This window comes from Bufo gargarizans, chromosome 4, assembly GCF_014858855.1.
Source record: "Bufo gargarizans isolate SCDJY-AF-19 chromosome 4, ASM1485885v1, whole genome shotgun sequence".
Lineage (NCBI taxonomy): Eukaryota > Metazoa > Chordata > Amphibia > Anura > Bufonidae > Bufo > Bufo gargarizans.
This window is the reverse complement of record NC_058083.1, coordinates 439413389-439557567: the sequence shown is the minus strand read 5'-3', so window position 1 is coordinate 439557567 and position 144179 is coordinate 439413389. Positions and strand designations below refer to the sequence as shown.

General features: G+C 42.1%; 1 protein-coding gene and 1 long non-coding RNA gene across 4 annotated transcripts; both read left to right on the top strand.

Annotated features, from left to right (window-relative positions):
- Positions 1–55127: 55127 nt before the first annotated feature.
- FOXA2 (forkhead box A2) lies at positions 55128–57607 on the top strand. Of its 2 annotated transcripts, none has more exons than XM_044291420.1 (2): positions 55128–55230; positions 55955–57607. In XM_044291420.1, exons 1-2 carry the CDS (start codon positions 55162–55164, stop codon positions 57188–57190), a joined length of 1305 nt encoding a protein of 434 aa, XP_044147355.1. In that variant the 5' UTR covers positions 55128–55161; the 3' UTR covers positions 57191–57607. The 2 variants fall into 2 exon arrangements, with proteins under 2 accessions (XP_044147355.1, XP_044147356.1); XM_044291421.1 differs by lacking the exon at positions 55128–55230 and adding an exon at positions 55433–55514.
- A 2451-nt stretch (positions 57608–60058) lies between these two features.
- Positions 60059–116381, top strand: LOC122935894. Of its 2 annotated transcripts, none has more exons than XR_006388847.1 (3): positions 60059–60283; positions 112686–112799; positions 115539–116381. It is a non-coding gene; the product is annotated as an uncharacterized LOC122935894 (long non-coding RNA). The 2 variants fall into 2 exon arrangements; XR_006388848.1 differs by lacking the exon at positions 60059–60283 and adding an exon at positions 71150–71543.
- Positions 116382–144179: the final 27798 nt, after the last annotated feature.

The window sequence follows — 144179 nt, the reverse complement described above, 5'->3', positions numbered from 1 at the left end:
TATCTTGAGGATGGGTCATCATTATCATTTCCTGGATAACTTGTTTAAAGATGCTAACATTTATTTATTTTTTTGTTCATCCTGTTTCCCTAAAAATTTAATAAAAAATGACTTTAACAGTTGTATGGAACTTGACAAGGTACAAATAGAAACTACAGCTCACCCCACAAAAAACAATCCCCTACACAGAAAAATTTAAAAGTTATGGCAACAAATATTTTTTTTTAAATGTATTTACTGTGTGAAAGGGGTAAAACAGAAAACTGTATAACTTTGATATTGCAGCAATCATAGCAACTCACAGAATAAAGTTAACATGTCATTTCTACCTCCATGAAATCAAACTAGCTGCGTCCTCTGTGGGTTAGGCCCTTATGCACACGAACGTATATTCTTTCTGTGTTTTTTTTGCGGACCGTATACGGAACCATTCATTTCAATGGGCTTGCAAAAAAATAAGGAAGTTACTCCGTGAGCATTCTGTTTGCGTATGGCCGTATTTCCGTTTCGCAAAAAAATAGAACATGTCCTATTATTGTCTGCATTTCGGACAAGGATAGGACTGTTCTATCAGGGACCAGCTGCTCCGTTCCACAAAATACGGAATGCACACGGACGTCATCCGTATTTTTTGCGGATCCGTTTTTTGCAGACAGCAAAATACATACGGTCGTGGGCATGAGGCTTTAAATGCATATTCCCCTCAAAAACATTTGTGTCATGTCCACAAGATATACTATAAATAGCCATATCCAGGAAAACCTCTTTAATGATAGTAAACCATGCCTGCCATTAACCATAATAATATCTAACAGGCTACGGTAAAATGTCCTCATATAATATACTTTTCTGTTGTATTTATTACGATGTGTCTATGTTATTTACTCTATGGTGTAAAAGTCTATGGGTAATCCTTAGTTACATTTGTCTGGATCCTGGTGTTTATTCTGTACTTGTGTTACATTCTGCAAAAGCGCAAGTCAAGCTAAGTATTAAGCTAATATAATGTGCTATTTGGAGACAACAGCCCTACTCACCATGTGAAAACATCCCCTAATAACTGAATAAGTTACTATTTTCCCTTCTTAGGTACTTCGATTTTTGCAGATAATGTCACATGTGACATGGAAGCTGTATTGCCAGTTAGCTTTGGTCTATTAAGGCTACTTTCACACTAGTGTTTCTATTTTCCGGTATTGAGTTCCGTCATAGGGTCTCAATACCAGAAAAAAATGCTTCCGTTTTGTCCCCATTTATTGTCAATAGGGACAAAATGTAACTGTACAGAATGGAATGCTCCAAAAAGCATTGTGTTCTCATACCGGAGAGCAAACCGCAGCATGCTGCGTTTTTCTTTCAGTCATAGGATGCGGAGCAAGACATATCCGTCATGACCCACAATGCAAGTCAATGGGGACGGATTTGTTTAACTCTGACACAATAGAAAACGGATCCGTCCCCCATTGTCTTTCAGTGGAGTTCATGATGGATCCGTCTTTGCTATGTTACAGATAATACAACCGGATCCATTCATAACGGATGCAGACGGTTGTATTATCAGTAACGGAAGCGTTTTTGCTGAGCCCTGCCGGATCCAGCAAAAATGATGGTGTGAAGGTAGCCTTAGTCAGTCCTTTATTCAATACTGAAATTCTCTCTGGTTACAATATTGGCTGGCAATATACCCCACTGCAAATCACGTGGGTTTGGAAATCTGAGATATGAAGAGCTGGTGGCGTCTTCACAATAGAGTGCTTTTGTAACGGTCCCTCTGCTTACCTGTGGGTGAATGGTTGTGGGTCACCAGTGGTTTTCCGTCCCTCTCTAACAAAATAGTGGCTGTATCCACCCACAGCACCTGTATGAAGAGGAGCACTGAGTTACAGAGGCAGAGCACTTTAACCACTTTCCTACCACTGCTTGACTATATTTATCATGGCGGTAGGATGTTAATGGTAACATTAGTGCTGGCGCTGCAGTTTGCTGTGACCGCACTGTTACTAGACAGCTGCTGTCACAGTGAAGACACCGGAGACCAATCATAGTGGTCTCCATGCATGTGATCATTGTGACTGTACAACATCAGTTCTAGCAGCATGGTGCCATAGAATGAAAAAATAGAAAACTAGGCCTCCAAGATGTGCTCCAGTCCTCTGAAGTCTTGCAGTGAGCCAAATCAAGATGTAAAATGCACATATCAGGTATCATTCCAAATGGCAGGAGTATATCAATGCAATGTGTGTTTTTTCAAGGCCACATGAAAAATAAGCCACTGAAAATTGCGGAAAAAGGCAATTTTTATTTTTATCCACATAATTTAATTCGGTTTTCCTACCCAAAAAAAGTGAAAAGCCCAAATGTCCATATTTCCCTAAGGTAAATACCTTAGGGCTGTGATGGCTAACCTCCGTCGTTCCAGCTGTGGTAAAACTAAGACTCCCAAGATGTACACTTGCTTGGCTGTTCTCAGAACTCTATAGAAATGAATGGAGCATGCTGGGCGTCGTAGTTTCATCACAGCTGGACTGCCAGAGGTTAGCCATCAATTCCTTAGCCATCAATTACTGGCACCTCTGTTCTGGTAGTATGGTTCGATATAACCAGCAATAGAAAAATTGACCCTAAAAATCTGTAATGCACTCATTTCAAGTCTTGCACTGAGCCCAGCTAGTAGGTAAATTGCACAAAAAGCATTGAGTTTCAAAGAACAGACATACGGTAAGGATTTTAGAATTGTTTTGTCTTTAAATATTTTGTAACAGTTAGAAAAAAAATTTATAAGAAAGAAAATATATATTTTTTCATAATTCTTAGTTTTTCCTTTATATATATATATATATATATATATATATACAAAAAGGAACGTGATGGTGGCACTGGACAATAAGAGCAAGTGGGTGCTAAGTCCAGGGATATAGCTGCTTACCCCGTGAAGATAGTGAAGAAAATCGGACAGCACTCCAAGTAAAAAGCAAAATGGTGTTTATTCACCCATGTGGAAGGCAACGTTTCAGCTCATACAAAGAGCTTGAGAAAGGCTCTTTGTATGAGCTGAAACGTTGCCTTCCACATGGGTGAATAAATACCATTTTGCTTTTTACTTGGAGTGCTGTCCGATTTTCTTCACTATATATATATATATATACAGTACAGACCAAAAGTTTGGACACACCTTCTCATTCAAAGAGTTTTCTTTATTTTCATGACTATGAAAATTGTAGATTCACGCTGAAGGCATCAAAACTATGAATTAACACATGTGGAATTATATACATAACAGAAAAGTGTGAAACAACTGAAAATATGTCATATTCTAGGTTCTTCAAAGTAGCCACCTTTTGCTTTGATTACTGCTTTGCACACTCTTAGCATTCTCTTGATGAGCTTCAAGAGGTAGTCACCTGAAATGGTTTTCACTTCACAGGTGTGCCCTGTCAGGTTTAATAAGTGGGATTTCTTGCCTTATAAATGGGGTTGGGACCATCAGTTGCGTTGTAGAGAAGTCAGGTGGATACACAGCTGATAGTCCTACTGAATAGACTGTTAGAATTTGTATTATGGCAAGAAAAAAGCAGCTAAGTAAAGAAAAACGAGTGGCCATCATTACTTTAAGAAATTAAGGTCAGTCAGTCCGAAAAATTGGGAATACTTTGAAAGTGTCCCCAAGTGCAGTCACAAAAACCATCAAACGCTACAAAGAAACTGGCTCACATGCGGACCGCCCCAGGAAAGGAAGACCAAGAGTCACCTCTGCTGCGGAGGATAAGTTCATCCGAGTCACCAGCCTCAGAAATCGCAGGTTAACAGCAGCTCAGATTAGAGACCAGGTCAATGCCACACAGAGTTCTAGCAGCAGACACATCTCTAGAACAACTGTTAAGAGGAGACTGTGTGAATCAGGCCTTCATGGTAGAATATCTGCTAGGAAACCACTGCTAAGAACAGGCAACAAGCAGAAGAGACTTGTTTGGGCTAAAGAACACAAGGAATGGACATTAGACCAGTGGAAATCTGTGCTTTGGTCTGATGAGTCCAAATTTGAGATCTTTGGTTCCAACCACCGTGTCTATGTGCGACGCAGAAAAGGTGAACTAATGGATTCTACATGCCTGGTTCCCACCTTGAAGCATGGAGGAGGAGGTGTGATGGTGTGGGGGTGCTTTGCTGGTGACACTGTTGGGGATTTATTCAAAATTGAAGGCATACTGAACCAGCATGGCTACCACAGCATCTTGCAGCGGCATGCTATTCCATCCGGTTTGCATTTAGTTGGACCATCATTTATTTTTCAACAGGACAATGACCCCAAACACACCTCCAGGCTGTGTAATGGCTATTTGACCATGAAGGAGAGTGATGGGGTGCTGCGCCAGATGACCTGGCCTCCACAGTCACCGGACCTGAACCCAATCGAGATGGTTTGGGGTGAGCTGGACCGCAGTGTGAAGGCAAAATGGCCAACAAGTGCTAAGCATCTCTGGGAACTCCTTCAAGACTGTTGGAAGACCATTTCAGGTGACTACCTCTTGAAGCTCATCAAGAGAATGCCAAGAGTGTGCAAAGCAGTAATCAAAGCAAAAGGTGGCTACTTTGAAGAACCTAGAATATGACATATTTTCAGTTGTTTACACTTTTTTCACTTTTTTATGTATATAATTCCACATGTGTTAATTCATAGTTTTGATGCCTTCAGTGTGAATCTACAATTTTCATAGTTATGAAAATAAAGAAAACTCTTTGAATGAGAAGGTGTGTCCAAACTTTTGGTCTGTACCGTATATATATATATATATATATATACTGTATATATATATACTGTATATATATTAAAGGGGTTTTCAAACCAGCTCCTGGATCTGAATACTTTTGTATTTGCATGTAATAAAAAATTTAGCATAGCCACTGAGCTATTTAATAAAATGCATCTGTATAGCGCCACCTGCTGTTTGTTCTTTTTTTTATTTCTTTGTCTGGCTCACTGAGAAGGCCGCACATGCTCAGTTTCTCCAACTGCCTCCTGAACTGTGATAGGGAGAACATGGACACGCCCCCTGAACTGCAGCAGAAAAGACACTCCCTTTGAGCTGACAGCCTGATAAAAATCGAGCAGAGCGATAAATGGGGAGATTTCTGGATCCATGTGAGGTACAGGACTGGTTCTAGCTTTGTTAGAAAGTGATTGTCATGTACTATATGTTGTCTGATTTTCATTTTTTTTTATTTTTATTTTTTATATATTTTATCCATCATCTAATGACACAAATAAAAGTCTAAAGAGGTTCTCCGGAAATTAAGAAAATAATATTACTGAAAATACTATTATTGTATTATAAATATATTACCAAATACCTTTCATTAGTTATAATGGCTTGTTTTGTCTAGGGAGCAATCATTCGGGGAAATAAAATGGCTGCTGTCCTATCAATACACACAAAACCTGTCCTAATCACACAGCAGGACAAGTTACTTCAGGACACTGAAATAAAGAGCTGCCTCATCCTCCTCTCTGCTCTGCTCATCAGGGATTATTATCCTGAACACAGCTGATATGATCTTCAGCTAAATCTCTGTGGGAATGGAGTTCATGTAAAGACATGAAGTACAGAGCAGAGGGTGGGGGTAATGAGCAGCAGGACTTGTATGCAGTCTCCATTACCACAGCCCCACATTACCATAGTCTGTCCTGTTCATCTTCTCTGTACTTCATGTCTTCTCATGAACTTCATTCCTACAGAGATTCAGCTGAAGATCTTATCAGCTGTATTAAGGATCATAATCCCTGATAAGTGGAGCAGAGATGAGGATAAAGCAGCTCTTTAGCTCAGTGTTCTGCACTAACTTGTCCTCCTGTGTGATTAGGACAGGTTTTGTGTGTACTTATAGGACGGCGGCCATTTTATTACCCCTGATGATTGCTCCCCAGACAAAAACAGCCATTATAACTATTGAAAAGTATTGGGGACTATATTTAGAATTTAGAATTTAAATAAAAGATATAGAAGAGGGGCACACCTACATAAAAAAACACTTATGGAGAAAAGTGTATGGCTATGTACTGGTACTCCAGTACTGGTAAATGCTCAATCTCTGTTCCAACTTCTGTGAATGTCTTCCAGTAAGCGAGCCAACATTTTACAGACTATATTGCATATTTCACAAGATTCACTGAAACAAAAAAAAATTTCACAACTGTTGACCCAGACATTTAGATTTCACAAGCTCAGTGATATACCCTGTGAGGGCTTGTCCCGAACACTGTGGATATATATCTGTTAGCTATAGCCTGTGGTGACAGCAAACATTCCTGAACTGGGCAGGAGGGTAAATGGCTTATTATGCTGCACAGCTGTGACAACTCTTGTTGGGTTGAGGTCTGTGCCCTGTCATTGTATGTTTACCTGCAAATGAATCTGAAAAGACCCAGGACAGACACTGTGTACATGACCACTGAATAAATTATCTAAAGGATCTATATTTGAGGCCCTATATGCTATTCTCATGGGAAAACTGCCCATATACTTGTTCAGTAGCAATCACCATGGTCAAAAATGTCTGCAGCTTAATGGGTTCCATCAATAGTACCGGTGACATGAACCTTCATTACACATAGCAAACAGTTCAGGATGGCTTCTCCATGCATTTGCATTATGTTGTTTGCGTGTCTGCAGTGTCTAATGCTTTGTTTTTCCCATGCAAACTATTTGTCCTGAGTGACTATGTATTATAATGTATATGTAAGTAGACATGCCTGAAGTTATGGGGCGATTAGCCAAGTACTGTGTAGAGATGAAAATAATGTGACTCTTCATCTCCATAAGGCTGATTATCTATCTATCTATCTATCTATCTATCTATCTATCTATCTATCACTATCTAACTATCTATCTATCTATCTATCTATCACTATCTATCTTTCTAAAAATAAAAAAAACTCTGCGGCACTTCCGTGAATGTGCATTTATACACCCGGTATCATGCAATGTTTTAGTCCTCTCATTGGGACAATTCTCAAGCAATGCTTGAGAATAGTCCCCCTGAGAGGACTGAAACATCGCATGATATCGGGTGAATAAAAGCACATTCACAGAAGTGCTGCAGAGTTTCTTTATTTTTTGTATTTTTGGGCTTCAGGGATCGCCCTTCAGCTGCTGGCACTCCAGCATTTGCTTGATTTGCAGCGGTGCTCCCTGATTTATTTATTCTTGTATCTATCTGTAACGCTCCAGAGTGGCATTACCACTCCTATGCCCTGATTTTATCTGTGTATGCTAATATCATGTCATCTTGTGTATTTATTTCAGGTCCACTACGCTGTTCATTCCTAGTAATGTTTGCAACTGTTATGTTCAAATGTAATATGCCTGGTTCACCAGCAGGTGGCAGCAAATATGGCAGAGCTATCCTAGAGAGAATGGAATCTTCCATTCCATTCTAACCCCCCTCTGTGGAGAGGTGGGCTAGTCCCACTTCCTGCAGGAAGGGTGGGGACCAGTTTCTAGTTAGTCTAGCTTACCCCCTGCTAGGGGAGAGTTCCAGCTTACCCCCTGACAAGTAAGGGTGTGCTGGGCATGTCTCTGCTGGAAGCCAAGCTAGCCAGAGCACCCTCAGCCCTTATGGACATGGAGGCCAAAGCTTGAAGCCTCAGGAGCCAGGAGGAAATTTCCCTGGCATAACCTACAGTCAGACTACAGAGTGTAGTACAGCATAAAGAAGAAGCAAAGTTATATAGCCAGCCTGTCAGTACAGCAGAGCCAGAGAGCAATAGATGTACCAGAGACGAGTTTGCCTGCCAGTTTTAATGCTAAAGCCTGCTGGGACCAAGATAAAGTTGGAAGATTGTTTCTGATTAAAGTTTTCCAAAGAAAAGCTGCTTTTCAGCTGCATCTTAAAGTCTGGACTCAAGTTATTCTTGTATCCCTCAATTATTCACCCCTATTTCTCTGCTTCGGAGCCAAGCTGGGGTCCAGCTCTATCTAGGTAGGAGCACAGTGACACCTACACCTCATATAAAGGGACATTTAGGCCACCCTATACCACTCAGCCATTCCTACACCTGGGTACTCCCCCAAACTCTAATAGGGCCCCAGGGGGGCGGCCCGCTGCCGCTGGCATGACTAACAGGATTTATTTGTGTGTCTTTATACTACAAGGCCTACAGAATTGTCCCCAAAAACTTTAAAAATTACTTTATTACATTTGCTACGAAGCGACAGGCGCAGGAAAGTGCGCGTTGGCATCCTAGGGGTTAATCAGCCTTATTTGCCTGTGATGGCATATCCTCTTCTTGCACCTCAAGAGCGAGAAATTAAAGAAACACCCAGCTCAAGCACGGGAAAATACAGCCCTGCCCACAGGGAAGAGCCCCATACAGACAAAAGAAGGGAGGATTCCTCCCCTAAAGCCCCTCCTTCGTCACCAGTTTGCGTTAGCAAGAGAAGAAGCAAGAAGGCGGTGCCTAAACCAAACTGGAGTGACTTGCCCGAACTGCGGGATGCTATGCATGCCATATGGGTGTCACAAATAGTGCGGAGACCAGAGAAAGGGTCTCAGGCATTCCCCGTACCGGCTGGTGCGGTGGAGGCGGCCGGAGTACCCACTCCACTGCCCAAGAAGAGCGGGACCTTTGAAGGCCTCAACCCGAAAGAGGTGACAGCCCATGCCGCCACAATGTGGGAGTACAAGCGGGCCATCGAAGAGTGGGCCATCCGCGTCATGGATAGACCACAGGTGAGAGACCCGATATTAGAACGGAGGAGAGGAACCATTGTTTGGTTTTCGGTCGAGAGGGGAAGTGGCTTCCTTCAGGATGACGAGACAGGTCAGGAGCTATTTGTGGGACGTCGCTCTGTCAAGCGCCCCTATCTGCCCCAGGCCCGACACAGCCTGTAAAAAGGAGACTAAGTAGAATATACCCCTATGCAGGCCCTCAAGGGACCCTTCGCCATAGCAGTGACCCTACTAGAGAAGCCCCTAGTCCCAGCGTCAGCACCGGAGTGCTGGCAGGAAGACCCAGCAGCTGCGGGTCATATCTGATGCCTGCAAGAAACCGCAGGGGAGTACTCCGCTTTGGTGAGAAGCCACAGCCAAAGCTGGAGCTCTTTATTCCAGGTCTGCCCCCGCCACCAACATGCCAACTTGAATGTGGGGCTACTGTCATGTTTACATTCAGTCCGACGGTAGTAAACTATCAACTACCTTGGTGAGAGCTGCCTGCGAGTCACCGCCATAAGATTGTCTACCAGCTCCTTTGCAGCCGGAGGTTCTGAATCCCTTTCCCATGGCAGAAGGTTCCGGACCCATGAAGCAAAAAGTTACAGCAGTGATGACAAGTGTTACAACCAGGTCACTTCCAAGATCTGCTAGCAAGAGTCGCCAAGCCACCACTGTTGCTGCTCGTCTAGCCTTCAAGAGGCAGGAGAGACCCCTGATGTCCTTCAGCAGCACCAGTGAGGAGGATCTAGGGTACCTCCTCTAAGGAGCTACTCTGCTTCAGTCACCATCAGGACCTAAAGAATTTTGAACTAAAGGGAGACACTTTGTGAACTGGACTTGACGAGTGAGGACCTGTTGGCTATGTTTTATTTGTTTTGTTGCCCCTGTTTTGTCCTCACCCATATAGCCATGTTTGTAAGGACTCTCCCCAGCTACTGAAAATGCTTCCAGGTTGCGCACGTCTGCGACAAAATTCCTTCCCCCCCCCCCTTCTCAGGTTGAGTGGGAGACCCATTTGCTTAAAAGGGTTCTCATTAACCACTACAGGACCGCCGCATGCAGGATTGCGTCTTTGCGGTGGCCCTGTTATTCCTCCTGGACGCGCCGGGGCATCTTCTCGGCAGACGTGAGATTTCCTATGAACGCGCGCACACAGGCGCATGCGTTCACAGAAAATTCAGGTAAACTAGCTGATCTACAGCCTGCCAACGGCAATCGTTCGCTGGCAGGCTGTAGATGCGATTTTTTTAACCCCTAAAAGGTATATTAGACGCTGTTTTGATAACAGCGTCTAATATACCTGCTACCTGGTCCTCTGGTGGTCCCTTTTGCTTGGATCGACCACCAGAGGACACAGGCAGCTCGGTAAAGTAGCACCAAACACCACTACACTACACCCCCCCTGTCAATTATTAACCCCTTATTAACCCCCGGATCACCCCATATAGACTCCCTGATCACCCCCCTGTCATTGATCACCCCCCTGTCATTGATTACCCCCCTGGAAGGCTCCATTCAGATGTCCGTATGTGTTTTGCGGATCCGCAGTGTCCGTGTTTTGCGGATCCGCAGTGTCCGTGTTTTTCAGATCCACGGATCCGCGTATCCGCAAAACACATACGGATGTCTGAATGGAGCCTTACAGGGGGGTGATCAATGACAGGGGGGTGATCACCCCATATAGACTCCCTGATCACCCCCCTGTCATTGATCACCCCCCTGTAAGACTCCATTCAGACGTCCGTATGTGTTTTGCAGATCCCATCCATGGATCCGCGGATCCTTAAAACACATACGGACGTCTGAATGGAGCCTTACAGGGAGGTGATCACCCCTATAGACTCCCCGATCACCCCCCTGTCATTGATCACCCCCCTATAAGGCTCCATTCAGAGGTCCGTATGTGTTTTGCGGATCCACGGATCCATGGAATCGGATCAGCAAAACACATACGGACGTCTGAATGGAGCCTTACAGGGGGGTGATCACCCTATATAGACTGCCTGATCACCCCCCTGTCATTGATAACCCCCCTGTAAGGCTCCATTCAGAGGTCCGTATGTGTTTTGCGGATCTACAGATCCATGGATCGGATCCGCAAAACACATACGGACGTCTGAATGGAGCCTTACAGGGGGTGATCAATGACAGGGGGGTGATCAGGGAGTCTATATGGGGTGATCACCCCCGTGTCATTGATCACCCCCCTGTAAGGCTCCATTCAGACGTCCGTATGTGTTTTGCGGATACGCGGATCCGTGGATCCGCAAAACACGGACACCGCGGATCCGCAAAACACATACGAACATCTAACTTGTGCCAAAAAAATAATAATTCTAGGAACTCGCCATGCCCCTCACGGAATACCTTGGGGTGTCTTCTTTCCAAAATGGGGTCTCTTGTGGGGTATTTATACTGCCCTGGCATTTTAGGGGCCCTAAGGCGTGGGAAGTAGTTTGAAATCTAAATGTGTTAAAAATGCCCTGTGAAATCCTAAAGGTGCTCTTTAGAATTTGAGCCCCTTTGCCCACCTAGGCTGCAAAAAAGTGTCACACTTGTGGTATCGCCGTACTCAGGAGAAGTAGGGCTATGTGTTTTGGGGTGTCTTTTTACATATAACCATGCTGGGTGAGATATAAATGACAACTTTGTATAAAAAAATGGGAAAAGTTGACTTTTAGAGAGATATTTCTCTCACCCAGCATAGGTATATGTAAAAAGACACCCCAAAACACATTGCCCAACTTCTCCTGAGTACGGCGATACCACATGTGTGACACTTTTTTGCAGCCTAGGTGGGCAAAGGGGCCCAAATTCTAAAGAGCACCTTTAGGATTTCACAGGACATTTTTTACACATTTGAATTTAAAACTACTTCTCACGCATTAGGGCCCCTAAAATGCCAGGGCAGTATAACTACCCCACAAGTGACCCCATTTTGGAAAGAAGACACCCCAAGGTATTTCGTGATGGGCATAGTGAGTTCATGGAAGTTTTCATTTTTTTTCACAAGTTAGTGGAATATGAGACTTTGTAAGAAAATAAATAAATAAAAAATCATCATTTTCCACTAACTTGTGACAAAAAATAAAAAGTTCTATGAACTCACTATGCCCATCAGTGAATACCTTAGGGTGTCTACTTTCCGAAATAATTTTTTTTTTTATCAGACACGTAGAACAATAAATTTTGAGAAAAATGTATATAGAAATGTAGTTTTTTTTAAACATTTTACAACTGAAAGTGAAAAATGTCATTTTTTTGCAAACATTTCGGTAGATTTCGATTAATAACAAAAAAAGGAAAAATGTCAGCAGCAATGAAATACCACCAAATGAAAGCTCTATTAGTGAGAAGAAAAGGAGGTAAAATGCATTTGGGTGGTAAGTTGTATGACCGAGCAATAAACGGTGAAAGTAGTGTAGTGCAGAATTGTAAAAAGTGGTCTGGTCATTAAGGGGGTTTAAGCTAGGGGAGCTGAGGTGGTTAACTTTGCAGCTATTCATTACTACCCCATGTGGATTACAAATGACATTGTGCCTTATGTGGATTACAAATAATGACATTACTATTTCCTGTGGATTACAAAGGACTTTTGCATTAAAGGTTCCAGTTTGGTGCATTACATCTGCCAGCACTAAAAGAAAAGGACTCGAATGTGATTTTATTGCACTGTTTAATTGCTTTATGTATTTGCACTATTTCTGTACTAACCTTTTCAAGTATTCAGCAATTTTTAAAGTATTGTGCCCATTGTGTGTATTCCTTTACAGGTACTGCAATGTGATTGTATGCACTTTAATTTGATCTTTGCACTTAATCTTGTTAGCCAAATAGTTAGCACCTTACTCTAGCTCATATAGACTGCCTAGGAAGTCAGGGTTCGTCACAAGCAGATCTAACACCGTCATGGGTAGACCCGCTGCTACAGCAATGTGTGTTTGGAGGGAATAACCCTCATTGGAGATGTAGAAGAGAACCGGCTCCTCCTCCTAGTCTGTTTATGTCCTAAGGTCTTGTGCACTGCATTAACTAACAGTGCAACATCAACAGGGACCTAACATTAAGGGCTCATTCACTCTACTGTATGTTTTTGTCCGCATCCATTCCACAGTTTTGTGGACCCATTTCATTTCATTGAGGCTGCAAAAGATGTGGACAGCATTTTCCGTGGCCCTGCAAAAAATATAAAAAATAGAACATGCCCTATTCTGGCCTGTATTTGCAGACATAAATAGGCATTTCTATAATGAAGGAGGATGTTCCATTGCACAAAATACACATGGCCGGTGGGCGTGTTTTGCGGATCTGCAATTTGTGGTCCGCAAAAATGGATAAGGTCCGCCATGCATGTTTGGCGGAAGTCTAGTTTTAAAAAATGTTACCAGCTCATGAGCACAGCTGGTTCCATAGCCTCCAAGTGTCTACTATTTTACACCTTGGACTAATGCCTCAGATTGGTGATAACGCCAATTGCAGACATTTAACCCCTCGAATGCTGTAGTCAGTTGTGACCATGGCATCTGAGGTAGCTTTTCCCAGGAGCTTTGTGCTCCCTAGGCCTGAAAGTCTCCACTGTGCGGCGATCAGGAGATCAATTGGTTATATGAAAAAGCTCTGGTTTCTCTAAAGAAACCAAGGCTTTTACAGCTGCATTTTCAATCGAGCCCCGCAGGTGGCAGGGCTCCATTAGAACATAGCGAATCTGCAATGCAGATTGCTTGTTGTAACCACCTAGGGCGACTTTAAAAAAATAAAATAAAATAAAAACATTTTTAATAAAAATCACCTCCCTTTCCCCATAAATAATTTTAAAAAAATCTGTAAAAAAATAAACATTATAGGCATCGCTGCATCCCAAAATGCCCCAAAATGATTAAAATATAAATGTACTTATCCCTTATGATGAACACTGTAACCGAAAGAAAATGGCAGATTAGCCATTTTTTCATTACTTCACCTCCCAAAAAATGTAATAAAAACTGATCAAAAAGTCATACAAACTCCAAAATTATATTAATAAATTAACCCACAAAATTGAGTCTCCACTCAGTGCCATAGACATAACTATAAAAAAGTTATGGGGATCAGAATATGACTAACAGTGGGTGTGGACCCACTTTGCCAACTAACCAGTTTAACTTTGGGCTAAACCTAAGGGCATTGTCTTGGCAGTTCCCTGGTATTCACCCTTTAACCCATGTACAGTGATGTGGACTGCACTGCAGGGACCAACCAGGCCACTACCTCCTGGAGTAGTCCTGGTGTAGCTGGGTCAGGGCAAACAGCAAGGAGCCTAATCGGTAGTCAGACAAGGTACGAGTTCACACCTTCACTGGTTATTAGACACTAGAGAACCTCAAAGCTCAGGTAAGAAGTTAGAACCACAGCCCAACTAAATAGGAAGGCTGATCAGCTCCTTAGTCAAGATTTGGGCAGCGTGCAAAAGGGAAGGATTAACTCTAGAGGTGCCAAAAGAAAGTTCACTGAGCACTTGTCCCAATACACCCAGGGTGAGTGGAGTGACGACTACTCTTGCCTTGGGAAAGCATGACATTGGCGGACACACCCTATTTAGAATTTTTTTCACTTTCCCACTACATCGTATGCAATATAAAATTCTGCCATTAAAAAGTACAACTTTCAAGTAAAAATCAAAAAACGCAAAATCGCAGGGTGCTAAAGGCGTTACTGTCAAGGCAGCATTAGTAATGTCAAAAGGGACAGCAACAATTATGGCTATGGATAAACGGATGGTAGCTGGTGGTTACAATGTTTAATAACAAACCCAACTGTAGGATTGTTTTTAAATTAAATAACGGTCCAAAAATGTTCCCTTTTTGGTGGCAGATGGTTTCTTCTGACCTGTAAAATGGAGGCCACCCTTTTGAGCGATTCATCCAAAACGAATCACAAAAGTTTCATAATGATTTTGATTCATTTATAGTTGAGTGGCTCATCTCTAGAAATAACTCATAAAAATCATCATCCAAATAATCATGATATTTTCAACAAGCAGATGTAGTAGTATTATTGTATTCCTCCAGACACAGCGCATACTCCGTACCTGGAAGTACACTTACTTTTCCCTGTGTAGTCAAGTGTTCTTTTATTACTTATTAGCGTATGTTGTTTTAGCTTTTATGTTGTGACCTGAATGCTTTAGTTAAAAACACATCAGTTTACCTCAGATATTTGAATGGATTTGCATTATGGTTTTATGGGTAACCACGATACTTGACAGCTGTCCAGGGATGATAAAAGTAATGTCAGATTTCATATCCAGACAGTCAGAAACCAACCCATGCATGAGTAATGCTGACACAACTGAATTGTTATAAATTACTCATTTTGTCTTTGAATTTATATAAAAATAAATATGTACTTACTGTATTGTTATTATGATCTGGAGAAGTACTAGAATGTATTGCGCCTACAACAGGGAGCCAGAGGATGGATTGTGATAGATAGACAAGCTGAGGCTATGGAGGTATCAAAGGGGCTCTAGCCTTACTATACCTCAATGTAACAAGCTACTACAGTGTAAAAGATTGAATTTTTTTATTTTTTACTGTGCTATTATATATACAATCTGTTCTAATAATATTGTGTGTGACGCAAATATAGTAAAAAAGCCAGCCTCTCTGTTATAGTGTTGAGCGCGAATATTCGAATCGCAAATTTTAATCGCGAATATTGCCACTTGGCTGTGTCACTGAACAGATTTGGCTTTGGGCTACATATAAGGGTAGGTTCACATCACCATTTAGTTTTCCGTTCTTCTGATCCGTGAGAAAAACAGGAAAAAAGAGACCCAAATCCTTTATATATATTTCTATCTGAGATCCGTTATTTTTAAACGGGGAAAAAGTCCTTTGTGGCGGACTTTTTCTTCCCAAAAAAATAACAGATCTCAGACAGAAATGGCTAAAACAGATGAAAAATTAAGCACAATGGATGCTCAAGATAACGGTTCTGTCTTCATATATGTTCACACAATGTGCAGTTTGACATTCAGTATAAACCATTCCTGTCTTCCAAATAAGAGGACTGTTTTCTGTAGTCTAACTTGTTTATTGGTCAACAGGATTGTGAATTGGTAAAACTACAAGAATACAAATGGCTTGTGTAAGTAAAACATATAGAATAGCATGTACAGTAATACATTGACAGAGAAAGCAGATGTCCAAAATGGCTGCCTATACATAGAACTGCATGTCTAGCTAACAGAAATAACTCCCTGAGTGACACTTATACCTAGCTAAACAGCTCTGTGAACATAATGTCACTGAAACAAGGTAGATCTCACTCACCAGATATACTTGCACAAAGATGGTGGCGTTTAAGGCTACTTTCACACTAGCGTTCGATCGGATCCGTTCTGAACGGATCCGATCATAATAATGCAGACGGAGGCTCCGTTCAGTACGGATCCGTCTGCATTATTTTAGCATATAACAGCCTAAGTGTGAAAATAGCCTCGTACGGATCCGTCCAGACTTACAATGTAAAGTCAATGGGGGACGGATCCGCCTGAAGATTGAGCCATATTGTGGCATCTTCAAACGGATCCGTCCCCATTGACTTACATTGTAAGTCTGGACGGATCCGCACGGCCAGGCGGACACCCGAACGCTGCAAGCAGCGTTCAGCTGTCCGCCTGTCCGTGCGGAGGCGAGCGGAGCGGAGGCTGAACGCCGCCAGACTGATGCAGTCTGAGCGGATCCGCTCCATTCAGACTGCATCAGGGCTGGACGGCTGCGTTCGGGTCCGCTCGTGAGCCCCTTCAAACGGAACTCACGAGCGGACCGACGAACGCTAGTGTGAAAGTAGCCTTAGAAGGAGAACTGCATGGAACAGCTCTGCTGATGTCCTGTAGTCTGTATTTAGACTGAAGACTGGGCTTCTCCTTTCCAGAATGCCTTGCACTACCCACAATGCCTAGTTCAGTGATGGCTAACCTTGGCATTCCAGCTGTGGTGAAACTACGACTCCCAGCATGCTCCATTTATTTCTATAGAGTTCTGAGAGCAGCCAAGCAAGCGGGGCATCTTGGAAATTGTAGTTTTACCACAGCTGGAGTGCCAAGGTTAGCCATTACTGGCCTAGTGCCTCCCACAAGCAATAATCTTTATTAACAAGAAAACAAGGTGCAATACATTTTTACCACCACTAGATGGTGCTGTTACCTAACTAATAACTACAGGAATACAGAAATTGCAGCACAATGAATTAGAAAGGAAATAGACGTGAACTGAAATTAATCTCTCTCTGCTGGAGGCAGAACAATAAAGGAGCCTTTAAAAAAAAAAAATCTGTTCTTATGACAAATCGGAAGAACTGAAAACTAAACGATGATGTAAACCTTGCCTAAGGGTGTTATCTAAGTGGCCCCTGATCTTCACCCTTTGTCTCTGTTCAATGACTACTGACCCACGGGGGTCAACAGACACCTGTGCAAGGCACCAAGGGATCAGGCAAAACCGTAGTCTGTGGATGAGCTGAGATCAGGGCAGGCAGAGTGTGTTCAAGTTAATAATCAGACCAAATTTTGGGGTATGCAGCACAGGATCAGTACAAGAGTAAAAAATAAATTTAGTCAGACAGCAGCAGGTCAAATACGGTAGTCAGGCAGGGAATGGTACATGGGCAGAAAGCCATAAGAATGGCACACATTTGCAGTGACATAGCACAGCCATACAATTATTACTCAGACAGCCTCTCACAGGTGATAGTGCCTTAAATACTCAGGGAGGCTAGCTATAGGCTGAAAAGATCAGGGTGCGAACGCTGGAACTGGAGAGAATGAGTGCCTTATGTGCAGACTAAGTTACATGGAGGCCCACATAAAAGTAGCCCACCTCCAGCGATAGTATGACAAGATGAATGAGCAAGTGGATTGTGTTTTTAAATTAGCCACAAGTCACAAAAGATGCCAAAAGTGGTCCCCGTTCACATCTATGCATCTTTGGGCACGTCGGATAATGTTGGCTGTTTCTGCTTGGAGCACTTCAGCAGTGATGCTGCAGAAGAAAAAATGTCCTGCTTTTTCCAACCAGATAGGGCAACATGCCGCACCTCACAGAACTCACTTGCACAGGTTCACGGTGGAGTTATGGCCACCAGGTTCCCCAGACTTGTCCACATGTTTATTTTTTTCTCTGTTGGAAATTTTAAACAGAAAGTCTCCGCTAACAAACCCCTTCATAACCTCATCACTGTTGAAGAGCTGCAAGCAGCATCAGTCTACATAATCCAACGTGCCCAAAGATGTATAGATGTGAGCGGAGACCACTTTCAGCATCATCGCGCATAACGAACAGACAGACAGAAACTCACTACATATATATATATATACAGTATATAACAGATGTATATATATATAAATATATATATATATATATATATTTACAGTCCTGATCAAAAGTTTAAGACCACTTGAAAAATTGCAAAAAATCATATTTAGCATGGCTGGATCTTAACAGGATTCCAAGTAGAGCTTCAACATGCAACAAGAAGAAATGGGAGTGAGACAAAACATTTTTTGAGCATTCAGTTTAATGAAAACAACGAATAAACTGAAACAGGCTGTTTTTCAGCTGATCAAAAGTTTAGGACCACACCTCCAAAAAAAACTAAAATCCCCCAAAGGTTCTCAATTGGATTTAGATCAGGGAAACACGCAGGATGGGTCAAAAGAGTGATGCTATTGTCCTGAAAGAAGTCCCTTGTCCTGCGGGCATTGTGTATTGTAGCGTTGTCTTGTTGAAAAACCCAGTCGTTACCACACAGACGAGGGCCCTCAGTCATGAGAAATGCTCTCTGCAACATCTGGACATAGCCAGCGGCCGCTTGATGCCCCTGCACTTCCTAAAGCTCCATTGTCCCACTGAAGGAAAAAGCACCCCAGACCATTATGGCGCCCCCTCCACTGTGGCGCGTAGAAAACATCTCAGGTGGGATCTGCTTGTCATGCCAGTAACGTTGGAAACCATCAGGACCATCAAGGTTTAATTTTTTCTCATCAGAGAATAAAACTTTCTTCCACCTTTGAATGTCACATGTTTGGTGCTCTCTTGTAAAGTCCAAACAAGCAGTTCTGTGGCGTTCAAGGAGATGAGGTCTGAAGATGTTTTTTGTTTTTGAAGGACTTCAGTCTCAGATGCCGTCTAATGGTTATGGGGCTGCAGTCAGCACCAGTAAGGGCCTTAATTTTGGTTGAGGATCGTCCAGTGTCTTGACGGACAGCCAATTGGATCCTCCGGCTCATGGCTGATGACTTTTTTTGGGTCTTCCACTTGACCTTTTTGTTCTATAACCCTCAGGATCATTTAAGAAATTCCAAATGTCTTTGTCATGGTCTTACCTTCTTGCTGTTCTCCTTCGTTTGACATGTGCTGGCGGCCATCTTGGTTTCTGGGTTTCTTGTAGCCTCCCACCCTGCGGCTTCTCCTTCCCACTGGGAGGAGCTGGATGCATAGCTCATATATATAGGAGGTCTGTGGCTTTAGTTCCTTGCTTGGTCCTCCTGTGTTCACATGCTTCTAAGACTGCTGCTGCTTCTGGTTCCTGATCCTGGCCTCGTCTGACTACCCCGCTGGTTCCTGATCCTGGCTTCGTCTGACTACCCTGCTGGTTCCTGATCCAGGCTTCGTCTGACTACCCCTCTGGTTCCTGACCTCTGGCTACGCAAGACCCTGCTTCGGTTTAGCCATCCGTTTGGACTTTTGCTTACAGCTTGATTTTCAATAAAGCCTTCTTATTTCCACTTATCTCTTGTTGTACGTCTGGTTCATGGTTCCATGACATTAGGACCAAGCCATGAATTCTGACGGTACAGGGCCATCCTCGCTACCTACGCTGGTTGCCAGACTTGATCAGCAGGATCACCTGTTGGGTCGGTTCGCTGTGGCGTTGCAAACCCTGCTTGAACGCACGGCTCATTTCGCTTCCGTTGCCGATTGGTCGGTTGTCGCTCCTGGGCCCGCTCCTACTGCCGCTCCGGTTGTTGCGCCAGAGTCTACCCTGTCACCTGTTGCTGCGCCTGCGGTGTCTCGGGGTATGACCGGTTCTGCCCCCCTTCCACAGCGCTTTGGGGGAGAGCCAACTCAGTGCCGAGGTTTCCTTAACCAGGTGGGCATTTATTTCGAGTTGCTGCCACATGCCTTTCCTACTGAGAGATCAAAGGTGGGCTTCTTGATCTCGCTGCTCTCGGACAAGGCCTTGGCCTGGGCCAGCCCTTTATGGGAGAACAACAATCCGGTGGTTGCCGAGTTTTCCGGTTTTGTTGCTTCTCTTCGGAAGGTATTCGATGTGCCGGCTCGTGCTGCCTCTGCTGCGAAACTCCTTATGTCCATCAGACAGGGTTCACGATCCGTAGCTGAATACGCCATTGAGTTTCGTACCCTGGCAGCAGAGGTGGGCTGGAATAATGAGGCTCTGGTCGCTGCTTTCTCTCATGGTCTCTCGGATGCCTTGAAGGATGAGGTTGCAGCTAAGGACCTACCAGTGGAGCTCGAGTCTCTTATTTCTTTCCTGATTTTGATTGACACCAGACTCAGGGAGAGACCTTCCTTTAAGGAGAGCCTGCGGAGGTCTTCTAACAGATTGGCGCCTACGTTTGCTGTCCCACCCGTGCCTCCCTCTCCTCCCACGCCTCCTGGGGATGACTTGTCTGGGGGTGAACCCATGCAGCTGGGGTTTGCTCGCCTGTCCGAGGGGGAGAGGGTACTCCAGAGACGCGAGGGTCGATGCATGTACTGTGGTCTCGGTGGGCATTTTCGGTTGGCATGTCCGAACCGTCCGGGAAACGCTCGCACCTGAGATCCTGTCGGGGGCAGATCTTGGGTGGAGTCTCCTCGTCCCCGGTTTCCCGTGTTGACAAACCACTGATCACTGTTGTCCTCTCCTGGGTCGGGGGCTCGGTGACGACCCAGGCGTTGGTGGACTCTGGTGCTGGTGGTTTGTTCATTGATAGTGTGTTCGCTGCCGCCAATTCCATTCCTCTGCAGCCTCGAGGTTCCCCACTGGCTCTTGAGGCGATAGACGGCAGACCCCTTCTGCCGCCACACGTGACTCATGAGACCCTTCCAGTGGGGATAGCCATTGGTGCTGTTCACAGAGAGTCGGTCTGTCTCCAGGTTATTTCGTCTCCACACTACTCGGTGGTCTTGGGGTACCCCTGGCTCCAGAAGCATAATCCGACTTTCGATTGGAGATCGGCCGAGATCCTCTCGTGGTCACCGCAGTGTGGGGCTAGTTGCATCCATGGGCCTGTCAAGTTGCTGTGTACTTCCTCGGACTCTCTGTTGCCTCCTGAATACGAAGAGTACCGGGATGTATTCGATAAGGTGCGCGCGGTTGCCCTACCTCCGCACCGCCCATACGATTGTGCCATAGAGTTACTATCTGGTGCCGTTCCTCCTCGTGGCAAAGTCTATCCACTGTCGGTAGCGGAGAATGAGGCCATGGAGGAGTACGTGAGGGAGGCGCTTTCACGCGGACACATTCGCAAATCCTCGTCCCCGGCAGGGGCTGGTGAGGGCGGTGAGTTGAGGCCTTGCATCGATTACAGGGGTCTCAATCGCATCACGATCAAGAACGCTTACCCGATACCCTTGATTTCCGAGCTGTTCGATCGCCTCAAAGGGGCCACGGTCTTTACCAAACTCGACCTGAGGGCGGCATATAACCTGGTAAGGATCAAGGCGGGCGATGAGTGGAAGACCGCGTTTAACACCAGGACCGGTCATTATGAATCCTTGGTTATGCCCTTTGGGTTGTGCAATGCGCCCGCAGTCTTCCAGGAATTCATCAACGATGTTTTCCGTGACCTGTTGCAGCAGTGTGTGGTGGTCTATTTGGATGACATCTTGGTATATTCTGAATCCATGGAGCCCCACATTATGGATGTCAGACGAGTGTTGCAACGGTTACGAGAGAACAGGCTGTTCGGTAAGCTTGAGAAATGCGAATTTCACCGATCCCAGGTAACCTTCTTAGGTTACATCATTTCCGCTGAGGGGTTCTCCATGGATCCTGAGAAGGTTTCGGCTGTCTTACAGTGGCCCCAGCCCAGTGGTCTCCGTGCCCTGCAGCGCTTTTTGGGCTTCGCCAATTATTATCGGAAGTTCATCAGGGACTTTTCTATGCTAGCCAAGCCTCTCACGGATCTGACCAGGAAGGGCAGTAATTTCCAGGTCTGGCCGCTCGAGGCCATCCGAGCTTTTGAGGCTCTAAAGTCCGCCTTTGTGTCGGCTCCGATTCTGTCCCATCCCAACCCTGGGTTGCCCTTTGTCCTCGAGGTGGACGCGTCTGAGACGGGAGTAGGCGCCCTTCTGTCTCAGCATAGAACACCAGAGGGTCCTCTGCTTCCTTGTGGGTTTTACTCCCGGAAACTGTCTTCCGCGGAGTGCAACTATCAGATTGGTGACAGGGAGTTATTGGCCATCGTGCAGGCCCTTAAAGAATGGAGGCACTTGCTCGAGGGTTCGGTGGTTCCGGTTCTCATCCTGACGGACCACAAGAATCTGACCTACCTTTCTGAGGCCAAGAGATTGACACCACGTCAGGCCAGATGGGCTCTGTTCTTGTCACGTTTTAATTACGTGGTCTCCTACCTACCCGGTTCCAAGAACATCAGAGCGGATGCCTTATCACGGCAGTACTCCGAGCTGTCCAGGGAGGAGTCGATTCCGACTTCGGTCATACCTCCGAATCAGATCCTGGCCGCCATTCGCACCAGTCTGACCTCTCCCCTGGGTGAGCAGATTTTGGCGGCTCAATCTGGTGCTCCCTCTGGGAGACCCAACGGCAGATGTTTTGTGCCTGAGGAGTTGCGCACTCGGTTGTTGCGAACCTACCATAACTCCAAGGCCGCGGGGCATCCTGGAAAGAATCAGCTGTCCTGGGCTGTTTCACGTCTGTTCTGGTGGCCTTCTCTACGTTCCGACATCGCCGCATATGTAGCGGCATGCTCCGTTTGTGCCCAGAGTAAGTCCCCTCGGCACCTTCCGTTGGGCCTTTTGCAACCCATAGCCACCGGGGAGCGCCCATGGTCACACCTGGGGATGGATTTCATTGTGGACCTCCCTGCATCCCGAGGCCATACGGTCATTCTCATGATTGTGGATCGGTTTTCCAAAATGTGCCACTGTGTTCCTCTCAAGAAGTTACCCTCTGCACAAGAGTTGGCCATGATTTTCGCCAGGGAGGTCTTCCGGTTGCACAGTTTGCCCAAGGAGATTGTGTCGGATCGGGGGAGTCAGTTTGTGTCCAGGTTCTGGCGCGCCTTTTGCTCCCAGTTGGGGATTCATCTCTCTTTCTCCTCGGCCTACCACCCTCAGTCCAATGGGGCCGCAGAACGATCCAATCAGGCCTTGGAGCAATTCCTTCGTTGCTATGTCTCCGATCACCAAGACAATTGGGTTGACCTCCTGCCTTGGGCTGAGTTTGCCAGGAACACGGCGGGGAACTCTTCCTCTGGGACGTCTCCCTTCATGGCCAATTATGGGTTCCAACCTGCCGTGTTACCGGAGGTATTCTCTCCCCAGGATATTCCGGCTGTGGAGGATCACCTTTCCGTCCTACGTGCTTCTTGGGTACAGATCCAGAGGTCCCTTGAGGTCTCTGCGCAGCGCCAGAGACTCCAGGCTGATCGCAGACGAGCGCCCGCTCCTTCCTACCAGGTCGGAGACCGTGTATGGTTGTCCACCCGCAACCTCAACCTTCGAGTGCCCACTCCCAAGCTGGCGCCTAGCTTTGTTGGTCACTTCCGAGTGCTTTGCAGGGTAAACCCGGTAGCCTATGCCCTTGCGCTTCCTCCTGGCATGCGGATCTCCAACGTGTTTCATGTCTCCCTGTTGAAGCCATTGGTGTGTAATCGTTTCACTTCCTCGGTTCCTCGGCCCCGTCCGGTCCAAGTGGGCAATCGTGAGGAATATAAGGTGAGCAATATCCTGGACTCACGCCTGGTCCGCGGTCGGTTGCAGTTTTTGGTCCATTGGCGTGGTTATGGTCCAGAGGAGCGTTCCTGGGTTCCCTCCGCAGATGTCCATGCTCCTGCTTTGCTCCGAGCCTTCCACGCACGCTTCCCTCAGAAACCGTTCCTTACTCCGCGGAGGAGGGGCCCTTGAGGGGGAGGTACAATCATGGTCTTACCTTGTTGCAGTTCTCCTTCGTTTGACATGTGCTGGCGGCCATCTTGGTTTCTGGGTTTCTTGTAGCCTCCCACCCTGCGGCTTCTCCTTCCCACTGGGAGGAGCTGGATGCATAGCTCATATATATAGGAGGTCTGTGGCTTCAGTTCCTTGCTTGGTCCTCCTGTGTTCACATGCTTCTAAGACTGCTGCTGCTTCTGGTTCCTGATCCTGGCCTCGTCTGACTACCCCGCTGGTTCCTGATCCTGGCTTCGTCTGACTACCCTGCTGGTTCCTGATCCAGGATTCGTCTGACTACCCCTCTGGTTCCTGACCTCTGGCTACGCAAGACCCTGCTTCGGTTTAGCCATCCGTTTGGACTTTTGCTTACAGCTTGATTTTCAATAAAGCCTTCTTATTTCCACTTATCTCTTGTTGTACGTCTGGTTCATGGTTCCATGACAGTCTTACTGCGTCCCACCTTAGCAGCGATGGCGTGCTGTGAGAGACCCTGCTTATGCAGTTCAACAACCCGACCACGTTCAAAAAGGGAGAGTTTTTTTGCCTTTGCCATCACAACGTGTGACTACCTGACAGAAAATGACAATGAATCCACATCTTTGCACAGATTTGGCCTTTTAAAGGCATGTGGTCCTAAATTTTTGATCAGCTGAAAAACAGCCTGTTTCAGTTTATTTGTTGTTTTCATTAAATTGAATGCTTAAAAAATGTTTTGTCTCACTCTCATTTCTTCTTGTTGCATGTTGAAGCTCTACTTGGAACCTTGCTAAGATCCAGCCATGCTAAATATGATTTTCTTTGCCATTTTTCAAGTGGTCTTTTGATCAGGACTGTATATATATATATATACAGTGGAGGAAATAATTATTTGACCCCTCACTGATTTTGTAAGTTTGTCCAATGACAAAGAAATGAAAAGTCTCAGAACAGTATCATTTCAATGGTAGGTTTATTGTAACAGTGGCAGATAGCACATCAAAAGGAAAATCGAAAAAATAACTTTAAATAAAAGATAGCAACTGATTTGCATTTCATTGAGTGAAATAAGTATTTGAACCCCTACCAACCATTAAGAGTTCTGGCTCCCACAGAGTGGTTAGACACTTCTACTCAATTAGTCACCCTCATTAAGGACACCTGTCTTAACTAGTCACCTGTATAAAAGACACCTGTCCACAGAATCAATCAATCAAGCAGACTCCAAACTCTCCAACATGGGAAAGACCAAAGAGCTGTCCAAGGATGTCAGAGACAAAATTGTAGACCTGCACAAGGCTGGAATGGGCTACAAAACCATTAGCAAGAAGCTGGGAGAGAAGGTGACAACTGTTGGTGCGATTGTTCGAAAATGGAAGGAGCACAAAATGACCATCAATTGACCTCGCTCTGGGGCTCCACGCAAGATCTCACCTCGGGGGGTGTCAATGGTTCTGAGAAAGGTGAAAAAGCATCCTAGAACTACACGGGAGGAGTTAGTTAATGACCTCAAATTAGCAGGGACCACAGTCACCAAGAAAACCATTGGAAACACATTACACCGCAATGGATTAAAATCCTGCAGGCCTCGCAAGGTCCCCCTGCTCAGGAAGGCACATGTGCAGACCCGTCTGAAGTTTGCCAATGAACACCTGAATGATTCAGAGAGTGACTGGGAGAAGGTGCTGTGGTCTGATGAGACCAAAATAGAGCTCTTTGGCATTAACTCAACTCGCTGTGTTTGGAGGAAGAAAAATGCTGCCTATGACCCCCAAAACACCGTCCCCACCGTCAAGCATGGGGGTGGAAACATTTTGCTTTGGGGGTGTTTTTCTGCTAAGGGCACAGGACAACTTATTCGCATAAACGGGAAAATGGACGGAGCCATGTATCGTGAAATCCTGAGCGACAACCTCCTTCCCTCTGCCAGGAAACTGAAAATGGGTCGTGGATGGGTGTTCCAGCACGACAATGACCCAAAACATACAGCAAAGGCAACAAAGGAGTGGCTCAAGAAGAAGCACATTAAGGTCATGGAGTGGCCTAGTCAGTCTCCGGACCTTAATCCAATCGAAAACCTATGGAGGGAGCTCAAGCTCAGAGTTGCACAGAGACAGCCTCGAAACCTTAGGGATTTAGAGATGATCTGCAAAGAGGAGTGGACCAACATTCCTCCTAAAATGTGCGCAAACTTGGTCATCAATTACAAGAAACGTTTGACCTCTGTGCTTGCAAACAAGGGTTTTTCCACCAAGTATTAAGTCTTTTTTTGTTAGAGGGTTCAAATACTTATTTCACTCAATGAAATGCAAATCAGTTGCTATCTTTTATTTAAAGTTATTTTTTCGATTTTCCTTTTGATGTGCTATCTGCCACTGTTACAATAAACCTACCATTGAAATGATACTGTTCTGAGACTTTTCATTTCTTTGTCATTGGACAAACTTACAAAATCAGTGAGGGGTCAAATAATTATTTCCTCCACTGTATATATATATATATATATATATATATACATATATATATATATATATATATATATATATATATATATACAGTACATACCAAAAGTTTGGATTCACACTGAAGGCATAAAAACTATGTATATATTTATGGAATTATATACATAACAAAAAAGTGTGAAACAACTGAAAATATGTAATATTCTAGGTTCTTCAAAGTAGCCACCTTTTGCTTTGATTACTACTTTGCACACTCTTGGCATTCTCTTGATGAGCTTCAAGAGGTAGTCATCTGAAATGGTCTTCCAACAGTCTTGAAGGAGTTCCCAGAGATGCTTAGCACTTGTTGGCCCTTTTCCCTTCACTCTGCGGTCCAGCTCACCCCAAACCATCTCGATTGGGTTCAGGTCCGGTGACTGTGGAGGCCAGGTCATCTGGCGCAGCACCCCATCACTCTCCTTCATGGTCAAATAGCCCTTACACAGCGTGGAGGTGTGTTTAGGGTCATTGTCCTGTTGAAAAATAAATTATGTTCCAACTAAACGCAAACCGGATGGAATAGCATTCTGCTGCAAGATGCTGTGGTAGCCATGCTGGTTCAGTATGCCTTAAATTTTGAATAAATCCCCAACAGTGTCACCAGCAAAGCACCCCCACACCATCACACCTCCTCCTCCATGCTTCACGGTGGGAACCAGGCATGTAGAGTCCATCTGTTCATCTTTTCTGCGTCGCACAAAGACACGTTGGTTGGAACCAAAGATCTCAAATTTGGACTTATCAGACCTAAGCACAGATTTCCACTGGTCTAATGTCCATTCCTTGTGTTCTTTAGCCCAAACAAGTCTCTTCTGCTTGTTGCCTGTCCTTAGCAGTGGTTTCCTAGCAGATAGTCTACCATGAAGACCTGATTCACACAGTCTCCTCTTAACAGTTGTTCTAGAGATGTGTCTGCTGCTAGAACTCTGTGTGGCATTGACCTGGTCTCTACTCTGAGCTGCTGTTAACCTGCGATTTCTGAGGATGGTGACTCGGATGAACTTATCCTCCTCCGCAGAGGTGACTCTTGGTCTTCCTTTCCTGGGGCGGTCCGCATGTGAGCCAGTTTCTTTGTAGCGCTTGATGGTTTTTGTGACTGCACTTGGGGACACTTTCAAAGTTTTCCCAATTTTTCGGACTGACTGACCTTCATTTCTTAAAGTAATGATGGCCACTCGTTTTTCTTTACTTAGCTGCTTTTTTCTTGCCATAATACAAATTCTAACAGTCTATTCAGTAGGAATATCAGCTGTGTATCCACCTGACTTCTCTACAACGCAACTGATGGCCCCAACCCCATTTATAAGGCAAGAAATCCCACTTATTAAACCTGACAGGGCACACCTGTGAAGTGAAAACCATTTCAGGTGACTACCTCTTGAAGCTCATCAAGAGAATGCCAAGAGTGTGCACAACAGTAATCAAAGCAAAAGGTGGCTACTTCGAAGAACCTAGAATATGACATAATTTCAGTTGTTTCACACATTTTTGTTATGTATATAATTCCACATGTGTTAATTCATAGTTTTGATGCCTTCAGTGTGAATCTACAATCTTCATAGTCATGAAAATAAAGAAAACTCTTTTAGGTGTGTCCAAACTTTTGGTCTGTACTGTATATATATATATATATATATATATATATATATAATTCAGGAAATAGAGCAGCACTCTCTCAAGACAGCAATCCGGGTGCCAGAGTTCGACCCTTGATTCTGGGTACACAGATATGAATTAAAATCCACGGCACTCCTCTGTAAATGGTGAAGAAAATGTGTCTTTATTCACACATGTCAAAGCAGTGACGTTTCGGTCTTATACTGTATATATAAAAATGAGTTTATGTCTGGACGTCTGTCTTTCTGGACGTCTGTCTGTTCTTTATGCGTGACCAAACGAGGCATCCGGGAAGGTTTTAGACCGGGTCTCAGCTCTGTAGGAGGTACCGTTCCTGAGATATTCCCCAAAAATGACCTGCATTAGCCAATACAAGCCTGCAAGTCTTTCTCTTCAAATCCCAACTGCCATACACACAGTCACATGTCCCTTATAAACCAATAGAAGCTCGCAGGCTCTTAGTCTACACATACACACAGTTTTACTCCAGGTTTCCATAACAACCCAGCCATTTTTCTTCATTGCTGTAGGTCAGCTTTAGGCTAGGGCTACAGGACAACATGTGTCACGTGACAATTTTTATAATGATAGTCTATGGTGTTGCACTGCGACATGTGAAATGCTGTGACTGCTACACAGCTCAGCAGACAGTATCACACAATAGACTTACATACACAGCAGACAGTATCTTACATGATAGGATTAGATACACAGCTCAGCAGACAGTATCACACAGGATAGGATTAGATACACAGCTCAGCAGACAATATCACACAGGATAGGATTAGATACACAGCTCAGCAGACAGTGTCACACAGGATAGGATTAGATACACAGCTCAGCAGACAATATCACACAGGATAGGATTAGATACACAGCTCAGCAGACAGTATCACACAGGATAGGATTAGATACACAGCTCAACAGACAGTGTCACACAGGATAGGATTAGATACACAGCTCAGCAGACAGTATCACACAGGATAGGATTAGATACACAGTTCAGCAGACAGTGTCACACAGGATAGGATTAGATACACAGCTCAGCAGACAGTATCACACAGGATAGGATTAGACACATAGCTCAGCAGACAATATCACACAGGATAGGATTAAATACACAGCTCAGCAGACAGTATCACACAGGATAGGATTAGATACACAGCTCAGCAGACAATATCACACAGGATAGGATTAGATACACAGCTCAGCAGACAGTATCACACAGGATAGGATTAGATACACAGCTCAGCAGACAGTATCACACATTACATACTTAAATACACAGCTCAGCAGACAGTATCACACAGGATAGGATTAGATACACAGCTCAGCAGACAGTATCACACAGGATAGGATTAGATACACAGCTCAGCAGACGGTATCACACCTTACATACTTAGATACACAGCTCAGCAGACAGTATCACACAGAATAGGATTAGATACACAACTCAGCAGACAGTATCACACATGTCACAGTGCGACACCATAGCACATTATTACAAAAATTGTTGAGACAAAATGTGTGACACATGTCATCGTGTAGCCCTAGCATTAAAGGGGCAGGGCACTGTGGAGGTCACTGTTAAAGGGATGGGCGCTGTGGAAGTCACTGTTAAAGAGGTGTTCACTGTGGATGTTACTGTTAAGGGGGCAGACCGCTGTGGATGTCACTGTTAAGGGGGCAGGGGCCGCTATTAAAGAGGCAATGGCTGTAGAGGTCAATGTTAAGGCAGCAGGGTACTGCGAGGTCACTGTTAAGTGGGCAGGCCCCTGAGAAGGTCACTGTCAAGGGAGTGAGGTGCTGTGAAACTCACTGTTAAATGGGCGGGCTGCTGTGAAGGTCAAAGTTAAGGGGATGGGCTGCTGTGGAGGTCCCATTTTAAAGTGGCGGGGCACTATGGGGGGGTCAGTGGTAAAGCGTGGGGGACTGCTGTGGCAATAAGTTGCACGACATATAGGGCACAACTACATTGCCTCATGTGTCGCGCAACATTTTTATATCACTGTGGATGTTACTGTTAAGGGGGCAGGCCGCTGTGGAGGTCACTGTTAAAGGGACGGACACTGTGGAGGTCCCTCTTAAGGGGGCAGGGGCCACTATTATAGGGGCAACTGCTGTGGAGGTCAGCAGGGTACTGTGAGGTCACTGTTAAGGGAGTGGGGTACTGTTGAGGTCGCTGTTAAAGAGACGTATGCTGTGGAGGTCTCTGTTAAGGGGGCAGGAAACAGTGGAGGTCACAGATAAGGGGACAGTCCCCTATGGAGGTCAGTTTTAAGGGGCGGGGTGCTGTAGAGGTCACTGTTAAGGGGACGGGTTCTTGAGTAGGTCACTGTCAAGGGAGTGGGGTGCTGTGAAACTCACTGTTAAAGTGTCAGGCTGCTTTGAAGGTCAAAGTTAAGAGGATGGGCTGCTGTGGAGGTTCCATTTTAAGGTGGCAGGGAACTGTGGGGGGTCAGTGTTAAGGGGTGGGGGACTGTGGAGTTCACTGTTAAGGGGGTGGGGTGCTGTAGAGGTCACTGTTATGGGGGATACTGTTTAAATTAAATAGATGAAATATACCCGTGCGAAGCCTTTTGCTAGTCTCTTATCTATTATATACTGTATATAAAAAAGAGTTTCTGTCTGTCTGTCTGTTCTTTATACGCGACCAAACGACTGGACCGATCTTCACCAAATATGGCACACAGGTACATCAGGTGTCTGGGAAAGTTTTAGACCAGGTCTCAGCTCTCTAGGACGTACAGTTCCTGAGATATTCCCAAAAAATTACCCAGATTAGCCAATACAAGCCTGCAAGTCTTTCTCTTCAAATCCCAACTGCCATAAACACAGTTTTACTTCAGGTTTCCATAATAACCAAGCCATTTTTCTTTACTGCTTAACGGGGCTTAACGGGGCGGGCACTGTGGAGGTCACTGTTTTTAAAGGGGCGGGCACAGTGAAGGTCACTGTTATTAAATAGGCGGGCACTGTGGAGGTCACTGTTATTAAAGGGGCGGGTGCTATGAAGGTCCCTGTTAAAGGGGCGGGCACTGTGAAAGTCACTGTTAAAGGGGCGGTCACTGTGAAAGTCACTGTTAAAGGGGTGGTCACTGTTAAAATGGCAGTCACTGTGAAAGTCACTGTTAAAGGGGCGGTCACTGTTAAAATGGTGGTCACTGTGAAAGTCACTGTTAAAGGGTCAGTCACTGTGAAGGTCACTGTTCAAGAGGAAGTCACTGTGAAAGTCACTGTTAAAGGTGCGGTCACTGTAAAAGTCACTGTTAAAGGGGCGGTCACTGTGAAGGTCACTGTTAAAGGGGCGATCACTGTGAAAGTCACTTTAAGAGGGACGGGCATTGTGGAGGTCCCTGTTAAAGGGGAGGGTGCTGTGGAAGTCATTGTTAAAGGGGCGGGCAATGTGAAGGTCACTGTTAAAGGAACAGCCACTATGAAGGTTACTGTTAAAGGGGTGGTTAATGCTAAAGGGGTGGTCACTGTTAAAGGGGCAGACACTATGGAGGTCACTGTTAAAGGGGCAGGCACTATGAAGGTCATTGTTAAAGGGGTGGGCACTGTGGAGGTCAATGTTAAAGGGGCGGCCACTGTGAAGGTCAATTTTAAAGGGGCCGGTACTGTAAAGGTGTCACCGCCAGTTCTGTGAGAAGATCTGGCAGACGTTCTTCTCTACCTCTTGTATGATGTTCTTTGTTTTGGTTTCACTTTCTCATCTCCTTTCCTTCTGCCAGGTGTCACTTATTTCGACTAATCGTCTTCCTTTATAATCCCTCCCATACTGCCTCACTTTGCGGTTTATGCTACTTCCTGGATGAGGTGTTCACTGCTGGAGGCTGCTTCTGCTGTTTGTTCAGATAAGTCTTTTACTTTATTGTGTTTCCTTGCTGGCTTGATTCTAGGTGACCCTGACTCTGTCCGTATGAAGTGCAGGGAGCCGGTGGTCGTGTCCCCTCACTATTATAGGGTTTTCAGGTGTCACACAGGATTAGATACACGGGCATGCAATCGTCTACCATACAGACCCTTGCATGTGCATAGCAGTCAGGGAGAGCTCTTAGGGTTTTATAGGGCTCACCTTTAAGCTCCTTAGTTTGGGATCAAGCCAGTCGCTTGTTTATTTATATGTTCCAGCTATCTGCTAACGTCATCCGTGACAAGAGGTCACTGTTATGGGGGAAACTGTCGATATCTTTTTACGACACACGGAAACATAAAATTAAATAGATGACATATACCGGTTCGTAGTGGGGTCCTTCTGCTAGTATATATATATAAAAAGGAGTTTCTGTCTGGACATCTGTCTGTCTGGACGTTCTTTATGTGCGAACGATCTTCACCAAATTTGGCACACAGGTACTTCAGGTGTCCGGCACATTGCCGGCACTTAATAGAAAATGCCTATTCTTGTCCGCAATTGCGGACAAGAATAGGACATGTTCTATTTTTTTTCGGGAACAGAATTGTGGACCCACGTGCGGATCCGCAATTCCAGATCCGGCCAGCACATCAATACTAGAAATGAATGGATCCGCAATTCCGTTCCGCAAAATACGGAACAAAATTGCGGACGTGTGAATGGACCCTTACCCAGTGTTTTACCATTTAGTATGTACAGGTGACATGCATTATTCCTCCCCATGAGTATAACCTTACATTTGTCAGTATTAAACCCCATCTGCCACTTCTATACCCAAGCCTCCAATCTATCCAGATCCCTCTGTAGCAGTATACTGTCCTCTTCCGTCTCAATTACTTTACACAGTTTAGTGTCATCTGCAAAAATGTATATTTTACTGTGTAAGCCTTCTCCAAGATCATTAATAAATATATTTAAGATAATAGGGCCCAATACTGACCCCTGAGGTATCCCACTAGTGACAGTGACCCAATCTGAGGGTATACCATTAATAACCACCCTCTGTTTTCTATTACTGAGCCAGTTACCTACCCACATACAGACATTTTCTCCCAGTCCAAGCACTCTCAATTTATATACTAACCTTTTATGTGGTATAGTGTGAAATGCTTTGGAAAAGTCCAGATATACGACATCCATTGATTCACCGCTGTATACAACTTACCCCCTCATAGAAACTGATTAAATTAGTTTTACATGACTGATCCCTCACAAAGCCATGTCGTTATTTGCTTATTTTCATTGAGGTACTCCAAGATAGCATCTCTTAAAAAACCTTCAAACAGTTTTTCCACAACAGATGTTAAACTTACCGGCCTATAGTTTCCGGGCTCTGTTTTTGGACCCTTTTTGAATATTGGCACTACATTTGCTATGCGCCAATCCTGTGGAACACTCCCTGTCAGTATAGAGTTCTTTAATATCAGCAATAAGGGTCTGGCTATGACATTACTTAATTCTCTTAGGATACGGGGGTGTATGCCATCTGGTCCTGGTGATTTGTCTACAGTTTATTTTCTTCAGTGAGTACAGTGGAGAAAAAAATATTTAATAGCTTTGCTTTCTCCTCATCGCTCTCTGCAAAGTCCCCCTCATTACTCTGTAAATGTCCGACACCTTCAGATTTATACTTTTTACCATTTATGTAATTGAATAACATTTTAGGGCTAGTATTACTCTCTTTGGCAATTAATCTCTTGATCTCTAGTTTTGCTGCTTTTATTTGTTTTTTACATATTCAATTTTTTTCTGTGATTTAAATGCTTTCTTTTTGTCATTTATTACTTTCTTTACAGTTCTATTTATCCACATTGTTTTTTTCTTGTTCCTTAACTTTCTATTCCCATAAGGTATGTACCTCTCACAATTAGATTTTGTGGCTGTATTTTTATTTTTTAAAACTTTGTCCCAGTTAGTTAGGCCTATGGTCTCTCTTAGTTGGTTATATAGGTTTAATGTTTTAGTTCAGGGGTTACTAGATGAAGACTGAGGATGAACAGACAGTTTGATTTTGTCATAAAATTGAAGGGGTATAGAATCAAAATATCCTACACTTACACACTGTAAAAAAAAACCATTTAATATTTAAATTTTTTCAAAATTATTTTATTTTTGTCATATGAAATGTACATATAATTCCAGCTTGTAATATAATTGCTGTAGGTGCATGATTAGAATGTATGAATGGGATTGTTCTTAATTTCACTCCTTTATGATTGACCTACAGAACTAATAGGCAAAAGAAAGGGAATCTGCATGCCTGATCCATGTAATGAGTTTTTACAGATCCTTCTATTACAGGAGCTGTGTAGGTCATAAAAGGTCAATCTTAGTAGAATGCTAATGCCTGCAGCACGCACTAAAACATGACTGGTGAATGCCTTTACGTAAGAAAATAAATAAATCAGATCTAGAAATTGGAGGGCAATTCTACATATGTAGGTACCTGCATATATGATGAAGTCCCATGTAACCTTAATTAGGATCTCCATAATTTAAGTCTATTTCTGAGAATAAACTATGCTTCCCGTATTGAAAATTCAATTACGTAGACAGATGTGTATGTTATTATACACATGAACCTAAGAAAGGAGGTTTACGTAACATTATGAAGAGTGTTACACAACTTTTAGAACCACTTGTATTCCCAATGTGGGGTCCCTCAGGTTTGGTGCCTAATAACCTTTTTGGCATTGTCCATTAACATTCTGCATGGAAACATTTGAAACTACATTTATCTATATGTCTATATATGTGAACCATTTTAATGGGAGTCTTGGAATGGGTGCAGCTATACTGTATCACATCGGATTGCTGGATTCCTTCCATAAGTCTGCAAAAATCATGGAAAAAAGATTAAAAACAAAGATAAAAACATCCTGCACGATATGGTAAATAAATATGCAGATGTGCATGGCTACATTTGCATCTGTGCCCGCCTACCGGCGCCAAGGTGGTCTGAGTCAAGCAGGTCCTACTCTAAACCTACCTATGCTGTTGGGCAACTATATTCTAGCCCCAACCAGCACTCCCGAATACTAGCGCCCAATCTTTCACAAGCACCAGCCTTGTGGGATTCACTAGATTGGAAAATGCAACCTACATTCTTCTCTAAAATCACCTCCTGTTAGCTCCTTTAATTGCAAACCTAAGTTTCTCCCCAAGTCTGATTTACAAAAACTGGTGCACTACAATGGTAAATGCAGTTGACAATATATGGCCAAACCCTGACACTGATATTAAAATTAGACTTTCGCCAATATATTCTTATATCAAGAACATACTGGAGCCCGCGCTCCCCGTCAAGGTATTTCAAAGTGGACCTAATGCTAACCTACCTGTGCCGTATGGGCAATTACAGCGGCCATATGGGCTATTACAGGGTCATAAGGTCCGACAAACAGCAAGCAACTCCCAGTTACCTCGAGAGTGAAATCACACATACAATGGGAGAAGGGAGGAGGCTTTGAGTCCCACCTACTACTGACTCATGTGGCGCAGGCCGCACAGGTGCTCCTGAATGTTACCCATAGTTTAAAATCAAGGCACATTCAAACCTGGAGTTGCCACACCTACAGGCGTGCATGTACAAACAGAATAACAGAATTAAGTGGTCATAAAAGGCAGAAAATGCTCAAAACCCCATATGCTGTTGCGAATTTTTAACATGGGGAGCAAATCCTGCACATGTCTACAACCTGGTGAGATAATGAGTTCCATGGGTTTTTTCCATGGACTTTTATACACGTTGAGTGTTGAGCGAGTCCTCGCGGCCATTTTGATTTAAAATACCATGCGGGATGATGCATGATGTCACCATGCTGGCACGCAGGCGCCCACATCATCTTGGTAGTCAGCATCTTTACCTCATCTGTTATTGTTTTTCGTCCCCTGATTAACCATGACCATCTGCAATGGGGAAACGCATCGGGACCTATTCTAACAAGTGCTTTTTAGGGCTTTTCAGGGCATTTTTCAGGGTTTAGCTACCGATAAGTGGGGTCGCCCCTTTCGGGGCGGGTGCTCCGCTTTTAGGCAGGGATAGCCAAAAGGGACACCCAGGGACAGTTCATCTCCTGACAACATTATCTGTGGTGACCAACCCTGGTGGGCGTATATCCTAAACTACAAGAACCATGAGTAAATTCACCACACAGCCCACACTGTTTTCATGTGGTATTGTCCATGTATAATTGCCCAGGATATACCCAAGTATCTGTTTCAGTATATTTAGCTACACTCTTTTTTTGTGGGCACATCTATCATCTTTATGTATATTATTTATATGGGGGTTATATATTTTTTCTGATTATTAGTTTTATAATGTACTATTAAATGTTACGTTTTAGAGTTTTTTTTCTAAGTAAGCTAATAGATTTCTTTGGAGTTTAATTTTGATAACCTATACTTAAGGCTGTGTTACACAGCCCGATGTGGCAGATGATTGTCGGGAGGGAAGCATTGTTTCCCGGCAATCAAAGCGTTCCCTCCCGGCAATCGCCAGCTCGCTAGTGGAGATGACTGCTGCTATTACATGCAGTGATCTTCTCTGCACCATGGGGAGGAACGATCGTTATGCCATCGCTTGTCCCCATGCTGTATAGTGGTTTGCCAGCGACAGATCGTAATTAAACACCACGATCTGCCGCCCGCAAACGATATTTTGTCAACATGTCAAAAGATTTGGATTGCACGATGATTGAGCGTTTGCTTATTCATTGGACAATCGGCGGTAGTATTTCACTGCCAGATAATGCGAACACTGGTTAGCGATTATCAGCCGAATTTTCGGACCATGTAATACAGGCTTTAGGATAGGTCATCAATATCAGATCAGAGAGAATGCCAGGAGTCATACCCCTGACAATCTGATATTTATAACCTATTCTAAGGATAGGTTGTCAATATTAAAAAGGACCTGCCTTTTCTCCTGATATATCTTGTTTTAAGTAAATACTTGTATTTTAAATGAAAGAACCATTCTGTGACATCTTTTTCGAGAATGCTGCATTGTAGCATTCCTCTGTTATTCCTCCTAGAGGTTTATGAATAAATTGACAGCTGGATGTTACCAGTTGGTGGTGTCCATACACTCCGTCCAATCACTGCTGGTATGGTTACACAATGTAATGACATGTCTCTTTGGCAAGTTGCTCTCAGTTATCGGTACCAAAACTAGTTCTAGTACCAAAACTTCTATCAGCTTGTCTGAAGTGAACCCACAGTATGAAATGGACTACTACCAAACCCCTTTCATGATCATTTCGCGATATTTAAACTTGTATCAGTCCTAATAAGGTTGTGAATGGCTGGAACTCTTTGGGAACCTTGATACTTTGGGTTCCTAATGCCATTCATGTAATCTTTGGCGTTAACAGGCATGACCTTTTAAAGGTCTCTTGATAAATTACCTTCTTAAATATTTGTTACGAAGCTTAAATATTTCGGGATGTCTTTGTGTGCGAGCCTGTGTGTCGGACTGGATAGCTATTCCTCTTCTCCTAATGTCTGAATCAACATTTGCTTTCTCGAAGGCATTATTAGGAAGACGCCTTGTCATAGAAACCTTGCTTGCCATAGTAGCATGTCCTCTTAGACAAGCCTGCTGTGGAATGCCTACAGTCTCTTCAGCATGTGAGTGAGTCTAGTCCAGTACTCAAGTCATTCAATGTGGAGGCCTGGCAGTATGTTCTAGCAGCATGTTGCTCAGTTGTGTCAACGTTAAGAGTCCAACCTGTGTTTACATAGCCTTGGATCGCCCACAGTAATTTTCTACTAAGATCGTTGAGTATTTTACAGCCAAGGAATAATGGAACTGACAGTCTTCACATTCCCAACTCATCAGCTCCCTAGGGTAAAAGACAAACACAGCTTTCCACCTGTAGGAAATAATGTTCTCCTTGTCATGCAAATCTATCCTGGGGAGCAGAAGACACTTCCTGGACTATTCCAAATCCAGCTGCAATTTCTTCCTCTGTTCTCAAGGATGTAGTGGTGGTTGTGTGCTTCAGGTGTACAAACAGTGGCAGTCAGAGAAGGCGAAGAGTGTAAAGTCCTGGGTGACAGCTTTCAAACTTGTGTATTTCAGAGAGTCTTCAGGAAGTGTCTGAGGTTTATGCTGATTTTCCAGAATCACAGCAAAACCAGCTGCAGGGCCCAGGAATTTTAAAGTAGTTGAGCTGCAAAGAGAATTCTTCACTAGAGATACAGTAGATACATGAACCAGAAAGGCATAAAGTGATATAGTTACCTATGTTCTTGACTGATGCAAGAATAGTCCTTCTGGTCCATAAAGGGGTTATCCAACGTCTAAAACATGCCCCCAATTCCTGGGCCCCTCATATAAGACTATACTTACTACACTCCCCGGCACCCGTGTAGCTTCTAAACCCCGCACGGCCGCTGCTGTATCTCCCCGTCACATGGATTAAAACATCCAATAGCAGGCCGCGATGGGGACGAGCCTCCCTAGCATCGCAGGTCTGAATCGTCTTTTTCTGTGGGCAGGCAATGGGCTCTTGCTTAAAAATCTGCGTTACTGCAAAGCCCCTTTAAGACTTCCTGTCTGTTGAGAGCAGCCACATGGGCCATAGACACAATGGACAGGAGCAGACCCCACTGAATTCTATGGGAGAACTTTCTAGCCATGCTCTGTGACCTGTGCAAAGGGCAGAAGGGGGCTGATAAGATGTGATATCAAATTAACAAATGGTAGCTGGCACACTTACATATGGAGTACGTATTTAATGTCTAAAAACAAGGAATAATTGCACTAATGAATAAATAAAGTGCAGGAAAATAGCAGCATATATAGGTGACAAAAATGTCCTGTGAATAAATAATGGGGTACAGGAGCAGGAATGAATGTCAGCAGCAAATACACATCAAGGTGTCTCTATAGCAGCAACAAAGTCAGTAGATGTTCCGGTTTCAAAAAAGATACATGGAGCTCTAGTTCAAATCAATGTCCTGGAACAGTTGGAACAGTACAAAGTTGATGACAAAATAGCAAAAATATATCCAAGTTCAGGGCAATTGGTTGAACTATGATTGGAATGATAATACCTAATAGAACGGCTACCAGTATCAGCGCTTGAAAGATATAGAGTAAATTCGCCAAGTGGTTAATGAAGGACCTGCAAACGGGGGTAAATAGGTTTCAAGCCGGTGTACCTCAGCGCGGCGTCCCACACGTTCTTCTGTATCTAGCTGACGCTTACCTCTCCAGAAGTTTTCTATCCCCTCCACAGTCCCGTAGGTCCCGCTCGTTGTTTGTATCTGTGTACGGGCTTTTCGGCGTTTCACGTGGGGTGGGGTAGCGCTCATAGATTCTGTTTGATGGAGCGCACTTCAGCGTAGTCCTGACGTCAGCAATGGCCTCACTGGGATTCCCTCTCACACGTGATCAAGATGACATCAACCAAAGTGCGGTGCGCTGAATTAAATGGAGTGTGATATCACCTTTTCTGAATGGTAGATCCTGTGTTATCTATGCGGAGGTGTTACTTATCATTGTTATTCTGCCTGTGGTAATAATGATAATGGCAACTGAAAAGTTTCCTGTACAGAACAGGAAATCATGACCTATAATTGGGTTTAGTGACCAGTGTGAGAATTGCAGGATTATGTATGTTTTTTATATATATATATATATATATATATATATATATATATATATATATATACAGTGTATATAGTGGCAAAGAAAATTTAAAACAACCTCACCAAAAATTCTTAAAAAATAAGGTTAACTTAAAAACATGATTTAAACAATAGGTCATTGTTTTATGTCACATTCCTTTTTTATTGACATTTCAGATTCAGATTCTGTTAAATGGAAGATATAATAATCAAGTAAAAAAAGTGTGGGGTTCTGTCACACCTAAAGGGGTTGTCTGTCTCATCACAGGCAACCATTTTTAGACTGAAGCTTATGCAGTTCTCGCTCCTGGCACCCCTGGAAAACGAATGATTTGCTAAAAGAAGCCACAGTGAACCAGACAAATGTAGTATAACAAGGTGGTCAATAGATAAATGGGGATCCATGTGCAAGTCCTCCAGAGTGGGAACCTCTGTGGTGCATATAGAGGGGTCCAGAGTGGGGTCATTGTATGACGTGCATATACCATAATAGTGCAGACTCATAGGAGGTGTCTCATTTTTATGTCACTTTTATCTTTTGACTCATCAATGAAACCTTCACCTAGTTCTAGAATGACCAGACCCAGGCTACTTCGGCTTTAGCTTCATGATTTCTGCCTCTCTTTAAAGGGAGTCTGTCAGCACATTTACCCCTTTTCAACAGTTCCCATAGGGCTGTAGCCGCAACACAGATGATTAAAACGGTACCTTTATATGCTTTTGTGAACTTGTAAAACTGCCAAAAATGAACTTTGATGCATATGTAAATGAGGGCTCGCAAGTGCCCAGGGCGGCGTCCACCGTGTTGGTGCCCAGGCAGCTCTGCCTCTTCGGCTCTTATCCCCGCCCAGCCTGTTCCTCTGTCCGCCCATCTGTTTTCTCTCCCCCTCAGCGAGATCCCGCGCCCGCGTGATGACTTCCTTGGCCAGGGCATGCGCACTATGATGCCCATTGCTGGCACGGCATCGCAGAAGCTTATGCGCATGCCCTGACCAAGGAAGTCAGCGCGTAGGCGCAGGATCTCGCTGAGAGGGAGAGAGAACAGATGGGCGGACAGAGGAAGAGGCTGGGCGGGGATAAGAGCCGAAGAGGCAGAGCTGCCTGGGCACCAACACGGTGGACGCCGCCCTGGGCACTTGCGAGCCCTCATTTACATATGCATCAAAGTTCATTTTTGGCAGTTTTACAAGTTCACAAAAGCATATAAAGGTACCGTTTTAATCATCTGTGTTGCGGCTACAGCGCTATGGGAACTGTTGAAAAGGGGTAAATGTGCTGACAGACTCCCTTTAAGTGAAAATGTAAATGGTATATTGCTTTTTTGCTCTGTATATATGTGTCTGAGTTATATCAGGTTTTGGACCATGTAAATTTTTACCAAACCCTTCCTGACCCCCTCCCTTGGCTGCGGTGACACATACCTGATTCCTGCTTTATATTATCTTTCATTAATAACAACTTATTCAAAAGCTTCATAAGATAATCTATTGGTAGCTTCTCATCCAACCACCCATTTAAAGGGGTTTTGTGACATTTTTATACTGATGACCTACCCAAGAGCCCAGCCGATCAGCTTTTTAGGGAGACCACGGTGATCCAGTGAGCGCCTCTGTCTCCTCACAGCTTACCAAGCTCAGCGTCATATATTGTATAGCGTCTGTGCTTGGTATTGTAGCTCAGCCCCATTCTCTTAAATGGGACAGAGCCACGTTTAGGTCAGGTGACCAATGAACGTGATGTCAATGGCCTCCTAGGGAAGTGATGGTGAACCTTTTACAGATCGAGTGCCCAAACTGTAAACCAAAACCCACATATTTATTGCAAAGTGCCAACATGGCAATTTAACCTGAACACTACAATCCAATATAGTATATCTTTCATGTACTTTATCATTTAGTTATAATTGTCAGCCTACATTAAATGTGCCCTGGCAGGAAAAGTCTAAGGCATATTGGTACACCATAGACTTTTTCCAGGGTGTGGGTGCCCACGGAGAGGGCGCTAAGTGCCACCTCTGGCACCCGTGCCATAGGGTCACCACCACTGGCCTAGGGTAAGCTTTAAGAAGGCCGCAGCGCTCATAGCTCAAACAGCTGATCGGACCCCCACCCTACAAAGGATAGGTAATCACTTCAGTAAACAAAAAGTAGAAAAATCCCTTTAACAAGGCTTTCTTTGCTGTTCACAATATCATATACCGGTATGTGTCTTTAGGTATATTGGTTTCATAATGGTGAAAAACATAGAATAGCAGATCTCTTTCATATTCCTTTCCAGTTTTTTCTTGTATTTTTCTTTGTGTCCTCCCAATAACTTTTCTCTATCTATCTATCTATCTATCTATCTATCTATCTATCTATCTATCAAATCAAATAAGCTTTATTTCCAGGACTAATCGCATTTTAGCATTGCCAAAGCAAGTGGGAAATAATTGGGTAGGGTTGGGGGGTGGGGACACATCCAGGGTGGGGATAAAGGAGTCCATGGTATATATCAGGCTTCTCTCAGTCTATCGCAAGCAGTAATATATTGTGCTGCTGTGGCCTCTGTGTTCTCCTCTTCCCCCAGCAGTATGGGGAGTCTCTCTTCCTCCCCCATGGAGGTGAAGTATTGGCAGAGATCAGACAGTCTCCTGAAGTGAGTCTCCCTCACTGCTGAGTATTTGGGGCACCGCAGCAGAAAATGAGCCTCATCCTCCACGGCCTCCTGGTTGCACTGCTGGCACAGTCTATTCATCTATCTATCTATCTATCTATCTATCTATCTATCTATCTATCTATCATCTGTCTATCTATCTATCTATCTATCTATCATCTATCTATCTATCTATCTATCTATCTATCTATGATCTGTCTATCTATCTATCATCTGTCTATCTATCTATCTATCTATCTATCTATCTATCTATCTATATATCATCTATCTATCTATCTATATATCATCTATCTATCTATCTATCTATCTATCTATCTATCTATCTATCTATCTATCTATCCATCCATCCATTAAAGAACTGATTTATGAATACTATATAAACATCATTCAATAGCTGCAATGGATTTAAGTCAAACTCTATTTTGCGCCATTGACTATCCCCATGTGGGTTTGTACATTTTATAGTGAATTAAGAACACCTGTTATGACAGAAAATGGTATCTACAAAAATCAATATCCGCTCCACCTGTTCTATTTTTCTGCATACAGCTTTATAACAGTCCATGCATTATCCATAGAGATCTGTGCCTTTCACGACAGGTGTTCTTGCCGAGTCCGTCATATAGAGCACATTAGGAGTATTCTCCCTCATATAGATTTCTATTATATGTGGTGCTGTAAAACAATGATATTTGTCTTGTCAGTTGGGTTGAATGCTATATATACTTCTTTCACCTACATCATCCAGCAGAATGAGAGGAGTAGTAGTACAAAGATTTTTCCCATAAGCATATGTCCTGCTTTAGCCCCACCACCAGATAATTTACCTCCATGTGAAAACATATAGCATGTTTTGCATCCAGAGGGAGAATTAGCTTCTGTTCAACCACATTTGAGCCTTTTTCCCTCTGTGGGAAAAATATGAATAGAAAAGCCCAGTAGAGTATGCTTTTCTGTACAGTTGAAAAAGGACATTCTTTTGGCATCTGTTAGCTGAATGGATATGTTCAGCATGTGTGCCAGGAACTTTTGTGAATGTGAACATAGCCTAAACAAAGAAGAAATCCATTGACTCACAGTTGACATCTTCTCAGATTGTAGTAATTTGCTTTCTCCATATTTTTCATCTGGCCAAGACCAGCAAGAAGACTTCTTCTAGTAATGAGGTGCCTCTGCAGAGCTTGCCAAGCAGACATCTTTAGTTTATTGATTTTCTACCATGTACCCCTCATTGACACAGACTGTCCACCGTCACAGCCAAAATGGTTCCTTAAAGACATCCTCAATACCCCTATGCCAGTCACGAGGACCCCATGAGCGTCAGAAGGTCTCTCATACCATTTGCAATGCTACCATGAAAGTCATAATATCCCTCATAAGAGTCCCAGAGCTCAACCCCACCCCTCACGATTTCAACCTGCACATCAGATCCAGTCAATAACATCAACTCCAAAATCAGTTACATTGAATACTCCACTGGATATTACATCATTCATTTGAATGGCCAGGTGTGCATATGTCCTGCAGTATACTCAAAAAATAAAGATCACAAGTTAAGATCCTTTTATGAGATATAAATATAAAAACTAAATGTATGTAAAGCAGAACAAATAAGTAAGAAAAAAAAGATGATTTTTAAAAAAACAATTTGTACAATATATTTATGACATCAATTATGATGAATGTTTTATTCAGCACAACTTCAAAAGCAATCAACATATACAAGTTCCAGGGTTCTTTACTGTAAGAGCAGTGACTATAGAACTCTCTGCCACAGGATGTTGTCTTGGTAATTCATACTGGGCCTGGATGCCGTTCTTGGAAGTAAGCTGTGGGTATTACATTTCTAGAGATGAGATGTCGATCTGTGGATTTCTTCACTTTGTTACATTTGGAGATTTTATCCCCCAAAAAGGCACAATTGGCATCCACCTCATTTGTGTTTTTGCCTTCCTCAGGCTCAACACAGTAGGACCATAGGTTGGCTTACAGACCTGAGTATTAACTACATAGTTACAGGGTATATGTAATGGAAACTGCATCAAGAAGTAAAATGTGACTCCTTGACGTAGATTTGAAATTCTACAAAAGCTGTATAGCCATTATAGATCAGCGAATCGAATCCCACAAAGTCGAATTCGATCCGAATTTCAGGATAAATTTGATTCGCCTCGAAGCCTAATTTCCACATTCTTCGTATAAGTGAATCGATTTAACCTGAAATAGTATAAAAACAAAAAAAATTATTCTTTCCTCCTCCATTTGCTCGCGATGAGCCGACACCTTGATTGAAGATCTTGGCCGAAATCCCGTGCGTGGTGATGTATGATGCCAGATCTTCAAGCAAGATGGCGGTGGCTAGCCCGTTGCGAGCAAATGGACGGGTAAGTTTGGTTTAATTTTTTTTATGTTAATGTCAGACTGCTTTTACACTCAGATGCCGCAATGAATGCGGCATCTGAGTGGTACAATGACGGTGCAGCTCCCTGTCATTGCACCCACTACTACAAAAAAAATGCGCTTCGTGACAAAGTAATTCGTCACAAAGCAAATCTTTTTTGTAAAATTCGGTGAATCAGCCGAATCAAACTTTTGAAAAATTCTCTCATCTCTAATAGCCATATACAGTCATGATCAAAAGTTTAAGACCACTTGAAAAATGGCAAAAAATCTTATTTTACATTGTTGGATCTTAACAAGGTTCCAAGTAGAGCTTCAACATGCAACAAGAAGAAATGAGAGCGAGACAAAACATTTTTTGAGCATTCAATTAATTGAAAATAGCGATTAAACTGAAACAGGCTGTTTTTCAGCTGATCCAAATTTTAGGACCACATTCCTTTAAAAGGCTAAATCTGTGCAAAGATGTGGATTCATTGTCCTTTTCTGCCAGGTAGTCACACGTTGTGATGGCAAAGGCAAAAAAACTCTCCCTTTTTGAACGTGGTCGGGTTGTTGAACTGCATAAGCAGGGTCTCTCACAGCGCGCCATCGCTGCTGAGGTGGGACGCAGTAAGACAGTCATTTGGAATTTCTTAAATGATCCTGAAGGTTATGGAACAAAAAGGTCAAGTGGAAGACCCCAGAAAATGTCATCAGCACTGAGCGGAGGATCCAATTGGCTGTCCGTCAAGACACTGGACGATCCTCAATCCAAATTAAGGCCCTTACTGGTGCTGACTGCAGCCCCATAACCATCAGACGGCATCTGAGACTTCAAAAACAAAAAACGTCTTCAAAGACCTCGTCTCCTTAAACACCACAGAACTGCTCGTTTGGACTTTGCAAGAGAGCACCAAACATGTGACATTCAAAGGTGGAAGAAAGTTTTATTCTCTGATGAGAAAAAATTGAACCTCGATGGTCCTGATGGTTTCCAACGTTACTGGCATGACAAGCAGATCCCACCTGAGATGTTTTCTACGCGCCACAGCCGAGGGGGCGCCATAATGGTCTGGGGTGCTTTTTCCTTCAGTGGAACAATGGAGCTTTAGGAAGTGTAGGGGCGTCAAATGGCCGCTGGCTATGTCCAGATGTTGCAGAGAGCATTCCTCATGACTGAGGGCCCTCATCTGTGTGGTAACAACTGGGTTTTTCAACAGGACAACGCTACAGTACACAATGCCCGCAGGACAAGGGACTTCTTCCAGGAGAATAACATCACTCTTTTGGCCCATCCTGCGTGTTCCCCTAATCTAAATCCAATTGAGAACCTTTGGGGATTGATGGCAAGGGAGGTTTACAAAAATTGACAACAGTTCCAGACAGTAGATGGCCTTCGTGCGGCCGTCTTCACCACTTGGAGAAATGTTCCCACTCACCTCATGGAAACGCTTGCATCAAGCATGCCGAAACAAATTTTTGAAGTGATAAACAATAACGGCGGAGCTACTCATTACTGAGTTTGTGTTTGGAAGTTGTATTTCTGTTTTGGGGAAGTTTCGTTTTTTTTGGAGGTGTGGTCCTAAACTGAAAAACAGCCTGTTTCAGTTTATTCGTTGTTTTCATTAAATTGAATGCTCAAAAAATGTTTTGTCTCACTCTCATTTCTTCTTGTTGCATGTCGAAGCTCTACTTGGAACCTTGTTAAGATCCAGCCATGCTAAATAGGATTTTTTGCCATTTTTTCAAGTGGTCTTAAACTTTTGATCAGGACTGTATACACATATGCAATTTCCAATTGAATGGGAAACAGATGTTATGTGAATTTTACATGGATTTTGACAAGTAAAATCAACTCAAATCTATGTGGCATTATTTAGATGTGTATATACCTTTAGGCCCAAATTTTCTATGTACTTAGAGGGTAATGCTTCATGTACACTGCCATATTATAGGATCCGTAATCTGGCACCCATAACCTTCTATGGGACCATACTTTACCATAATTTTTTTTCCTCATTCATGAATGTATTCAGATCAGACTCCAGATCGGATCTCTGTATAGGTCCTGCTGTGGGCATGGAACTTTAAATTGAGGTAATCATAGAAATATGCTCTTGAGGTTAATTTAAAAAAAATCATGTCCAAAGTTCACCAGTCAACAATTTCTGATTTATTTTTCCATGGGTTAATGCACAGATATTAACGGAAAGCAGGGGTGGTACTATAGTTATAGATAGTCATAGTGTACTCCGCTGCTGGATGTGATAAAAAATAAAAATATAAAATAAAAACCCATCACTGAATATTTTTCCAGCAGCAGTTTTCCTTTTTATAATTCTGTAGCGGGGGAGTTAAGCACCTGAAAACCCACATTAACCTTAAAAAGGAAACGCACAAAGAGGCAGTGGTTTATGGCACATTAACATACAAAGATTCCTAAATGTCGCTTGATTTGAAGATGCTCAATTTATCTTCCTTGAAAGAAGCTGTCTGGAGATGGGCCATATCTTACATTAACACATGTTTTCCTATGACTTTATATTTGTTCTGTGTCAGGCTTGAAAAGAATAGATTATGAGATCATTGGGGAAAAAAATGTGAAGTGTCTCTTTTTTTTTTACTTTTATAAAATTGAGAAAACTGTTTCTTATAGAATCAATAAGAAACAGTTTTGTTTTCAATCTCAAACAAAAAAAAAAGAGCCACTTCACATTTCTTCTCCAGTGGTAGATATTACGATTGATGTTTTGTTCATATGAAGAATAGCAATAAAAATGTATCAAAATGTGTGAAAAACTAAATAAATAATCATATAATAAACTAATAGTATATAATAAAAGAACCCATTGAGTTTTTTTATCATTGCACAAGCTAATACTGGCTTCTTCTTCAGTTTAGTATGACCCGTTTAAAAAATGGAATGTACATGGGATATATGTATGGAGTTAATCGCAGTTTTAATTAATTAATTAATTAATTAATAAATTTAAATAATAATTCTGTATTAACCGATTCCTTAGCAGGCTCATGAAAGACAATTTCTTCTAATCTGTTGGTCAGTGTTGCCTAAAAATCTAATGTTTTCAAATGGGGCTGAGCTGCAGTATCAGGCAGAGCCCATGGCCAAGGGTGGCATTGCTTCTTGTTCTCACTACCCCTTGAATAGTGAATGAAAGGGAATCTGTTATCAGAACAGAAGTTTTTATGTTAACCATATTTTAAAGAATTTTTGGGGATGTTATTTTTAATTTTACATGCCACTATCTATATATATATATAAAAAAAAATCTAAAATCTTTCGCCTTGGCCATTAGGCCTAAAAATAGGCAGCACTTCTTGGTCTGTTCAGATCAGTTTACTGCAGTTATCACCTCTATATATAGATAACTAGTGTTGGGCGCGAATATTAATTGTGAAAATCGAGAATTCACGAATATTTAGAATATAGTGATATATTTTCGTAATTTTGAATATTCTAGATTTTTTTTCATCAGTAACCTCCCTTCTTGCTTGTGGGCCAATGAGAAGGCTGCAATATCTTTGTCTGAGCTTAGCAACATCCCTAGCAACCAATAGGAAAGTTGCTTACCCCTTACTATATAAGAACCTCCCCAGCAGCCATGTTCTATAGTTTTTTGGAGTTCTGAGAGAGAGAGCAGTGACATTGCTGTGCTCTGTGCTTTCCACTCATTACATTAGATAGATAGTTAGATAGCTTATATATATAATACAGATAGTTAGTGGGAGATAGTTAGTGTAGGTTATATCCTGATATAGTGTAACTGATAAGTTCCAGTGCAGGGTGTTAGGTAGTGTGATAGGTTATGGTGTCCATACATACATGCAGACCTGCTAAAAGGTGAAGTTTCACATATTGCGCCAAAATATTCACTCTATTAGCGCAATCGTGAATATATTGGAGCACTCTATCTGCATATAAAGCTATTGTAATGTTCTGCCATGCCAACCATTTTCCCCAGTCTCAGGAAACTTCTAGCAGCTTGAAAAATGTAGCAAAAGTGACCCACGCCTGTATTTTGCACGCATTACGCGAATATTACATTGCCAATTTTTTGCTATCAAGAAAATAATCTCGAATTCGCGAATTCACAAATATATGATGAATATTCGCCCACATATTAGTGAAATATCGCAAATTCTAATAAAGCCCCTGCCGCTCATCACTATAGATAACACAGGATCCACCATTCACAGTAGGTGATATCACAGCTTATCTACTCCTTCCTGCCCTCTGCACAGGTCACAGAGCATGCCAAATAAACTTTCCTATAGAAGTGCCGCCACTGTCCACTGTGTCTACGGCAAGATTGCAGCTCCCCATAATCATGTTCAGGAAAGAGAATAAAAACATTATATAATCAGAAAACAAAAGCAAATAAAAAATAAAAAATAAAGTCGCTATATTGTTTTAACTGGCTGAAAAATGATAGGTGACACTGTCCCTTCAACATAGCTCTTCTGTACGTACGGCCAGCTCAACGGTCCCCCAATAGCAGCCAGTACCTATACACTATTTCATGAACTTGTCACAGCAATTCGGTATGAGAAAAATAAGACATTTCTGTTCACCTATGTCATTTGTGCCGGGGCAGAGCTGGACACAGACGATGCAATGTTTCTCTATCCAGCTCAAGAAGACATCCAGTGACGAAACCGGTACCACCAGATTACAGAACTGACAAAACGTAAACAATTTATGGCTGAAAAAGACGCCATACCTAAAGCATACTGCACTACGGAAGAACAACGCCATGAACCTATATACATAAGACAAATGAAGGAAACAAGGCACTGTTTGCATTTCAGAAGCTCCTATTGCCTTACAGATAACATCTGGCTACTGGGTTTCTTTGGCTGCAAAAAAATCACTCATAAAAAAGTGGCATTTTTACTGAGAAGGCTGTGGGGGAGTGAATCAGTGTTATATGCCAGTTTGTTGGTGTCGAAAAGTCACCATTTTTTTTGCTAAAAATCTTCTTCTTTTTTCCCTCTTTCCAACACCCTCACCAAAAGTGAGTGAAGTTTGGGCGGGAGGGGGCAAGCCGTGTCCACCACAAACACAGAAACACCAGTTTTAATAAAATTATAGGCAGCAGTACATATAAGATACCAATAGGGGGAGCTCTCCTCCTAATAATTCCCATGTACCTGTGCGATCTGCAAATGAATCCATTGCACAGTTTTACCTCCGCAGCTGCCTCCAACCTCCCACACCCTGTGACTGATATATATTATATATAGTATGTATATATATTATATATGTGTATAGTATTTATAATTGTGTAGATTTGACTCGGCAGTCTCATAAAGCCAACAGCCTATGCTCTGTCATTTACCAGGGCAGCAACGGTCTTCAACAACATGGTTTCTGATACATTCCCCATGAAAATAGCCCATTCTATCATATGACTAATCATCAGCTTATTAATAATTGCTCCCTTCTGGTTCCTGGACCAGCAGATCGCAGTGTCACCCACGCTGAGCGCTCACGAGTGTGTATTTTACATGTATGTGGATGCCTATAAATAGAGAGACACAAATATTTAGCTATAATCCCTTCTATCTATATGACTAGCACTGTGTACAGGACTGTACAAACCAAACTCGCGGCTCCATTCTAGCTGAGAATTCCCTTGTTTTCCTAAGGCCCAATTTATTGACCATCGCTGAGACGATCTGCTAAATCTGTGATGATCAAACACGTTAAATAAACTTTACTTTGTTTAATATCTCACACAGCAAACGTCTCCTGTAGAATAAATATATGTTGCAGCAGGCAGCAGTGCTCGCCTGCCTAGAGCTGGGGAAGGCAGCAGCGGGGATGGAGCTGCCGGATCCCTCACCACCAGTGCACCCCTGTCATGGAGCTCCTCTTTAATTGCTGATGATTTATTGGGATGGTTCTGCTGGACTTCAGGATGATAGAGAGCGCAGCCGCCGCTACCTTGGATTATGCAGTCCCAAACCTAGAGGGATGGGGCTGCTCTACTGAGATTATTTTATTTTATTTTTACTTTTCGAAAAAGAATAGAGATTCGTCCTGGTCGAGGAAAAAAAATCGGATGAGCGGAGACTGGATTTTGCTTTTTCGCAATTATACAACTGTCACTCCAGAACACGAGCGCTATTTGAATTTGCCCAATATTCCGCACTTATTACCTGCTGCCCGTTTCGGATGACTGACTACCTCTCCGGTGACGAATAGAATTCCTTCCCCATGTTATCGGGAACAAAAAGAGTAGGGAGATCGGACTGATCTAAACTTTGGCTTTGATATAGAAGACGATTTATATGCAATATCTGGGTATTAAGTGAACGAAAAATTGGTCTGATTTATATAAAGCTATACCTTTACCATAACGATATCATAAAAGTGTAAAGAATGACAAAAAAATATTTGGACGTCAAAAAATATATATCATTTTTGGGGAAAAGTAACGTTATTAAAATAATTTTCTCCTAGTTGATTGTATTTTCTAGTGTCTGCGTATTCGGAGAAAGAAGAGTGATATGGCCGATCTTCAGAGGACAGTTATGTGTTTTGTGGGGCTTTATGGAAAACCTGGAGTCGCGAAGAGTATTCCCTTCTCAAAAAAAAGAAGGGGGGGGTTTCTGTTTCAAACCTGAGTAAGTATTTTTAAGTGGCCGGAATAGTAGAAATGTTGAAAGCTACAGCCGGGGATAGAGAGACCTTGTGGGTAGATTTGGAAAATGAATTGCTGGGTGTAACTATAGCCGGTCTCGTCTGTCATGGATCTGTGCTGGTGATGGGATCAGGGAAATAAATAGATTTTAAAAGATTCTTTGGAAATTTGGAAAGAGGTTATTAAAAAAATATATAAATTATCCGATAGGTTTGTTTTTGTTTTATTTGCGCCAGGTCTCGAAGTGATTGGCTTCCAATGGTGGAAACAGAAGGGGAAGTAATTTTTTTTTTTAATAATGGTACAATTCATAATAATAATAATTTAGTATATAAAATAAATAAATCACTGGAGAAGATATTTTGAGATTAAGGCAAATACTAAGTTTCTTTCCATAGTCCAAGGCGAAACAACTAGACATAGACAAATTGGAAGGTTTTATTTCTACTGAAACAAAGTAGTGGATCCAGCAGTTGGGTCTTTGATAAAACCATAGATTTTTTATTTTAAATATCTAAAAAAAAAAAAAAAAGGTGCACAGGAGGACATCTCCCCACACCAGTCAACGCATTTCGGACTGTACTCAGTCCTTATTCATGACATCTATCGTTTTATCCCAAACCCGAGAGCTGGACCCGCTACTTTGTTTCTACATGTGGATTTGCTTCTCCTAAGAATCCGTGCCCCAAGGACTGGCAAAGACGGTGAGCTGATTGCATTTCTTTTTTTGTGTTTTATTTCTACTCATCTATGAGAAAGGCTTCAATCTTAATAATATATTTTGGGTTAGATGAAATCAAGGAGATTAATTTATGTTGAAATGATCTATGGACTGAATTTGCTTTGGAAAAATAGTATAAGGGGGCTGCAGAATTAAGCAGAGGGGATAGGCAAGCGTCACTGCAAGGAACGCAGAACTTACCTGACACCACATAGAATTGATACAGTTTGTGGGAAAAGGAATTACAAGTATCATAGGGATTGTGGAATGGTTGGCACGGTTTTTGGATATGTGGTGGGAATGTGATATAGTGAAGAATTTTTGGAAAAGAATTGTAAAATGAATGATGGAAGAAATTAAAACATCGCCTACAATATTCCTCCATGGTGAGAGGATGGAAGGGGTATTCATTTGGAATATATATTAATTGAGAGAAAATACAGTGTGAGCAGCTATACTTCATATCGCACATAACTGGAAAGGTGAGGAATTGAGATTGATGAAATTTTTGAATCAATATGGTTATGTAGGGAGATACGTTTGAAGCTGTAAAAAACAGATCTAGATTACATTTTGAGAAAGTTTTATCGCCCTAATGATGAGAGAGAGGGGGAGTGTGTGTATGTGTGTGTGTGTGTTTTAAGAAAGTGGTTTTTTTTGTTTATTTTTGATCATTTTGTTAATACTATTGTTTTTGTTTATTCTATTATGTACCATTTTTTGCACTTTTATTTACTGTAAGCAACTAAAACCAATAAAACGGATTTAAAAGAGTAAACTTGTGTGTGTGTGTGTGTGTATATATATATAAAATACTTTTCTATTTAATTTTTTTTTGAGAATCTGACATTTTTAAATATTATTCATGTATTATGTATTGTTCTTTATTGCAAAATACACAGTTTGTTTTCTTATACATTATTATCATATCTATAAGATATATTTTCTTTCTGTCTTGTCATAATGGTATCTTCATGTAATATATATATATATACAGCATATATGTGTGTGTGATTGTCATAATGGTATCTTCATGTAAAAGATATATATATATATATATATATATATATATATACAGCATATATGTGTGTGTGATGACATTCCTGTTTATATCCATTTTCTATCCATGTATTGTTAATGTATATATGTATGTATGTGTGTATTGTATAGTATGCATGCATGTACTATGTTTTTATATATTTAATTACCATCTATGTCCTACTTTGTATGTACTGTATACACGAGCACACTGATATCTGTGTGTTTGTATTATCAGTGTAATGTCCACACTTGCATCCATTTCCATGAGTGCGTGCAGTGTATTTTTTATGTATTTAGTATAGTGTTTATATTCACTCCTTTTCATGTGTGCATATATTTTGAATGTAGAATATGTTTCTGGATTTACTTGATTCCATGTGCAGATCTGCTCTTTTTCTATGTAGTACTGTGTATGGGTGCACTGATATCATTGTATACATGTAGTATTGGTGCATGTAGTATATTGTATGGCTGCACTGATATCATTGTATACATGTAGTATTGGTGCATGTAGTATATTGTATGGCTGCACTGATATCATTCTGTACATGCAGTGTAGTGTAAGGATGCACTGATATTGTTCTGTACATGTAGTATAGTGCATGGGTGCACTGATATCATTGTATACATGTAGTATTAATGTATGTAGTATATTGTATGGGTGCACTGATATCATTGTGGACATGTAGTATAGTGTATGGGTGCACTGACTTATTTGTGGACATGTAGTATAGTGTATGGGTGCACTGATATCATTGTATACATGTAGTATTGGTGCATGTAGTATATTGTATGGCTGCACTGATATCATTCTGTACATGCAGTGTAGTGTAAGGATGCACTGATATTGTTCTGTACATGTAGTATAGTGCATGGGTGCACTGATATCATTTTATACATGTAGTATTAATGTATGTAGTATATTGTATGGGTGCACTGATATCATTGTGGACATGTAGTATAGTGTATGGGTGCACTGACTTATTTGTGGACATGTAGTATAGTGTATGGGTGCACTGATATCATTGTATACATGCAGTATTAATGTATGTAGTATAGTGTATGGGTGCGCTGACTTCTTTGTGGACATGTAGCATAGTGTATGGGTGCACTGATATCATTGTATACATGTAGTATTAATGTATGTAGTATAGTGTATGGGTGCACTGATATCATTGTATACATGTAGTATTAATGTATGTAGTATAGTGTATGGGTGCGCTGATATCATTGTATACATGTAGTATTAATGTATGTAGTATAGTGTATGGGTGCGCTGACTTCTTTGTGGACATGTAGCATAGTGTATGGGTGCACTGATATCATTGTATACATGTAGTATTAATGTATGTAGTATAGTGTATGGGTGCACTGATATCATTGTATACATGTAGTATTAATGTATGTAGTATAGTGTATGGGTGCGCTGATATCATTGTATACATGTAGTATTAATGTATGTAGTATAGTGTATGGGTGCGCTGACTTCTTTGTGGACATGTAGCATAGTGTATGGGTGCACTGATTTCCTTTGTAGAAATGTGAACTAGTACATATTGTTTAAAAATAATTGTAGAATAAAAAGGAATGAATATAATGAATCCAGGGCAGACATAACAGTGTCCTAGTGTTAAATTCCTCCTTCCTCCCCTTCGCACTGGACAATCAGATTAAAGCTTAATGAATCTATTCAAATTGCATTTCTTTTGAGTGTAAGGCAGGTGTACAATAGGGGGGCCAAGGAAGAGTCTCACGCCTAGGTGTGAGCTGATTATTCAAATGGTCTGCTGAGAACTTTGGGATTGGAGGCTCCTCTAGAGCTGCAAGCTATATCACCCAGCAGCAGCAACGTCACCACAGCACTGTTATCATCATCATCATCACCGCCACCACTGTTTGAAGGATAGGAGCTGCCATTCTCCCTACTACTTACTACACAAGCCTGAGCTGCTGTCCTCCCTTCAATCTCCAGCCCAGGAGCCACACTTCATATCTGCAGCAGCAGTGGCACAACCCAAGCTGCAGCTCTCTCCTTCCCCCTCCTAGTTCAGAGAGGGAGAGGGAGTGCTTGGGAGGGAGGGTTCCTCTCGCTCCCTCTCTCTTTTTGTTGCTATCACTGTTGTTGGTTGCTGCTGTTAAATTTTAAACTGCCTTGCACTCAGCTTCCAGTATGCTAGGAGCTGTGAAAATGGAAGGACATGAACATTCAGACTGGAGCAGCTACTACACAGAACCAGAGGTAAGCAGCTCTTTCTCTTCACTTTCTGTCATTCTCTCTCTTTATAGCACACTGTTAGCCTTGGGATAATATTAACTTTGTGATCAAATATTGACTTGTGGCGCCTCCAAATCCTCTTCGATGACTGAGCCACACACTATCCCAACAACGTTATGTTTGGCATGGGGTGGGGTGGGGGGGATGACTGGGGGGAGAGAGAGTAAAAAAAGTTCTTGTAAATATAACAACTAATCAAACTTTCAGGAGAATCAACCTAAATGACATTTTCATCTGATTATCAAGAAGTAGGTCACCACTCAGAATACTGAGCAGCACTTGGGTTCCCTTCTAGGGTTCCTTGGATTAATTTTGTCTTTCGTGTTGGGGCAATACAAGGTGTCCTTCACGAGTTGTCTTCGGCTATTAAATTTACAATTTTGAAAGCAGTAAATGGATTGTAATAGTAGTGGAATTGGAAACATAAAGTCATTATCTGTCAGACTTGCAGTTTCCAATGATAAATTAAGAATTGTTTAACCATTATGGTAGATGTTAGGTATGAGTTTTTTTTTACCCATTTAGGTTGGTTCACCTTTGAAGAAGAGAACGATCAGTATTCACTCCTATTTTAGCAGAATACTTTATATGTATAATATATTACAGTGAAGTTGTATATGGTATTTGTAGCTCTATTCACTATCCCAATTTCATTCTAAATAGTAACTGTGCCCCTTTAATTTTTCAGGCGTACTCCTCAGTAGGTAACATGAATGCTGGATTAAGCATGAACACCATGAACACTTACATGAGTATGTCTGCAATGAGCAGCACGGCTAACATGACAGCAAGTTCCATGAACATGTCCTACGTGAACACTGGAATGAGCCCTTCTCTCACTGGCATGTCTCCTGGCACTGGTGCTATGGGTGGAATGGGCTCCGGTGTAGCAAGTATGGCTACTCACCTGAGTCCTAGCATGAGCCCCATGAGTGCCCAGGCAACATCCATGAATGCGCTGGCACCCTATACCAACATCAATTCCATGAGCCCTATATATGGACAATCCAATATTAACAGATCCAGGGATCCTAAAACTTACCGACGGAGCTACACTCATGCCAAACCTCCATATTCTTACATATCCCTTATTACTATGGCCATCCAGCAGTCTCCTAACAAGATGCTCACCTTGAGTGAGATCTACCAGTGGATCATGGACCTATTTCCCTTTTACAGACAGAACCAGCAGCGTTGGCAGAACTCAATCCGCCACTCTTTGTCATTTAATGACTGTTTTCTCAAAGTACCAAGGTCTCCAGATAAACCTGGCAAAGGTTCCTTTTGGACTCTCCATCCGGACTCTGGTAACATGTTTGAGAATGGTTGCTATCTGAGACGCCAGAAGCGCTTCAAGTGCGACAAAAAGCACACCCCCAGGGATGGCAGCGGTAAGAAACTCTCTGAAGGGTCATCCAGTGTAGGTTCTGCTGCCAACAGCAGCTCAGAAAGTTCTGGGGGCAACGAGTCTCCACATTCCAGTTCATCCCCATGCCAGGAACAGAAGAGGACCCTTGTAGACATGAAGTCAAATCAAGGTTTGAGCCCAGATCATACTGCTTCTCCTGTCTCCCAAGCCCAACACTTGCTCTCACAACACCACTCTGTGCTGTCCCATGATGCCCAATCCCACCTCAAACCAGAACATCACTATTCTTTCAACCACCCTTTCTCCATCAACAACCTAATGTCCTCTGAACAGCAACATCACCACCACCACCATCACCACAGTCACCACCACCATAAAATGGACTTGAAAGCCTATGAACAGGTGATGCATTATTCAGGATATGGTTCCCCCATGGCAGGTAGTTTAGCAATGAGCACAGTAACGAACAAAACTGGCTTAGAGTCTTCACCCATTTCAAGTGACACCTCATACTATCAAGGTGTGTATTCCAGACCCATAATGAACTCTTCCTAATTCTAGACAACAGGCATAATGGACTTGCTTACAGTGACTGTATAAATCTATGTACTACAATAGTATGTGTTCCCTACCCCTTTCCTTCGGCTGTACAGTTTGTTTTTACCCCCTTTAGCTGTCAGGTTTGTCCTACTATGTTTGAATACATTTTGTGTTCCCACTTTGTTGCAGGGGGTTTCTTTTTTGTGAATGTGGTGGATCCTTATATGCTGTGTAGTTTCTACAAAGGACCAAAAGTCTGTAAAATTCTTTATGTAAAAAAGGAAATATTGTTGTAATTCACAAAAAAGTTTAATGTTTTTTTTTTAAGTAAAATGCTTGAAAAGGCTTAATTTATGGTTTCTGTACACTTTATTTATGACTATGTATTCTGACTTGTCCCAGTCAGGTTTTAACAATCTCTATTAAAATCGTATTGCCATTTCTTTCTGGATTTTTATTTATTAGTTTGAATGACGCATGAGATATAAAGGGCAATTATATTCATATACAGATTAGTATTTATGACAATTGCTGTGATATCAAGCAGATGGTCTCTATATCTTATACCAGGGAGGTGAGGAGAGTTCTAGATATATTAAGTCTTGACACTGACACTGATTTCAAACAATACTGACAAATTCTGATGCACCTGATTGATCTTGGGTTTCAGTTATTTCTTTACTTTTAACAGCTTGGCCATAGCGTTCATGGCTCCTTTATAAATGAAACGCATGACACCAGTGTGACTAGAGCCTATTTTATACAACTGACACATAGGCAGCTCGGGAGGCAGCAGTCATGAATACATTGTCAAGCCCCAAAAAAGTACATTTAAAGTTTTAATTTTCTGTTAAAACCCATCTAGATCCAAGCACCCACTGCAATAGATGTAGAATTGTATTTTGGCAGGTGGGATCCTATAAATGAAAAAATAAATACAAGGGAAATGTATCATGTACAATGTAGAGAAACTCTGAGAGAATTAGACTGTGCCGATATTGTCTCTGCAGGCAGTATGGCAGATCTGGGAAAGAGTGCAAGTGTAGAAAAGATTTTTAGTCAAGGCCATTGGACATTTATAAAGTTATTTATGCTAAATGTAATGGTATATATACGGTATATTTCCCAAACCTCATACATTCTACTATTACTATATAGACCCTAAGGCTGGAACAAAATAACATCCTATGATCTATCTATTTGTCTATCTGTCTCTCTTTCATTTTACAATTATATCTTTTTCATCTCTAGTTTTCTCCCTCACCCATCTCTTTTCAGTTCCTTGCTTTTATATAGTCTGTTTTTGATTTTGCAGTGGACATAATTCTATCTATTTATCTATCTATCATTTGTCTACTATCTATCTATCATTTGTCTACTATCTATTATTTGTCTACTATCTATCTCCATTTGTCTTCTATCGTCTATTATCTTTCTAACCTATCTATTTCTCTTTTTCATATATTTATGTATTATCCCTTCTTTCTTTCTATTTTTTTTTTTCTAATCAAGATTGTGTGCCATGATACCACTACACTAATGTACAAAGAACTATAGGGAACTATACCTAATTTGTTGTCTATCTATCTAGATCCATGTATCCATCTATCACTTTAATCTATCTATATTATCTATCTCTATGTAATCTAGCTATATGTATTATCTGTCTCTCTGCCTGCTTGTCTCTCTAATCCATCTCTCCAATCTATTCTATCTATCTATCTATCTATCTATCCATTAATCCATCTATATTATCTATCTATCTATCTATCTATCTATCTCTATCTAATCTGTATATATTTATTATCTGTCTGCCTGCCTATCTATCTCTAATTGATATATTCTATATGTATTATATGTCTGTCTATCTATATACAGTATCTATCTATTCAACCTAATCTATATTTATTATCCGTCTTGCTTCTACTAAAGTTAACAGTGTGTCCTGTCCATCTGGTTATTTCTACATGGAAGCCAGAACCAGAATAGAAGTTGTATACTTTTTTCCCATTATGATCCACTCCTGATTTTGGCTTCCAAAACTTCATGCAGAAACCTGACCAATGACCATTTGGCCGTACCCTACGCAGATCTTTCCCTGCTTCTTTCAGTCTAGGGAGTTTGGATAGTAATGAGTTTTGAACAGTTTCCCAGCATTCAAAACAGCATTACAAATGAAAACTATAAAGACTCAACTCTTTCTTCCGAAAATATGATTTGCAACTCAAAAAAAATCGACTTTTCCCACGCGTCCAGGCAGTGATAGGGTGAGGCCAGAAAATAGCATTGAAATCCTCCTTCCCATGCACATTGTGTAGCTGGTAGGAGGCTCCAGCAGGCAGGGCACAGGCTGCAAGGACACACACGTTGAAAAGGGAGCATGAAATGTGTTTCATTAGCACATAAAAGCTTCCTGCGGAGAGAGAGAATGGAGCCAGGAATGGGGCTGATTTGTGAACAATGCCCTATGAATGTGATGCTATAACCTGCTATGTTCCTATCACTTGTCCATTGTTAACTGCTCGTTTTAAACTACTTAGTGTCTCTCACTTGACTGATCCTAACAGATAACATGTAGTTCTGTACCCCCGATACACAGAAAAGGATGTCACAGCCATGTCAGTCTCGTTGCGCCTAGCCACCCTGTGGCTCGTCTGCCACCCAGGGGCCTGGGCCTGGGGTTTTGTACTATGGGGGGGGGGGGGGGGGGGTGACACAAGGCACTACTACATTTATTTTCCAAGTGCTTACTGGTTTAAGCATCTGTGATCTGTGAATAAACAGAGACAGTAAACACAAAATTGGAGATCCAAATTCCAGGAGGGTAAACTTTGCACCATGTGTCATCCTTGACACACACTTCTGCATTTTGCACTTGTTTTCTTCATCATTATCGTGAAGTCAATTTTAAAAAGCTGATCAATATCTTGGTAAAATATTCCTTTTTGTTTGGAAGCTGGAAGGCAGCAGAAATCTTTGCTTTGTGCGAAAGTCAACAAAAGCAGCCTCTGCTCTCCGATAAAGGCAGGAGGGAGACGTCACAACCCCAGGCAGCTGAAGCTTCTGCTCTTCTCGAGCTGTCACCAGCAACAGCTTGGCGGCCAGCAGGTAGGGATCCTCTTCCCAGCCCAGACACTTGCTTCTTGTGAGCGCCATACAAAGCAGCGCAGACATTTCAGGTCCAAATTCCCTTTTTATGTCATTAAAGTCTTTTAGAAAGATCTTCACAATGCCATTTGGCAGCCTGAACCTATCAACTAATTTTTCAGAGCTACTCTATGTACATCAAGTTGTTAGAACAACATGATTTTGTTATTACATTAGCAAAATCTGGATTTAAAAAAGTAATATACTTTCATGATAAATATATTACAAGGTATAAAATAGTTATTATTATTACTACACATAATATCATCATCATTTATTAGGAAATTATTTTTTATGATATCATTTTTTGTAACATTTTAAAATAACTTCTTATTGTTATTACTTTTAGAATATAAAATATAGATTGATTACAATTCAAATCCAGTAAAAGAATGAAAAAAGAATATTTTTTTTTAACCAAATCTGAAGTGTAATAATAATAACTATTGCCCTTTCTTGTTATTTCATATAAGAAAAGTATTATTACAGATATATAGTTATAACAATATTTGTATTAATGTTCAAAAATAACCATTTCTTTTAGTTATTATGAAATTATGTATTTTGACATGCCAGTATTATCAACATGACATAATTTTTATGATGTTTTATATTTTTGCTATAACTGTTATAATAGTTATTATTTTAGCATATAAAAAATATCTTTTTACAGTTCAAATCCAGGAAAAAAATGAAAACAGAAAAACATTTATACCTATTAATGCTCATTTTTTATTGTTTCATATAAGAAAACATATGATGTATAACATTTTTATACAATTCAGGATTAACAACAACAAAAAAAAAATAATAATAATAATAATAACTAATATTAATACAGTACATTATATTTATTTATTTTTTTGCAAATAATTGCATTTTACAAGCATTTGTTATACAGGTCAGATCCAGATCATATTCCTGATAATATTAAAAATAATTACATTAATATATTGCTACTATTCAGATCCAGTAAAACTACTCACTACTTCACTTCGCTGCTACTACTACTGCTACTACTAATAATAATAATGGTTTACTATAACATAATATAACATATAAAAATTTAAATCAATCATTACTTCAGTAAAATAATCAGGAGAAACTATTCACAGAAGTACTTGCCTCACTAAGTCCTTTTAATATTTTATATGATGTATGAACATTTGCGCCCTAGGACAACCTTACTGCATGCTAAACTAGACACCTGGTAAACTCTTTTCAATGATTTTATTACTCACGTACTACATAACATTAGCCCTGTAACAATATTTCATAGGCAGACAGGTCAAATGTATTAATTGTATCTGATTCTGGTGAAAATAAATATGCAAAATGAAAAAAAAAGTTTATTGTAGGGAGGGAAGGGAAATACACATGATGCTTGGATAATTATAAATAACATTAAGAAAGATAATAATAATTCATTATCATTTATCCCCATTTTATTTTACTGAATTAATTCCACTGTCCCTTCCCCCAATTCTTATATAATATCTGTCATCCCTGCAGCCCCCTGTCCCCTGACTGGTATGACATGTTATATTTCTAGTACAAGATAGAATTTGTACAGGACACACAGAAAGGCTAATCGTTTATAAATAATTAATATCTTCCCATTTCACTAGTAATGCAGGTCTTTGGATTTGTCAATTACTTGTCCTTAAATGAGTGTATACCCACGTACTTCATTTCCAATCCTTTGATAGAGGAGTAACCCCAGCAGAGGCCACTCAATGCCGCCTGAGATGGGAATGGCCTTTTGATAGCTCTGGTTCAGGATGGGCACTTTTTTTTTAATGCAGTGGTACTTTGGAAGGAAAGCCTGGCCTGTAGAAATATGGTTTACAATGAGTGATTTCAATCATTTATAAATACAATATTCTTAATAGATTTGATGAGAAATGCTTCACAAGATTCATGCACTAAATGTAAATGTATCTATTATCTATCTATCTATCTATCTATCTATCTATCTATCTATCTATATGTCTGTCTGCCTATCTATCAAACTCTATATGTCTATCTATATATCTATCATCTATCTGTCTATTATATCTACTATCTATCATTTATCTATCTATTTATCTATTGTATATATGTCTATTTATCAAACTCTATATGTCTATCTATCTATCTATCTATCTATCTATCTATCTATCTATCTATCAATCAAACTCTATATGTCTATCTATCAAACTTTATCTATTATCTATCTATTGTATATATGTCTATCTATCTATCTACCTATCTATCTATCTATCTATCTATCTATCTATCTATCTATCTATCGTCTATCTATTTATCTTTCTATCTACTGTTTAGCTATCTATGTTCTATCTATCAATCATTAATGGTCCAGAATGAAGATTGTATTTTTTATAAAATATTAGTTCTTGCTGTGAAAAGTGTCAATGCCACACATATTTCATACATTTCAGAAAGCTGTCCTATTTGCATACCTATAGCCACAGCAGCCATAGCACTTGCTCATGGGGCCAAAGGTTGGGGGAGGGGGGATCTATCAGTTGCAAGAATATTGTACTTATTTTTGGGGAATAACAATATGGTTGCTTTTTGCTATACTGTGGGTTTTGCATATATATGGCGCTATTATACATACCTTAATTATTGCTACTTATGCTACTGTTTTAATTTTAAAGCTGGTGGGGGCCCTATCTTATTTTACTATGGGGCTCTATGAAAAATAATTACGCCACTGATATGAATGATAATTACACCGCAACTATGTGTATGCCATTTATTTCTTGCATGTTACACCATTGTACCTGCTTAGCCTTCCCTCCATAAAAATAAAATGTGAAAATGCTTATTGATATTTTATTAAATTTTTTGGGTGGAGTGTCGGAATGGTGCAGTACATTAATTTATAAGGAACATCTATCCTAATCCATGTTTTCCAATGTACTTGTCCCATTTTTCTGCAGTTCTTTAATTGATACAAGAGTCCCGTTGAGCTCACTGACAAAGCATGAAGAATCATTTATGGAATGAAAAGCATCCTTTTCTACTCAAGAATCTCTTCTCCAAAAATGTGGCACCATCTTAAGAATTTCTGCTTTATCCTCTAGCCATAAGGCCTCTTGCACACGACCGTATGGCTTTTTCAGTATTTTGCGATCTGCAAAAAACAGATCTGCAAAAAAATACGGATGACGTCCGTGTGCATTCCATTTTTTACGGAACAGCTGGCCCCTGATAGAACAGTACTATCCTTGTCCATTATGTGGACAATAATAGGAAATGTTCTATATTTGAAGAGAACGTAAAAACAGAAATATGGAAATGGAAGTCATATGGCGTACCTTCCGTTTTTTTTTTTGCGCATCCATTGAAATGAATAGTTCCGTAAACAGTCCGTATACGGAACACACAAAACACGAAACGGAAAAAAAAATATAATTCATGTACAAGAGGCCTAGAGCTAAGGCCATGAGCTCCTTCCCTTATCCAGGCCAACTGCCTAGAAAAAAATTTCTGATTAACGTGGAGGATTTCATAAGTCTTCCATTGTGTGTTTTTGTATCCGTCACCCCAACCGTTTTCATACAGTATTGGAAACGTGTAATCCCTCAGATCATTTTCAAAGCCCCCTTTATATCTTTAGAGCAGGCTTTAATTGATTATGCTAAAAATGTGATTTTTTTTTTTTGTCAGCCAAACTAATACCTTCAAACGCTGAATTCATTTCGATTCATCTAATTCACAGAGGATTTGCGCATACAGATAATTTGCAGCTCCTTTACATCTGAGAAAGGGTTTGGCCTTAGGCTCCCTATCTCCAAAACTGGATTGCAATGTGCAAGGTTACTCTTATCAATCAAAGGCGAGAAGGCACTTCTCCATTTCGGAGAAATCAGACGGATCTCTCACAAAAAGGTTTAAAATGTCAGCTGAGCCAGAAATGCCTTTGCTTAAGTCTCAACTACATCACAGGCTGGAGCTATTCCGTTGTCATGGCAACAAGGCCAACTATGGCCTCCTCTACAGCTTGTTGATCTTTCTCACTTTTGTAACTTGATTTAATTGCATCTCTTTCCAGTCACTACTTTTGCATAAATTGGCAAACAGACACAAAAAACACTTTTCTCTTATTTTTTCATTGTAAAATTGCGTAAGAACATAAAGACTGAATATTTTTAAAATTTTTAAGTCTTAAACTTGTGGACAAACCTTTTCTCTCCTTTCTTCTCTTGGAAGGTCCATCCGTTTATTTAATTTATCTCCCGCTCCATTTCTAATATTCCTTCTGTGCTGTCTCACTTATTTTCCTCTAAAAGTGGTCTGAGGCACTCTGATGATAAGCTTTTTGGGCAAATATTGCTTCCATCGTGACAACTAAAGACAGTGGAAGTGATTCACTGTGATTCAGAATGATTCACATTGCAGAGAATCAGATCCATCTCATTTGTTAATCAGAATTTTTGGAAATTATTTATTTTTTATTTTTTGGGAAATGGCAAAATAGCATTCCTTAACAACAACATATAAAGCGGTCCACAATGTGCCCCCTCGTTACATCTTGGACTTGCTTTCCCGATACATCCCCACATGTAATCTTCGATCCTTCTTTGTTCTTCTCTTGTGTTTCTCATACAGTTGTCTACAAGATTTCTCTAGTGCATCTTCCATAATCTAGAACTCCCTACCCTGGCATATCAGACTCTCCTCCATCATCCAAACCTTCAAAAACAACCTGAAAACTCACCTCTTCAGGAAAGCCTACCACCTGCAATAAGTATACTTCCACCATCAGCCGAACAAGCAGCTTTTACCCTTATCTACTGTGTCCTCCCCTCTGCCTTGTAGATCGTAGGCTTTCGGGCCAAGGTCCTCCTCACCCCCTCTGTTCCAGTCTGTTAATAAGTCATACTCACTGGACTCACTGTGTTGTTTTATATTATATATGTTTCCAACCCCCTCTTAGGTGTACAGCGCCATGGAATTAATGCCGCTTTCAAATAAAAAATAATTATTATTTCTGATATCTGTTAGAATAAAATAGATTCTATTCATTTCTGTAAAATGAGGCAAGCATTGATGAAAAATTGTGTAAACTAATGAAAACATTTACACAATTTTTTATCAGTTGAGTTTGATTTTTTTCAGAGTTTGCTAAAATGTTTTGTGGGTCAAAAAAAATAACCAGATCCAAGAAGAAATACATTGAAAAGTGATGCAAAGGTTTATTTCATACATCACATATGCCATAAGTTTGTATCTGCTGCACTAGCTGGCTTCATAGGGCCATAATACAAATACTACACACAGACCCCTGCCCCCAACCAAGTTTTCACTGGATTAGAAGGTTCCTTGTACATGGGCTGATTATTAGGAACAAATGTTCTCATGGACCCTATTTCCTAATAATTGGCCTGTGTAAAGATACTGCCAATCATCTCTCAAATACTCATTCATAGGTTGAAAACATTGTTGATGAGGACACCTAAATCATTATTTCTAGGCAGAAGATTGTCCTGTGTAAACAGAGATCTGCTGTCCAGGAACAATTAATCTGTATGAGCTTCATTCCTGATAATTTCCTGCTCAGTCAAGCCATGTAAATGAACCCTATAGTATAGAAATATTTCTGAAGGTGTTTAGAAGTACAGTAGAGTACCTATGTGGTGTAAAGTAGTAATCATGAGGCAGCCGTGTTTCCCATTTTCTTTTCAGTCTGAAATTACCTCCAACAGATAACAATAGGTTGCATTTAACTGTACTGTAGATTTTTTGTATATGGCTTGTTCCAATTTTGATGGGATTTGCATGTAGTCAAATGACCCTGAGACCTACTGCAGGGAGAGGGGTGGGGGGTGGATTTGTATGGTTGGACTTCCTGTCCTTTTTGATTCTCCTGGAGATATTTGACCTGGTAGCAACGTATATCCCCTTACTTTTTTTTATATAAGTAGTTTGGCAGTCAGTGAATCCAGATGGTAAAGTCACTGTTAATGGGGTTGCCCCATCTGAACATTTATGGCATATTGCAGCATTGATATGCTACAAATGTCCGATAACTGTAGGTACTAGGTGGGGTGTTGCATGTGTGGCTACTTTCCATTTGCAGCTGAGCTCTGTCTGGCAGCTTTCTCCTTTGTTCACTTTGAATACACATACTCATTCAGCCAGACCCAACTTATATATTGTATGTGTATAGGGAAGTCTGGAGGTATAGCTGTTGGTGGAAGGACCATTCAGCCAATATCTATTGAGCCCATTCAAATACAAACACTGTAAAATTAGAAAGTGAACTGATCTTGGTCTTGGCCAAATCTCTATTCTATTCTTAAAGGGAAACTCTTTCAGACATGTTGTTCCTTGCTCCAATTATTAACTAGGGGATCCTTCAAACTAATGAATATTTCTTTCCCAGACGATGCTTATTCCAGACACTTCTAGGGTGGCTTTTACATTCCTTCCTGTTCTCTTCTGCCCTCCTCTCCAGTCTTTGACTCTTCGGTGTTGTGTTTACAACTCCTGGTTATATTAATTTTATTTTATTGATTATATTACTATTTATTTTTAAATAAATTTCTTTAGTACCTTTCCCATAGAGTCGATAAAGTATCTGGAGATCCCTGAAGTCCCTGCTGTGAAATGGTTTTAAGCTAAATGGTTACAAGGACCGGTGCAATAAGTCTGGAATTAGGGGTCTTTCTTATACACACACCTGTTTGTGTGATTTTTAGCTCAGTGAGTTATGTGAGGAACGAGGGATAAGGATAGGAGATTCCCCTGCTGAAATATAGGATTAGGAATATTCCCAAAGAATAGGAGATAAACCAGGGTAGTGTGAACTGTCCTCCCATGCAATAGGGTAAAGCAGAATTACAGCTTGTAAAATAGGTCTCCATCAGTATCCTGGGAGACACATCTACTTGGGTGTTCCAGCTTCCTTGCACCAGCTATAATTAGTCTTCCTACCAACTCTTAAAGACCCATCAACACGTGCACTTCTCTGTATAACCCTTTCACTGCCAGAGAGGCCAGAGGGAGGAGGAAAGTTAACTAGATCTGCCTGATGTGAAAGAATGAGGGATTTTATGTAAATAGACTTCGTTCACTTGCTGATTTCAGAGGTTCTAGCACAAGAAACTGAGCAATTACAAATGTAATTTATACACAAAAAGTCCAGAATGGATCCACATCAACATAAAAAAATAAAACAGTTTTTCATGTCAAGTTTTTATTTTATCGTTTTCTTTGTAACTTGTAAGTACTATTGTATGGCGTTTTCATTCTGGGAGTTCTTTTTGTGCTCTCGCTTTGTTTCCATTTATAACCATGTGATGGTACAGGGCTGTGATGTGTACTGCGCCTGAACACACATGATAAAAATCCTTCCAACACGTTCCATAGTTGATGCCTTATCAGGTCCTGAATTGCGGAACAAGGTCAGAACAAATGCAAAATATTACATTCTGATTTATAATGGAGAAAACTATGTCTGCCCACCATCCAATCTAAAGATGCACATTGGTCATAAACATGCACCGGGTGTGATCTTGTGGTCAGGCCTGTATTCACTGCTGATGCTACCATAGATCAGCTATTGTGCCCAATAGGGTAATTAGAAAAAGTAAACAAATCAATAACATTGACATGCTGCCCCTAAAAACGCATCCTTTTTTCCTTTATGGTATATACAGATCTGTTGAAGAGCAAAGTTCAGCAACATGTTGTCATGCAACATATCATGCAATCTTACTGGTGTGTATGAAACTTGTTTATCCAGTGCATCCCACAGATGCTTGATCAGAATGAGATCCTTTAGGCCATGTCAACACCTCAAACTCTATGTCACGTTCCTCAAATAATTCCTGAACAAGATTTGCAGTGTGGAAGGGTGCATTATCATTTTGAATAAGGGAACACTGCTGCCATGAAGAGGTATACTTGGTCTACAGCAATTTTTAGGTAGGTGGTACATCTCAAAGTACAGCAGAACATTGCTAGGAAACTTAGGGTCACACTGCCTTCACTGGCTTCTTCTTATAGTCCATCCTGGTGCCATTTCTTACTCAGGTAAGCAATGCATAAGCCCTTAGCCATCCACATGATGCAAAAAAAATAATAATCATCATTTATCAGACAAGAATGCCTTTTGTCAGTGCTCTATGGTCCAGTTCAGATGCTCATGTGACCATTGTAGGTGCTTTTGGCAGTAGCCAGGGGTTAGCATTGGCACCCTGACTAGTCTGTGGCTATGCAGCCCCAGGCTGCAGTACACTGTGTCTTCTAATGCCTTAATTTTTTCAGTAATTTATGTTATAATAGCTCTTCTGTTGTATCGGACCGGACAGGCTAGACTTCACTCCTCACACGCATCAATGAGGTTTGGAAGTCTATGATGCTGCTACTGGTTGTCCTTCCTTGTACCACTGGTACTAACCACTGCGTATTAGGACCTACTGTTTTGGAGATCATCATCTATCCATAACAATTTGGATCTTGTCTAAGTTGATCATATCCTTATGTTTGCCCAATTTTTCTCACTTAAATATATTGTTGAGATGGATTTGAGTGCCGCTGTCCAGTTCCAAAACTGTTCAAAATGAATAAGTATGACAGCAAGGCATGCCACCCTTAATACGACTAGAGAAAAAGACACATGCCAACCAGGGAGGAGCGAAGTATTGAAAAATTAGGTTTGGCTGCTTCGCCTAATTTTACAAAGTAATCTAAGCACATTTCTTTGTAAGTAGTGGGTGCAATGCCAAGGAGTGGCGATTGCGCTGTCCCCTGTCATTGTACTCCTCAGATGCTGCATTCATGGCGGCATCTGACATTAATAATACAGTGTCATTTTTGTAAAACAAATTATAAAATCATACTTACCTCATCCTTTTGATCGCAAAGAGCCAGCCGCCATCTTGATTGAAAATCTAGAGCAAAATCTTGCGCTGCCCGTGATGATGTCATACATCACCGCGCACGGGATTTTGTGCGAGATCGTCAATCATGATGGAGGCAGCTGGCCCTTCGCGGATGAGGTAAGTATGATTTTTTCAATTTTTTTATTGCCATTCAGGGAAAATCCATTCGCTACCACAAAGCATGAGGAAATTCTGCTTCGCGGCTAATCAAATTTTTCTTGAGATTTAGATCGACATGCACTTCATGGAATTAAATTCGCTTAACGCTAAAGCCAACCACTGGTCAGACAGGATTTAGTACAGAGTTTGTGAGAATCCATGATAATAAAACTATGTCATACATCATGATATTCCCTTTTATAGAGATACTATGCAATGCATTTCTTATAACGGAGGTTATCCACAAATTAAACCACTATCTAATACTTTGCTTGTTCGAGTAGAATTGGACCATGTGTGAGGAGGACAAATTTCTTCTAAAAAAGAAAAAATAGTATGAAATGGTTACAGAACTGTTTTAAAGAGTATGTTAACATGAGCCTTTGTAATACATTTTTCAGCCTTGTTCTTTGTCTTTCAGGTTTTTCAGAGAATTATAATGCAAAATATCCCAAAAAGTTAGCAAACCAATAAGAATGCTGTAGCATCCAGTATAAAAAAAAGCACTGGATTTTTGTATAAAAAAAAAAAAATGAAGAAAACATACACATCCAGGAATCAGGGAAATCTAATTGCATTAAATTTTTTTCTATGGATTTCAATTAAATCCCAAAGGGCATATACCACAATTAAAAGCTTACTTGAGATAATGCGGGAAACTTAATTAACCTTGGCCAGTTTTTGTGACTAATTTTACACGAGTCTTGATTAATTCAGATCTGCATTTATAATAGAATCCCTTCATTTAGGATCATAATTGCAATGACAAATTGCATGAGCATATGTTAAAGCCACAGTTCAGGATGGGTAAATAAACACAGCTGTAATATTTTCCTTTCCATTCATTGTAAAATGATTGCAAACTAATAAGGGAAATTAAATATGGGGGTGAAAATAATTATTTCATTTATATTTTTGATAGAATGATAATATGGGAATTTTATAGGAATTTAAAAATGATCATCTAAATAGGACTAACCAGGGAGTAGAGATAAGAGTAGAGATTCAAAACAAATTGAATTTGACAATTTGTATTTTCCAAAAACTTTGTATAGAATCTGAACTTTTGGTGATTCTATTCTGGCAAACTTCTCAAAATGGCGTCAGACATTTTTCAGATCAGAAGACATGAAAAGTGAAGAAGGAGGATCACTTGACTTGACCCCAGGCGGTGTATCGGTGTATACACAATGGCAAGAATTTGCTGCCAAAAAGCAAAAATGTTTTCAGACCATCTTACAGTGCATCCTACAGTTTGTTACCACCAACAGCCATGCATTTGCCCATAGCCATATATATCGCTGTCAATGTAAGATTACTAAGGCTGGTTTGGCGTTATCAAGCTTGACATGAGTTGCATACAGTCCTAGGAGACCCCAGAATGTTATCCACAATTTTTCAGGTCATTTGGAACACTTTCCATTAGAGTCAAATTTATTCAGACCCAAATGAAATGGCCTGATGAATTGAATCTGAATCACATTTTTATCACCACCAAAGAGTCTCTGGAATAAGGAGGCTTACCTCGACATTGCCTTGAAGGAGACTGAAAGGAGATATCTTTTTACTGAAGTGATAGCTGAAGACTTTAGACATCTCAGAGCAATGTTTTTGGTATTGCAAAAAGGAAATTAATTATTTAAAGGAAATACAAAAACAACAAAATATACACATATAATTATTTTCTTGATAACTGGATCAACCTATGAATTCTGTTCTGCCATCCCCTTATATTTTTCCATCTACGACCTACATACTGACATAAGGATGTGATAAAATCCAGCAGAAATTGCAGAAATTTCTATGACTGTCCCATCTGAATTGGGCTTGAAGAAAGCTGTGGTCTTGCCACCAAACAACCCTATTCAGATGAAATGGACCTAATTTTCAGACACAGAAATTTCTGGAACAAGTCTGCGGCAGGTTAACTTACCCCAGAAGTAAAGGGGAATAAGAAGAAGCTTAAATCAGATGGTGATTAGAGTAATTATTTTACTTACATGATGCTGACTTTAGTCTGGATATTAATATGAGATCCGAACAATCTCATCATTATGACCATTTAAATGTTGCCATTTTTTTTTTTTTTTACAGGATAGCCCCTGGCGGCAGAATTCTCCTGGATCCACTTCTGGCACTTGCTTAAAAAGTGCATAAAAAATGTCAGTGGTATTTTTCAAAACATGGTGTGTGTCCCCATTGTAATTAGTCATTAGGGAGTACATTTTGGGGAATATTGTCCTTCCTAGGCAGCACTCAATTCTGCCGCTTGCTTCAGACTTCTATGTGCATGATGCCTTACGGAGCCCTGGACCACTCCGTAAAAATCATATAAGTTGGGTTGTTTAACATTCAGTTTGTAGCCCGGCACTTTGATCATTCTGCCTTTACAAGCCGTCTGCATTATTCCCAATGGATTAGCCCTTTGTAAAACGGTGAATATGGTCTCAGGGTTCCACCGCAATCATCTCTGCCAGTGACCTGTTTAAGAAAGAAATTGCTTTGCAATTGAAGCTCTTCATTATATGTAAGTGATACAAATGAAGGTTGAATGGTTGAAATTTATATATCCTTCCCTTAGGCAATTAAACATAATTAAATATTCCAAGCTGCTATGTTTAAGTAGGGGAAGTAAATATTCATATTCATTACCAAAATTTAGCTAAAAGAAGGCAGTATAAATATTCACTCACAGCTTTTTTTGGGAGGTGACTTAGAAGATTGCCTACATTGATGTCATCGATTTGAAGATACTATATTTCCTCTGTCCACCACGGTCATTCGCGCATGGCGGTGGAAAACGGTCATCTCACAGCCGTTTTTTTGGAGCCAATTAAAGTCTATGGGGCTATTTACATAGCTGCTTTTTTTTTTAATGACGAGTGAATAGCGGCTGTCAAAAAATAGGACGTGTCAAACAACAGATTTTTACAATTTGGCAAATCTAAGGTTTTTACACTAGATTTGGGCGGGGCTTAGCAGAAAATGGGCAGAGCTTTGGCTGAGTTCACATTTTGTCTTTTGTTTAAAATATTTTAAAAAATATATACGTTAAAAGGACGCCTCAGATGGATGCCATACATTGGCATCTGTCATCATAGAGTTGTAAAAAAAAAAAAAAAAAAAATATATATATAAATATATACGTTAATGTATATATTTTCATGCAGGATGGAAAACCATAGTGTACTCCCCTTTTGTATCTTTTTTTCCAAACATCTACGTTAAACATAGGGCAAAAACGTAATGTGAACCCAGCCTTTGTTGGAAAGGGGTGAGTCTATGATGCGCCATTATTCTCCAAACTTTCAGCACAATTCTGCTGTAAACATAAGCCAGGCAAAAGTTGGTGTACTGTTAGTGAACAGTGTCTATCCCTGCACCACATTTATCATCCAATCTAAGCCTCTGTGATAAATCTGCTGCAGATTTAGAAAGCCTGTCTTAAAGGGGTTGTCCCATTAAAAATATTCTACAGTTTTAAACCAACTCCTGGATCTGAATACTTTTGTAATTGCATGTAATAAAAAATGTTGTATAGCCACTGAGTTATTCAATATAATGTATCTGTATAGCGCCACCTGCAGTTTGTTCTTTTTCTTATCTCTTTGTCCGGCTCACTGAGGTGGCCGCACATGCTCAGTTTCGTCCTTCAGCTGTCTCCTGAGCTGTGATAGGTAGAGCATGGACACGCCCTCTGAGCTGCAGCAGAAAAGACACTCCCCTTGAGCAGTCAGCTTGATATACATATAGAAGAGCAATGAATATGGCGATCTGTGGATCCATGTGAGGTACAGGGCTGGTTCTAGCTTTGTTAGAAAGGTATTTTAATGTTCTGATTTTCATTTTTTACATTATTCATGGGATAACCCCTTTAAGCCTGTATTACTACAGAAGATAGTCGGGCAGATCATCGCTAACAAGCATTTGTAGGAATGCTTGTTAGCGATGATCTGGCAGTACCTGATGAACGAGCAAATGCTCTTATCCGGACCAAAAACATGACGCCCGTGTGAAAGAGGCCAAAGAGTTTTGAAAAAGAGCAAACAGCAGGTGGCGCTATACAGATTGACTTCAGCGAATAACTCAGTGGCTGTACTCAAATTTTTAATTGCATGCATTTACAAAAGTATTCAGATTCAGGTGCTGGTTTGAAAATGTAAAATATTTTTCGTGGGATAACGCCTTTAAATAGTGACAATGACAGTTTTAATAATGGGAGCTATGTTAGTCTCTTTAGGGTACTTTCACACTAGCGTTTTTCTTTTCTGGGAAATAGAGTTCCATCATAGGGGCTCAATACCGGAAAAGAACTGATCAGTTTTATCCCCATGCATTCTGTTTTATCCCCATGCATTGTCTTCAGTTCAGTCTTTTTGATCAGGATGGAGATAATACCGCGGCATGCTACAGTTTTATATCCGGCCAAAAAAACTGAACACTAGCCTGATGTATTACTGCTGGATCCGGCATTCAAAATGACGGAATGCCCGATCCGTCCTTCCGTTCTGCGCATGTGCAGACCTTTAAAAATGTGGGGAAAAAAATAGAAACGGATCTGTTTGTCTGTATGACAAACAGACAGATGGATCCGTTCTTGCAATGCATTTGTGAGACGGACCCGCATCTGGATCCGTCTACAAATGCTGTCCGGATGCATGCAGATTGCCCGATCCGGCAGGCAGTGCCGCAAGTGTGAAAGTGCCCTTATACAGACATATATACGTAGAGATCTGTATACATATACGTATGACTGCCTGGGCACATGGTATCATCTTCTATTTAAAAATGTAACATTTGCCTGAATATCACTCTAATGACTCTGTCTATCACTCAGGGGTGGACGTAGTCACTTTGCTGCATGGGGTGAAGTGAAACGCGGCCCCTCTCAGCAGTTCTCCATAAGTATTTAAGTAAGTGCAGTGTACACAGCTGGGAACAAACACTGTCACATACTGGCGCTGTCATTAGCAGAAACCACTTATCCAGACAAAGGGGGACAATTCTAGAAATAGTTTCACATCTATTAGTGCAAACGAGGACGTCTACATACAGACGTATTTATTGGAGGGGGAGAACACACTTCAGCAGTTATTTATTCTTTAGCTAAAATGTCGTCTTAGCCATGTTCCGTCTACTTCTTCTACAACAGGTTTGACCTGTTACGGCAAAGTCTATTGACCACGCATGTTCCTGCCACATCAGCTACATATCTTTGGAAAATGTCTTTCAGATGAGACAGCTTTGCCTCTCAATGTTTATTTCCTATGATATACATATAGGGGGGGTCATTTACTAGGCTGAAATACGCCTAAATTAGGTGATTTTCAGGCGCAGATAGGGGTTTACAGTCTAATTTCCTGTTCTTGGAGGCCTATTGTTATAAGGATTGGACCGAGATATGGCAGGTACTCTGGGTTTTTCATCTGAGGGCTTCTGGAAAAGGGAAACATCATATTATTCATTACCGGTCTGAGAGTTTTATGTAAACCAGAAGGAAACTGGAGGAAACCCAAGCGAGAACATAGGGGACATCATCTCCGTGTGGACTTTACCATTGGTTGGATTAGAAGCCAAGACCCCATTGCTGCAAGGACTGTCTCCAGGGTACGGTCACGTGGTCAAGTTTCTTGATGTAGGTTTGGAAGTCAAAATCAGAAGGGGATCATAGAAGTAGAGAAAGTATAATGGACATGATATCATGACTTCTTCTCTTTTTTTAATTCAATCTTGGTTTTGACTTGAACATGTGGCTGTACTCTTAAGCCTCATTCACCCGTCAGTGTTGTGGTCAGTGATTTCCATCAGTGATTGTGATCCAAAACCAGGAATAAACCCTTCACAGACATAAGGTATAAGGAAAAGATCTGCTCCTGTTCTGTGTTTAGAGCCGCACCTGGTTTTGGCTCAAAATCACTGATGGAAATCACTGACCAAAACACTGATGTGCGAATTAAGGGCTCATGCACACAAACGTATTTTCTTTCCGTGTCTGTCCCTTTTTTTTTGTGTGGACCGTATACGGAACTATTCATTTCAATGGGTCCGCAAAAAAACGGAAGTTACTTTGTGTGCATTCCGTTTCCGTATGGCCGTATTTCCGTTCTGCCAAAAAATAGAACATGTCCCTTTATTGTCCGCATTACAGACAAGGATAGTACTGTTCTATTAGGGGCCAGCTGTTCCGTTCCGCAAAATACGGAATGCACACGGACGTCATCCGTGTTGTTTGCGGATCCGTTTTTTGCGGACAGCAAAAAAGGGTATGTTCACATGATGGATTTTAATAGTCTGCTACAATATTTTCAATTTTCTTTTAGTGTGTTTTGTCACACATTTTTCATGTTTTTTATACTTTTTTTATGCAGTTTTTCAATTTAGTTTTTTAACAATGTGTTTTTTTCAATACAAAACTGAATTTTTAGCTTGTGGCTTTTGTCACGGATTCACGCCAAAACTGTTGGGAAAATACAAAAAAAAACATGGACACGTTTTTTTTTTAATCTTCTCATTCATTTTAATGGGAGAATCAGGGCAAATTTTGTAACAAGATAGGGTACAAAAAAAAAGCAAGTGCTGCTTCCCATTGAAATAAATGAGGCATTTCATGGAGCTGATTTTGAGGCAGAAAAACTCCTAAATCAGCACCAAAAACTCTGTGTGAACTGGCCTCTACAGATGTCACTTCATAGTATGTAGCTATATAATGCCTGGTTCTTTCATCTGCAGAATACATACTCTATGTGTTTCCTTAATTGGGGCAATGGAGTATGAAGTTGTTAAAAACAATACTAGTGGGAACCTAGTAGAAACCTGGCAGAGCTACAGGGGCCTGCACAGTCCAAAATAATGGCCGATTACACGACACAACAATGATTTTGCTACTGAGAGAAAAACATGTGATTTATACTAAAATGAGCGTGCTGATTCCAAATATGAACTCGGAATTTGCCTGACACATCTAGGTTTTAACCCCTTAAGGACCCTGGGATTTTTCAATTTGGCGTTTTCGTTTTTCACTCCCTGCCTTCCCATAGTCCTAACTTTTTTATTTTCCCCTTCACATAGCCTTATGAGGGCTTATTTTGTGCAGGACAAGTTGTACTTTCTAATGGCACCATTTACGGTTGCATACCTTGTAGTAGGAAGCGGGGAAAAAAAATCCAAATGGGGCATAATTGGGAAAAAATTCAATTCTGATAAAGGTTTTTATTTTTATTTTTTTACACTGTACTCTATGCGGTAAAATTGACCTGTTATCTTCATTCTCCAGGTCAATACGGTTTTAATGATACCGCACTTGTATAATTTTTCTTGCTTTTTAATACTGAAATAAAAATTAAAACCTTTGTGGAAAATATAACCATATTCTGACCCCTATAACTATGTGTACGGGGCTGTGTGAGGGTTATTTTTTCAGTGACACCAATTTGAAGTGTGTGCGACTTTTTGATCACTTAAAAAAATAAAATTTGGGGTAGTTGAAGTGACAAAAAATTAGTTTTTATTTTTTTTACCGTTACGCCATTTGCCACATGCCATTAACATTTTCGCACACGGCGATGCCCATGATGTTTATTTTTATTATTGTTTAAGTTGTTTTTTTTTTTAAGGAAAGGGGGTGATTTGAACTTTTATTTTTTATTTGTTTATATATTTGCAAAAACTTTTTTTTACTTTTTTAAGTCATCTTGGGTGACAATAACTGGCAATCATTAGATTGCCTATTGTGTTCATTGATGTCTGTATGGACACCATTGAACACTTCATTTGCACTATACAAATACAATGCTGCCACCTAGTGGCCTGTATTGGTATAGTCATCTAATATGCACCGAAGCCTGCTTGAGGCTTCAGCCTATTAGATCAATGTAACAGGTTCCCCAATCTCAGCCGGGGAACGCTGTTACAGGAGCGTAAGTGTGCGGCTTCCGCTTCCGGACTGCGCAGATGCCATGGTCACATTGGACCATGGCATCTGAAAGGGTAAAATTTATGCGATCAGCCTTATGGCTGTTCGCATACATGTGCCACGGGTCTCTGCTATTTAAAATAGCAGAGACCCAGCAGCTATGGCGCCAGCTGCACGTGCGAGCGAGCGCCATGTTTGGTTAAAGGGTTAAGTACATGCAAAGCCTATTCAGTTATAATATTAATGCATTATATTGGAGATATTCCAATAGACATGTCCAGACCTGCTCGGACGCACTCAGGCTGATGTCAGCAGTAAGTATATAAGGCAAGCTGCACAGATTTTGATAAAGTGATCTGTTATAGTGCTATCAGTTTTGAAATTTAAGATGGATAAACACAAATGTGTTAACGATCCAGACAATTTCTTCTACATATGTGGCAAATACACTACTTATGATCAGCGCAAGAATCTGACAAAGTGAGTGCGTCTTGCAGCTTGGGATGCATTTGTGCTAGTAGTGCAGAACTTCCTTGGGAACAGACGAGCTACAAACTATACAAACTATGCTGAATTAGTAGACAACATGCTTACAGCATATGAAAAACTTGGCTGCCGAATGTCATTGAAAGTGCATTTCTTACATTCCCATCTTGACTTTTTTCACCCAATTTGGGACACGTAAGTGACGAACATGGAAAGCGGTTCTATAAAGATATTTCTACAATGGAGAACAGGTATCAAGGCCGCTGGAATCCCAACATGATGGGGGACTACTGCTGTTTTTTTGCAACGGGAAAATATGACCGTTCACAAATGCAAAAGCAGATGCCCAGGGGCGTTACTAGGGTCTCAAAAAATCCAGGGCCCAAGCACCAATTCATATGGCCCAATTCTCTAAGTTGAACAACCGCATCCACCCCTCCCTGCAAACACTAGCACTGAAGACATTGTACTGTACTTGCTATACAGCAGCACGTACCTGTCACATCCAGGGCCTCCCAGGTGACGTCTCCCCGGAAGTAGATCTTCTCTGTCATCATCGTCTCCATTCAGTCCGGACACTTCTCTCAGCCGCTTCGTCTCAGAGTGTGACGTACAGACATCTTAGCTTCCTTACTTTTCTGTACCCCCAAATACTATCCTGAAGAAAAATTAGTGCCCCACATAGTAATAGTGCTCCCCATAGTCCCACCAATAGTAATTCCCTTCTAGAATGCCCTCATTAGTAATACTGCCCCCTACAGTGCCCCCAACAGTAATAGTGCTCCCAAAGAGTACCCCCATTAGTAGAAGAGCCCTCCAGTATTAATAATGCCCTTACAGAGCCCCTAGTAGAAATAAGGCCCCCCTATTGTTCCCCCAGTAGTAATAAAGCTATCTACTGACCCCTTAGTAGTAATAAGGCCCCCATAGTGCTCTTAGTAGAAATAATGCGGATCCTTCCTATAGAGCCCCCAGTAGTAATAAGAACGCCTAATGTCCCCTGGATTTAAAATGGCCCCACAATGCCCCCAGTATTTATATTGCCCCCTACTGTTATATTGCTAGCCCTGAAGTGCCCCAAGTATTTATAATGCCGCTTGCAGTGCCCCCAGTAGTTATATTCCTCTGTCTAGTGTCCTCAGAAATTATAAGTCCTCAGCACCTCTGCCATACAGTCCCATGTAAATAACACTATTTCCCTCCCTCCGCCATAGAGTCCCATATAAATAACATCCCACCATCTCTTCAGCCCCCTTCAAAATACAGCCCCATGTAAATAACATCACATCATCTTTCCTACCCCTTCCAACATACAGTCCCATGTAAATAACATCAACCCCTCCCCAGCCACCTTTAACATACAGTCCTATGTAAATAACATCCCTCTCTATCTACAGCCCCCTCCAAAATACAGTCCCATGTAAATAACATCACATTATCTTTTTGCCCCTTCCAATATACAGTCCCATGTAAATAACATCACCTCTATAATATTCAGCCCCATATAAATAACATCACTCCCTCCCCCAGACACCTTCAACATACAGTCCCATGTAAATAAAATCACCCCCTCCCCAGCCACCTCCAACATGCAGTCCTATGTAAATAACATTACCCCTTAACATTCAATTCCATGCAGAGGCAGCTCTTCCATTAGGCCACTTAGGCCGCCGCCTAAGGCCTCACGCTGGTGGGGGCCTCGCTCGGACACCGCCGCAAGTACAATTATTGGCTTGACTGAGCGGTCGGGCACTTAGAATGTGGTCCGGTTCATGCGGCGCGATGACGTCATGTCTATGTTAAAGATAATACTAACGGATCCATTCTGAACTGATGCATTATCTGAACGGATCCGTCTGTGCAGATCCATGACGGATCCGCACCAAACGCGAGTGTGAAAGTAGCCTAACAGGCAGGCAGGACATTTGGGGCCTGGGACAAAACATCAGGGGCCCAGGCCCTGAATGTTTTGACCTAGCAACGCCCCTGCAGCTGCCTGAAGCACTTTTAACAGTACTGGGCCTTGCTCAAGTAAGGCCTCTTTCACACAGGTGAGATTTCCACGCGGGTGCAATGCGTGAGGTGAACGCATTGCACCCGCACTGAATCCGGACCCATTTATCTCTATGGGACTGTGCACATGAGTGGTGATTTTCACGCGTCACTTGTGCGTTGCGTGAAAATCGCAGCATGCTCTATTTTGTGCGTTTTTCACGCAACGCAGGCCCCATAGAAGTGAATGGGGCTGCGTGAAAATTGCAAGCATCCGCAGGCAAGTGCGGATGTGGTGCGATTTTCACGCACGGTGGCTAGGAGACGATCGGTATGGGGACCCGATCATTATTATTTTCCCTTATAACATGGTTATAAGGGAAAATAATAGCATTCTTAATACAGAATGCATAGTACAATAGGGCTGGAGGGGTTCAAAAAAAATAATATTATAATTTAACCTTAATCCACTTGTTCGTGCAGCCCGGCTTCTCTTTTGTCTTCTTCTTTGAGGAATAGGACCTTTGATGACGTCACTGTGCTCATCACATGGTCCATTACATGATCTTCTTCACCATGGTGATGGATCATGCGATGGACCATGTGATGAGCGCAGTGACGTCATCACAGGTCCTTTTCTTCACAGATGAAGACAGAAGAGAAGCCACGCTGCGCGAACAAGTGGATTAAGGTGAGTTAAATTATTATTATTTTTTTTTAACCCCTCCAGCCCTATTGTACTATGCATTCTGTATTAAGATTGCTATTATTTTCCCTTATAACCATGTTATAAGGGAAAATAATAAAATCTACACAACACCTAACCCAAACCTGAACTTCTGTGGCATAAAAAAGTCACACATTATGGTGCACCATCATTCGTGACTTTTTAGGCGTCTTGACACTTTTCAGAAGTGGTGAGGGTAAAGGGTGGGGCTTAGCGTATGGGCGGAGATTCACACCACTGATTGCATTTACTATAACTTTCGCTAGAAAGTGGCAGAAATCGGATACATTGTTGAGCATTGATCTCTAGGAACAAAGAATCTGACATGGATGAACATCAACATTTAAATTGTCTGAATTCTTCCCGGTTTTTCCACTGGGTACGGAATTTAACGTGAGAATGGTTTTCCCAGGCCGCTATTTCTTCGAATCTATATATGGTATCAACCTTATTGATCCAATGGTCTATGGGTGGGATATGAGAGGATAGCCAGTTTCGAGGTATTAAGAGGCAAGCTGCTATCAACAGCTTTTTGAACAGAAAGGGGACTTGCGATTTAACATCTACCTGTTATATGTTCATGTACAGCTGCTTGTTATATATGCTGGGCAGTTTTTCTCTGTATTTCATTTGAATTTCCAATAAAGCTTTTAAAAAAAGAAAGTGGCAGAAATTATAGCTGAAAGCTGTACCTCGTGTAGACCTCAGTTTCTGGCACACGGCAGGGGGGAGATGCACCTGATTTGTTAAGAGTAGGGATGAGCGAACCCGAACTGTATAGTTCGGGTTCGTACCGAATTTTGGGGTGTCCGTGACACGGACCCGAACCCGGACATTTTCGTAAAAGTCCGGGTTCGGGTTCGGTGTTCGTCGCTTTCTTCGCGCTTTTGTGACGCTTTCTTGGCGCTTTTTGAAAGGCTGCAAAGCAGCCAATCAACAAGCGTCATACTACTTGCCCCAAGAGGCCATCACAGCCATGCCTACTATTGGCATGGCTGTGATTGGCCAGAGCACCATGTGACCCAGCCTCTATTTAAGCTGGAGTCACATAGCGCCGCCCGTCACTCTGCTCTGATTAGCGTAGGGAGAGGTTGCGGCTGCGACAGTAGGGCGAGATTAGGCAGATTAACTCCTCCAAAGGACTTGATTAACTGATCGATCTGCAGCTGTGGATCATTGAGCTGCTGATCCTCAATTGCTCACTGTTTTTAGGCTGCACAGACCGTTTGTCAGTCTCATTTTTCTGGGGTGATCGGCGGCCATTTTGTGTCTTGTGGTGCGCCAGCACAAGCTGCGACCAAGTGCATTTAACCCTCAATGGTGTGGTTGTTTTTTGGCTAAAGCCTACATCAGGGTGAAGCTGTGACACCAAGTGCATTTAACCAGCAATAGTCTGTTCATTTTTTGGCCATATACAAAATCAGGGGCAAGCTGCGCCTGTCACCAAGTGCATTTAACCCTCAATGGTGTGGTTGTTTTTTGGCTAAAGCCTACATCAGGGTGAAGCTGTCACACCAAGTGCATTTAACCAGCAATAGTCTGTTCATTTTTTGGCCATATACAAAATCAGGGGCAAGCTGCGCCTGTCACCAAGTGCATTTAACCCTCAATGGTGTGGTTGTTTTTTGGCTAAAGCCTACATCAGGGTGAAGCTGTCACACCAAGTGCATTTAACCAGCAATAGTCTGTTCATTTTTTGGCCATATACAAAATCAGGGGCAAGCTGCGCCTGTCACCAAGTGCATTTAACCCTCAATGGTGTGGTTGTTTTTTGGCTAAAGCCTACATCAGGGTGAAGCTGTCACACCAAGTGCATTTAACCAGCAATAGTCTGTTCATTTTTTGGCCATATCCCAGTCTAATTCTGTCACTAAATCCATACCGGTCACCCAGCGCCTAAATACTAGGCCTCAAATTTATATCCAGCTAAATCTGTCCCTAGTGCTGTAGCTGGGCGAGTTATTTAGTGTCCGTTCAAGCACATTTCTTGTTCTGGGTTGAAATACAATTCCCAATTTAGCAATTTCATAATTTAGTGGTTCCTGCTATATCAGAGCTCTTTGAAATCTATCCCAAAAAGGGTATATAATATTGAAGGTGCACATAGGGTCATTCAGAGTAACTTCACACACACCCGCTACTGTGTATTTCCAAGTCTAATTCTGTCACTAAATCCATACCGGTGACCCAGCGCCTAAATACTAGGCCTCAAATTTAATTCCCTCTAAATCTCTCGTTACCCACCGCTGTACTGTTGTTGCTGGGCAAGATATTTAGTGTCCGTCAAAGCACATTTTTTGTTCTGGGTTGAAGTACAATTCCCAATTTAGCAATTTCATAATTTAGTGGTTTCTGCTATATCAGAGCTATTTGAAATCTATCCCAAAAAGGGTATATAATATTGAAGGTGCACATAGGGTCATTCAGAATAACTTCACACACACCCGCTACTGTGTATTTCCAAGTCTAATTCTGTCACTAAACCCATACCTGTCACCCAGCGCCTAAATACTAGGCCTCAAATTTAAATCCCTCTAAATCTCTCGTTACCGTTGTCCTGTTGTAGCTGGGAAAGTTATTTAGTGCCCGTCAAAGCACATTTTTTGTTCTGGGTTGAAGTACAATTCCCAATTTAGCAATTTCATAATTTAGTGGTTCCTGCTATATCAGAGCTATTTGAAATCTATCCCAAAAAGGGTATATAATATTGAAGGTGCACATAGGGTCATTCAGAATAACTTCACACACACCCGCTACTGTGTATTTCCAAGTCTAATTCTGTCACTAAATCCATACCGGTGACCCAGCGCCTAAATACTAGGCCTCAAATTTAATTCCCTCTAAATCTCTCGTTACCCACCGCTGTACTGTTGTTGCTGGGCAAGATATTTAGTGTCCGTCAAAGCACATTTTTTGTTCTGGGTTGAAGTACAATTCCCAATTTAGCAATTTCATAATTTAGTGGTTTCTGCTATATCAGAGCTATTTGAAATCTATCCCTAAAAGGGTATATAATATTGAAGGTGCACATAGGGTCATTCAGAATAACTTCACACACACCCGCTACTGTGTATTTCCAAGTCTAATTCTGTCACTAAACCCATACCTGTCACCCAGCGCCTAAATACTAGGCCTCAAATTTAAATCCCTCTAAATCTCTCGTTACCGTTGTCCTGTTGTAGCTGGGAAAGTTATTTAGTGCCCGTCAAAGCACATTTTTTGTTCTGGGTTGAAGTACAATTCCCAATTTAGCAATTTCATAATTTAGTGGTTCCTGCTATATCAGAGCTATTTGAAATCTATCCCAAAAAGGGTATATAATATTGAAGGTGCACATTGGGTCATTCAGAATAACTTCACACACACGCTTCTGTGCATTTCCAAGTCTAATTCTGTCACTAAATCCATACCGGTGACCCAGCGCCTAAATACTAGGCCTCAAATTTAATTCCCTCTAAATCTCTCGTTACCCACCGCTGTACTGTTGTTGCTGGGCAAGATATTTAGTGTCCGTCAAAGCACATTTTTTGTTCTGGGTTGAAGTACAATTCCCAATTTAGCAATTTCATAATTTAGTGGTTTCTGCTATATCAGAGCTATTTGAAATCTATCCCTAAAAGGGTATATAATATTGAAGGTGCACATAGGGTCATTCAGAATAACTTCACACACACCCGCTACTGTGTATTTCCAAGTCTAATTCTGTCACTAAATCCATACCGGTGACCCAGCGCCTAAATACTAGGCCTCAAATTTAATTCCCTCTAAATCTCTCGTTACCCACCGTTGTACTGTTGTTGCTGGGCAAGATATTTAGTGTCCGTCAAAGCACATTTTTTGTTCTGGGTTGAAGTACAATTCCCAATTTAGCAATTTCATAATTTAGTGGTTTCTGCTATATCAGAGCTATTTGAAATCTATCCCTAAAAGGGTATATAATATTCAAGGTGCACATTGGGTCATTCAGAATAACTTCACACACACACGCTTCTGTGCATTTCCAAGTCTAATTCTGTCACTAAATCCATACCGGTCACCCAGCGCCTAAATACTAGGCCTCAAATTTATATCCCGCTGAATTTGAATACAATACATTGGGCCAAATAATATATTTGTTGTTGTGGTGAACCATAACAATGAGAAAAACATCTAGTAAGGGACGCGGACGTGGACATGGTCGTGGTGGTGTTAGTGGACCCTCTGGTGCTGGGAGAGGACGTGGCCGTTCTGCCACATCCACACGTCCTAGTGTACCAACTACCTCAGGTCCCAGTAGCCGCCAGAATTTACAGCGATATATGGTGGGGCCCAATGCCGTTCTAAGGATGGTAAGGCCTGAGCAGGTACAGGCATTAGTCAATTGGGTGGCCGACAGTGGATCCAGCACGTTCACATTATCTCCCACCCAGTCTTCTGCAGAAAGCGCACAGATGGCGCCTGAAAACCAACCCCATCAGTCTGTCACATCACCCCCATGCATACCAGGGAAACTGTCTCAGCCTCAAGTTATGCAGCAGTCTCTTATGCTGTTTGAAGACTCCGCTGGCAGGGTTTCCCAAGGGCATCCACCTAGCCCTTCCCCAGCGGTGAAAGACATAGAATGCACTGACGCACAACCACTTATGTTTCCTGATGATGAGGACATGGGAATACCACCTCAGCATGTCTCTGATGATGACGAAACACAGGTGCCAACTGCTGCGTCTTTCTGCAGTGTGCAGACTGAACAGGAGGTCAGGGATCAAGACTGGGTGGAAGACGATGCAGGGGACGATGAGGTCCTAGACCCCACATGGAATGAAGGTCGTGCCACTGACTTTCACAGTTCGGAGGAAGAGGCAGTGGTGAGACCGAGCCAACAGCGTAGCAAAAGAGGGAGCAGTGGGCAAAAGCAGAACACCCGCCGCCAAGAGACTCCGCCTGCTACTGACCGCCGCCATCTGGGACCGAGCACCCCAAAGGCAGCTTCAAGGAGTTCCCTGGCATGGCACTTCTTCAAACAATGTGCTGACGACAAGACCCGAGTGGTTTGCACGCTGTGCCATCAGAGCCTGAAGCGAGGCATTAACGTTCTGAACCTGAGCACAACCTGCATGACCAGGCACCTGCATGCAAAGCATGAACTGCAGTGGAGTAAACACCTTAAAACCAAGGAAGTCACTCAGGCTCCCCCTGCTACCTCTTCTGCTGCTGCCGCCTCGGCCTATTCTGCTGCTGCCGCCTCGGCCTCTTCCTCCGCCTCTGGAGGAACGTTGGCACCTGCCGCCCAGCAAACAGGGGATGTACCACCAACACCACCACCACCACCTCCGTCACCAAGCGTCTCAACCATGTCACACGCCAGCGTTCAGCTCTCCATCTCACAAACATTTGATAGAAAGCGTAAATTCCCACCTAGCCACCCTCGATCCCTGGCCCTGAATGCCAGCATTTCTAAACTACTGGCCTATGAAATGCTGTCATTTAGGCTGGTGGACACAGACAGCTTCAAACAGCTCATGTCGCTTGCTGTCCCACAGTATGTTGTTCCCAGCCGGCACTACTTCTCCAAGAGAGCCGTGCCTTCCCTGCACAACCAAGTATCCGATAAAATCAAGTGTGCACTGCGCAACGCCATCTGTAGCAAGGTCCACCTAACCACAGATACGTGGACCAGTAAGCACGGCCAGGGACGCTATATCTCCCTAACTGCACACTGGGTAAATGTAGTGGCAGCTGGGCCCCAGGCGGAGAGCTGTTTGGCGCACGTCCTTCCGCCGCCAAGGATCGCAGGGCAACATTCTTTGCCTCCTGTTGCCACCTCCTCCTTCTCGGCTTCCTCCTCCTCTTCTTCCACCTGCTCATCCAGTCAGCCACACACCTTCACCACCAACTTCAGCACAGCCCGGGGTAAACGTCAGCAGGCCATTCTGAAACTCATATGTTTGGGGGACAGGCCCCACACCGCACAGGAGTTGTGGCGGGGTATAGAACAACAGACCGACGAGTGGTTGCTGCCGGTGAGCCTCAAGCCCGGCCTGGTGGTGTGTGATAATGGGCGAAATCTCGTTGCAGCTCTGGGACTAGCCAATTTGACGCACATCCCTTGCTTGGCGCATGTGCTGAATTTGGTGGTGCAGAAGTTCATTCACAACTACCCCGACATGTCAGAGCTGCTGCATAAAGTGCGGGCCGTCTGTTCGCGCTTCCGGCGTTCACATCCTGCTGCTGCTCGCCTGTCTGCGCTACAGCGTAACTTCGGCCTTCCCGCTCACCGCCTCATATGCGACGTGCCCACCAGGTGGAACTCCACCTTGCACATGCTGGACAGACTGTGCGAGCAGCAGCAGGCCATAGTGGAGTTTCAGCTGCAGCACGCACGGGTCAGTCGCACTACAGAACAGCACCACTTCACCACCAATGACTGGGCCTCCATGCGAGACCTGTGTGCCCTGTTGCGCTGTTTCGAGTACTCCACCAACATGGCCAGTGGCGATGACACCGTTATCAGCGTTACAATACCACTTCTATGTCTCCTTGAGAAAACACTTAGGGCGATGATGGAAGAGGAGGTGGCCCAGGAGGAGGAGGAGGAGGAGGAGGAAGAGGGGTCATTTTTAGCACTTTCAGGCCAGTCTCTTCGAAGTGACTCAGAGGGAGGTTTTTGGCAACAGCAGAGGCCAGGTACAAATGTGGCCAGCCAGGGCCCACTACTGGAGGACGAGGAGGACGAGGATGAGGAGGAGGTGGAGGAGGATGAGGATGAAGCATGGTCACAGCGGGGTGGCACCCAACGCAGCTCGGGTCCATCACTGGTGCGTGGCTGGGGGGAAAGGCAGGACGATGACGATACGCCTCCCACAGAGGACAGCTTGTCCTTATCCCTGGGCAGCCTGGCACACATGAGCGACTACATGCTGCAGTGCCTGCGCAACGACAGCAGAGTTGCCCACATTTTAACCTGTGCGGACTACTGGGTTGCCACCCTGCTGGATCCACGCTACAAAGACAATGTGCCCACCTTACTTCCTGCACTGGAGCGTGATAGGAAGATGCGCGAGTACAAGCGCACGTTGGTAGACACGCTACTGAGAGCATTCCCAAATGTCACAGGGGAACAAGTGGAAGCCCAAGGCCAAGGCAGAGGAGGAGCAAGAGGTCGCCAAGGCAGCTGTGTCACGGCCAGCTCCTCTGAGGGCAGGGTTAGCATGGCAGAGATGTGGAAAACTTTTGTCAACACGCCACAGCTAACTGCACCACCACCTGATACGCAACGTGTTAGCAGGAGGCAACATTTCACTAACATGGTGGAACAGTACGTGTGCACACCCCTCCACGTACTGACTGATGGTTCGGCCCCATTCAACTTCTGGGTCTCTAAATTGTCCACGTGGCCAGAGCTAGCCTTTTATGCCTTGGAGGTGCTGGCCTGCCCGGCAGCCAGCGTTTTGTCTGAACGTGTATTCAGCACGGCAGGGGGCGTCATTACAGACAAACGCAGCCGCCTGTCTACAGCCAATGTGGACAAGCTGACGTTCATAAAAATGAACCAGGCATGGATCCCACAGGACCTGTCCGTCCCTTGTCCAGATTAGACATTAACTACCTCCCCATAACCATATATTATTGGACTCCAGGGCACTTCCTCATTCAATCCTATTTTTATTTTCATTTTACCATTATATTGCGAGGCTACCCAAAGTTGAATGAACCTCTCCTCTGCCTGTGTGCTAGGCCTAAATATATGCCAATGGACTGTTGCAGTGGTGGGTGACGTGAAGCCTCATTCTCTGCTATGACATGCAGACTGATTCTCTGCTGACATGAAGCCAGATCCTCTGTTACGGGAGCTCTCTCCTCTGCCTGGGTGCTGGGCCTAAATTTATGACAATTGACTGTTGCAGTGGTGGGTGACGTGAAGCCTGATTCTCTGCTATGATATGAAGACTGATTCTCTGCTGACATGAAGCCAGATTGTCTGTTACGGGACCTTTCTCCTCTGCCTGGGTTCTGGGCCTAAATTTATGAAAATTGACTGTTGCAGTGGTGGGTGACGTGAAGCCTGATTCTCTGCTATGATATGAAGACTGATTCTCTGCTGACATGAAGCCAGATTGTCTGTTACGGGACCTTTCTCCTCTGCCTGGGTTCTGGGCCTAAATTTATGAAAATTGACTCTTACAGTGGTGGGTGACGTGAAGCCTGATTCTCTGCTATGATATGAAGACTGATTCTCTGCTGACATGAAGCCAGATTCTCTGTTACGGGACCTCTCTCCTCTGCCTGGGTGCTGGGCCTAAATTTATGACAATGGACTGTTGCAGTGGTGGCTGACGTGAAGCCTGATTCTCTGCTATGACATGCAGACTGATTCTCTGCTGTCATGAAGCCAGATTGTCTGTTACGGGACCTCTCTGCTCTGCCTGTGTGCTAGGCCTAAATATATGCCAATGGACTGTTGCAGTGGTGGCTGACGTGAAGCCTCATTCTCTGCTATGACATGCAGACTGATTCTCTGCTGTCATGAAGCCAGATTGTCTGTTACGGGACCTCTCTGCTCTGCCTGTGTGCTAGGCCTAAATATATGCCAATGGACTGTTGCAGTGGTGGGTGACGTGAAGCCTCATTCTCTGCTATGACATGCAGACTGATTCTCTGCTGACATGAAGCCAGATTGTCTGTTACGGGACCTCTCTGCTCTGCCTGTGTGCTAGGCCTAAATATATGCCAATGGACTGTTGCAGTGGTGGGTGACGTGAAGCCTCATTCTCTGCTATGACATGCAGACTGATTCTCTGCTGACATGAAGCCAGATTGTCTGTTACGGGACCTCTCTGCTCTGCCTGTGTGCTAGGCCTAAATATATGCCAATGGACTGTTGCAGTGGTGGGTGACGTGAAGCCTCATTCTCTGCTATGACATGCAGACTGATTCTCTGCTGACATGAAGCCAGATTGTCTGTTACGGGACCTCTCTGCTCTGCCTGTGTGCTAGGCCTAAATATATGCCAATGGACTGTTGCAGTGGTGGGTGACGTGAAGCCTCATTCTCTGCTATGACATGCAGACTGATTCTCTGCTGACATGAAGCCAGATTGTCTGTTACGGGACCTCTCTGCTCTGCCTGTGTGCTAGGCCTAAATATATGCCAATGGACTGTTGCAGTGGTGGGTGACGTGAAGCCTCATTCTCTGCTATGACATGCAGACTGATTCTCTGCTGACATGAAGCCAGATCCTCTGTTACGGGAGCTCTCTCCTCTGCCTGGGTGCTGGGCCTAAATTTATGACAATTGACTGTTGCAGTGGTGGGTGACGTGAAGCCTGATTCTCTGCTATGATATGAAGACTGATTCTCTGCTGACATGAAGCCAGATTGTCTGTTACGGGACCTTTCTCCTCTGCCTGGGTTCTGGGCCTAAATTTATGAAAATTGACTCTTACAGTGGTGGGTGACGTGAAGCCTGATTCTCTGCTATGATATGAAGACTGATTCTCTGCTGACATGAAGCCAGATTCTCTGTTACGGGACCTCTCTCCTCTGCCTGGGTGCTGGGTAGTGTTGAGCGCGAATATTCGAAAAGCAAATTTTTTTCGCGAATATCGCAACTTCGCGATTTCGCGAATATTTCGAATATAGTGCTATATATTCGTAAAAACGAATATTCGTTTTTTGTTTCCCCCCCCCCCCCCACAAAATTACAGTACACATATAATTGATTGTTTCCCAAAGGTCCAACAGCTCAGATCTTACTCACATTGCCTAGAAAGTGATTGAGGCGCGAATCTTCGTAAGGCGATTTTATTAGCGCACATGCGAATATCGGCACGTCCCAGAACAGAGGCAAAGGGCTTTGCATTCATACATTAGTGAATTGAGTTGCGAATCTTCGTAAGGCGATTTTATTAGCGCACATGCGAATATCTACACTTGTCCCAGAACAGAGGCAAAGGGCTTTGCATTCATACATTAGTGATTGAATTGAGCTGCGAATCTTCGTAAGGCGATTTTATTAACGCAAATGCAAATATCTACACTTGTCCCCAGAACAGAGAGGCAAAGGCCTGTGCATTCATATAGTATAGCACCATATTCGCGAATACGTAGAACTTCGTAAAAGTCGATTTACGAATATTCGTATTTTTTATTTTACTTTCCACCTTACAGATTACATTGATCTGTACTCTGTCAACTACTGTCATCACCCCCCACTGTATCTCGATTGATTCCCAAAAGTCTCACATTCCCTAGAAAGTGATTGAGGTGCGAATCTTCGTAAGGCGATTTTATTAGCGCACATGCGAATATCTACACTTGTCCCAGAACAGAGGCAAAGGGCATTGCATTCATACATTAGTGATTGAATTGAGTTGCGAATCTTCGTAAGGCGATTTCATTAGCGCACATGTGAATTTTGCATAGCATATGTATTATGCGATAATTCGAATTATCGCATATGCGAAATAATAACGAATTTGAATAATCGCGAATATTTTACGAATATTCTTTCGAATATTCACAAAATTTCGCGAATTCGAATATGGGACATGCCGCTCAACACTAGTGCTGGGCCTAAATTTATGACAATGGACTGTTGCAGTGGTGGGTGACGTGAAGCCTGATTCTCTGCTATGACATGCAGACTGATTCTCTGCTGACATGAAGCCAGATTGTCTGTTACGGGACCTCTCTCCTCTGCCTGGGTGCTGGGCCTAAATATATGCCAATGGACTGTTGCAGTGGTGGCTGACGTGAAGCCTCATTCTCTGCTATGACATGCAGACTAATTCTCTGCTGACATGAAGACAGATTCTCTGTTACGGGACCTCTCTCCTCTGCCTGGGTGCCGGGGCCTAAATATCTGAGAATGGACTGTTCCAGTGGTGGCTGACGTGAAGCCTCATTCTCTGCTATGACATGCAGACTAATTCTCTGCTGACATGAAGACAGATTCTCTGTTACGGGACCTCCCTCCTCTGCCTGGGTGCTGGGCCTAAATATATGCCAATGGACTGTTGCAGTGGTGGCTGACGTGAAGCCTCATTCTCTGCTATGACATGCAGACTAATTCTCTGCTGACATGAAGACAGATTCTCTGTTACGGGACCTCCCTCCTCTGCCTGGGTGCTGGGCCTAAATATATGCCAATGGACTGTTGCAGTGGTGGCTGACGTGAAGCCTCATTCTCTGCTATGACATGCAGACTGATTCTCTGCTGACATGAAGCCAGATTCTCTGTTACGGGACCTCTCTCCTCTGCCTGTGTGTGTGCTGGGCCTAAATATATGCCAATGGACTGTTGCAGTGGTGGCTGACGTGAAGCCTCATTCTCTGCTATGACATGCAGACTGATTCTCTGCTGACATGAAGCCAGATTCTCTGTTACGGGACCTCTCTCCTCTGCCTGTGTGTGTGCTGGGCCTAAATATATGCCAATGGACTGTTGCAGTGGTGGCTGACGTGAAGCCTCATTCTCTGCTATGACATGCAGACTAATTCTCTGCTGACATGAAGACAGATTCTCTGTTACGGGACCTCCCTCCTCTGCCTGGGTGCTGGGCCTAAATATATGCCAATGGACTGTTGCAGTGGTGGCTGACGTGAAGCCTCATTCTCTGCTATGACATGCAGACTGATTCTCTGCTGACATGAAGCCAGATTCTCTGTTACGGGACCTCTCTCCTCTGCCTGTGTGTGTGCTGGGCCTAAATATATGCCAATGGACTGTTGCAGTGGTGGCTGACGTGAAGCCTCATTCTCTGCTATGACATGCAGACTGATTCTCTGCTGACATGAAGCCAGATTCTCTGTTACGGGACCTCTCTCCTCTGCCTGTGTGTGTGCTGGGCCTAAATATATGCCAATGGACTGTTGCAGTGGTGGCTGACGTGAAGCCTCATTCTCTGCTATGACATGCAGACTAATTCTCTGCTGACATGAAGACAGATTCTCTGTTACGGGACCTCCCTCCTCTGCCTGGGTGCTGGGCCTAAATATATGCCAATGGACTGTTGCAGTGGTGGCTGACGTGAAGCCTCATTCTCTGCTATGACATGCAGACTGATTCTCTGCTGACATGAAGCCAGATTCTCTGTTACGGGACCTCTCTCCTCTGCCTGTGTGTGTGCTGGGCCTAAATATATGCCAATGGACTGTTGCAGTGGTGGCTGACGTGAAGCCTCATTCTCTGCTATGACATGCAGACTGATTCTCTGCTGACATGAAGCCAGATTCTCTGTTACGGGACCTCTCTCCTCTGCCTGTGTGTGTGCTGGGCCTAAATATATGCCAATGGACTGTTGCAGTGGTGGCTGACGTGAAGCCTCATTCTCTGCTATGACATGCAGACTAATTCTCTGCTGACATGAAGACAGATTCTCTGTTACGGGACCTCCCTCCTCTGCCTGGGTGCTGGGCCTAAATATATGCCAATGGACTGTTGCAGTGGTGGCTGACGTGAAGCCTCATTCTCTGCTATGACATGCAGACTAATTCTCTGCTGACATGAAGACAGATTCTCTGTTACGGGACCTCTCTCCTCTGCCTGGGTGCCGGGGCCTAAATATCTGAGAATGGACTGTTCCAGTGGTGGGTGACGGGAAGCCAGATTCTCTGCTATGGAACCTCTCTCCAATTGATTTTGGTTAATTTTTATTTATTTAATTTTTATTTTAATTCATTTCCCTATCCACATTTGTTTGCAGGGGATTTACCTACATGTTGCTGCCTTTTGCAGCCCTCTAGCTCTTTCCTGGGCTGTTTTACAGCCTTTTTAGTGCCGAAAAGTTCGGGTCCCCATTGACTTCAATGGGGTTCGGGTTCGGGACGAAGTTCGGATCGGGTTCGGATCCCGAACCCGAACATTTCCGGGATGTTCGGCCGAACTTCTCGAACCCGAACATCCAGGTGTTCGCTCAACTCTAGTTAAGAGACATCTGCCTCTTAATAAATTAGGTGCATCTCACCCCAGTGCAGGGAGATCAAGACTATTGTAAGAATGCGCCGGTCTTGATAAATGTCCCCCAAAAAGAGCCTACAGGACTTTGGGGGAGATTTCTCAATATTGGTTTAAAGAAAACCGGCTTAGTTTCCATAGCAACCAATCAGACGCCGCCTTTCCTTTTCAAAGGAGCTCTGAAAAATGAACGGTGGAACCTGATTGGTTGCTATGGGCAACTAAGACAGTTTTCCTTACACCAGTTTTGAGAGCTCTTAAGTTTTGTGTCCTTTTTACAGTCTCATTGTATAAGAATGTTGTGTACATGAGTCCATGGGCGGACTGGCCTTAGACCCTACAGGGAAATTTCCCACTGGGCCGATGCCCAGGGGACCGCCCAAGCCCTCCTCTTAGCCGTCAGCCAGGTACATAAAGATCTAATGGTCTCCTCATTAATTAATGTAGGAGTATCAGGCATTTGCCCGGTGGCCGCCCTTCTGAACTCAACTGTATTGCCGTTGTCAGGACGATGATACAATTTCATACTGTGGCGCATGTGGCAGTATTTTGTGCTGCACTGTGGTATTTTTTTCTGCCTGGGCAGTATATTGTGCTGCACTGTGTTATTTGGTTCTGCTGGGGCAGTATATTGTGCTGCACTGTGGTATTTGGTTCTGCTGGGGTAGTATATTGTGCTGCACTGTGGTATTTGGTTCTGCTGGGGCAGTATATTGTGTTGCACTGCGGTATTTGGTTCTGCTGGGGCAGTATATTGTGCTACACTGTGGTATTTGGTTCTGCTGAGGCAGTATATTGTGCTGCACTGCGGTATTTGGTTATGCTAGGGCAGTATATTGTGCTGCACTTTGGTATTTGGTTCTGCTGAGGCAGTATATTGTGCTGCACTGTGGTATTTGGTTCTTCTGAGGCAGTATATTGTGCTGCACTGTGGTATTTGGTTCTGCTGAGGCAGTATATTGTCCTGCATTGTGGTATTTGGTTCTGCTGAGGCAGTATATTGTGCTACACTGTGGTATTTGGTTCTGCTGGGGCGGTATATTGTGCTGCACAGTGGTATTTCATTCTGCTGAGGCAGTATATTGTGCTGCACTGTGGTATATGGTTCTGCTGAGGCGGTATATTGTCCTGCACTGTGGTATTTGGTTCTGCTGGGGCAGTTTATTGTGCTGCACTTTGGTATTTGGTTCTGCTGGGGCAGTATATTGTGCTGCACTTTGGTATTTGGTTCTGCTGGGGCGGTATATTGTGCTGCACTGTGGTATTTGGTTCTGCTGAGGCAGTATATTGTCCTGCATTGTGGTATTTGGTTCTGCTGAGGCAGTATATTGTGCTACACTGTGGTATTTGGTTCTGCTGGGGCGGTATATTGTGCTGCACAGTGGTATTTCATTCTGCTGAGGCAGTATATTGTCCTGCACTGTGGTATTTGGTTCTGCTGGGGCAGTTTATTGTGCTGCACTTTGGTATTTGGTTCTGCTGGGGCAGTATATTGTGCTGCACTTTGGTATTTGGTTCTGCTGGGGCAGTATATTGTGCTGCACTTTGGTATTTGCTTCTGCTGGGGCGGTAATTTGTTCTGCACTGTGGTATTTGCCTCTGCTGGGGCAGTATATTGTGCTGCACTTTGGTATTTGCTTCTGCTGGGGAAGTATATTGTGCTGCACTGTGGTATTTGCTTCTGCTGGGGCAGTATATTGTGCTGCACTTTGGTATTTGCTTCTGCTGGGGAAGTATATTGGGCTGCACTTTGGTATTTGCTTCTGCTGGGGCGGTAATTTGTTCTGCACTGTGGTATTTGCCCTTGCTGGGGCAGTATATTGTGCTGCACTGTGGTATTTGCTTCTGCTGGGGCCGTAATTTGTGCTGCACTGTGGTATTTGCCTCTGCTGGGGCAGTATATTGTGCTGCACTGTGGTATTTGCTTCTGCTGGGGCGGTAATTTGTGCTGCACTGTGGTATTTGCCTCTGCTGGGGCGGTATATTGTGCTGCACTTTGGTATTTGCTTCTGCTGGGGCGGTAATTTGTTCTGCACTACGGTATTGCTGGCCGTGTCTACTTTTGTTGTCCCGCCTTCTATAAATTTGGACTCGCCTACCACATGGGGCTACTTTAGAAAATTTTCCCAGGACCAGTTTAAGTTCCCAGGTGGCCCCTGTGTGAGTCCTTTAAAAGACATTTTAGAAAACAGGCATGACATTATCAGCCTTGTGCCATACACAAACTAGACCAATTACATTGAACCAACTAGAAACTATACCAGTCACATGAACTGTAGAGCATGTTGGGAGTTGTAGTTATGCAATAGCTGGGGTACCACAAGTCGGAGACCACTGCCAACACTTATTAACCTGTGCTAAGAAATGGAGGCAGGTTCATCCTTTCATACGGGGCAGACAAGGGCTTCCGTATGTTTTGGCTCTTGTGAACAAATTAATTTTGCAACATCCTTAAAGGGTTAAATGCAATAAGGACGTTGTATGAAGCAGATTTGCGCCATAGGGAAAATGGTCAAAACCCAGAGAAATGTCTATTAAAGCACACACATATTATAAAGGATAAGCAGCCGGGGGACACAGAATGAGTCACTGGAGAGGCAGCTGACTAATGGCAAGTCCTTGCTTACAGGATGTTGTGCCAGGTGTGAACTTTAGCCAATGGCTTTCATGTTCACATGCAGTGACCTACTCATATTTAAACATGGTAAGTAACTGGGTAAAGTTCACACCTTGCTAGGAAAGTTGTAAATTGCTAAGGTACACAACGCGGCTTGAACTGCTATTTTCCTCTTGTTTTCAATGTAAATATGAAAATTGTCTTTATTGAGCCTTGCGGGGTCACATATGTAAGGGTAGCCTGCTAGGAGTATTAGGCTTTTATTAGTTTGTAGTGCTTTCGAGTGCTCAGAAAACAACAATATTCTCTCCTTGCCAAAGTTAATTTTCAAGCTTGCTGAAAAAAAAAGTGACAGGCGGGGAAGGGAGGGAGCACAGAACTCTGCCTGACCCTACCTGATGGACTCCGCAAACAAAAGTGACTCTATTACTTTCAGGGCTTAGTATTCTAGCGACTGCTGTCCGCCCTGACATAGTGGCCACTCCTTTGTAATTAGCAGAAGGATTCACCTTTTCAGTCCAGTCTGACTTGGAATGCAAATATTATTCCAGCTTTTTTTTTTCTCCTGAAAGGCTATTAACAGGAACCAGAAGTAAAATGCTCAGTGTAAAGTATTCATAGTGATGACAAAAATGAATAAGATGATTATCAAAGCTTATCTGATTTTAGTGATAAAAATGCAAAACATACAGAGTTACAGACCTACTATTACCCGTATGGAAAATGTTACTTGTGACTGGTGATCACAGCAGCATGGGCAGGTGACACATAGCCATAATACAGTGCCCTTTACAGGGGTTGTCCAGGTTCAGGGCTCAACCCTTTACCATATATGAGAGGAGCATCAGAGCATTTCCTTTTCTTCTGATACTCCCTTTGCCTTGCGCTGCATCACACAGGGCAAGATACCCACCTCTAAAACCACCCCAGTGATGTCACCGGGTTCCGTGCTAGGCGGAAGTCTCCACCTAGCATACTCATGACAAGCCTGGTACATCACCAGCTCACAATAAACAGACCTTGTCCTGCGCAATACACAATACATCGCAAGGCAAGGGGAGCATCAGAGCAAGGAAATGCTCCGATGCTCCTCTCATACATGGTAAAGGAGGGAAATGGAGAATATATCCCTAAACCCAGACAACCCCTTTAACCCCTTTTAACAGTCACATGTGTTGAGCTGATATTGTGACTGTGTGAAACCATCCTTAGTGCTCATGCACACGAACGTGTGCCAGTCGTGCCAGTATTGCATCCCACAAACAGTGGGTCCGCAATGTACGGGCATGCGGACCAATTCACTTGAATAGGTCTGCAATCTGGAAGATACGGAGTTGGAGACATGGAGCGGATGGCCACTGAAGCACTATGACGTGCTTCCATGGCATTTCGGTCCGTGCCTCCGCACCGCAAAGAAAATAGAGCAAGTTCTATTTTTTGGCGGTGCAGACGGATCGCGGACCCATTCAAGTTGAATGGGTCTGCATCCCTCAGCACAAGCCACACAGACGGTGCCCTTGCGCGGCACGAGCGGCACATGTTCGTGTGCATGAGCCATTAGGCTGGAAATACACATGTACTTTTTGATTGAGGCCTCTTTCCCATGAAAGTAAGGGCTCCGTGCCCGTGCTGCGGGCCGCATACGGTGGTTCCGCAATACACGGGCCACCACTCATGTGCATTCCGCAAATGCAGACCCATTCACTTTAATGGGTCAGAAAATCCGGAGATGCGGTGCGAAACTGAACGAAAGCACGGAACGGAACCCCACGGAAGCACTAAGGAGTGCTTCTGTGGTGTTCCGTGCTTCCGTTCAGCAAAACGATAGAACTTGTTCTATCTTTTTGCAGAACGGATGGATCGCGGACCCCATTCAAGTGCATGGGTCTGCGATCCGCATGCGGCTGCCCCACAGTCAGTGCCCGTGCATTGCGGACCGCAATTTGCGGTCCACAGCACGGGCATGGAGCCCTTACATTCGTGTGAAAGAGGCCTGACTCTTTTTTTAGTTAAAGCCAGAAGTGCATCCGGCAGGAAGGAAAAGTAGACATATAGACATATATTTCCCATTCCTTTTAAATCCACACCAGGCTTTGTTTTGCACCATAAAGTGCACGGAAATGCAGCTTAAAAGAGTTTTCTGAGATATTTTAAACTGATGACCTCAGTTATCCAATAAATAGGTCATCAGTATCTGATCAGTGGGGGTCCAACTGGCTCTAAGGCCTAGTTCACACGACCGTATGGCTTTTTCAGTGTTTTGCGGTCCGTTTTTCACGGATCCGTTGTTCAGTTTTTTGTTTCCGTTGTGTTCCTTTTTCTGATCCATTTTTCCGTTCCGTTTTTCCGTATGGCATATACAGTATACAGTAATTACATAGAACAAATTGGGCTGGGCATAAAATTTTCAATAGATGGTTCAGAAAAAACTGAACGGATAACGCAGACATACGGATGCATTTCCGTATGTGTTCCGTTTTTTTTGCGGACCCATTGACTTGAATGGAGCCACGGAACGTGATTTGCAGGCAATAATAGGACATGTTCTATCTTTCAACGGAAAGGAAATACAGAAACGGAATGCATACGGAGTACATTCCGTTTTTTTTGCGGAACCATTGAAATGAATGGTTCCGTATACGGAACACAAAAAAACGGCCCGCACACTCGCAAAAAAAAAACGTTCGTGTGAACTAGGCCTAAGAGTAATGCTGCAGCCTAGGCCACGTGACATCATGTTCATCAGTCACGTGGCCTAGGTGCAGCTCAGCTCCATTGAAGTGAATGGGGCTGAGCTATGATACCGAGCACAGCAGCTATACGATGTACGGTACTGTGCTTGGCGAGCTGCGAGAAGGCCGCGGCACCACTGCCTTTTGCAGGTCCTTCAAGAAGAACATAGAAGAGGATCCTGGCTGCGCCATCAAGTGGATGAGGGGAGTTATGTTTTTATTTTTTTTAACCCTCAAGTGACATTTCACTTTGCATTCTGTATTAAAGAATGCTATTATTTTCCATTATAACCGTAGTATAATGGAAAAAAATAAAGTAAATGGGGACCCGGGTTGCTCATCCCTCGTCTCGTTAGCAACAGTGCGTGAAAATTGCATCGCATCCGCACTTGCTTGCGGATGCTATGCTTTTTTTCACACAGCCCCATTCATTTCTATGGGGCCTGTGTTGCGTGAAAAACGCAGAATATAGAACATGCTGCGATTTTCATGCAACGCACAAGTGATGCGTGAAAAACATTGCTCAAGTACACAGACCCATTGAAATGAATGGGTCAGGATTCAGTGCGGGTGCAAAGCGTTCGCCTCACGCATTGCACCCGTGCGGAAAACTCGCCCGTGTGAAAGGGGCCTTAGAGTCTCAACTGCATCTGATTGCCATGTAATGATGTTGTTGAAGGGTTTATCTAGCTCAGACAAAGGCCTCATGCACACGACCATTCCGTTTTTTGCGGTCTGCAAAATTGCCGATCCGCAAAACACGGAAGCCGCCCCCGTGCAATTTGCGGAACGGAACAGGCGGCCCATTGTAGAAATGCCTATTCTTGTCCGCTAAACGGACAAGAATAGGACATGTTATATTTTTTTTGCGGGGCCACGGAACAGAGCAACGGATGCGGACAGCACACGGAGTGGTGTCCGCATCTTTTACGGTCCCATTGAAGTGAATGGGTCCGCACCCGAGCCGCAAAAACTGCGGCTCGGATGCGGACCAGAACAATGGCCGTGTGCATGAGGGCAAACTGGTTTAGATGGGAGATACGATGTCAGTAATCCTATACAGGAGTACCTGCCACCTCTACTGATATGTCTGTTTTAGTAACTAATCATTTCCACAGTCCTGGAGAATCTTTTCTTACAGCTCTGTGTTGTGCTGTTCCTATATTATTCCTACTAGAAGTTTACGAATCAATTGCCAGCTGGATGTTTCCAGTTGGGACTGTGTTTCTGCTCAGTCTGACACTGCTGTCCAGTCCATGTTGAGGGTCCCAGACTCTGCAGGGGCACACCTTCAAGTAGTACCATCTATTTATCGACAAATGTTCAATAGGAAATAGAGGGTCTGCACAACCCAGAATTGTTATCACTTGGGGAATGCCGGTAGTTACTAAAACATTCAGGAGAGGTGAGAGGTCTGAAATGGCTGCTAAAATACAATGTGAATAGCAAATGTAGGGAAGAGATATGTCGGACCCATTAATGAGTGAGTTCTGTCTGATATAGACAATACCTGCTTATATTGTTTGTCCCTCTGAAGCCCGGCAGTCTCTGTGATAAACTGATGAGGGATTGTTGGGGGGTGCAGTGCAAAAGTCCCCTCCACCACATTAGGTCACCAAGCGTCGCTAGGACATATTGAAGGGGATTCTCTAAAGCTTACGCTTATATCATTACAGGTACCACGCACCGCGGCCTAGTTATGGGGTGTAAACAAATTTCCAGTTAAAGGCAGCACTCCAAGTGGTTACATTTGCTTATATATTCAATCATTCACCCAGCGAAGCATGGCCATGGCAAAATTATGGTCTTTCATTTCTGAAGCTTTTTATCAAGTAGACCTATGGGCACAACCGCCAATAGATGGTAATCACAACGAGCCCCCTACTCCATACACAGTAGTCACAACTAGCCCCCTACTCCATAGATAGTAATCAAAACGAGCCACCTACTCCAAAGATAGTAATCACAACCAGGGGTGCACCTAGCCTTTCTGCTGCCTGAGGCAAAAACTGAAACGTCGCATGCCAATTTCTTAACCTAACCCCTTTGCCACAAAGAAAGCGCTAATTGCCCATGACCCTTCTGCTGCCCCCTTCTTGCCCCTTCCTGGTGCTGCCTGAAGCGATCGCCTCACCTGGCTTCATTGCTGGTGCACCCCTGGTCACAACTAGTCCCCTACTCCATAGACAGTAGTCACAACTAGTCCCCTACTCCATAGATAGTAGTCACAACTAGACCCCTACTTCATAGACAGTAGTCACAACTAGCCCCCTACTGCATAGACAGTAGTCACAACTAGCCCCCTACTGCATAGACAGTAGTCACAACTACTCCTCTACTCCATAGATAGTAGTCACAACTAGTCCCCTACTCCATAGACAGTAGTCACAACTAGTCCCCTACTCCATAGACAGTAGTCACAACTAGCCCCCTACTGCATAGACAGTAGTCACAACTACTCCTCTACTCCATAGATAGTAGTCACAACTAGTCCCCTACTCCATAGACAGTAGTCACAACTAGTCCCCTACTCCATAGACAGTAGTCACAACTAGCCCCCTACTGCATAGACAGTAGTCACAAATAGCCCCCTACTGCATAGATAGTAGTCACAACTACTCCCCTACTCCATAGACAGTAGTCACAACTACTCCTCTACTCCATAGATAGTAGTCACAACTAGACTCCTACTGCATAGATAGTAGTCACAACTACTCCTCTACTCCATAGATAGTAGTCACAACTAGTCCCCTACTCCATAGACAGTAGTCACAACTAGTCCCCTACTGCATACATAGTAGTCACAACTACTCCTCTACTCCATAGATAGTAGTCACAACTAGTCCCCTACTCCATAGACAGTAGTCACAACTAGTCCCCTACTCCATAGATAGTAGTCACAACTAGACCCCTACTTCATAGACAGTAGTCACAACTAGCCCCCTACTGCATAGACAGTAGTCACAACTAGCCCCCTACTCCATAGACAGTAGTCACAACTACTCCTCTACTCCATAGATAGTAGTCACAACTAGTCCCCTACTCCATAGACAGTAGTCACAACTAGTCCCCTACTGCATAGACAGTAGTCACAACTAGCCCCCTACTGCATAGACAGTAGTCACAACTACTCCTCTACTCCATAGATAGTAGTCACAACTAGTCCCCTACTCCATAGACAGTAGTCACAACTACTCCTCTACTCCATACATAGTAGTAACAACTAATCCCCTACTCCATAGACAGTAGTCACAACTAGTCCCCTACTCCATAGACAGTAGTCACAACTAGCCCCCTACTGCATAGACAGTAGTCACAACTACTCCATAGATAGTAGTCACAACTAGTCCCCTACTCCATAGACAGTAGTCACAACTAGTCCCCTACTCCATAGACAGTAGTCACAACTAGCCCCCTACTGCATAGACAGTAGTCACAAATAGCCCCCTACTGCATACATAGTAGTCACAACTACTCCCCTACTCCATAGACAGTAGTCACAACTACTCCTCTACTCCATAGATAGTAGTAACAACTAGTCCCCTACTCCATAGACAGTAGTCACAACTAGACTCCTACTGCATAGATAGTAGTCACAACTACTCCTCTACTCCATAGATAGTAGTCACAACTAGTCCCCTACTCCATAGACAGTAGTCACAACTAGCCCCCTACTGCATAGACAGTAGTCACAACTACTCCTCTACTCCATAGATAGTAGTCACAACTAGTCCCCTACTCCATAGACAGTAGTCACAACTACTCCTCTACTCCATACATAGTAGTAACAACTAATCCCCTACTCCATAGACAGTAGTCACAACTAGTCCCCTACTCCATAGACAGTAGTCACAACTAGCCCCCTACTGCATAGACAGTAGTCACAACTACTCCTCTACTCCATAGATAGTAGTCACAACTATTCCCCTACTCCATAGACAGTAGTCACAACTAGTCCCCTACTTCATAGACAGTAGTCACAACTAGCCCCCTACTGCATAGACAGTAGTCACAAATAGCCCCCTACTGCATAGATAGTAGTCACAACTACTCCCCTATTCCATAGACAGTAGTCACAACTACTCCTCTACTCCATAGATAGTAGTCACAACTAGTCCCCTACTCCATAGACAGTAGTCACAACTAGTCCCCTACTCCATAGATAGTAGTCACAACTAGACCCCTACTTCATAGACAGTAGTCACAACTAGCCCCCTACTGCATAGACAGTAGTCACAACTAGCCCCCTACTCCATAGACAGTAGTCACAACTACTCCTCTACTCCATAGATAGTAGTCACAACTAGTCCCCTACTCCATAGACAGTAGTCACAACTAGTCCCCTACTGCATAGACAGTAGTCACAACTAGCCCCCTACTGCATAGACAGTAGTCACAACTACTCCTCTACTCCATAGATAGTAGTCACAACTAGTCCCCTACTCCATAGACAGTAGTCACAACTACTCCTCTACTCCATACATAGTAGTAACAACTAATCCCCTACTCCATAGACAGTAGTCACAACTAGTCCCCTACTCCATAGACAGTAGTCACAACTAGCCCCCTACTGCATAGACAGTAGTCACAACTACTCCATAGATAGTAGTCACAACTAGTCCCCTACTCCATAGACAGTAGTCACAACTAGTCCCCTACTCCATAGACAGTAGTCACAACTAGCCCCCTACTGCATAGACAGTAGTCACAAATAGCCCCCTACTGCATACATAGTAGTCACAACTACTCCCCTACTCCATAGACAGTAGTCACAACTACTCCTCTACTCCATAGATAGTAGTAACAACTAGTCCCCTACTCCATAGACAGTAGTCACAACTAGACTCCTACTGCATAGATAGTAGTCACAACTACTCCTCTACTCCGAAGATAGTAGTCACAACTAGTCCCCTACTCCATAGACAGTAGTCACAACTAGCCCCCTACTGCATAGACAGTAGTCACAACTACTCCTCTACTCCATAGATAGTAGTCACAACTAGTCCCCTACTCCATAGACAGTAGTCACAACTACTCCTCTACTCCATACATAGTAGTAACAACTAATCCCCTACTCCATAGACAGTAGTCACAACTAGTCCCCTACTCCATAGACAGTAGTCACAACTAGCCCCCTACTGCATAGACAGTAGTCACAACTACTCCTCTACTCCATAGATAGTAGTCACAACTATTCCCCTACTCCATAGACAGTAGTCACAACTAGTCCCCTACTTCATAGACAGTAGTCACAACTAGCCCCCTACTGCATAGACAGTAGTCACAAATAGCCCCCTACTGCATAGATAGTAGTCACAACTACTCCCCTATTCCATAGACAGTAGTCACAACTACTCCTCTACTCCATAGATAGTAGTAACAACTAGTCCCCTACTCCATAGACAGTAGTCACAACTAGCCCCCTACTGCATAGATAGTAGTCACAACTACTCCTCTACTCCATAGATAGTAGTCACAACTAGACCCCTACTCCATAGACAGTAGTCACAACTAGACCCCTACTTCATAGACAGTAGTCACAACTAGCCCCCTACTCCATAGACAGTAGTTACAACTAGACCCCTACTCCATAGATAGTAGTCACAACTAGACCCCTACTCCATAGACAGTAGTCACAACTAGACCCCTACTTCATAGACAGTAGTCACAACTAGCCCCGTACTTCAGAGGCGCCCATGTATATGACATGATATGCTTCCATAATATATGAATCCTTTATGTTGCCTATACAAATAGTCTACCATGATGTCATCACATGTGGCACTGTTGTTACACATGAGGTGGGGGATCTGGATAATGCCTTTGCACTGAGGTCCCAAGGCTCTCCTCTGTGTGATATAAACCTGTTTTATCACCATACCTAACTACCGGCTGCCACATTAGAAGGCTCCAACATTTGGGCTGTACCTGAAATGGCCATAAATCTACTGGACCTTGCAGTCTAAGTATCTAGCATACAGCCATTAATGAATCCACGGTCTGGCAGGTGAACCCAGGGCCCAGGATACTTGACAATATCCTGAAAAGAAGCACTGCTGTATAATGCATTGCAATAACGGTTACCCTTCAACTGGGGATAATTAAGTTCCTTTTACAGTTTCCTTTCTATTATACAGAGGCTCACAAGCAATTAAATCTCCCAGCAGATAAGGGATGAGATGTTCCTATCTGAGTCCCCATCAGAGTAGCAGAAAGGGGTTTATCTCAGGTGTCTAACCTGCACTTATCAGGAGGAAGGCCTCATTTCCAGAGGTCAGCATTGTAACTGGAGACTCCATTCTGGCATTGATTGGTTTAGAGCAGTAGTTTGCTCGTTCCTTTCCTTTGTAAACAACTGAAGAAGAACCCATGTCTTTTTCCACACCAGTGAGTCTGGGCACTTGTCTTCTTCTCTGTACATTCCAATATTACATTCATTATTACACCAGACAGGCCTCCAAGCACCCCCCAACCGCCCCCGACTCCTTCCTTACAAACCCAGCAAACAAAAACCATTATGTATTTTAGGGGAAGAGTCAACATTAGACTGAAGAGCCAAAGAATGACCTTACCCACTGACACCAGGCCAGAGTCTGGCACCCAGGTGTCACATTCTCGGCCCTGCTTGTTCCTCGCACTGGAATCCCCTTGATACTCTTAGCAATAAGATGCCCAAATACTCATCTAGTGACAGGCGTCCTGGTGATATGGGGTTGACCTTCTTACCTTGAATGCAGCCAAATCCTTTATGCTTTTTACGCATTTGTAATTGAAGATGGATGGACGGGTAATACTTCATAGCACGTGTACAGGAGTCACTGCCATTTATTGGGATTACTGCCATTTAAATAATTTTTAACAGAAATCAGCAAATAATATATCTGATGATAATTTGTGCACTGCCGCTTTAACAAAACAGGGAAAAATAATATCTTACAAAGCTTACATTAATAATTTACTATGAATGAAATATTATAGGTTGTAAGGTCAGTGATTCTATCTATCTATCTATTATCTATCTGTCTATCTATTTCCTATCTATCTATCTATTTATCTATCTATCTATCTATCTATCTATCTATCTCTATCCCATATCTATCTATCTATCTATCTATCTATTTCATATCTATCTATCTATCTATCTATCTATCTATTTCATATCTATCTATCTATCTATCTATTTCATATCTATCTATCTATCTATCTATCTATCTATCTATCTATCTATCTCATATCTATCTATCTATTATCTATCTATCTATCTATCTATCTATCCCATATATATCTATCTATCTAATTCAAAATGATGTGAGCAGCACAGAGGTTAGGTAGTTATGTTGTGCCACCGGCTGCGGAAGCGACCCAACATCCAATAAAATAAACTTGAAAAAATTCCATGGAACTCCCAAAAAGTAAATTAAAAGTAGTGGTTTTTAATTAACTTTTTAGGAGTGCCATGGATTTTTTTCTAATAAGTCTAGCTATCTATCTATCTATCTATCTATCTATCTACCTCTGTCTGTTGTCTATCTGCCACCTTATCTATCAGCCTGCATGTCTCCCTCTATCAATCAACCTGTCAGTCTGCATGTCTATCTATTTGTCTCTTTGTTTGTCTGCCTAACTGCCTGTCAGTTTATGGACTGACCAACCATTCTATCTATCTATCTATCTATCTATCTATCTATCTATCTATCTATCTATCTATCTATCTATCTCTCTCTCTATCCATCTAATATCTATCTATCTATCTATCTATCTATCTATCGTCTATTATCTATATATCTATTATCTATCTATCTATCTATCTAATATCTGTCTATCTAAACATGATTTATCTATGACAAGCACATGAGGGAAGCAGTTCATTGGTTGTACTTTTCCAGTAGAGAAGGGAAGCCTCAGGTCAGTCTAGAGCTTGTATCATATCTGTCTGCAGGATGCAAAACTCAAGTATCACTAAATTTACTCTACAGGTTTTGTACTTAATTATTATTAGACCCAGAAATATTGTTTGATGAAAATATGCAAAGCCTTCTCATAATCACCTCTCCTTAGCATTATATGGGAGATATATGTGTAGTGAAAACCCAATCATTCTTACTATTAGGGCTCATGGTTATTGCTCCTGCTCAATATGATGCCATGTGCCTCACTGAAGGTGAAGGGAATGAATCACCATCATGTTCCTTCAGGATTGTCTCCTAGATATTTCCAGACAACCTGAAACAATAGGTGAGGAAGTGGAGTCCCCGCTGAAGAGAACATGGGGCCATTGTCATGCATAGGCTACCAGCAGCTCATTAGGTAACTGCACGCCTGCTGTTCTGGGAAGGGACAGGTTAAGCGGAGCAGGCTCTGTTAGAATTAGATGCCCGGGTTTTGCATACTTACCGCTCTGAAAGCCACATCTCACAGGGTGGTGACAATGACAGAGGCAGGACACACAGGTCAGGGTATGTGTAACTGTCTGCACTGTCACCCTGGAGGTGACCACGGGGACATGAATGGCAAATAGGCGATTACATTATTCTATATTATTGCTATTATTAGATATATTTCCAAATATTATGTATCTTATTATTATTATTATTAGTTTACTAAATATTAAATATAATTTATTATTAGACGTATTTCCAAATATTATGTATCTTATTATTATTAGTTTACTGAATATTAAATATAGTTTATTATTAGACATATTTCAAAAGTGAGGTTATTTTTACCAGTGTATTTTAAATATTATTCGTTTATTAATTTATTTAATAGAGGGTATATTATTATACATTTTTAACATTAATAACAGTACTATGTTATTATTAGTTTGCTGTATATTGGGCCGATTATTATTGTCATGATCGACATCATTTCATGTTGGATATATTATTGTTATTAGACTGTATATATATATATTTTTTCATTTATGGTTGTTATATTTATTACCATTATTATCTTTATTTCCGGTTATATTATTATTTTTGATGTAATAAACTAATACCACTCCCCCTTCTATTATTACTATTTTTCTCTTACGATATGACTTTATTATTTTACTGGCCCTTTTGCATTTCATAAGACAAATAATAGCATAATCACTATTACTAACGTTATTTAATGCTGTGCAATTCATTTCATTCGGTCATAACCGTGTTCATGATTTCGAATGTAAAATGCGATTTGTGGGTCTCTAAGGTTTCTTTAAAAAAACAACAACCAAAAAAAAATTATAATTGAAAAATGTTTATTATTATTCTTATAGCAGAAACTTGAGAAGTACAACCCTCATCCTCCACTCCATCTTTTGAAAAAACAGGCAATTAGAAGACCTGAGAATAATGCGATAAACCATTATAAGGTCATTTTGCTGTGTATAATTCCCAGTAGAGGCATCAGTCTCCCAGTACATTAGTAAGAGCCTTGTATAATTTCATTTCCTTGCTGCAGTACATAAAGTCACATTGTAAATGGCAGATTGAATCGCCCTGAAGGGTCACAGCAATAACGGCGCCCGGGGATGTGAATAAGGACCTATAGAGAGAGGCGTTTATAGGCTCCCAGCATATGGCGCCAAGGCTGGAAGGGCACAGTTACTATTTACATGTTAATTCATATTTACCACCTTAATGAACTAAAAGTGGCTGCTGGAAACATCGCAGAACAATCTGCAGCTACATTTGTGTCATGGAATAATGTAATTTTACCGTTTTATAATTTAACAAAACTGGTAAATACAAATATGAACATCAAAAAGAAAAAAAAAAGGCAATAAACACAGTAATAAAAACGGACAAAAATACAATAGAAAAAACAAATAAAAGGAAATATAAAAAAAACTGGCCGTAATCTGTAGGGGGGGCTGATGCGGCACTGGGGGCGCAGGGAATCTAGATCTGTCAGGAGTTCTGACTGCTTGTCATACAGGAGAAAATATCGGGAAATCACTTTTTTGTTTGCTGTTTAAATCAACTTTACTGCAATTATAGAGATTGTTTGACTCCATCTTTTCCAATAGAATTTATATCATTTACTAGATGACGTGTGTGCTGATTATCGTATTTTATAGCTTAGAATATTAGAAGCAAATGTTGTAGTTTTTGTTATTTTTGTGTATTTCAGTCATCCTAGCTGGGACCTCCTCATGTGAGCTGTGGGGTCCAATACCTTCTCCTTCAGATACTTAAAGTAGGGGGACAGTATGGACAGTATGGAATAGGGCTCTGTCTGTCCATGGATCTAGAGATCTAACGTTGTAGCATCGCTTATCTCAACTTCTCTCTCTCCCCCTCTTACATATATTATCTATCTATCTATCTATCTATCTATCTATCTATCTATCTATCATCTATCTATCTAATATCTATCTATCTATCTATCTATCTAATATCTATCATCTATCGATCTAATATCTATCTGATATCTATCTCATATCTATTTATCTATCGATCTAATATCTATATGTCTGTCTATCTATCTATCTATCTATCTATCTATCTATCTATCTATCTATCTATCTATCTATTCTATCTAAATTCACCCAGACCGCTTTTGCACCCGGGTTGTTTTATCCGTGGATAGTAATTTAGAATAGATCTTGATACAAGAATATTCTATTCACCAACCTGAAGGAAGTGCCTGGCTCTTATCTGTGATTGAAGGCTCCCCAGAGTGTCATTGGTGAAAGTACCAGGAGCAACACTTAACCCGATGAGAGCAGGATGATAATAAGCTCTGTGATCAGCGGCCTTTACATGGGGGTTATTACATTACAGGAATTATAGCTCTCCCCACTGCAATAAGGGAGGAGGGGTCTGCTGAAACTGGGCCACACATCCTTTATCATAGACTGACTATTTAATCTAATCTATCTATAGCTCTATCTATTATATACTATCTATCTATCTATCTATCTATCTATCTATCTATTATATACTATCTATCTATTATATACTATCTATCTCCTTTCTATCTATCTATCTATCTATCTATCTATCTATCTATTATATACTATCTATCTATTATATACTATCTATCTATCTATCTATCTATCTATCTCCTATCTATCTATCTATCTATCTATTATATACTATCTATCTATCTATCTATCTATCTATCTATCTATCTATCTATCTATCTATCCAGTATCTACAACCTAGCTTTTATTATATATATATTACAATGCGGTTTCCTGGCCTCCAAATCCAATTCTGCCTTGAAGCGGTAATTGAGATAAACTTATTACAAATGCCTGAGGAAGAAACGCACAATAAGAAGAATGGCCATGGCAGTCCCCGGGCATTGTCCCCTCTGACAGTGAGAAGGCAGCCTGGCACAATGGGCACAGATGCACCTGCCGGGACCCCATTCATCAGGGATGTCACCAGGAGCTGGGGTCGCTGCCCACTTTCCATGGGAATACTCCTTGTTGCAGTCACCTTACAGATGGCAGAGATCATTTCCAAAATTGTTGCAACCAGGTACAAGAAGTGATGTGTGTGAGGGTCAAGCATTTATATAACATGGAGGTGTGGGGAGAAATAGATGGAATGTCATTCTTCTGGTGATACTAGCAAATAAAATGAATATTCTGAATTATGAATATTTTTCTGAATATTTTATTCTATCTATTTATCTATCTATTAATCTTATTATCTATTTCTATATTTATCTATCTATCTATTAATCTATCTAATACCTATCTATCTATCTATCTATCTATCTATCTATCTATCTATCTATCTATCTATCTCTATATTTACCTATCTATTAATCTTATTATCTATCTCTATATCTATCTATCTATCTATCTATCTATCTATCTATCTATCTATCTATCTATCTGTCTATCTCTATATTTACCTATCTATTAATCTTATTATCTATCTCTATATTTATCTATCTATTATCTATCTATTATCTATCTATCTATCTATCTATCTATCTATCTATCTATCTATCTATCTATCTATCTCTCATTTTCATCTGAATTGTATTAGATTTTTTTCAGAGACCTGAAGTTTCAAAATATAGAACTGATAGGATATAGAAGCAGGACTCCATATAAGTGTCTGTTTTGTCATTAGTTCCCCTCTGCCATTTTTTCATTACTGGAGGGATGACAGGAGGGCTGGACATGTGAATGGGACCTAAAGTAGATTCTGGATTCAGGAAATGAAGTTGATTCATTATAGAATAAAAGATTATAGAAATGTGCTTTAAAATTAGTTGCATATTACTTTTTATGCCATATACCAGGGATGCCCAACCTGCGGCCCTCCATCTGTTGCTAAACTACAACTCCCAGTATGCCTGGATAGCCTACAGCTATAAGGACATGCTGGGAGTTGTAGTTTTGCATCAGCCAGAGGGCCACAGGTTGAGCATCTCTGCCAAATATAAACATTAAAAGGGTGTTCCAGCAAATGCAAAAAGAATTCCCCTTGGTAGCAAACGGTATAAAAAACATAAACGCGCTAATTTTCGCTGCCACTGCAGCAGTGCCAAGGTCCTGGCTGCTCCCTACTTCCTGCTCCTGTTCCACACTTCCTGGGGTGGGTCATTTCTGCGGCCAGTGATTGGCTGAGCAGCATTTCCTGCAGTTTCCTGCCATGTCAAGACAGCCCCGAGGAGTAGCGCACAGCAGGGGTCCTGGCTCTATTGGAGTGGCATTGGCCAGGAATCGTTGAGGTGAGTGTAAATGCTTATATCATTTTTTATACCATTTGCTGTCAGGGTAACTCTTTTTATTGGGCAGGAATACCTCTTTAAGGTCATGCAGTGGTAATCATCAATTTTAGGCCTCATGCACATGACCGTTTGCATTCTGTGGTCTATAAATTACCGTCCGCGCTGCATCCACATTTTTGCTGACCCATTGACTGCAATGGGTCCGTGGTCTGCATTTTGCGCCAAGTATAGGATATGTTCTTTTCTTTGGTGGAACGGACATACGGATGTGGAAAGCACATGGATCATCTGTATATCCATTCTGCAAAATGAGGACTGCAGACTAGTGATGAGCGAACTTCTGTTTTAAGTTCGGCGTCTAAAGTTCGGCTTCCGGTTAGCGGAGAATCCAGATATGGATTCCGAATACCGTTGTGGTCCGTGGTAGCGGAATCAATAATGGCCGATTATTGATTCCGCTACCACGGACCACAACGGAATTCGGAAACCATATCGGGATTCTCCGCTAACCGGAAGCCGAACTTTAGACGCCGAACTTAAAACAGAAGTTCGCTCATCACTACTGCAGACCCATTGAAATCAAGGGTTCCACAAAAAAAAAAAAAATGCCGACATCACATGGACTCCATCTGCATTAGAGTACTTTCACACTTGCGGCAAGGAACTCCGGCAGGCTGTTCCGGCGGATGAACAGCCTATCGGATCCGTGCTGCTGCTAGTGCACGCATGCCCCTCGGACTACCGCTCCGGCCCCATTGACTTTAATGGGGGCGGGCCGGAGTTTCGGCAGCAGCACGGCGAACATGCCGAGAGGGGGCTGGAATAAAACTACAACATGTTGTAATTTTATTCCGGCCACCTCTCGGCATGTTTGCCTTGCTGCCGCTGGAACTCTTGCCCGCCCCCATTATAGTCAATGGGGCCGGAGCAGTAGTCCAGGGGGCATGCGTGCACTAGCGGCAGTACGGATCCGACAGGCTGTTCACCTACCAAAACAGCCTGCTGGAGTTCCTTGCCGCTAGTGTGAAACTAGCCTTATGTGGATCCACAGTTTGCGAATCTCAAAACGGACACTTGGTGCTTAATTGAGGGATTTTCTGGATTTCTGTATGAGTTGGTCTGTGGTATGTACCCTGCAGAAATATTGTATAAGGTTCCATTATATGTAACATATAAACCTCTTTAAAGGGATTCTCCACTGTTGTTGTGTTTTTTTTTCAGCCCCCCCCAGCGTTGGTGAGCATATTTTCCTGATTCCCGCTGCTGGGTTCCGGCTTCATCCTCCTCGGTGCCACTGGTCTGACGAGTACCCGTGTCAACTTCAGTTGGGATGAGGTATGTATGGTCACCACTGTGGGCTCAGCAATACTGGGGGGTATGAAGAAACCCCAAAACAAAGCTGGACAACCCCTTTAGGCCTCTTGCACACGACCGTATGGCTTTTTCTGTATTTTGCGGTCCGTTTTAAACGGATCAGTTTTTCAGTTTTTAGTTTCAGTAGTGTTTCCGCTTCCGTTCTGTTTTGCAATTCCGTTTTTCCATTTGGTTTCCGTTTGTGATTCATTTTTTGCGGATCGCAAACGAAAACGGAAGCATACAATTATGTTTACACAGTAAGTACATAAAAAAATTGGGCTGGGCATAACATTTTCAATAGATGTTTCCGCAAAAATGGAACAGATACAGAAAACACACGGATGCATTCCGTACGCATTCGTTTTTTTTGGCGGAACCATTGACTTGAATGGAGCCACGGAACGTGATTTGCGGGCAATATTAGGACATGTTCTATCTTTGAATGAAACGAAAATACGGAAACGGAATGCATATGGAGTACCTTCCGTTGTTTTTGCGGACCTATTGAAATGAATGGTTCCGTATATGGACCGCAAACGGAATCCGCAAAAACGGAATGTAGACGTTTGTGTGCAAGAAGCCTTAAGCCAAGGAAAAGGTTCAGATCTTGAGGACTAGTTAGCTGAGTAGATTGTGCATGAAGCACCTCTGATGTATTAAACATTTCTCAGAGGAAGTTGTCATTGTCACCCATGGCAACCAATCATAGCTCATCTTTCATTTTCTAAGATATAGAGGGGTCATTTATCAAAGAATATACGCCAGTTTTGTTGTCTAAAAATGTTGCAGGTCATTTGGTGTTCTTCTCCACTTTTCACAGTGGTCTACGTTTAAGGAATAATAGTGAGATTAGGCCTGGATTACGGCACATTTACTATGTGAAACTTTTAGAAAAGTTGCAAAAAAGTCGCAACCTACGAGCCTGGTCTACCTATACACCTAAAGGTGTAAACCACATTACACTCAGATCACATATGTTACTAAGGTGTAAACCACATTACACTCAGATCACATATATAACTAAGGTGTAAACCACATTACACTCAGATCACATATATTACTAAGGTGTAAACCACATTACACTCATGTCACATATATTACTAAGGTGTAAACCACATTGCACTCAGATCACATATGTTACTAAGGTGTAAACCACATTACACTCAGATCACATATGTTACTAAGGCATAAACCACATTACACTCATGTCACATATATTACTAAGGTGTAAACCACATTACACTCAGATCACATATGTTACTAAGGTGTAAACCACATTACACTCAGATCACATATGTTACTAAGGTGTAAACCACATTACACTCAGATCACATATATTACTAAGGTGTAAACCACATTACACTCAGATCACATATGTTATTAAGGTGTAAACCACATTACACTCAGATCACATATGTTACTAAGGTGTAAACCACATTACACTCAGATCACATATATTACTAAGGCGTAAACCACATTACACTCAGATCACATATGTTATTAAGGTGTAAACCACATTACACTCAGATCACATATGTTACTAAGGTGTAAACCACATTACACTCAGATCACATATATTACTAAGGCGTAAACCACATTACACTCAGATCACATATGTTACTAAGATGTAAACCACATTACACTCAGATCACATATATAACTAAGGTGTAAACCACATTACACTCAGATCACATATATTACTAAGGTGTAAACCACATTACACTCATGTCATATATATTACTAAGGTGTAAACCACATTACACTCAGATCACATATGTTACTAAGGTGTAAACCACATTACACTCAGATCACATATGTTACTAAGGTGTAAACCACATTACACTCAGATCACATATGTTACTAAGGCGTAAACCACATTACACTCAGATCACATATATTACTAAGGCGTAAACCACATTACACTCAGATCACATATATAACTAAGGTGTAAACCACATTACACTCAGATCACATATATTACTAAGGTGTAAACCACATTACACTCATGTCACATATATTACTAAGGTGTAAACCACATTACACTCAGATCACATATGTTACTAAGGTGTAAACCACATTACACTCAGATCACATATATTACTAAGGTGTAAACCACATTACACTCAGATCACATATGTTACTAAGGTGTAAACCACATTACACTCAGATCACATATATTACTAAGGTGTAAACCACATTACACTCAGATCACATATATTACTAAGGTGTAACCCACATTACACTCAGATCACATATTACTAAGGCGTAAACCACATTACACTCAGATCACATATATTACTAAGGTGTAAACCACATTACACTCAGATCACATATATTACTAAGGTGTTAAACCACATTACACTCAGATCACATATATAACTAAGGTGTAAACCACATTACACTCATGTCACATATGTTACTAAGGTGCACCCTGGATTGCAGGGTGGTCTGTAACCATGGAAACGAGCAGTGTATAATGTGAAAAATGAATCCAGCCAGTAAAGGAGGCAATATGGATAATAACAATACATTAGTAAGTGGCTTGTATTAACTTTCTCTACATGATACATGCCACTTACTCAAGTAAGACAACCCCTTTAACAACGACAACATATTAATCAAACGTGACACAAGGTAAAGAAGACATTACTGAATAATTGTCAGCTTCTGTGGTTTTACTGCATTTTGATGTATATTTAACTGTCCTGTTTGTTTAAGGCCATGGTATAGGAAAAGGAAAAAAAGGGTTTGAGTGAATGGTGAGAGCAAGAGCACCCGGATCCAACAGCAGAAGTGGTGTCCATATCTGGCTACAGTTACATATTAACAAGCACAATTTTACAGGGTCGATATAGCAAACAAATAAGCAAACACGGACTCACCCTCCTGGCTTGAAAAAAAATCATCCGTCCTTAAATTAATCTGACATATCTGAGTAGAAACAAATAAAGTCATATTGAGACATTTATCTGTGGGATATGCATAGCGCATTGTAGTTAACATTTATCTCATGAATTGCGCGGTGATCCCATACATATAGATTGATTTTCTTCAGGTAGATAATGAAAAGTCAAGTGGAAAATTTACACAATGGCTCTCACGATCTTGGGCTTCTACTGGTATATAAATTGGATTATTATTTGCTGAACTGGCGGAGGTTTTGAACATGCTATTTCAAAAAAGAAAAATAACTTCCAGGAGGGAAACTAGATAAAAAATAATCTCTACCGTGTCCTGAAAATAATTGTAGAACTCATATACATAGGTTGAAATGCTCAGGATATAAAAGTCAATCTGGATCCATGGCAGGTTGGAATGGGAAAATTACGGATGAATAAATTCTATACATTCATGATGGAACCAATGCAATGGAGGCCATGGCTTGTATGCTGCCGAGTTTAGTGGAGCGGGCATCATATTCACTCTACTGTAAATTATGTGGATTATGGTGAGAAGGGGATTAGCACAGGTTAAGTGGCAATGGCTTTATGCACATACGTCAGTTGTGTCCATCCAGTTTTTTTTTTCTATTTTGTGAAGCCGGACACAACCGATAAATGTGTATTTGCACTCAAAAGCGATGCACTGGATGTACAAATTGCAAGAAAAAGTATGTGAACCCTTTGGAATGATATGGATTTCTGCACAAATTGGTCATAAAATGTGATCTGATCTTCATCTAAGTCACAACAATAGACAATCACAGTCTGCTTAAACTAATAAGACACAAAGAATTAAATGTTACCATGTTTTTATTGAACACACCTTGTAAACATTCACAGTGCAGGTGGAAAAAGTATGTGAACCCCTAGACTAATGACATCTCCAAGAGCTAATTGGAGTGAGGTGTCAGCCAACTGGAGTCCAATCAATCAGATGAAATTGGAGGTGTTGGTTACAGCTGCCCGGCCCTATAAAAAACACACACCAGTTCTGGGTTTGCTTTTCACAAGAAACATTGCCTGATGTGAATGATGCCTCACACAAAAGAGCTCTCAGAAGACCTATGATTAAGAATTGTTGACTTGCATAAAGCTGGAAAGGGTTATAAAAGTATCTCCAAAAGCCTTGCTGTTCATCAGTCCACGGTAAGACAAATTGTCTATAAATGGAGAAAGTTCAGCACTGCTGCTACTCTCCCTAGGAGTGGCCGTCCTGTAAAGATGACTGCAAGAGCACAGCTCAGACTGCTCAATGAGGTGAAGAAGAATCCTAGAGTGTCAGCTTAAGACTTACAAAAGTCTCTGGCATATGCTAACGCGTAAAACACTAAACAAGAATGGATTTCATTGGAGGATACCACAGAGGAAGCCACTGCTGTCCAAAAAAAACATTGCTGCACGTTTACAGTTTGCACAAAAGCACCTGGATGTTCCACAGCAGTACTGGCAAAATATTCTGTGGACAGATGAAACCAAAGTTGAGTTGTTTGGAAGAAACACACAACACTATGTGTGGAGAAAAAGAGGCACAGCACACCAACATCAAAACCTCATCCCAACTGTGAAGTATGGTGGTGGGGGGTATCATGGTTTGGGGCTGCTTTGCTGTGTCAGGGCTTGGACGGATTGCTATCATCAAAGGAAAAATGAATTTCCAAGTTTATCAAGACATTTTGCAGGAGAACTTAAGACCATCTGTCCACCAGCTGAAGCTCTACAAAAGATGGGTGTTGCAACAGGACAACGACCCAAAGTATAGAAGTAAATCAACAACAGAATGGCTTAAACAGAAGAAAATACACCTTCTGGAGTGGCCCAGTCAGAGTCCTGACCTCAACCCGATTGAGATGCTGTGGCATGACCTCAAGAAAACGATTCACACAAGACATCCCAAGAATATTGCTGAACTGAAACAGTTCTGTAAAGAGGAATGGTCAAGAATTACTCCTGACCGTTGTGCACGTCTGATCTGCAACTACAGGAAACGTTTGGTGGGAGTTATTGCTGCCAAAGGAGGTTCAACCAGTTATTAAATCCAAGGGTTCACATACTTTTTCCACCTGCACTGTGAATGTTTACATGGTGTGTTCAATAAAAACATGGTAACATTTAATTCTTTGTGTGTTATTAGTTTAAGCAGACTGTGATTGTCTATTGTTGTGACTTAGATGAAGATCAGATCACATTTTATGACCAATTTGTGCAGGAATCCATATCATTGCAAAGGGTTCACATACTTTTTCTTGCAACTGTATATAAACAACCCCATAGAAAACGACAGTATTGGATCAGTTCTGGCTTCAGTTCCCTTCAGTGCACCACACCTAAGGGATCCTGGCCCGGATCGTCATACAAAAGTTAAGGGGCCTTACTTTCCTCTTTTCTAGTATCAGTACTGTGCCAATCCAGCTGAAACAGTTGCTGTGGGTATATTGGGGGTCATTTGCGAAATGTGAATGCCAGCTTTCTGGAGTACAAAAGTAGCATTTTCTGGCAAATGGCATTTGCGCACAACTTAGCAACTATTTTAGTTTTATGCCACTCTTTCTTTTTACATTAATGTATGCCAGAAAACTAGTGTAAATTAGAATCTGAAATTTAGGAGCTGGTGAGGGTTTCCATTTCTGGCTCTCCGAAATCACTGATGCGACAGATTTAGGCTTGCCCCTCTTAATAAACTGGTTGCATCTTACTCCAGCAGGCTTTTTTTTTTATTCTTTTTTACTGAGACTGACATGTGTAACTACTTATGACCCCCTGTGCCTAAAAGCTATGGACTTTTATATGTTGTTGTCAGTCTGTGTTCTGATGGAGTCTGATAAGGCAAAGTGTTTTGTTTTCTAGTAGGAAAGGACTTTGGTCTTGGATTTTATTTTGTAATATCTGTTATGTTGCAGCTGAAATGATTTGGTCTTCTCCCGAAGCATCCCGCACAGGGGAACACGTATCCTCATTTGTAATATAGTGTATTATTCAGAGCCTTTGCTAGGATACTTGAATTTTAGCTCTTTCTAGCTAGGGCTAGACTTTGGCTGTGAGGGTTGAGTTTTCTTTTAGGGCTCGATGAGAAGTTCATTAGATCCACCTTCTACCATGATCCAAAAAAAAAAAATAGACTGATGTAACATTGGTGACCATATATTAAACTAGAGGCTCTGGCCATTAGTACTTTTCCTTAAAGGGGTTATCTGATTATATTTTTTTCACCTCATCCACTGTGGTGAGTCTTTAAGAATAGGATGGGATGACCATATTTTTTTTTATCTTTACAGGGAGAGCACTATGCTCTCAATGTAATTCTGTAGCATTCTGTGCCGTACTGTGCCGTACATGGCCACTGTGGGCGAAATGACGTGAAAAAAATGTAACCGGATAACCCCTTTAATCACTCATAACTCAACTGTAAAATAAAGTTTGATATATATTAGGATGCTGAATAGTTCTGGCCTCACACCTGGGAAGTGATGTCCCATCAATAGTCTAGGCCAGAAATCTGGTAAAGAGCATGACATTGACTGAAGCAGGATTTTCACAAGAGGAGTGTCACTTGACCAAGGTCTTGAGCAGCTGATCCATGCATATTTGAGATGGTGAGTATATTACAATTTTTCTTCTATAGGTGAGTTATGGGTAATTTAGGTAGGCTCGTGGGGTGTGCTGGGTCATGGCATACCCCTTTAAAAAAACGGGTGCCAATTGTCCACAGGAATCCACTTATTTTGACCATTATTTTCCTCATTGTGCAGCTCTACTCCAATGTTCTCACTTCCAGAACTCCAGAACAGTAAGATCTGATACTTTTCTGGGGCTACGTTCACATGTTCATTTAAGCATTCCCATAGTCGGTTCCAGCAGATTCCAGCCAGATCCCCATCAGATAACATTAAAGTCAATGGCAGGGGTGTAGCTATAGGGGTGCAGAGGTAGCAGTCGCTATCGGGCTCAGGCTCCTGAGAGGGCCCAAAGACCCTTTTGCCACATAGAAAGACACCTCTGCCGGAACAGACTACTGAAATGTCTAAATGGAGATGTGAACATGGCCTAAACAGGTTGTCCTGTCTTAGCAGAATAAGGATGATAGCCCAAGCACATATTGGAGGAAATATGCTCATTGTAAGAAACATTGCAAGATATTATTTCATGTCTACTGATATCTTAATACAAACCCATCTGCATATTTCTGTACATGTTAGCAATCATTTATCTTGGTTATTCCTCCCACCTTTTCCTCTCCTGTCTAGCACTATAAAAAGTTATTATCAGCCATTAGTTTTCTTTACACTTTGCATAAAACTGTAGTCTAGTCACTTATCTGCTCTCTGAGCAGCCATGTCTAAGGGCGCATTCCTTATCTTTGCTTTCTCATTCAACTGCATTCACACATAACATAATCTTTATATAGGAATGAATGATCGCTACTGTGATCATTGATCCTCATAGGGATTACTCATATCTTGGCAGCACACTCCTGTTGAAAGACGCAGAAGTCCTGCTCACAAACAATGATTTTATGTGCCGCATAAACGAGAGATCACAGTACAAGCAAACACTTTTCACATTTGTTGGTTGATCTATGGCACATTTACACAGGCTGTATTTCCAATAAATGGCCCGATCCTCAGTCCATGTAAAACATATCAGGGTAATTTTTTTAACTGGTCCAAAAAACACCACCTTTGTCCATGAAAACTTTTCAGTTATAGATGTGTTTGTATATTGTATATCTTAATACAGTTCTACATGATCTGAAAATATTTATTTTACCATTCTGCAGCTATTACAATATATGTCCTTTAAGGAGGTTGTCCCACGAAACATACTCTACATTTTTCAAACCAGCACCTGGATCTGAATAGTTTAGTAAATGCACGTAATTTAATAATTTTGTATAGCCATTGAGTTACTCAATAAAATGTATCTGTATAGCGCCACCTGCTGTTTGTTCTTTTCCTTATTTTTTTGTCCGTATCACTTTGCTGGTCGAGCGTGCTCAGTTTAAATCTTCAACTGCCACCAGCCATATGTTCTGTTACAACCTGTGGCAGTTAGAAAGGAGAGAGCTGCAGCAGAAAGGACATGTCCCCTCCGCTGCCAGGCTGAAGATAATGTAGCAAAGCAATTGGATCAATGAATGCAGAGATTTCTGGATCCATGTGAGGTACAGGGCTAGTTCTAGATTTGTTAGAAAGGTATTGTCATGTACTTCATGATGTCATATGTTCATTTTTTACATCAGTCATGGCATAAACCCTTTAACTAATCCCAAAATACTGAGGGGGAATGTATGCGTGATAAAAACCGATAGTGCTACAGATATGACATGTCGGAGACTGGTGTTGACAATATTTCATGCCTTTCACATGTACTTCTTCCACAAATGTTATTTCTGCCATGTCATTCAGATATGTAAGGCGGTTGGCTTGGTAGTAGTTCTGAAAATTGGGGCACTCAGTGATAACCTGAAAGGGTTGGGTCCTCGCAGTTGGTAAACCGTTGGAAACATTTCTGTTCTGACAAATTTGACAATATTTTTTTTTGCAAGTTCTATCAAATTTAATGGAGCAATAGCTGTATATAACATAGTTACATAGTTACATAGTAATACGTTTGAAAAAAGACATAAGTCCATCAAGTTCAACCAAGGGATAGGTGGGGACGCGAATCCCAGAAGGATGTGAGACTCAGATTTCTCCACGTTTTCATAAGCATTAATGTCCACTGTTCCTGCTGTGACCACGTCCTGAGGAAGTCTATTCCACAGATTCACAGTTCTTACAGTAAAGAAGCTTTGACGCTTCTGGAGACTGAACTTTTTCTTCTCCAGTCGGAGGCAGTGCCCCTCGTCTTTTGCGGGCATTTTATATGGAACAGTTTTTCACTGTATTTTTTGTATTGCCCATATATATATATATTTGTATGGGTTAATCATGTCCCCCCTTAGACGTCGCTTCTCAAGACTAAATAAATTTTATTATTTTAATGTTTACTCATAACTAAGACCCTCCATGCCCCTTATCAGTTTAGTCGCTCTCCTCTGTACTTTTTCCAGCTGCAGAGCGTCCATTCTATGGACTGGTGCTCAGAACTGAACTGCATATTTCAGTTGAGGCCGCACCAACACTTTGTAAAGTGGTAGTATTACATCCCTGTCCCGCAAGTCAATGCCTCATTTAATGCATGACAATATCCTGCTTAGAAGCAGCTGATTGACAATGTATGCTGTTATTTAATCTACCATCTACAAGGACACCCAAATCCTTCTCTATAAATTACTCTCACAGTGTTACATCCCCTAGGACATCTGATGCACGGAGATTATTACATTGCTCCATTGAAATTAAGGCATTTATGCGTATGCCATTCAGACTTCAGCTGATTGGAGCCCAAGTAGGCCAACCTTAAAGTTATTGGTCCACACTATCTACAAATGGTTTTAAAACACCTTAGCTTTGAGTAGTATAGATCTTCTTAAAGGAACACTCCACACAAAACTGTTATGCCTACTGAAGGTTCGGAGGTCTGAGGGGACATTGTATGACACAAGGATTCAAAGAACATTAGATCAGAAGATCTCAGTGTTCTGTAACGCTTCCCACAGGACCTGCCCCAGAAATAACATAGTAGGTCAGGCTTGTCCATCGCTCTGTTCTGTGAGACTGTTAAAGACAGCCAAGTACAAGCGCTTGGCTGTTTCTGGCATTCCCGCTATAGAGTCAAATGGAGTGGCATGCGTGACCACTGCTCCATTCAAACGGGGGCTAGTGCCCACACTCTCAAGTTCAGTGTGGACTCCAGCAGATGGGCCCCGGTAGATCAAACACTTATTACCTATTCTGTGGATAGGAGATACATTGTCTTCATGGGACAACCCCTTTAAGAGTTCTAAACCTCTTAATAAATTTGTCAAATTTCATTCCAGCAGATTTTAAACTGGACCATTTCTTTTTTTTTTTTTCTTGTTTAGTCCTTTAATTTTTTAGGCTGTTATGCTAAACCTATATATTTAATACTAGTTAAATATTGAAAAATGTTACACACATAGATCCAGAACCTTGTTACAAGATGCAAGCAACACAACACATTTGAATTATGATCAAAAATATAGTTGGAAATCCTCTGTACTACACCACCCTGGTATTGGTGTCAGAAGATGATCTACACAGCTGGTAGGGGGTTGCTGCTAGTGATGAGCAAACCCCTTCAAATTGGATTTAGGTCTGAAATTACTCTACCTGAAAAGTAAGTGCTCCAAAATGACATGAATATGTGTGTATGACACTCTTAGGTCCTCTAGGAGTCATATTTTCTCTATAGTCTCTCACTTTTTTCTTTCTCTCTCTCTCTTTGTTTCTCTCCAAAATTTGCCCAAATTGAATCACCAAAATTAGATTCATGCACCTCAATTTTTTTTGGAAAATTTAGGTTTAATCAGATTAATTTACATTCAATTCACTCATCTCTAGTTGCTGGCATTAATCTGATTTTTCATTCTGCCCAAAAATGATTTGTAGGAATTTAAAAGGATCAGAATAGGACAAGAGCATATGTTTGGTCCAGTGTGTGCAGCAATATTTAAAATGAACCTGGTATAAAGAGTTTTGTTACTACAACATGAAATGCCTTCATTTCATTCATATTATAATGACTCAAGCAAAAATTTAGTATTCCTTCAACATGACTAAAAACAAACTTCCAGTCCAAACCTAAAATTTGACTATATACAGTGGTGCTTGAAAGTTACTACCACTAACACTAAGTTTCACAGATGGGATGAGGTTTCTAAGCTGGAATGAAGGGTTTTATTTTTTCCAAGAATAAGGCTTCTCATTTAAACAAAAAAGTTCTATTTTGGTTACATCCATCCACAAAATAACCTTCTGGATTGTCCAGGCAATCTTTCGCAAACTTGAGATGGGCAGCAATGTTCTTTTTGGAGAGAAGCGGCTTTCTCCTTGCAATCCTGCCAAGCACGCCATTGCTGTTCAGTCGCCTCCTGATCTTGGACACATTAACATTAGCTAATGTGAGAAGGCCTTTACTTGCTAAGAGGTTATCTTGGGATCTTTTGTGACCTCGCAGACTATTATGCACCCTGCTCTTGGCATGATCCTTGTTGGTCAACCACTCCTGGGTAGGGTAATAATGGCCTTCCCTCCATTTGTACACAATCTGTCTGACCATGGATTGGTGGAGTCCAAACTCTTTAGAGTTCATTTTGTAACCTTTACCAGCCTGATGAGCATCAATGATTCTCTTCTGAGGTCCACAGAAATCTCCTTTGTCTGTGCTGTGATATACTTCCACAAACGTGCTGTGAAGGTCAGACATTGATAAATCCATGTTCTTTAAATAAACAGGTCACTCGCTCACACCTGATAGTCTTCCCATGGATTCAAAACACCTAACTAATTTCACCTTCAAATTAACTGCTAATCCAAAAGGTTCACATACCTTTACCACTCACAGACATGCCATATTGGATCATTTTCCAATATGTTGGAAATAAATAAATAAATGACCAGGTCTAATAGTTTGGATTCATTTGTTGATTTGGTTATATTTATCTACCTTACGGACCTGTGTGCAAATCTGGTGTAGTTTTAGGTCAAATTTTTGCAGAAATATATAAAGTTCTGAAGGGTTCACAAACTTTCAAGTACCATTAAATGACCCATGTATAGTCAACATAACTGGTGCCCTCTGTTCCTTCCATGATGAACTGCATTAGAGAAACCGATGGCACCAAGTACTGTAAGTTGACTACAGCAAATTTTAGGTTTTGGACTTGAGGGTTCTTTATATGTTTCTCTCCTGTTTAATATATTATATTTCCTAACACCAAAATCACCAGAGACAATTTATTCTCTGGCATGTACACGAGGCAATGCTTGGGTAACAATGAACAATGAGCCTGAATTTCTACCCGCACTATATGCCCAGACTACCGCTGTTCTCTATGTCATGTTATTCAGCTTGCTGAATCTCTCTTTTATATACTTGGCTCCTTGTAGCCATCTACATTACTGCCAAGCTGGTTCATTTGTCATATGCAATGTGCACTCAAATTGGCAGAGTTTAATACATGTCTGCGCGATTAAAGCGCTGCCTTTTACAAATGAACAGATTGCAGGTAAATACGAAAGGAAACATTATTGACAATTATTTTTCTGGACATTTGGTGACACATATCTCCTGCCCCGGCTTAGCACAATTAATTCATGCCACTGACATAAACTCTCCAGTTCTTTGACAGCTTGGAGCTGAAAATAAAAATGCTAGATCTCCAGGGAAAAGAACGGGATAGTCGGCTCTTTTCTGGACTGTTTGCTTATAGGCCCAGGGAGCAATCTTCCTTGCAGAATGAAATGCAAGGACACAAACAATGTTCCAGGGAGAGAATGGAAGATGGGAATGAACAGTTTGAACTATTTGCTCAGCAGAAGGACGGCTACAATGGTCGACCAATGGCTTTCCCATGCATCAACTTGGGCTTCTTAAAGTCTATTGTTGTTCAGCCCTTTTCCTCTAGCCAGATAAGAGCACAGCTGCAGTTCTGTAGTTAAGTAAGGCCTTAAACCCATCTCTTCTTATATTATACAGTATATTTAAATCCCACCTCCCTCATCTCATTGGAATTTCATTGAAAGCAAATTAAGCTGCCTTTTATGCATTTTTTTCTCTCGATGGATAGAATTTTTTGAGGTTAGGAAGCCTCAGCTTGTAAAATAAATCGAATGATAAATTACATAGAGTCTTAAAAATAAACCTAATAAAATAATACGTTTAAATCCATTAATATATAATAAAAAAGTTCAGCTCTATATGTACATTTTTCTGCTTCTCCTATAGGTTTCCGTCCTCCGTGTGCCAGCAATGTTGTTGATTTTGGCAGGACTGAGCCACGTGCAGTTCTATAGGAGATGGCTGAGTTAGTTTCAACGGTTTAAAGTTGTGAATAGGTAACACGCTACAACAATGCAGAAAATTAATAGCTTCGGCAAGCTCAGATGAAACGTTTGCAGTCAAGGAGCGCACCTGCATTATATGGCTTTCAAAGCTGTGTTCTCACCGTCTTAAGAAGGGGGGAAAAAAACCTTTTGCAGTTTCTCCCTGCTGGGTGGTCAATGAGAGGTCTGAAAAGGAAAATGACTCCTATTGTTTATTTGCTGTGTTAAGAAATGGCCTCACGTGCCGGGAGAGAAGAATGGCACCTGTTTGTCCACAGTGATTGACTAAATGTTTCTTCATTGCGGTACTCTATGGAGTTGGACATGGCCACCATGCTTGCCCCTTCATCATAAACCACATACGACATAGTATATCTACACAACCTGTCCCAGATATTTTATCATTTATCAAGTTATCAGCCACTTTTCCACAATCTTAACTATAGAGGAAAAAGCTTTTGATGCAATATCACTCTTGAGCTATACATTGTTCATACACATTTGAAGCATGCTACAAAGTATAGGCCATAGATGTACGAAATTGTGGCCCTGAATCATCAAGAATGATGTCTGCTGGTCTTGATAGGGTCTGCTCTGTTGGAGGAGCCATGTCATTTGTGACAAAGCACAGGCCTGGTCATAAATTACTTGCCTCCTCTGGCAGTCTGTGTGCTGAAATGCCGTAGATTTCAGGCACTATTTGATCCAGTTTCTGGAGTAAAAAATGATGAATAAGCCAGGCCAATTGCTCCACCCATACTACACCCTTGTCATTCCCCCTTTTTGTAAAAACTTGCCGAGGACGGCGTAAAATGCAGACTAGAAAAGTTGCGAATGCATTGAAAAGTTGGAAATCAGTTGGATCTGCAACTTTTCTACTCCCTGTGTGCTTAAAGAGGTTGTCTCATCTCAGGAAATGGAGGCATATCGCTAGGATATGCCTCCATCGTCTCATAGGTGCGGGTCTTATTCTGGGACCCGCACCTGTATCAGGAATGGAGCCCCGCAAAGTGGTCGCTGGAGGACTCCGGTCTGGCCACCACCAAGCTCTCTCCCCATAGAAGTGGATGGAAACGCACCGCACATGACCGGCCACAGTTCCCATTCACTTCTATGGGCCCAACTGAAATAGTCGAGTCAGCGCTTGGCTATTTTCAGCAGCCCCATAGAAAATTAATGGAGGGCGGCCGTGCATGTGCAGTGCGCCCTCCACCCCTTCCGTGGAGTCCGTTCTCGATATGGGTGTGGGTCCCAGTGGTGGTACCCACACCTATCAGACAATAGGGGCATATCCTAGCGATATGCCTCCACTGTCTGAAATGAGACAACCCCTTTAAAAACCTGTACACATCTGCCATTGACTTGCATAATCATTTAAAAAATGCCCCTGTGTCAAGATGTTGTTTCTATATACTTGTTATGGCGACACCTGATGTTGTTTTGTTTTTCTTCTAGAATGTCCACCCAATGTTTCCAGAGCTGGTCATCAGACATGTTCACATAGCTCAGACAGACCACCATTCTCTTGTACACAAGTTGCAGTTCAGTCAATAACAATCACTGAGCTGGAATAGCCTTCTTCTCATCGATACTGGGCACAATTGTAAATTGAAATAAAAAAACACAGGGTGCCAAGGCAAGAATGTAACATTGATATCTAGACATAGGAGCTTTTTTTTTTTTTTTATAATTCCAGCTTTTTTTGTTCTAGTGTGATCTACAGATATATCTGATATTTAATCATGGGACAACCCCTTTAAATATGAAAATAATACATTCATAGTCTCTTCAACTACACCAGAAACTCCTAAGCCTATTACAATGAGGTGACCTCTGATGAGGGTTCAGTCCTATTCACCAAAGAATCTTGGTGGTAGTATTTTATAATATTATATTCTGGTCAGCATTTGCTGCCTGCTTTGCTGACCCACATCTCTCCGAGCAGGCTAAAATCTATGGGGGATATTTATCAAATCAGATCTGTCAGTTTTGTGGCTTAAAAAAGCCACAAGTCATGGCGATTGTGCCATTTTCTGCAACATTTGGACAATTTTTTCCTTGACACTTTGATCTATGTTTAAGAGCTAAAAGTCAGATTAGACCTGGATTACCGCGCATTTACTACGTTGCAAAAAAGTTGCAGCCTACGTCTGGCAACCCCCTGGTCTACTTTTACAGGTATAGGTGTAAACCACATTACACTCACGCCAAATATATTCAGGTGCACCAGTTCATACGTTTCGTGCAGGCAAACAAAGCAAAGACAGACTTACAAATGACACAAAAACAACCACAAATCAGAAATGTTCCCTCATATGTCATCCCTGTTATAAGACTGACAGCTCCTGCTTTTGCCTTCTGGAGAACTCCTGATAAGACTGCAAGAAACATAGAAGAAGAGGGACAAATCTTACAGGAACAAAACAGGATCAAAACTTGCCAGGGGTCAGCAACCTTTGGAATTCCAGCTGTTGTAAAACTACAACTCTCAGCATGTCCCATTCTCTGAGCAAGTGTGAATATACTGGGTGTTGTAGTCTCACAACAGCTGGAGTGCCGAAGGTTGCTGATCCCTGTACTAGACAAACATAAAAAAAACAATAACGTAATAGTGATAAGAAATACAGTCAGCTGTTCATGGGAAACCGTGAAATGGGAATAAAATATTGGGGCACGTGATTTCAATTATGACAATTATGACAGTTTTTATTTTAGAGAAGAACTGGTTATAAAAATGGAGCACATGCTTAATCTTACATACCCTATCCTATTTGAGGATGTCCTATGATACATTGGAAGATGCTGAGCTCAGTAATATAGTTTTCTATGAGTTGATTTAGTATTTTTATGTAAAAGTAGTGTCAATGCTGATAAGGGCGGACTTAAAATGCTGGGAACTTAAAATGGTCCTGGAAAAAAATAAATAAAAGTGGCCCCATACCCCATATTGTAGGCGAGTCCAAATTGACCAGCAATAACGTACTGCAGCACAAAATACTGCCAGCAAAACCAAACACCACAGTGCAGCCTAAATGACTAGCGGCAGCGGTGTCGTGTCACCCAAGTCACCAGCATCCAGCCCTTTTTTAAATGCTGATGTAGTATCAGCCATTACTACCTCTTGAGGTAGGGCATTCCAAAGTTTGATTGCTCTTAGGCTACGTTTACATGACTGTGAAAAAATAAGGGCCATTAAAAACAACCAAACAGTCCATTTTGATGGCTCTTTTTTCCCTTTTGTCTGTCTCCTTGCATTGTATGGGCTGTCTGTCTGTGAAAATGGAAAAAATAGGACATGTCCCATTTTTGACGGACGTTATTCACGGGCCTTTTCAAAAAATGGCCATATGAATAGACCGATAGAGTGCAATGGTTCTGAAAACGGCAGTGTGATGACCATTAACAAAAAACGTCCATGACACTGCCGTATGAATAAGTGCACAGCCACACGGTCAGGTTTCCTGATGCAGTATTGGACACCAAATCCAGAAATGTATCAAAAAAGGAAAGGCAGTATAAAGGACAGATACGACTTCTCTTTTTTGAATTTGCTCTTGGGTTTCGCTTCCAAAACTGCATCAGGAAACCTGAATGTGTGGCCTCACCCTTACTAGTTCTTTGTATTGAGCACATATATACTTATTCTTGTACATGAGATCACCTCTAATGCTGGATTTAGACTACCTAACCTGACAGTCAATTATCTGGAAGCGACTGTTGCCTGCTCCTCAGTGGAGGTAATGAGCTGCCTTTACATGCAGCGATCACCTCCACTGTATAGGGATGAACGATAGCTACTGTCATCGCTCGTCCCGATACAGATTCATTGCTTCTGGGCAGCGGATCTCTGTTCACACAGCAGGATCTTCTACCCAGAAACAATGATTTTATGGGCTGCACGAAAGATCCTTTCATCCGATGAAAAATTGCTTTAATCGTCGATTGGGTGATCAACAGCACATTTGCACGGGTCGATTATCGGGAACAAGCATTCCTTGTAACATTCGTTCCCAATAATTGGCCTGACAATTGTGCCATGTAAATCAGCCTTAGTTTTGTTCACATCTGTTAGGAAAGAAGACTAATGAATCTTTTGATGCATGTGTCTTTACAGAGGAAGAGGTTCTAAGTCAACTGTCTAAAATTAATACAAATAAGTCACAGGGCCCTGATGGGATACACCCAAAGCTATTAAAAGAGCTCCGCCGTGAACTAGCAAAACCATTAACAGATTTATTTACCAATCACTGGTTACAGGAGTCGTCCCAGAAGATGGGAAATTAGCAAATGTTGTGCCCATTCACAAGAAAGGTAGTAGGGAGGAATCGGGCAACTATAGGCCAGTAAGCCTGACATCAATAGTGGGGAAATTAATGGAAACCATACTTAAGGAGAGGATTGTGGAACATCTAAAATCCCATGGATTGAAAGATGAAAAACAGCATGGGTTTACTTCAGGGAGATCATTTCAAACTAATCTTATTGATTTTTTTGATTGGGTGACTAAAATAATAGATGGCGGAGGTGCAGTAGACATCGCTTATCTAGACTTTAGTAAGGATTTTGATACTGTCCCTTATAGAAGGCTTATCAATAAATTGCAGTCTTTGGGCTTGGACTCCCATATTGTTGAATGGATTAGGCAGTGGCTGAGGGACAGACAACAGAGGGTTGTAGTCAATGGAGTATATTCAGACCAAGGTCTTGTTACCAGTGGGGTACCTCAGGGATCTGTTCTGGGACCCATATTGTTTAATATCTTTATCAGCGAAATTGCAGAGGGCCTCAATGGTAAGGTGTGTCTTTTTGCTGATGACACAAAGATTTGTAACAGGGTTGATGTTCCTGGAGGGATGCACCAAATGGAAAAGGATTTAGGAAAACTAGAGGAATGGTCAAAAATCTGGCAACTAAAATTTAATGTTGATAAGTGCAAGATAATGCACCTGGGGCGTAAAAACCCAAGAGCAGAATATAAAATCAGTGATACAGTCCTAACCTCAGTATCTGAGGAAAGGGATTTAGGGATCATTATTTCAGAAGACTTAAAGGTAGGCAGACAATGTCATAGAGCAGCAGGAAATGCTAGCAGAATGCTTGGGTGTATAAGGAGAGGCATTACCAGTAGAAAGAGGGAGGTGCTCATGCCGCTCTACAGAGCACTAGTGAGACCTCATTTGGAGTATTGTGCGCAGTACTGGAGACCATATCTCCAGAAGGATATTGATACTTTGGAGAGAGTTCAGAGAAGAGCTACTAAACTAGTACATGGATTGCAGGATAAAATCTATCAGGAAAGATTAAAGGACCTTAACATGTATAGCTTGGAAGAAAGACGAGACAGAGGGGATATGATAGAAACTTTTAAATACATAAAGGGAATCAACTCGGTAAAAGAAGAGAGAATATTTAAAAGAAGAAAAACTGCTACAAGAGGACATAGTTTTAAATTAGAGGGGCAAAGGTTTAAAAGTAATATCAAGAAGTATTACTTTACTGAGAGAGTAGTGGATGCATGGAATAGGCTTCCTGCAGAAGTGGTAGCTGCAAATACAGTGGAGGAGTTTAAGCATGCATGGGATAGGCATAAGGCCATCCTTCATATAAGATAGGGCCAGGGGCTATTCATAGTATTCAGTATATTGGGCAGACTAGATGGGCCAAATGGTTCTTATCTGCCGACACATTCTATGTTTCTATGTTTCTATCTCCGGTATGCCTCATCCGGTGGACTGTTCTGGCAAAAAAAGCCGGTTGTCGGCTGGACAAAAAACACTGCATGCAGCCCTATTATTCCAGCTGAAACCCATCATTAATGTTACAAAATGGCCAGATGACCGCTGGATCCTATTATAGTCAATGAGGATTCAGCGGTGAACTGCAGAATCCGGCAAAGCTGGATCTGGAGAACTCCGGCAGGTTATTCTCTGTCAGAACAGCCTGTCGGATATTTTCACAGGAGATGCAACTGTAGATGAACAAACCGGTTTCTATAAATACTCTCATTACATGAGACACCTTCCATCCATCTGTCTTTGAACCCTCTCCAGATCTGCTATGCCCTTTATAAAATGTGGACTCAAAACTGAATCCCATATTCACGATGTGACCCTTAGTTAATATTACATTGGGATCTCAGGGTTTTTTTTCTCTCTCTTTTATACATCTAAAATCATATTTGCTTTTGTAGCTGCTGCCTGACCTTGAGTACTGCTAATTAGCCTAGTTGTAACCAGTGTGCCCAAGTCCTGCCTTTCTTCAGTTATCCCTGATTTTATTCCATTACTTAGTGCAGTCCAGGTGTATTACTCTGTGGCTCGGTGAGAGTTGTAATAGGGCACCTATAGAAGTGTATAGGACCCTACCGTACCCTAATAGGCCTCAATTTTTACTTGGAGGCATACAGAGGTTATCTGAGGTTTCTTTACAAACCTAATAAAAATAGTGGCCCCTTCTACTGCATGTTGTATTATTTAGCTATTCTACCTTTTAAACATTGCTTCTATTTAGTCTTTTGGATCTTTGTTTAGTATCCTCTTATAATCTAGGAAGCCATATTGAGAAAAAATGGCGCCATTTTCAGCTCCATTACCAGGCTCTTAAGCGGCTCGACTCAATCAGTGGTCTCAGTAAAAACAGGAAAACCAAACAAAGCTGCCTATTTATTTTGTCCATCTTACCATTGTTATATATTTGAAGTGCTACTGGAAAAGGTTAATTAATGGGACATTAAACAGACTGAATGGCACTTACCGCCCGTTACCTATGCTACTAATTTCTAAACATTTTGCATTAGTCAAAGAGTCATTTTCATGCAAAGCCATTTGTTCTTCATTCCCACTAAATATACAAGAGCAGACAGTTACGCCAAAGTGAAATTAAACTTGGCACTAACGCAAACATTTACTGTGCATTTATTGCCCTGAGAATTTTGATGATACTTCGGTTTTAATTAAGCCTTCAGATTCCATAATTATAAGTCAATGAAGGATGAGGAATATTTAACTAGAATGATATAATAAGCACCAAACCTTAAACTGCTGTGTGCCTCGTCCCCTTCATCAAATCTTTCAGGGTTATATGTATATAGACTTTACCTTTCACTTTATTAATAACGTCTACTCAAATAAAGTTTACCACAACAAGATAAGTCGGTTTGCCATTCATTGCAGGTAACGGAAAATTAAATTCTATAGAACAGCATTTATTACTGCAAGCTTTGCATGCTGGTGAATTATTTTAAAGGGCATCTGTCAGCAGATTTGTGCCTATGAAACTGGCTGACCTGTTACATGTGCGCTTGGCAGCTGAAGGTATCTATGTTGGTCCCAGATTCATATGTGTCCGCATTAATGAGAAAAATTAGGTTTTAATATATGCAAATGAACCTGTAGGAGCAACGGGGGCGTTACCATTACACCTAGAGGCTCTGCTCTCTCTTCAGCTAAAAAGCGCACATGCAACAGGTCAGCCAGTTTCATAGGTACGAATCTGCTGACAGATGCCCTTTGATACTTTCCCTCCATGGTCATCCCCTCTATGAGTCCTTCCAGCCAAAGCCAATAGTGATCACATTGCAAACATCCATATTGTTGTTAATAAGAAACAGAAAAAACTTCTATTTTAAGGCTTTAGGGTCCCTTTCCATGGGCCAATTACTGGGTCAATTATCGGGAACTAACATTCTCCCGAGCAGTCGTTCCAGATACTCGACCTGTCAATCCAAGGGTCACCTGATGAATGAGCAAATGCTTTTTCATCGTGTTTGATGCTGACATCCAAATCATGGTTTCTGGGCAGAAGATCGTGCAGTGTAAACAGGGATCCGCTGCCTAGAAACAATGAATGTGTACGGGAATGAACACTCTCTCTAGAGATCACTGGTACCTATACAGCTTAGGTGATTGCTGCATGTATATTCAGCTCTCATCTCCTCTGATGAGCATTACCTGTGCAGTCGGCACATATAAATGTACAAGAGAAAGTATGAGATCCGCAAACCCTAGATGTTGGGTGCTCGTGAAGGACAAACGTCAATTGATTCACAGAGGAAATCCACGACACACCATGTGCCGCGGCACATATAAATGGACCCTTAAGTAGGGCTCAGATCTAGCTTGTAGCTTGAAATTTAGGGCACCACTATTATGAGGTACTTTACACAATGTCATTTACAGCATGCTTGTAAAGGGTTAAAGGGTGGGAATAGAGACCCACAACAGAGGAACCTGGAACCTGACTTTGATATCTGGAATTGAGCTTAAAGGGGCTGTCTGGGTACAATACTAAACCGGACCACACAGGGGGATCAGCCTGCAATACAGAATTTATCATTACTTATCAGGCAGAAGTTGTGCCACCACTCTAGTTCTAATGGTCTAATGTTTACCCAGCTGCAGCGATGATGTCACGTTAACAACACGTGACCACTGCAGCCAATCACCGGCCTCACAGGTGCCCCGAAGAGGACAGTGATTTATTGTAGGCGCATCCCTGTGTTGTCTGGTTTTCTGCCGAGACCAAACAACGCCTTTGAAAGGACATTTGGGAGAAGCATTACAAGGGAATCCATGTCTATCAGTTAAAGTAAAAGTGCATTTACATGGCCTGAGAATCGGGCAGATTATCGGGAATGACTGTTCCTGCAGATGGTCGTTCCTGACAATTTGACAATGTAAATGTGCCACCGATCACCTGATGAACGAGCAAAACGCTCATTCATTGGGGGATCCTGTCGTTCATGCAGGCAGCACTGATCATGGCTTCTGGGCAGCAGATCGTGTGGTCTAAACAGCGATCTGCTGCCCAGAAACCATGAATCTTATACAGTGAAGGAGATCGCTGCATGTAAATGTGCACTGAACGCATCCTTCCCGACAATCGGGCGCTTAGTCGGCCCATGTAAATCCAGCTTAAGGCCTCATGCACACAACCGTTGTTTGCTTCCGCGTCCGTTCTGCCGATTTTAGCGTTTCAGGTGCGGACCCATTCATTAAAAATGCCGTTTAAAATGCGGATAGTGCACCGTTTGCCATCCGCGTCCGTGATCCGTGGTTCCAGTCTGTCAAAAAATATAACTTGTCCTATTATTTCAGCGGAAAACGGTTCGCGGAAAATGGATCCGCGTCCACGTCAGTTTTATTCCTATCATTTACATGGCAAACCTGTCTTAGACTTTTTTTCACATTCCTTTATGTCTAGTGGTCCTCCAAAAATAAAGGAAGACACACGGAAACAAAAACGGAAACGGATCATGGAACAAAGGAACCCCATTTTGCGGAACGGAACACAACAACGGTTGTGTGCATGAGGCCTAAGGCTAAGAGCACACCCAGAAATGATGCTTGGGTAAGGATAGCTAACCTATTGACAGCTGCTGGCCACCAACTCTAGTGTGAGATCTGTATACTTACTTGATCTAATATCATATTGCATCATGGCACACATCTCAGGATATCTTGAGCCAAGCGAAAAGGTAAGAAAGGACGCATTGAAATGTACTTTGGCCTCTTGACAAGTTCCAATTATTTTATGATTGAAGGACTAATCTATTGAGTGAGGTTTGATCGATATCTCTAATGCTTATGGGTACCTTAAAGGGGATGTCCAGGATGTCCCAAGTGATGGCCTATCCTCAGAATACAGCTTCGGTCACAGCTGGTTATTGCAGTACTGCTCCTATTGAAGTGAATGGCTGTAGTATCCAGCTCCGTCCACTACACATTGGACAAAGCTGTGTAGTACTGGTCCTGACATCCTGCACCAGAGCTACTGGAGAACAGCTGATCGTGTAGGTGCAGGGTATTAGACCCCTGGCGATCAGATAGTGATGGCCTACTGTGAGGATAGGCCATCCCTTGTGAACTCCTGGACAACGCCTTTAAAAATAAGTGGGAGCACATTGCAGACAGTTCCCAGATTTAAGAAATATCTAGTCGATATCTGTCAGTGTTTATGATGGGCCACAGTTTTACCTTAGTTTTATCTCATTGAACAAAATAGTTGTTTTTTATTTAAACACTGTACTTGGTGATGTTTGTACCAGTTTGCATGATAATTACAAATAATTAAACTGCTACATTTTAGGCCTTAAACACACGGTCTTATCCGTTTTGCAGTACGCAAATCGCAAATATGCAAAATACGGATGTGTTTTGTCCGAATTTTTTGCACTTTTTTTGCAGACATATTCTATCTTCTTGTGGAACGGACATACGGATGTGGAAAGCACATGGACGTCTGTTCCGCCAAGAGATAAAACATGTACTATACTTGGCCCCTGTCAATGGATCCACACAAAATTCAAATGCAACATGGGTGGTGTCTGTATTTTGCAGAATCACAATTTGCGGATCACAAAAGCTATATGTTTTTTTTTGTATAAGGCCTTAACGGCATTAACATTTACCAAAAAAAAGTAGCAGGATTTATTCAGTAGGAGATGTCACTTGCAAACTGATCATTACCAATTAAGTCATGTCTTAGAAGATAAACAGTTTTCTAGAATTTAGATCAATAGTATTGTGTGGACATAAGCGAACCTTCCCTTGGGTACCAAAATAGCTGTTAGACTTGCATTTATTTAATGCTTCTTTTTTTCTTTGCATTGAATTTGGGATTGTCTGTACAAAAATGTTATTTGTGTTAAATTAACCAAAATAGCATATCGTTTTTATTTTGTCATTTGAAGAAAATACACTTTTGGCAATATTATTCAGTATCCTGTATTACTTTTGTAAGAAAAGCATATGCTCATCTATTGTCAGACTGAGAAACTTTGGGGACATCAGAGGAGTCCACCCTCCAGCAATACAGGACATCTCTACTTTTAAGTTCATGAGTGTATGGTAATCTTTGTTGCTTATATTGCTTGCATTGGATATATCATCAAAAAGGTCTAATTTGTGAATCATTCCATAAGAAATACCAACCTAGTGGCAATGATTTGCTCCATATTGAGTTTTTAAGAGGTTGGCCCTTGACCATGACTCGGCTGCCCACTCAAACATGGTGCAGTAATAAACATTGGCAGGGCCAAACTCCTCTCTCTCTCTCTGTACCTGACAGATTCTCTGTATAATCTCTATAAAGATGGTATCTCCAGAACCTAGACCAAGTAGCTCACTTGTGACAGGTAGTGGGGGTGGAACCTGTTTGACTTAGGGCTAATATGAATGGCGTTATGCTTGCAATCTCCTTAACTTCACTGCAATGAAGCCACCAGGCCACTACCTCTTGGAGTCATCCCAGTGTAGTTGACAGCTGACCCACGTTGGTCAGGGTCCCCATTGCAAAACACTGAGGTGTCAGGCTATACCGGTAATCAGTAACAGGCAGAGATCAGCGCAGGCAGAGTTTGTGCAAATCCAAGAAACAAGTCGAAGGCACCAAAGAAGTAAAACATTAAGCAGTCACCGGTTTGGTCAAGAAGCAGAGTTCAGAATTAGTGAGCAAGACAAACAGAATAGCACAGCTTCACAAGTATCTATTGCTCAGATAATCTTTCATAGGAGAAAGTGTCTTAAGTACCCCAGGTTAGCCAGCCACTGATGATGATTTGGGTGCATGCCTGCTGGCCCTTGAAGGGACCAGAAGTGCACCTGTGCCCAGGGGCGTAGCTATAGGGGGTGCAGAGGTAGCAGTCGCTACTGGGCCCAGGAGCCTGAGGGGGCCCAAAGACCCTTGTGCTGCATAAGAATACACACAAAGCACTGAGGGAAGGGGGGCCCAAGCCTAACTCTTGCACCAGGGCCCATGAGCCTTTAGCTACACCCCTGCCTGTGCCCTACAGACCAGTGGGAGAGGCCTGGCAAGCAGAGGCTGCGGCCAGAAGATTGTGGTGGTTGAACGAGCTGCAGGCATAGGAGGGCAAGCAGGTCTAGGCCCTCTGGACAACAGGAGCAGAAGCTATGGCAGTGGTGCAGCACCATGTCCGTCCGCCCCATATAGAAGAACAACACCGGACACAGCACTACTGTAAGAGCACCAACACCTTGCTATATACTATAGCTTCACTGTCGTATGGGGACCATATAGCAACATGCTGTTGCATCTACACACATGACCAAAGACCTCACCAACCCAGAATGCCGGCAAGTATACAGGGCAAAACACACAATGACTCTTTAGAAGCACAATGCCTGCAAAATAAAAGGTGTTAAAGGGGTATTCCAACAAAAAAGGGTTGCAGTGGCCTACAAATGATGAAAAAGAACAACAGAACTTATACTAATCTTGGTGATCCCCTGCTATTTCTTTTCAGATTCTGCCCAGGGTCGCCATGTCCTGAGACAGCAGGAAATCACTGGAAATGCCTTTTCGCCAATCAATGGCTAAAGTGGGTCATTGCTGTAGCCAGTGGGTGGCTAACCTTTCATATCCTTTACCTGCCCACCAGGAGCGAGCACCGATGGAATGGCAGCAACAAGGGATTGCTGAAGTTAGTATAAGCTATAAAACCCTTAATCTATTCAGGTGAAATAACACAATTGTCATAATACATAAACACCGCATGAATGTTCAAGTAACTTCACTGGTGCATCAACGGTTCACATATATACAATTCATTCGGAAAGTCTTCAGACCCTTTAACTATTTTTTTTACATTTTGTTATGTTGTGACTAGGGATGAGCAAATCGACTTCGGATGAAACATCCGAAGCTGATTCTCATAAAACTTTGTTCCAATAATGTACGATGAGCCGAAATTATTACTTCGCGAAGTCTTGCGAGATTTTCCGTAATAACTTCATAAATTAATTTGCATTGTAAAAAAACATTTCCTGAACTCAGGTTCGGTTCCAAGCGGTCACTCTGGCTGAGCTACAAAGATTTTGTGTGTAGGATGCCATCCCTACAATGAACCATGATGGTGGCAGTACCATGCTGTGGTGTTGTATTTCAATACCTAGGACAGGGAGACTGGTCAGGGTTGAGGGAAAGCTCAATGTAGAAAACTACAGAGATATTCTCAATGAAAACCTGATCCAGATTGGTCTAAACCTCAGACTGGGATGAAGGTTCACCTTCCAACTAAACACTCACCCTAATAGCACAGCCAAGACAACACAGGAGTGGCTTAGGACAACTCTATGAATGTTCTTGAGTGGCCTAGCTAGAGCTATGACTGGACCCCAATTAAACATCTCTGGAGAGACCTGAAAATATCTGTCCACCAACAGTCTCCATCCAACCTGACAGAGCTTGGGAGGATCTGCAGAGAAGAATGGCATAAAATGTATTGGCTGTAATTGCTGTCAAAGATGCTTCAATTAAGTACCGAGTAAAGGGTCTGAATACTTATGTCAATGCATGATTTTAGTTTCTCCTTTTCAAGTAAAAGGTGGATTTTTATTACACCCAACAGCACTTCACCCTGTTATAGACATTCTTTGGTTCATGCCACATGGATTTAGTTTATTTTCCTTTTAACTCTGCGTAACACCCATCGCCATGGCTATCAGACATCACCACGATAGCCTGCCCCGCTGCTCATGCGCTGTTTCAACTCACCACGCAGATGCGACATGCTAGGTGTGGGCATATAACCTTTATGCAGCAGATGCGACATGCTAGGTGTGGGCATATAACCTTTATGCAGCAGATGCGACATGCTAGGTGTGGGCATATAACCTTTATGCAGTGCGCATGCATGGGATATATGCCGAACTCTAGAGTCAGCGAGACGCATGCCGGCGCTTGCGCACTGTTCAACATGGGACGCTGAGTTTGTTTGGCACATGGAAGGAATCATAATGGGGGTTTGTCTTTGTTTTAATTATTTCACATTATTAGCACAGGTGCACTTATTGCCTAATCATGTTTGGATAGGATGTAATTATGAACTTTGCACGTAATCATGGATAGGATGAAATTGTTCATTACAACCATAATCACTGTATAGTAACACTGGTTTTTATATGTATTGATTGAATTGAAATAACATTTATGATCATGTTTTTCACAATATAATCATGCTTATTTATTTATGATCAACTGAACACTTATGTAATTAGCCTTATTAAATATGTTGGGAGCACTATGTTCACTAGCTTGACAAACGCTCCATTGAGAGAGCTGAAGTGCTGCATTGCTGTTGGGTGTAATAAAAATCCACCTTTTCACTTGAAGACCGGAGTGCTGCCTTCATTTTTCTGCTATATATATATATATACACACACACACAAACAATATATATGGACAAAAGTATCTAACAATTACATTCTAAATCTATAGATATTAATATGGATTGGTCCCTCCTTTGCTGCTAAAAAGAGCTGCCACTCTTCTGCATTTTCTACAAGATTTTAGAGTGTATCCATGAGAATTTTTTCATTTTAAGCATACAATTGTCCATAATGTCTTCGTATGCTGAAGCATTAAGATTTCTCTTCACTGGATCTAAGGGGAACTAGACCAACCACTGAAAAATGCAGATTACATTCCCCTGGCATTCGCCAAAGCCAGACTCGTCCATCAGACTGCCGGACAGAGTTGCAGGTTCGCCATTCCACAAAACACGCTTCCTTTGCTCCAGAGTACTGATACCAGGGGCATAGCTATAGGGGGTGCAGAGGTAGCAGTCGCTACCGGGCCCAGGAGCCTGAGGGGGCCCAAAGACCCTGGTCCCACATAAGACACTGGCATTATAGAAAGTGCATACTGGTCAATTTACACCTCTGGCTGGAGGGAAGGGATTAGGTTAATAATTTGGCATGAGGGGTGCCCTTTCAATGTTTGCCTCAGGCAGCAGGAAGGCTACGTGCTCCCCTGTCCCTTGCCAACAAGCACTGAGGGACGGGGGCCCAAGCTGAACTCTTGCACCAGGGCCCATGAGCTTTTAGCTACGCCCCTAACTGATACAGTACTGCAGATAATAGTGCTTGAGGAAGAAAAATCTCTTGATATCATTTAACAGTGTGTTATTTTGTGCAGTATTATGTATGCCGCGTGGTGGTATTTGATCTGCTCTACTCTGGGTAAAATGGACATTACACAGTAGCATTTGGTGCTACATGGTTCAATATGAGATCATGGCATCACCATGGATTGGCTGGTGAGTAGTGTTGATCGCGAATATTCTAATCGCTAATTTTTATCGCGACTATTGGCACTTCGAGAATTCGCGAATATCTAGAATATAGTTCTATATCTTTGTAATCGTGAATATTCTAGATTTTTTTCATCAGTACCCATGATCCCAATGGTCAATGAGAAGGCTGCAATATCTTTTTGACTTTAGGAGTAGTGTTGATTGCAAATTTTCGTATTGCTGATTTTCGCAATCAAGAAAATAATGACTGGAAATCACGGATTCTCAAATTCACGAATATATGACGAATTTTCGCCCAAATATTCGCGAAATATTGCAAATTCGAATATTGCCCCTGCCGCTCATCGCTGCTGGTGAGTCCCAAGTTGAAAAAGTTTGATAAACCCAGTTCTAGACAGTACTTAGGGCTGTTTCACACGAGCGGGTCCATTGCGGGAATCACACTCCGTGTGCGAGTGTGATCCTCTGCTCTGGACTTGCAGGAGCGCACGGTATTATCATGATTTATAATACTATGTGTCTCTGCTTGACCTTTTTTTTAAAGAATCATACTGACAGCTTTATGTCACTATGATTCTGTGGAAAAAGGCCACATAGCATTATAAATCACGATAATGCCCTGCGCTCCTGCAAGTCCAGAGCAGTGATTCCAGCAATGGACTCGCTCATGTGAAACAGCCCTTAGTCTCCTTCCATTGCTCCTCAGAAACAATTTCTTAAAGCACAACCACAAACCTAGCAAAATAATGCAGACCCATACCAGCTAAAGCTTTCCGGGGACTCTAACAGTAATCCATACCATTTTTCTGCAGCACTTGGTAAGCTTTACTCATTCCAGGGCTATTAAACAAGTGATATTAAATGAAAACATGACCTGTATGAGGTTAACACCACTTCATAGTTGGAGTCGTCTTCTGGATAAATGGACTTTGGCAGTCTGCTCTGTATAACCCTTGTGCAACCAGGAATGCAGGTAGATTGATTTTTTTTTTTTACTTCTCTGGAAGATTGTACCCACGTATATCACAGATGGGTATCAAGGCTAGAATGAAGCCAGGTTATGCATTTCATGAATGTTTTATACTCTTTCTCAGTATTCGTGATCTCTTGTTATATCCTTCTTGTGGATGGAGCACGGAAAGGAACCTAATATATCAAAGGTCAATACAGAAATCTCTCCTATGATCTATTTATACCCACGGCGGTAGCCATAACAAGTGGCCACCACAGAGGGGCAGCTTTTAGAGAGGTTTTTGGTTCTTCTGGAGCAGTATATTGTGCTACACTGAACCAAATAAAAAATTGCGGCATGATATACCGCTCCTGCTATGGTATTTAAGGCCCCGCCTACTCATGTTAGCCCCACTTCCTCTCAATCCGGGCCCGCTCACAACATGGGGCACCCTATAGTTTTTTTTCCAGGACCACTTTTAATTCCCAATCCGCCTCTGCTATGAGGAGTGAAACTGCGAACCCAGCCCTAGTGTCAGAATAAGCAGCAGTACACCGCGGAGCAGCGTGGCGGAGAGGGGAGGCCGCCATGTACTGACAGAGCGCACCTGGTCCTGGTGGTCAGGGATGAGGACTGCGTTTCCCAAGGATCATTTTCTACTGGGAAATACAGGGCACAGTATAATACACTAGAATCTATATAATACAAAGATATTAGCCCTACCCCCGAATAATAATACAATTAGGTAGTCATTTATTATATAGAAATATGTCTATATTAGGCGTATTTTTCCCGCTCATGCCAGATCTAAAAAAGGATGGTGTGGGCAGGGAAAGGGATACAGTTATGGCCATCCAGTTATTGGATACCACCGCCATACAGTGACAGGATAACACCTCTGTACAGTGACAGGATAACACTGCCATACCGTGATCGGATTAAAGGGTTATAAGAGGTATAAGAAGGAACAAGGAGCCGTCATTGACGGAAGATACGTGTCACTGAGGTTCCTGGCCTCGGTGAGGCAAGAACCGGATTTTCTTCCTGAAGTGTCAGTTCTGTAGTGCAGTCTGACACTTCAGCTGTTAGTATGGCTGTAAAGCTAATCCTGGCCGGTTCTTATTGGGAGCAGCCATAGAGCAGGGTGGGTGGCTGTTCCCCACGGTTCCAGGCCGGGTTTTGGCTGGGATATAAAAACCCAGCCAGCACGTTCAGCTGGTGTGGATTATCCTCCATGACAAATTAGCTGTGAAGCTGTGAAACTGTGGAGCTGTAAGAGCCGTATGCTGGGGGAAACAGGCCTCTAAAGCTTGCTGTGGACTGTGGGTAAAAATCTACTGACCAGGTGAAGGTTTTGTACTGTGGACTTTGTGTGCTGTAAACAAGCATCAAAACTGAACACCGTTATTTTTTCCTTGTTTTTCCTATTGTGTGAATAAAACACTGAACTTTGATTTACATCCTTGTTTTTGCCCCTGTACTGCGTCCGCTTACCCTGCCTACCAGAGCGAATCCCCACAGAGGGCACAGTGCAGGGAATGACTAGGGGCAGTGCACAGGGTGTGTTAAGAGGGCACAATACAGAGTATAAGGGGGCACAGTACAGGGTTAGGGGCACAGTACGGGGTGAGGGGCACAGTCACATGACCCTGTGACATTAGAAGGTCCTTATGGTGAATGCGGTTCATACGCCACCATAATGAGAGGCAGAGGAGTGAGACAAGGGTGTGATTATGTGGCTAGAGATAGTAATATGTAATTGTCGGCCAGTACAGGCCCCAAAAATTAGGCAATAGGCATTTACCTGACAGCACAGAACTTTGGATTCTGTGGCTGGGGGTACATTAGGCCGTTGCAGGATAAAAATGTAATTGTCGGCCAGTACAGGTCCCAAAAATTAGGCAATAGGCATTCACCTGACAGCAAAGAACTTTGGATTCTGTGGCTGGAGGTACATTAGGCGGTCACAAGATAAATATGTAACTGTCAGCCATTACAGGCCCCAAAAATTTGGCAATAGGCATTCACCTGACAGCAAAGAACTTTGGATTCTGTGGCTGGTGGTACATTAGGCAGTCACAGGATAAAAATGTAACTGTCGGCCAGTACAGGCCCCAAAAATTAGGCAATAGGCTTTAACCTGACAGCACAGAACTTTGGATTCTGTGGCTGGAGGTACATTAGGTGGTCACAGCATCAAAATGTAACTGTCGGCCAGTACAGGCCCCAAAAATTAGGCATTCACCTGACATAAAAGGCCTTTTATGCCGCTGTATGTACATAAGTCAAGGACCATTCTTTGTTTTGGACAGTGGCGGATATGTGTGGGCTGGCATGAGGAAATTCAATTCCACGTTGTCATGACAGGTGTTAAATTCCTCCAATATTCATGCCTCATTCATTTTTAAAAATGTGAGGTAGTCCAGCTAGACGAGTGCGCTTATCGGTCACGATCCCCCCTGCTGC

Coding starts and splice junctions, on each gene's coding strand:
- FOXA2 (XM_044291420.1), top strand. CDS start 55,162: ATGCTAGGAGCTGTGAAAATGGAAGGACATGAACATTCAGACTGGAGC. Junction 55,231..55,954: donor GCTACTACACAGAACCAGAG/GTAAGCAGCTCT, acceptor TTAATTTTTCAG/GCGTACTCCTCAGTAGGTAA.